Source organism: Lotus japonicus, chromosome 2 (genome assembly GCF_012489685.1).
Source record: "Lotus japonicus ecotype B-129 chromosome 2, LjGifu_v1.2".
Taxonomy (NCBI): Eukaryota; Viridiplantae; Streptophyta; class Magnoliopsida; order Fabales; family Fabaceae; genus Lotus; species Lotus japonicus.
The window spans coordinates 64646046-64790224 of NC_080042.1; the positions used below are offsets into that span (position 1 = coordinate 64646046).

Below are 144179 nucleotides of genomic sequence, written 5' to 3' on the forward strand. Positions count from 1 at the left end.
GATTCGATCCCAAAACCTTAGAATCAGCCTCTAACTCTAAAATCGGCCCCAAAAGGCCAAACTATAAAACCAACCCTGGACTAGGCGAGACCCCTGGCTTGACCAAGGATGGCCAGGGGAATTGGAGCATACACGCCAGAGGCGAGCACAATATGTTTTGGGTCAATCGCCATAGGGCAGTCACATTATGTAGGGGAGTTAGGCCAAGCGTGGCAAGACCCAACTAGCCTAGTTAGCTTAGGAATTAGTACCTCTAATATTTACCCTATAAAAGAGAGCTTTGGGATCATGGTAGAGGACTTTTTGTAATAGATCACAACGAAGTAATAGACAACAAAAACGATTAAGAGATTTGGTCACGCAGTTTGGCCAACTGCGGCAATAGAGTGGCTATAACTCATTTTCATTCAATGTGTTATGAAGTACTTACATTAGGGTTAGGGTCTTATCTATTTATAGGACACTACTAACTCTAGTATTACAAGATAAGATAATCTAAACTCATAAGATAAGATAGAATCTTATCTAAACCCATAAGATAAGATAGAGTCCTTCTAAACCCATATCACAATCCCCTTAAAATAAAATTCAAATAATTGATAAGATAATGAGTATTCTTTCTCATGATCTACAATATAAAAATAAAATATGTAGTGCTGAAATTATAAAACATTAAAATTTTAAAAGATTTTCCCTAATTATCTAAGATATTGCATCAGTTATCTCCTCCCTTATATATACCCATCAAACCCTCATCCTTCTCTAATCACTTGACAATTTTCTTGAACGTGATAATTGAATCAATCTTGCTTTAAATAGGTTATAAATATGTTCAATTATTTTGAGGAATTAAATCAGTTATTATTTGATGGATACGGTGAAAATTACAATATTTGATTTGATTGGTTTCCAAATATTTAAGAAAATTAAAGGTTTTAATAATCATTCCAGAAATAAGAAATTATTATAGAAAAAAATGGGAAAAGAGGAAAAAAAAACTAGTTCAATAATATAGCTGAAACATTCTCTTCCTTGTTGCCCTGTTGAATATTTTTATGATTTTATTGGCGAATTATTTTAACTAAGCCTTTTGAAGATTGCATTCTTAAAGTCTGTTATAGGAGACAGCTTTTTCCATTGTCACATGCACCTTTTGCATGGAACTTTCTTATTCTCCACCTTGAAGAATTAGACTACAGGTTGCTTGAGTCATAGGGAAATTCGGAGGCATTTGCCAATTCCTTCTTTAAATAAGCAAGACCGCCGGTAAGAGAAATTCTCAACTACGTGTTTGTGAGTGGAAATCAAACAAGAGGATGGTGCATCCATGAAGTGCATAAAAACTGAAAACTGAGCCAGCCCATGGGGTTAGCCTAATCTATTGATTTACTTCCCTTTTATCTTCTCGGCATCATTAAATGAGCATTATATTATATTTGATGTTAGCTTTTTTTTGTTATAATCCAAAAGATATATTAATATGAAGTACAAATGTTCTTCAACCCAATACAATGAGGAAAAAGAGGGAAAAGCAAGAAAAGCAACAAACAGCAAAGATTGCAACTCAAGCAATGCACAAAACGCCCCTTAGAAGAGAGCTTTAGAAGGTGCCTCATAAAACCTTATTAGGAAAATCCTCATTGAGATAAAAATTTAATAAAGAAAAAGAGCACAACAATTCTAAACAATTATAAAGCCAAGACAAACTACCAAGGGGAGCATAAACAAAAACGTAGTTCAGTCCCCCCAACATTAACCATTCCAGTGCTGCCCAAGGAGACCAAGGTCACGATCCAGCAACAAATCTCATCAAAATTTGCTTCCCATCCAATTCCAAAGCACCGGCCGCAGCAGCCCAACCAAGCAACAAAGCCCAACTTGCCAGCAGGTTCAGATTCATGCCAATACAAACAGGTCCCTTATAGTGAAGACAGTACCCAACCAAACCAATCATAAAGGTTAAATACATTCCAAAACCTAAGCCGTGACTGGAGCATAAGTTATTACCATAGCCTAGCAAGCCTGCTTTCACACAACTCATTTGAAGGAATTGTATTCCGTGAATATTATTGATGAGCAAACACTCTATTTATACAATTATTAATAATTAAAGCTAAACAAATCTAAACCTGATTACATGCGTAATTTCATTGGTAAATAAATAAAGATTATTTTAATTTAATATTTTATTCTATTCTAACATCATTATCACTTAAAAAAATGCTTTCGAAGTTTAAACGACAACTCAACAGAATTTCCTTTGTATTCCAACACCTCCCAAAATAACAAGACCTGCTAATGAGGTGTAACATTCAGCCATAGATCCAAATATACACATATATATCCACTATCCAAGAAGTAACATCATCAAGTACATCATAGAGGTTTTACACTTTAAAAATATGATTAATACTAATACATATTCCCTATAGCTGCATAATACCAAAAAGATGAACAAAAGATATCAACATGGCTACCAATCGAAGGAGGCCTACCAAAAAGAAGTAACTGTACAATCTGCAACTGAAGCAACCTCCTACTCTCAGCTGCCTGTGAATTGGAAATGGAAATAAGGAAGGAGTAAGTCACAAAGACTTAGTGACGGCCTATTAATTAATTAACCACCATGAACTAGAAGGGGGAACATCATAAGCACAATTCGTTTCTCTTTAAAACTCAGGATAAATATGACAAATGATCAAATCAAGAAATTTAAATCACTTACATGAAACATATATGTTACGCTAAAAGCTCCATGATTTACTAACTCAAATAAATGCCACTTTAACATATGGAAAACTTAAAGAATCAAAGAATGCTGTTAAATCGTTTCCAATTTATAAAAACACTTAAAAATCCGATAATCCAAATGCAATAGGGGACACACATGAGAGAACCATAATCATAAGGCAGCTCCACCTAACGAATAGTTCTTTCCTTTCTCAAGTCACATCGTGTCATCGGGGGAAGCTACTTCTCGTTGATAGTCTTTTCCTCCTAAGGGTCATTTTACCCAAGGGGCGACTCCATCTAACGAATAGCCCTCTACACCCAGAATCATGTCATAACTTATCAATCTCATCGGGGACAGTTGCATCTCGTTGATAGCCCTTTTCGTGCACTAGCAGCTCAATCTAACAGATAGCCCTCTCCACTCGGAATCAAATAACTAGGTGTTAGCATATTTTGGAGTGTGTCACTGATATAGTGAGAAAGAGAGAGAAAAAACACAGAACATGAATGACAATAAAGGAGAAGAAGGGACATAAACTCATAGCTCATTACCGATTTTTGTATGATATTAGCTATTAGGATTTTTATGCTTTCACTTTGTAATATGAGTAACTAAGTCCCCAATCTCGAGGTTGCAATGTATGATATAATTCTAACCTCTTTTTATTATATATATTATTTCAATTCAGTTATGGACTGGGCTAGACCCTAGGGTCCCTCGCCCAGGGAACCTGACCTCAGGCGGAGGACGCACCATGACTTTGGGCCGCCTTGCTCGAGGCCCAACGGGCCCATTTGAATAAGAAAAGAGGCGCTAAAGCCCAACTCTACCTCTATAAATAGGATGGGAATACCAATTGTAAGGGACTCTTAGCTCATTTTAGTAATAATAGCATTGAAATTCAGTTATACTCTCTCTCTAAGTGGTTAGAGCTTCTCTCTCTAAGAGTTCATATCACTTTCCTCACGCTTTGGGTACTACATTCCCTCTCTATGTTCCAGCACGGAACATTTCGCGCCGTCTGTGGGGATCGGTAGATTTCTATTCCTGGACTACGTGGATCGTGATTCAGAGGAGTGAAGCTTGTTTTTCTACGCGATTGTTCTCGAGTTTTTTGGAGGATTGTGCTCCAGAGAAAGATTCTTTGATTTTCCATACAGTTTCTTCCGTTTTCGAGTTTTTCCGGAGAAATTCTCCAATTCCGATGGAAACACGGCGTAGACGACGTGATGACGATCCATAGCATCGATATGTTTCGCCGACGCGCCGCGTCAGAGGCAGGCCACGACGTGCGCTAGGGGTGTACAAGGGACGGGTTAGGACGGGTTTTTGTTAACCCTAACCCGGCCCTAAATATTGACCGGGCCAATTCATAGACCCTAACCCGTTCCTAGACCCGAAGCAACCCGACAATATGCGGGTCCAATTTAGGACGGGTCTATGTAAGACGGGACCGGGTTGGCCCGAGGGACAATAAGTCTAAGACTATTTAATATCAATTGTAAAATTTAAAGATAATAACATACTAAAAGAGTTATAAGTTGGAACTATCTCTTAGAAGAAAAAACTTGAAAGTATCCAATTCTTGCATAATCTATTGTACTTGAGACGCTTACATTTTTTATCTATATGCATGCGTCACTCACTTTGTTTGATCTCTCTTCACTTGTCTCACATGTGCATAATGCACATGCATGATTTTCTCTTCGTTAGAGCATGAAAGTGTCGATCTTGTGACCAATGTTTATTTAATTCATAAGGTAGATGTTAAACATTTTCATCTCATCCACATGGTAAGATAAATTTGAGCACCATTTATCACATTTTGATCATTATAACAAATTAAAATTTTATAAAATATCTATGTGGGACGGGCCGGGTGACCCGAGTGTCAACCTGAACCCGACCCTACCCGAAGTCGGACAACTCAATGATCAACCCGAACCCGGTCTCTTTTAATGATCGGGTCGGGTTGAACCCGATCCTAAAGACTTGGGCTGGGACGGGTTGGCGGGTAGGGCCGGGTCTTGTACACCCCTAACGTGCGCAGGTTCAACGTGAGGAGCCGGATCAGGTGACTCCTCCTGCTCCGCCTCCACCTCCACCTTCTCCAACGCCTCTTTTACCTTCTCCGCCGTCCTCGCCAGAGCGGTAGAGGTCACCTACGACGTCAGGAGAAGAGACTCAGGCACCGATCTCTAGCCAAGATTGGAGACGTTTGATTAGTAGTATTAACGATATTCGACAGCGAAACGAGTATCTCCAAGAGCAGCTAGAGTATTATCGCATTGAGCAGCAAGATGAGGGAGAACGTGAGGCAGAGGCGGTGGCGGAGTTCGAACCGTTTTCAGCGGAGGTGAGAGAAGTTTCCATTCCAGACAATATGAAGAATATAGTGCTGGAAACCTACAGTGGAAAGGCTGACCCCAAGGAGCACTTGCTATATTTCAACACGAAGATGGTGATCAGCGCTGCTTCTGCTGCGGTCAAGTGCAGGATGTTTCCAGCCACATTCAAAGGCACAGCGATGGCGTGGTTCACGGCTTTGCCACGAGGATCCATCACGAACTTTCGTGACTTCTCATCCAAATTCCTTGTCCAATTCTCAGCGAGCAAGACTAAGCAGGTGACGATTGAAGATTTGTACAATGTGCGTCAATCTGAGGGGGAGACTTTGAAGCAGTACGTGAAGCGGTTCAGCGCTGCGTCGGTAAAGATAGAGGAATCCGAGCCAAATGCCTGTGCTCGCGCCTTTAAAAACGGATTGCAGCCAGGAAAGTTAAATAGTAAATTGAGCCAAAAGCCGGCCAAGTCAATGGCGGAGGTGCGAGCCCGGGCGAACACGTACATACTTAAGCGAAGACGTGCGAAAGTAGAGAAGGATGGCGGACAGGGGGACGCGTCGCTAGAGGACAAGCTGGGCAAGGAGAAAGCGGAGGGAAGCAAAAGGCGGGACAGGAAGGTTCGAACTGGGGAAAAGGCACCGAGGGAATCTTTGTATCCCAAAAAGGAAAACTTTGAGCGGCGTCGGCCTTGGCATCAGGCCGACCCCCGTCGCCGTGAGGAGGCAGGAAAAAGCTTGAACGCCCACCTGACAGAGCTGCTGAGTGAAGTTAAGGCGACGCATGCAGTGGAGGAGGGCGAAAGAAGGAATGATCCGCCGCGGGCAATGACAGACAAGACCAAGTGGTGTGAGTACCACCGTTCAGCAGGACATGACACAGGGGATTGCTTTACTTTGAAGAATGAAATCGAGAGGCTCATTCGAGCAGGCCGGTCGCAGTTGAATGAATGTGGCGCACGTTGGAACGGAGAGCGACAGTATGGGAACAGGTACATGGGGTCTCGCCAGCAAGATGAACGCCGGCGGGAGGAACGTCGCCAGACGCCGAGTACTGACAAAAAGGAGACACTGGCCGCGCTGTAAATTCAGGTTCCCTGTAGTACGAATGTCCTGCACGATGCTAGGACAATAGGATCGACAATCGCTAACAGTAAAACAAAACTTAAACCAGAAACAACAAGACACAAGAATTGTTAACCCAGTTCAGTGAAAAACTTTCACCTACGTCTGGAGGGTTTTCACCCAAAGAAAGGAAATCCACTATCTCAAGATTCAGGAACTACAGACACTCATGAACGCAACAGTTCATAGTTCACTTCCTAATCTACCCAGTGTATTTCTACTTAGAATCTCAACCTAAGTATGAGAGCCCCTCTCACTTTCTCTCAATCACTGCCACAGTGATTGGTGAATACAATGAACAATCACAGTTTGAATGCAATCAAACACACAAAACCCTTCTTTGCTTTATAGAATCAGTGAGTAAAGAGGATTCACAACTAACAAAGGACAAAGCACAATAACAAATCCTAAAACACTCGATCTCTCTCTCTCTTAGCTTCGGTAGTCTTCATGTTTTAGGTCTTCATCCTTTTATAAACTTCAGCAGCGGTAGCATGGGCTCTAGGGTTAGCATGGGCTGAAGTAACAGATTGCAGCAACAACAAATCAAAACGCAATCTTGATAGATTCAGTTTGCTTATTGCACAAGTAAAGATAGAAACCAATCTTTTAACAAAGATTGTTTCAACAAATAACAACTCATAATTAAAACCCTTCTAGAATAGCTACTTACACCTTAAGTAACTTGAAAACATATCTTCAGAGGGCCCACAACAGAAACTCTAGCTAAGGACTGATGCTCTAGCTTCACGAGGTCAGATGCCACGGCATCTGCTTCGACAATCAGTTGTTTTGACAAAATGCAAGGCAACATGTACCAACATGCGCGAAAGAAGGGAGCAGAGGAAACCTTTAATAAAGATCTTGAACCGCCGGTAGGCACGATAAATACAATTGCGGGTGGTTTTGGCGGAGGCGGTGCAACGACCTCGGCAAGGAAAAGACACGCTAGGGCGGTGACGTCGGTGCAACAATACGAGACTCCTTTTAGTTTCCAGCATCCCGACATAGTCATTTCAACGGCCGACATTGAGGGAGTTAAGACGCACAAGGATGATCCTATAGTCGTCATGATTAACGGATAAGGATTTAATGCCTTATACAGGAACCCTGGTAAGGTTTTCGGGCGAGCAATTGTGGGTGCGAGGATACATAGATTTAGACACAATCTTTGGGATTGATGAAAACGCCAAGCTCCTTCGTGTGAGATACCTCGTGATACAGGTCGTGGCTTCATACAATGTCATTATAGGAAGAAACACACTTAACCGTCTTTGCACGGTAATCTCCACGGCTCACCTGGCGGTTAAGTATCCACTGATGTGCGGAAGAGTAGGAAAGATTGCAGTCGACCAAAGGCGAGCCAGAGAATGTTACAATAACTGCTTCAACATGTACGGAAAAAAAGGAGCTGGCGAGGGACATCGGTGTCATGAAATAGAGATTCAGTTGGGAACTCAGAACAAGAGAGATAAGCAGGAGCGCAGGATAGGAGAGACTGATGGCGAAAAGGTAAAGAGGCAACGGAAGAATCAAAGGCAGGGGAAAGAGGTTGAAGAAACAGAGAGAAAGGGACCATTCACAGACATTAGGGCGGAGGAGCGCTGGGCAGGGATAGTTGATGATCTCGAAAGGTACAAATTCAGTAGAGGAGTGCTGGCAATTGAGCCCAGGCTCATGTCTGAACAGGAGCGGCGTTTGAAAAAGTTGGTAGAGGAAAATTTTGACCTCTTCAGCTGGAGCCCAGGGGAAAATTTAGGAGTTTTTCAACGCCAGGAGGGCGGAGAGAAAAGAACGGAGTTATCCGGACAGGATTGGGATCAGCTAGAGGCAGGGCGAAGAGGCCCGACTCACCGCATCAAGGGCAGGGGCAAGGCCAGGTCAAGGCAACGGGAGTCGGCGAAAAATAGATTTTAAACGATCTTATACCTTAAAAATAAAATTATGAAATTGTTGAGTGATAAATAAATTTTTCAAATAAAATACTTTTACTTTTATCCCCAAGTGTTTGGTCTAGTGATAAGCAAGCTAGATTCTCATAAGTGTGAGGTCATAAGATCAAACACCGAAAAAGTCATTTATGCTAGAATGTTTGGGTGCACTTGTTCATCCGAAAAAGTGGTGGGAGGATGATCGCTCGGAGGAGGAAGAGGAAGAAGAAGGAAAAATGAAGAATGATTAAATTTTGTGAAATAGAATTTTGAAGGACTTAAACTAATATAAAAATTACATGTGGAAACTTATATATGACTAGGATTATCACATGAGTTGATTTTAAATGGTTTATGATGTCATAACTAAGAACTATTTTTAATCAGACAAATCTTTTTTAGTTTAATTTTGATGCACCGACGGTGTAAAGTTTTTTTACACCGTCAACCAATCAGATTTCAAGGATGTGACATGTCAATTAAAGAAATTAAATGAAAAGAGAGATTTTCTTACATTCTTGAAATCTGATTGGTTAACGGTGTAAAAAAATTTTACACCGTCGGTGCATCAAACTTTTTCTCTTTATAGGGATTAAAACTTATGAAAAAAAATTATAAGAAACATGTTAGATTACGGTGTATCTAAAAATATATTTAACCCTTTTATAACAATATACCATCTAAGTTAGCTTAGACAAAAGAAATTCAATTTTATAAGCCAAATGGAATCAAGGGAAGCACGAGGGTGCCCCACCCAATTATAAACGAATAGAAAAGTTTCTGAAAAAAGACTGGATTCTTAGTCAAAGAGATTAACCCACTTAGAATACAAATAAATCCCAAAATAGCAATTTAAGCCTCCACAATAAAATTGGTCCAACATGCTAGTGAGTAGTGATCAATTATTGTCTCCTTAAAATACTTGAATATATACCCCATCAAAGTAGCCCCATGGCAGATTCTTCATTTGCTTGATGGAAAACCATACTAATTAACAGTTCCAAATTCATAATTTATATAATAGATCTAAAACGCAATAGATAAAATTAATATTTCGATATTAGAATGTAATTTGCAAAGGAATAGTTTTTTAAATTTAATATATAAATATAAAATTTTATTCGTTTAATTTTTCTCTTCAATAGCGATTGTTATTTTTGATAACATAGTTTCAATAACGTTTTTAATTCTATTTGAAAAACAATGTTTTTAAAATTAAATAATAACTTAAATGACATTTTCATCCATGTAATACACCCCTTTTCTGAGTTTCGTCCTTTTAATTTTTTTTTATGTTTTTGATATCTCTAAAATTGGTGTTTTAGTTTCTAGTCCTTCCATTACCTTTTCCGTAAAAAATTAAACAGAAAACCTTTAACTCCATCCCTCCTTTCTCGTTCTCGCACACATCTCACCCAACAATGGCCCCTAACTTCCACTGTCACTACAAGTGACCACCGTTGCCAGCCTAACTCCGACGAAGTTCCACTCAGACGTGAACACCCTGCAAAATTGGAAACTCAATGTCACCCACCCCCAGCCAAGCAAGCAGTCGTCACCACCACGTCTCTAAACCGCTGAATGAATGCATTCTCGCCAAATCGATGCAAAGAATCGATGCATTCTTGCCATAACCATTAGCGTTAACATTGACTACATCAATCAACTAATGAAATTGATGCAAATAATGAAATTGATGAGTGACAAATAGATTTTTTAAATAAAAAAATTTATCACCAATAAAGTGTTTGGTCTAGTGGTAAGTAAACTAGATCTTCGTAATTGTGAGGATACAAGATCAAATACCGAAAAAGTCATTTATGCAATGGAGAATGTTTGAGTGCAATTGTTCGGCGACAAAAATGCTTGGTGGAAGGATGATGAGTCAAAGGAGAAAGAGGAAGTAGAAGGAAAATGACTAAATTGAATGAAAAAATATTTAAAAAATGGTTTATCATGTCATAATTAAGAACTATTTTTAATAAGATAATTTTTTTTAGGGATTTAAACTTATAAATTTGTTGATAAAAAATATTTTAGTTTACGGTTTATAAGTCAGTATTAATTTTTTTTAACCTTTTACAAAAATATACCATCTGACTTGAACAATAGAATAACATCATCAAAAAATTCTTATATACCGGTTGAAAAGAGAGATATAATTTTAGTTGAATCAATTAGTGTAGGGTTAAATGCTTAAGAGTTAAGATGTCTGATCATGTCACACACGTGTGCTATCAATTCCAAGCTTATTAAAAATATTTTTTCTTTTCTTCCCCTTCAGGTTATAACTTACTCACAACCTAGCAACACACATTTTTCTACCTATAGCTTCCACTTATACCTTGTTATTTAAGTTCTACTCTACCCATTATTTTGTGTCTACGAAAATAAAGCATGTCGACCTTATTTCTAGAAAACGATAATGGAGATGGAATTATCCTCTCAAAATTGAAAAAATGAAACATGCATGAAACTAGTTTTCCTGAAGATATCAAAAATAAAACATGTCCTTAATTCTAGAAAACAAATATAATGGAGATTTACTTTTTAATCTCAAAATGGAAGTATGAAACATGCATATAAAACTAGCTACCTTCTTGAAGATATCAACAACTTAACTTGATTGAGTTTTATTCCTCCAGCATTTTTTTTTATAAACACTACCTTTTAGTTCTTTTAGCACTTGGCTCACTCACCTTTGGTGGTGTACGAGGAGAGATCACTAGTTGTGTGGCATGGACAAGAAAATTATACCTCAAAAGAAAAGTCACTTTTAATTGAAATCAAAATTATTGGTTTTCCAGCCTATCAAAATAGCATGTATATATAATGTCAGCGCCAAAGGTTCAATAATCTGATGCTTCATTTTTTCAAAAAGAGAAATATTATTGAAAGATAATATGCCATGAGAATAACATTTTCATGTAATAGGTAAGAAGTTAAGTAATCCACACTCATTTTAATCATTTTTATTTTGGAAAAGACATAAGAATTGAATAACATCATCAAACAATACATATATACCGGTTGAAGAAGAGATATAATTGTAGTTGAATCAATTAGTGTAGGCTAGATTTGAATGCGTACGAGTTAAGATGTCTGATTCATGTCACAAACGTTTGATACCAAAACCAAACTTATTAAATATATTTGTTCTTTTCTTCCCCTTCTGGTTATAACTTACCCACAACCCAGCAACACACATTTTTCTACCTATAGCTTCCACTTATACCTTGTTATTTAAGTTCTACTATACCCATTATTTTGTGTCTACGAAAATAAAACATGTCGACCTTATTTCTAGAAAACAACGATAATGGAGATGGAATTATCCTCTTAAACATGTCGACATTAAAGAGAAATATTATTGAAGGATAATATGCCATGAGAATAACTTTCTCATGTAATAGCTAAGAAGTTAAGTAGTCCACACTCATTTTAATCTCTTTTTTTGAAAAAGATATAAGAATAACAACATCAAATAATTCATTTATACTGGTTGAAAAAGAGATATAATTGTAGTTGAATCAATTAGTGTAGAGTTGAATGCTTAAGATGTCTAATCATGCCACAAACGTGTGATATCAAACCAATTATGATCCACCATTCTTTCTCTAATTCTTATGCATGATTTTGCACTTAATACACGAGTGGTACTTGTATTTGTATCCAACAACACATTATTATATTGTACCATTTTGTAATAAAAAAATACTCAAGAAGAAAACATAGCAAGCTAACAAATATTTCAGGTCTTAATCACATGTGCATCACATGTGCATCCAGTGTATGTGTCCACGAAAATAATTATGTCCTTATTTCTAGAAAAGAAAAATAAGGGAGATGTAATTTCTCTTAAAATGGTAGAATAAAATGTGAAACTTGATTCATTTTTGTTCTAACATTTTTCTACGTATAGCTGCCACTTATTTAAGTTCTACTCTACCCATTATTTTATGTCTACAAAAATAAAGCATGTCGACCGTATTTCTAGAAAACAACGATAATGGAGATGGAATTATCCTCTTAAAATTGAAGAAATGAAAAACATGCATGAAACTAGATTTCCTGAAGATATCAAAAATAAAGAATGTCCTTATTTCTAGAAAACAAATATAATAGAAATTTACTTTTAATCTTATCATGGAAGTATGAAACATGCATATAAAACTTGCTACGTTCTTGAAGATATCAACAACTTAACTTGATTCGTATGAAACCTTCTCCCTCACTGTAACCCCTTAACATTTTCCTATTCCTTATTTTATTCGTAACCACACGACGGCAAGGGGTTACGACCGCGATGACGGCGCAGACGAAGGCTCTAGAGGGACGTGAGGAAGGAGAACTACGTAGACCATCCTTTAGAGACATGGCCATGGGCAGGAAGGAAGCCTGACCAGGCGTGAGTCACTTATCTTAAATGTGATTGGTCCACCTAAGACCATGAGTTATTTAACGCAAACTTTTTCATGGGTCATTTAAACAACCGCGGTATATAATTGGAAAGATTACAAATTATTGGTATGTAAATTAATTTATTTAAATTAGAAAATTAATTATATTAAATCGTAAAATCGCTCGATCATACATAGCACGGAAACGGGTTAATATCCTAGCTAGTATAATAAAAAGAACCAAGTTAACTATCAAATCACTTAAAATATTCATCACCTCATGGGCTTAGTATTCCACATCACATTCGGTTTATTTGGGTTCAATAAGTGGAACTTACGAATCATATACCACCTGAACTTACGAATCATATACTCCCTTAAAAAAGATATCCTTCTGGTTTCATTTTTTATTACTGCATAAACTTTCTACGAGAAGACTTAGCCCCCTTTTAAAAGATTTTGTAAAGGAGGCCATAATGTTTGAACAAACGAGCTTTTCTGTTGTTGAAGTCATACCTCTTCCAGAAGAATCTTTTGATGTTGAAATAGGTGGTTCATTTCGAGAGGTTTGGTAGTTCTTTGTTGATTTTTTTGCATCATTTAGTTCCCAAGAATACAAATGAAAAGGAAAAAGCTTCAATTTTCCATCAAGAGCATCATTCTCTTCATGAGGAAATTACTTACTTGATTCTTCATTGTGTGGAGATATGCTTATTTTTTTTTATGGGGAAATTACTTACTTGATTCATCATTGTGTTGAGTTATTATTCATTGTTATCACATAGCCTCACAAATATTCTAAAAACACTAAAAAGAAATGGAATCAAAAAATCAATACTTTATTCAAGTGGGTCACATAACATAACAGATCATGAAATACCAATTGTGTATACATAGGCTGGCTCAATCTCTATTATAGTATTATTCCTAAATGTCAAGATTATATAGTCCATTATCTTGCTTTAAATGCCAATAATCAAAAAAGTTTGGAGGATACATACCCCCTATGCGTATTTAAGTTAGGATGCTTATGAATGTTCATTTGAACAAATCTTTTGTCACCCCGTCATCTGCTTTATCTGTAAAAAATTGGTTAAGAAAAAACACGGTTAAGTGAATGAACATTGTAGATACCAATCTCATGTTCATAAAAAAAATAAGCATAGCTCCATACAATGAAGAATCAAGTAAGTAATTTCCCCATGAAGAGAAAGATGCTCTTGATGGAAAATTAATTTTTTTTTCCTTTTCATTTGTATTCTTGGAAACTAAATGATGCAAACAAATCAACAAAGAACTACCAAACCCCTCGAAATGAACTACTTATTTCAACATCAAGAGATTCTTCTGGAAGAGGTATGAATTCAACAACAGAAAAGCTCGTTTGTCCAAACATTCTGGCCTTCTATACAAAATCTGTTAAAAGGGGGCTAAGTCTTCTCGTAGAAAGTTTATGCAGCAATAATAAAGGATCCCAGAAGGATATCTTTTTTAAGGGAGTATATGATTCATAAGTTCAGGTGGTATATGATTCGTAAGTTCCACTATATGATTCGTAAGTTCCACTTATTGAACATAAAGAAACCATGTGATGTGGACAACTAAGCCCAGGAGGTGATGAATATTTTAAGTGATTTGATAGTTAACTTGGTTGTTTTTATTATACTAGCTAGGATAGTAACTTGTTTGAGAGCACCGGTTGTCTCAACGAAAATATATATTCTACTAGGCCAAGACAGACCAGGGTTTGCTCGGCTACCTAGAAGATGCTCAGCAATAGTTTCATGGGGATGTACTCATATAAAAGGAGAAGTTCAGGTCTATTGAGAGAAGTGCATTCATCTATCTATCTACACACGCAACACGCACGTAGAACAAACACAAACACACAGAGAAGTTTAATTCAGAAAATGATTCTCATCTGCATACTGCATAGGACAGTTCCATTCTAATTTCGAAAAATTGTACTTTCAGGTACAGCAGCTGGCTGATTGATTCTTGCTTCTTCATCATTTAGTTTTTACAAAGGAAAGATCTTTTGACATTAGATTACAATCTAAAGAGAGAATAAATGATCATATATATTCAGATTGACTTTGGAAGATCAAAGCAAGTGTAAAGCTACATAAATTAAATCTTTCATCTTTAAGCTCCAATGTCTGAATAGAATAATCTTCATGCACTGTTTCATCTGAAATTATATCCTGCATCCAATCATCAAATTAGAATCTATGTATTTTGAAAGAGAATAATCTGACAGTACAAAAATCACACAGTTCACCTGAAACAACATATGAGCTAAGATATTGCAATGAAATTTTTTGATGGATATGGGTCATCATTCAGCAGCACAATTTCATCATCATGTGAGCTTGACATATCCATTACCTCAGGTTGGTTGCCATCATTTTGTATATGCTAGAGGGTACTCAGAACTTCGTCCATGGAAGGTCTCAAACTTCCGGAACTCTGCAAGCACCGAAATGCTAGCTCGACCACACCACTGATCATTTGGTTGACCTTGCTATCTGAATCAAATCCAAGTGATGGGTGCACCAGCTCATGCAATTTTTGGTTCTGAATTTTGGTGATTGCAATGTTGGCCAAAAGGTTTTCTGTTGTATGCCACTCAAACGTAGGTAAGGATGATATACGCTCAATCAGCACAACTCCAAAGTTGTAGACATTACTTTTGCTGGTAAGCCGATAGCACTGACTGTACTCTGTATCCACATACCCCGGTGTCCCTAGTAGACCTGTTGTAACATGCGATACATCATGCCGGAGAAGACGTGAAAGAATGAAATCTGCAAGTTTGATATGAAAATGCATGTCAAGCAGAATATTATCGGTTTTCACATCTCGGTGGATGACTTCAGCTGCGTGAAAATATTTGAGCGCACTGGCGGTCTCCACAGCAATACACATCCGACTTGGACAAGAGAGTGCAGGGTTGGCTCGGCGACCGCGAAGATGCTTAGCAACAGTTCCATTGGAGATGTACTCATACACAAGGAGAAGCTCAGGGCTATTGCGAGCAGTGCATTCATTGAGTGACACCAGATTTGGGTGCACTAGACCAGTTAGGATCTCAACTTCATTTCTAAAGTGTTTAGGACACTAGGGCACCAATTAGATACATGCACACACGCACATGAACGCACACGCGCGCATACATATTTATTTATATCGCCAAGGCCAGTGGCGCAACAATGGCGATCACAACAAAACGGATAAGCGAGAGGAGGAGCGAACGGACAATAAGGGCAAGAAGAAGCAAGAATCAGCGGCTATCGCCACAAAAGGGGCTGATGACACGTTCGCTCAACACTCAGGACCGCCCGTAGGGACCATAAACACCATCGCTGGAGGATTTGGCGGTGGTGGCGACACCCATGCGGCGCGGAAACGTCATGTTCGTGCAGTTAATTCAGTTCATGAAGTTGCTTTCGGATTCGTGCACCCTGACATAACAATCTCGATGGCAGACTTTGAGGGGATAAAACCTCATAAGGATGACCCAATAGTAGTGCAATTAAGGCTGAATAGTTTCAACGTTAGAAGGGTACTCCTGGATCAGGGTAGTTCAGCTGATATTATCTATGGTGACGCATTTGACAAGTTGGGACTGACTGACAATGATCTGACTCCATATGCGGGAACCTTGGTGGGTTTTGCAAGAGAGCAAGTAATGGTGCGAGGATTCATTGATCTGGACACAATATTTGGGGAAGATGAGTGTGCAAAAGTTTTGAAAGTAAGGTATCTGGTCCTCCAGGTGGTGGCATCTTATAATGTCATCATTGGGCGAAATACATTGAATCGCCTCTGTGCTGTAATTTCAACAGCCCACTTGGCAGTCAAATATCCACTAATCAACGGCAAGGTTGGTAAGCTGAAGGTTGACCAGAAATTGGCGAGGGAATGTTATAATAATTGCCTCAACCTGTATGGTAAGAAGAGTGCGTTGGTTGGGCACAGATGTTATGAAATTGAAACTTCGGATGAAAATCTTGACCCACGTGGCGAGGGGCGAGTGAACAGGCCCACGCCAATTGAGGAAACAAAGGCGCTAAAGTTTGGCGATCGCACTTTGAAGATTGGGACTAGATTGACGGACGAGCAGGAGACGCGCCTGAAAAAGTTGCTAGGCGAGAACTTAGATTTGTTTGCTTGGAGCTGCAAGGACATGCTCGGAATTGATCCAAACTTCATCTGCCATCGATTAGCATTGAATCCAAGTGTCAAGCCAGTTTCACAACTCAGGCGGCGCTTGGGCGGAGACAAGGGAAAAGCGGTTCAACAAGAAGTTGACAAGTTGCTGGCGGCAGAATTCATCAGGGAGGTGAAATATCCGACGTGGTTGGCGAACGTCGTGATGGTGAAGAAGGCGAATGGAAAATGGCAAATGTGCGTGGATTACACAGACTTAAACAAGGCATGCCCAAAGGATTCGTATCCCCTTCCCAGCATTGATGGTCTCGTTGATGGTGCCTTAGGCAACGAACTGCTTAGCTTGATGGATGCTTATTCTGGTTATCATCAAATCTGTATGCACCCGGCAGACGAAGACAAAACGGCTTTCATGACCGCCAGAGTCAACTATTGTTATCGCACCATGCCGTTTGAATTAAAGAATGCTGGGGCGACCTACCAAAGATTGATGGATAAGGTTTTTGCTGGACAGGTGGGAAGAAACATGGAAGTTTATGTTGACGATATGATCGTTAAATCAGTACGTGGTTTGGACCATCATCAAGATCTGGAAGAAGCATTTGGCGAGATAAGGAAGCACAATATGCGCCTCAACCCGGAGAAATGCTCTTTTGGTGTTCAGGGCGGCAAGTTTTTAGGATTCATGATCACATCCAGAGGAATAGAGATAAACCCAGACAAATGCAAGGCGATTCAGCAGATGAAAAGCCCCTCTAATGTGAAAGAAGTCCAACGTTTAACAGGGCGAATAGCAGCTTTATCTCGATTTCTTCCTAAGTCTGGTGATAGATCTTTCCCTTTTTTCAAGTGTCTTCGAAAAAATGTTGCATTTGAGTGGACGGCGGAGTGTGAAGAAGCTTTTGTTCGCCTCAAGGAACTCCTGTCGTCACCGCCAATCTTGTCAAAACCAATACAGGGACACCCGCTGCACTTGTATTTTGCTGTGAGTGATAGGGCTCTGAGTTCTGTGATATTGCAGGAAATAGATGGCGAGCATCGAATTGTTTATTTTGTTAGCCACACACTCCAGGGCGCAGAGGTCAGATACCAGAAAATTGAGAAGGCGGCGCTGGCGGTCCTTGTCACCGCCCGGCGGTTGAGACCTTATTTTCAGAGTTTTCCAGTGAAGGTGCGGACGGATTTGCCTCTGAGACAAGTGTTACAAAAACCAGATTTGTCAGGTAGATTGGTCGCCTGGTCGGTTGAATTATCTGAATACGGGTTGCAATATGATAAGCGAGGCACAGTTGGCGCACAGTCACTGGCTGATTTTGTGGTGGAGTTGACCCCAGACTGGTTTGAAAGAGTGGACACTCAGTGGACTCTCTTTGTAGATGGATCCTCCAACAGCAGTGGCAGTGGCGCGGGAGTGACGCTGGAAGGACCAGGAGATCTAGTATTGGAGCAATCGCTGAAATTCGAGTTCAAGGTGACAAACAACCAGGCGGAATATGAAGCTCTTATCGCCGGATTGAAGTTGGCGCGTGAAGTAAAGATCGGAAGGTTGTTGATAAGAACGGACTCGCAGCTGGTAGAGAATCAAGTGTAGGGAACTTTCCAGGTCAAGGATCCCAACCTGATCAAGTACCTTGAGCGAGTGCGATATTTGATGACACTTTTTCAAGAAGTTGTGGTAGAGTATGTTCCTCGGGCAGGAAACCAGCGGGCGGACGCGTTGGCCAAATTGGCAAGCACACGGAAGCCCGACAACAACAAAAGTGTGATTCAGGAAACGCTAGCGTGCCCCAGCATTGAAGGCGAGCTCATGGCATGCGTGAACAGAGGGGCGACGTGGATGGGACTCATATTATCTATCTTGGCAGGGGACCCGGCGGAAGTGGAGCAAGGCACGAAAGAGCAACGGCGAGAGGTGAGCCACTATACTCTCATTGACGGACACTTGTATCGCCGTGGTTTTTCGACGCCATTGTTGAAATGCGTACCGCCAGAAAAATACGAGGCGATAATGTCAGAGGTGCATGAAGGAGTGTGTGCAAGCCACATCGGGGGGAGGTCTTTGGCCTGCAAGGTGTTAAGGGCGGGCTTCTACTGGCCCACCCTCAGGAAGGATTGTATGGACTTTGTGAAGCGGTGTAAAAAATGTCAAGTGTTTGCGGATTTGTCTAAGGCACCGCCAAAAGAGCTGGTAACGATGAGCGCCCCATGGCCTTTCGCCATGTGGGGTGTGGACCTAGTAGGACCTTTTCCGACCGCCAGGGCGCAAATGAAGTTTATATTAGTAGCGGTGGACTACTTCACTAAATGGATTGAAGCCGAGCCCCTGGCCAAAATAATCTCTGCAAAAATAGTCAACTTTTACTGGAAGCGTATTGTTTGCAGGTTCGGGATCCCAAGGGCGATCGTATCCGACAACGGGACCCAGTTTTCAAGCAACCAAACAAGGGAATTTTGCAAGGAAATGGGCATACAGATGAGGTTCGCCTCTGTGGAGCATCCGCAAACGAACGGGCAAGTTGAATCTGCAAACAGGGTAATTCTGCGTGGATTAAGGCGACGGCTTGAGGAGGCTAAGGGAGCCTGGCTGGATGAACTCCCAGTGGTACTATGGTCGTACAACACCACTGTACAATCTACTACAAGAGAAACCCCCTTTAGAATGACCTATGGGGTAGATGCCATGTTGCCGGTGGAGATTGACAATTTCACATGGCGGACTCAGCCGGATTTCGAAGGGAGAATCAAGCCAATATGGCGATGGAGCTGGATCTTTTGTCTGAAACGCGTGATGAGGCGCACATTCGAGAAACGGCGATGAAGCAGCGTGTGGCCGCCAAGTACAATAGCAGGGTTCGCGTCTGAGATATGCAAGTTGGCGATCTGGTCCTAAAGTGGCGATCAGGAGCCCCGGGAAACAAGCTGACTCCGAACTGGGAAGAGCCCTACCGCATTGTCAAAGTTCTTGGTACAGGGGCCTATCACTTGGAAGAGCTTGATGGAAGGCGACTACCCAGGTCATTCAACGGTTTGAGTCTACGCTATTATTACAGTTGATCGTGAGCGAGAAAACTGGAAAGGCGAGGAGCTCCAAGGAAGAACTTCTGATGAGCAAAGTGAATTCGCCAAAGTTAAACATCTTCAATTTCTCTAAAAGTATCTCCAAACTCTCCATTGTAACAAAAGCGTGCTCTTTTTCTCCGAAAGGAGTTTTTTAACGAGACGCTCCATCAATAAAACGAAAATTCATGAAATTCGTGTCCAAAAATTCCAGGATTCCCTGACGATCGGAATTGCCGATCGATATAAAGAATTACGGCGATCACTAATAGGGACAAGCTTGATCCCCAAAGGGGCTTGCTGGAACCCTGAAGGTGGTGGTGATTCCACAAATGGCCTTTGACGCCTGGGAATCACCCCCCGGAAAGTCTGACGTGATTTCCGGTCCCGTAAACGATGTGCTGGGTAAGTCTCGCCAGAATACGACGAGCGCCATTAACTAGGCAAAAGTCTTGGGGCCCCCAAATGGCCATTGGGACCCAAGCATTGTAAGCCCCGAGCGGGCAAAGCCCCGGGCGAAGCCCTCAAGAATGGAGGTCGTTTATCCCTTTGTGGAAAACGTTCAAAGTCTTGACAGAGAAATGCCAAGCAACAAGCACTAGTTAAAATTAACGCACAGAATCGTTAGGCGTAATTCAATCACATGACGCGTGAAAAATAGCGCAAGATATAAGGTCGGCAAATGAATGAGGTGGAAGGCGAGTGCTTGGTCACTCAGGATGTTGAGTATTTTATTACTCCAGGGCGTTGGGGCGTTTAACTATGAAATTCATTCTTAAATTTTTTAAATAAGAATGCGGTGATTTGCGAAGTGGCGGCCAAAAGATTTACGGCGAAAGCAATCATTCAACAAAATTTACAAAGTGTTCAAAGGCGATATAAAAACAATGGCGAAATGTTGCTTATATATAGAAATGACAGGAAAGTGCATTACAGAGGGCGGTAAAGGCTAAGTAAAAACTAAAATTACATTATTCATTATTTCTTTCTTCTTCTTCTTCTTCTTCTTCTTCTTCTTCTTCTTCTTCTTCTTCTTCTTCTTCAGTTGCGGTCCAGAGGTTTTGATTAATCAAAGGAGGATCATCAGGACCAACCAATCCTTCAGCAGTGATTTCCTTCATCACTCCCATGGCGCTAAAATCAAGATTCGGGAACAAGTGTTGAGCTTGGTCCTTGGCGAGGTAGAAGCCCCGCTCGCGACTGTCATAGGCAATGTCAGCGGCTTGTTCCCTCGCCTCAGTGGCTTTGGCTTTTTCCACTGATAGCTCGCCCTCTAGCTCTTTGATCCTCGCAAGAAGGGAAGTAATCTCAGCATCTTTCGTGACGAGGGTTGCCCCATGAGCCTCGTTCACCTTCTTGATCTCTTCGGAAGTAGCCCGCATCGCCTCCAGATCTGCCTTCACCAAAGCCAAAGACTCAGCAGACTTTTTCTCCTGCTCCGCCAGCGCCTTCTTTGCTACCTCCAGTTCAGCGCCCAATGTTTCAAGCTCTAACTCCTTAGCAGCCAGCGCTTCGCCTTTGGCGGCCAAGTCCTTCTCTACTTGATCTTTTTCTTTTTTACAAGCTTGGAGGCTTGCATCAAGGCCGTCCGCCTCCTCCTTCATCAGTTTCAGATGGTCTTCCAGCTCGCCGATCCTGTTTCCCGCCGCGCCAATCAACTTGTCGGCATGAACTTTCTCCTTTCCCGCCTGCGCCACCAGTTTGTCGAAGCGCTTTTCCCAAGCAACGGCGGCTTCTTGGTGCTGAGCGCTCTCAGCCTTCAACCGTTCAGCTTCAGTAACTGCGGAGTTGAAGTTGTCAAACGCGTGGGCGAAGATGCACCCGGCGCGTAGAAGACAGGCAAGGGTCTCCTCCTTGGTCTCGTTAATGCCTCGGCTCAACACTTCTTTTTCTATGACGTCGCGGTTGAGGCCAGTGAGCAAGAACTCTGAGGGCTCAATAGCATTGGGTAGCATGTTGAAGTGGCTAGAAGAACCACCTCTGTTACCAGGAACTTGCTCAATCTGGGCTGCCTCGGAAGTAGTGGCGGCACCGGGAGAGGGTCTTTCTTCTTGGCGAGGTGGGGGAGACAAGGAACGCTCATCGTTCGTGGGAGGCGGGTTAGGAGGTGTGACTTGGCGCGGGGGAGACTTGGGGTTTTCTTTTTTTGTTTCCCTTTCTTTCTCCCCGGCGGCAGCATTGGAGCATGTGGCGGCAGCTGCGGCGCTTATGCCAGCAGTTTATGGCTGGTCAGCAGTTGTTGTTGTGGCGCCTATAGTGGCAGACTTGGCGGCGGCACCGGTGGCTGTACCAGCGGCAGCAGAATCGAGGGTCGTGACGGTGACAGGCTCAGTGGCCGCGGCGGCGGAAGCTTCGGCAGTAGAGAGTTGGCTTGTCCCGTCAGTTGAAGGTTTGGAGCTTGCAATAGCGACGGTGGAGGCAGCTTTCTTGCCCTTGGCCACAGCGGCGGCGGTGGGTTAAGCGCCGGGGTTGGAGGAGCTGGCGGAGGAGCCTTTGACTAATCTCCTCCTCCTCTTGGGGGCCTGAGCGCCCTCGGCTTGGTTCTCAGCACCGCCCCGTTTTTTCCCGTCGCCTTCAGTGTTGAACTTCGGGGAAAAGCGGGCTATTTTCCTCTCACGGGCTTTCAAGAGCTCGGCGTTGGAGAAGTTCATATCTTCTGCAACAATAAAAAAAAAAAAAGAGGGTTAGTAGCGACATAAGGGGTGAGAAGAGGAATGGCGATGGTGAAAATAAATTATGTGACCTAAGTATTTGGGTGTCCTTGAGAGGCGAGCGCCATCAAGGACTGTCGAACAGTCAAGGATAGGAATTGGGGCGAGGAGATTCAAAAAGGCTTTGTCATTGAGAGACAAAGATTCTTCTGAGGATCGGTAATCCCATTGGGCTTTTCCGTCTAGTAAAGGGGAAAAAGGGCAGTCCCGTCCCTAAGGGTGAAAGCCTCGGGATAGGCGGGGTGAACCGCCACGCGGAAATATCGTCGGGCGAAGGAAGACTTCGCGTTACTCTTATGAGGGTTCAGGCACTTACGACCGGCTCGGGCCTTTAGGGAGATCCATCCTTTGTTTTTGATGGACTTGGGGTCAACATCGTAGAGGTAGAAGAAGCCGGCGAGAGATGGGGCGGTGCCAACAGCGGCGCACAAAATCTCGAAGCACCGGATGAAGGCCCAGGCATTGGGATGGAGTTGACAAGGAGCCGCATTGATATCACGGAGGACGGTTTGAACGAAGGGCGAGAAAGGAAGCCTGACTCCAAGCTCGCCAAACATATACTCATAAACAAAGAAAAAGTGGGATCTCTTTACGTCGCCGTTGATCTTATGAAGCCAGGGGCGGTCATCAGCACTGCAGGGCCAAATCCTAAGTTTGGCGTTAAATTCGTCATCGTCAGATAAACCACCAAGGTTGCTCACAAATTCCACGATAAGATCACTATCCTGGAAAACAGAGGGTTGGTCTATAGCTTCGTGGGTGGGTGCTCTTTGGACTGGAAGGGGTAAAGTCGCGAAAGTTTTCAGTCGGTAAGAAGGGATCTCTGGGACCTCTAAACGGAGGCCGCCGGCTGCGGTAGAGTCGGGGTCGCTCCCAGAAGAGGAAAAGGTGTGATTAGGGGAGTTAGGGTTTGAAGCCATCTTTGACAATGCAATGAGGAAAAGGAAAAGACGAGTAGAGATAAGATGCAGAGATAAGGAAACAGGGACTCACCGGGCAAGGATGTGAAGAGTGGGTAGCGGAAAGGGTGAAAAGCGACGGCACCAGAGCGGAAGTTGGAAGAGGGAGCTTGGTAAGCGATTAGGGAAGTAAAGAGAGGTCTCGGAAAGGGATGATTGTAGGGAAGAAGGGTTTTTATAGGCAAAGGGGGGAAGCTGGAAGGGTGACGCGTGTTGGACGCGTGTGGAAGGTTGGAAGTCATGATGGTTTTTGGGAAGTGGGTCGCGTGTGATGGGGAGTTACTGCGCATGATGGGACAGTTATGAGGAGTGAGGTGACGGTTGCGGAGAAAGGGGAAAACTGACGTAACTGACGTATCACATGGAGCAGTTAGAGATTTGAAAGGTTTTTGAAACAAGAGAAAGCGCGAAAGGCCTCGCCGCCATGAAGATTAAATGTCATCGCCTGACAAATGGTGTCGCCAATAAAGTTTAGCCGCCATCGCCAGCCAACACTGATGATCGGTACATGACTAACACCTGTCACCTAGCTCGCCGACGAAAGACGCTCGCTTACTCCAACTAATCGTCAGTGCAAAGCGATCGCTCCCGCCGCCTGTGGACTTGTGGACTTGCCGGTTTGGGTTGCTCGCCAAGACTAGTGGACTGAGCGACTAAAAATGCTTGTTTCCTTTCACTTACGCCATGTCGGCGATGTAGTTTTCTTCTTTTTTCCTTAAGCCATGTTGGCAGCTTAGATTCCAGCACACCATAGGATGCATGTAAAAGCATTTAAAAGACACACTTAGCTCTCATACTTCGAGCTCGGTGTCTTGTGGACTAGTGGACTGGGCGAGCCCCTAGAGGGGCAACGCCCAAGGTTCGGCCCGCCCAAGGGCGAGAGCCTGGCCTTAAGTTGGGCCTCAACCTCGGAGGCCCAATTGGCCCAATAGGTAGTACCCAAACTCTATAAATAGGAGGTAGGCATCAATTGTAAGGGACTTTTGGCTCATTTGATGAAATAACACATGAAATTCAACATTCTCATTCTCTCTCTAGCACATTCTTCCGTTCTCTAGGTACTATCCCTATCTTCAATGTTCATTCCCAGAACAGTGCTCTAGTGTCATATATTGCCCTTCAAGGAAGAAACACATTGATGAATTTGTCCCAATAATCTGAAGTCTAAGGTGACACTCGCAGAGGGCTAGGGGCAAGCAGCATTTGATCCCAATATACCTAAGGACTCTATCCTAAAAGTTTTCAAATCATGAGAAATTTTAAGGACACATAATTTTTGGGATTTGATCTTCATGGTGACCATGTCCTTATGACAAGTAAGTTTGAAGGCTGGATGCCCACAGTAATCGAGCTGTTAGAGAACAGGTATGAAATGTTGTGATTGATGTAATTATTGTTGTTGAAGGGTGCACAAGTCGTGTACCGTTCAACATCACTAGTCACACTAGTGGTAAAAAATAAAAGGAAAGAAAAAGAATATGCCAAGTGGCTGAAACTCAACATAACTAGGATAATTAAATTGAAGAGAGAATAGCAATAGTTAGGGCCAAAAACCTGCAGAAGAATCAAAATATATATTACTTATATGAAGGCAATAAACAACGTAAGCAAGTAAATCAAAATATTACTTATATGAAAGCTTTCAAACTAATAGGAAAAAAAGAGGCATCAGAAATTAATATCTCCATTAGGCAGGATACTAGTTCAAAATATATCATTGGTGTTCATGACATATATATAGCTTTGAAAGCTTTCAAACTAATAGGTAAGAATTTTATGTGAATACATCATATTACTAAAAGTGATCTAGTTATTGTATGTTTATCTACACGCAGCACGCACACACACGCATACATATTTATTTATATAAGTGGTGTCCTAGTATCCAATTTTTTTAAGATTAGTCGTGTCAGGGTGTCAATATCGTGTCATGTCACAGTGTTCTATCAGAGTCGGTGCTTCATATTTCTACACTATGCTCCACGTCAACCAAACGAAGCACCATTAAGTTTGAGAGTAGACATTCGAATGTGAAGAGAGCTGGAGTGGTTTAAGGTAAACTTATGGGATAACATACCTGACTGAGACTAGGATCTTAAGACACAACACTGGTTATAATTCCTGGAAAAAAAATGAAACACCATTAAGTTTGTATTAGCTTTTGTTTCAAAGTTTAAGATTCTTTTTCCCAGGTTTGGGAGGAAGATGAGGGAGTGTAAGTGTTTTTCTCGGCATTTTGTATTGAATGATATTTTGCTGTCACATGGTTGAAATAAAATTTAATGATGAGTTAAAAAGTCACAAGTCATTGTTATTTCTATAATATACTTTAGGCTAGTTTACTTTGTCACTTTAGATTTTTGCCCTTCTCAGATTGGTGATTTAAGCAACAAGACAGAAAGAGGATTAGGAAATCATTAACTGTCTGGTTGATATTACAAAAAATAGAAAGACAGCTCCAGGTAAATAATGGAAAATAAAATTGAGAGCAGACATTCGAATGTGAAGAGAGCTAGAGTGGTTTAAGGTAAACTTACGGGATACCATACCTGACTGAGACTAGGATCTTAAGACACAACACTGTTTATAATTCCTGGAAAAAAATGAAAGGATTCAAAATCAAGAAAAATTAAAAAATGAAGACGAGGAGGAGAAGCGTAGTGAGTTTAATGTTTGGAGAGAATTATCAATAAGTATATAATTTGCAGTTTTGACAGTTTATTTAAATTTCAAATCAGACCTGAGCTGAGCTGAGTTGAGCTTGATAATGAGTTGAGGTTGAGGTGCTGCAGAAATGTGTCAGTGAAGTTGATGGCTTGTGAAGAGAGAAGAAGGCGAAATGTTGAGAGTATTTGAGTGTTTCTCACTTTCTCTGTTTGGTTCCCAAATACAGAGGTGAGATGTGAGTCTAATCAAATGTACATTTATAACTATCCCGTACAAACCAAGTAGTATGGAATAAAATGGATGGACAACTGTCACTTTTATTTTTTTCTAAACACTGGAGGAAATTTTCCAAAGTGATGACAGATATAATCGAATAAAATTTAATTTAGGTACTTTTATTCACTGGTTCAAAGAGCCCCTCCCTCGCAATTTCAAACTAAATAGTATTAGTATCACTCAGAGTCTCATTCATCCTCGCATGCTTCCAAACTGGGCTGACCAAATCCACTGGTGTTTTGGGCCTGAGGCAACCTTCGCGGCCCACCTCCAAGGCCATAATGGAACAATTACATTGTTTTCGATATATAATAATCAATCCAAATCGAGCATGATAAATGATGACCGGGATTTTGTCCTAGTTTTTAGAGTATTTTCTTTATTAGTTTTGAGTCTTTTTCTTTTGTCTCATGTAATGTTTCATGCATTCTCATGCATTTTTTTTTATCTGTATTTGTGTTTTTGCTTTGTTTTGGTAATTTCATAGTTTTATGAGGACTTTTATAGTATGTTAGGTAAGTGTAGGGGTTTTATGAAGTTTCCACTTGTTTTGGGGCCTTTGTGCAAAACTAACCTTTGAGTTTCTAGATATTTTCCTAGCTTGTTCATCAAGGTTTCATATTAATTCAGCTGAAGATGGAAGGTCTACAGGCTTGGAGGCTAAAAGGAGGCATTGAAGTGGAGTAAAGTTGAAGTTCAAAAGGTTTCCAGGCGTGCATGTGGCGCCCAGGCGCCCCTGTCCGGCAGAAAATGTAACAGAAACTTGAAACCTGCAGAAAATGTAATTGGCGCTCGAGCGCCCGGCACATCAGAAACATATCATGTAATTGGCGCTCTGAAAACTCTATAAATAGGTGTTTAGTTGTTTTGTTTCACATCTTTTGTAATCTCTTGATACTTTGTAAAATTTAGAGGGAGAGGAGCATCTAGGTATTTGTGAGAAGGCTTCCATGTAATCCAGGTTCTTAATATCTTCTATTTCTTTGGTGTTCTTTGTCAAACTTTTCATGTTTAAGTTATAATCTTAAGTTCTATTTCACATGTTCTTCTTCTATCCTAAATCCCATTTTCTGAATTTCAATCTAAGCTTGAATGCATGCTTGCTTTATGCTTTTCTATAACCAGAACGGAATTTTGTTATAGATTAGGGAACTGATTTGGGATTATCCCTTCTATGCTTGCTACTAGGAATAGAGGAACGGTTGGGGTTTGTTGGCCTGAACATTGTAAGCTTTATGCTTCAAACAAATGTTTAAGTATACAAGGAATTTGGCTTATCTTTTGGTTTGAAAGAATTATCTATGCGAGGCATCGATAGGTAGTTGCTTAGGCTATAGCATCAAGGAGGAATTCATGAGTTCATGTGCATAGAATGATGTACTTAAATTGACTAGTTGAGCAAGAACCCAAAGAATCATGTTTCATTTCTGAATTTATTTTCTTTTTTCCTTATTACTACTTCGACGTATCATTGTCTCAATAAAACAAACATTCACACTCAAGGCTTAAGCTGAATTTGTTCACTCACAGTCCCTGTGGTTCGATAATTAAAACTGGGCGAATTACGTACACTTGCGGATTTCCCAACAAGTGTTTGTCGTTGTTGTCGTGGATTGTTTTTTATTTTTGATTTGAGTTACGAGTTTGAAGTTTATCTTTACTTTGTTCTGGATAGTCTACGTACGACTATAACTTAGGGCTGAATGGGGGAAACCCATGTTTTTTTTTTCTTCTGTTTTACGTTCTGTTTAGTGTTACATGAATAAAAAGTGCAATGGCGCTCAAGCGCCCTGATTCCAACAGCTGAAGGTCTAGCCACCACTTCCTCCGGTAAGACCCCAAGACAGTTGAATTGTATGAATGAATATAGTCCAAAAATCCTTTCGTAGCACCTCATTTATGACCCACGAGTCCAGCTTTGTTGATTTGAACCTACAACAATAGAAAGTTCATGTTTGCTAGTGGTGGGAGGAGGTAGACTTTGGACCGTAACACTTGTACTGTTCTCAGGCCGTTAGGCCCTTTGCAATGAAATGAACTTGTTGACAAAAAAAAATAGAAAGTTCATGTTAGAAACTAAAAAAAAAAAAAGATACAATCGCCCATTCACTGAACTAAAAAAATATACTGAACAATGGTTACTTACCCTTTACCACAGTGACATATCATAATCTTTTCCTAAGCGTTTTTCTCATATTCAGTGATAGCTACCATATGAATTCTATATACGTGGATGGTCAACCGCCGATGAGTAGATTTGTGTAGCATTTTTTTGTAGACAAAGAATTTATTTATAGACATAAGAATGAAGCAATTAACTCAATTGTGGCTAGCACGTGATGAAAGTGAAGAAAGGTTAAACAAAAATAAACATGATTTCAGCACAAATCAAGATGAAGCAGAAGTTCTGGTTGAACAAAAACTACTTCACTAACTCAATAAGCATTACCTTACAAGAATTTACTCACAAGCTAACTGATTCACTACACTAATAAGCTAATTTTTTACAGCAATCTAACAAACTCATATATAACATAACAGCAATCTTTCTTAAAAAAAAAACATTACAGCAAACTAAGATCTGGCCCAACAACACAATAAAAATTAAGGAATTACATTTGGAGATTGGAATTATTAAAAGACGAACCCAAAATAATCAAAAAAGCCAGTTAGGCCTAAGTGTTGCTCGTTTGGTTGTGGGATATTAACAGATGGGCCCATATTCAGCTGCATCAGATTTTCTTCCTTAGGCCACATCCAACCTCTACTGGTACACCAAAGGTGTGTTTCTTTGAACGTGAGACTAGTGTTTTTTTTTTTGAACATGTGAGCCTAGTGTTATTTTTTTATTTTTTTTGGTACATCGCCTAGTGTTATCTTAATAATATATAAAGCTCATCCACCAAAGTGGACCATAATGCTTTCTAATTTCCACATGTCATGTTTTTATTGGTTGTTTTACTTGATTTTCCACATGTCCATTTTTCATTGGTTCAAATTTCTCTATTTTTGATTGGTCGACATTAATTACAACATTAATCAATTAATAATTAAATACTATAAATCATGAATATAAATGTGGAACTAAAAATTAGTCATCAATTTGAAAGGAAAGTTACAAATTAACGTAATTCAAGGTGCTTACAATGATTTTTGTTTTTTATTGGCTGATAATATTCACTCACTAAATTAAATCAAAAGGTTAAATAAACCTAGCCATCACATTTTCTCTCCTTTTCTTCAATCACGTTTGGTTTCCTCTCAAGCGTATCTTTTTTCTCCTCCTCTCTCACAATTCCATCCCAAATCCTTTGCTCCTCTCGCATCCGGTTTCTCCTCACGCGTCTCTGTTTCTACCTTGCCTCTCCAGTTTTTTCCATCGTCGATTCCTCTTCTTCACTTCATTCTAATAAGCGCCTCCTCATCGACGAATGAAAAAGGTGATTCTCCTTTTTCCAATTGAGGCTTTGAATCGATATGCTCCCTTTATGCTTTCATATTTGTGAATTAGGTTTTTACGTTTGTGTTTGAACTAATATACATCCTTAAACCTGGATCAGATCAGAATGGTGTGGGTCAATTGGGTATCGGCCTTTCGGGTATGCAGAAGCAAGATGAGGGCTTTGCTGCCCTATCAACAGAAGACTATTGTTTTTTTCATTTGCCTTCGCCTGATTCAGTTTCAAGGTAATTGTTTGTTCTTTGCTTTAGCTCTATTTGGTATTCAAAAGTGCTTTTTGCTTGCAGGGCATAAACAGGGCATGAAGATTGATAAATCATTATTGGAAATTGTTCTGAATGGTGTCACTGTGAACTGCTGAAGCAGATGAAATACCTTCCATTTTTAGGAACCATTAGCTTCGATATCTTCATCTTGATTTAAGGCTTAATTGATTTAGGGTTTTTAGTTTCTCATTCAATCTTTTTTTTTTCCCAAATATTCACGAATTTGATTCATGGTTTATGATCTTTCCATGATTTTTTGATTTTTTGATATCATCCACAGCGACGACTCAGGTATCTTCTCCCCGGCGGCTAGGTCTCAGTCCTCCTCTTCACACTTGCTGCCATTATGCCTTCATCAACGTCAGGTATGTTGAACCAATATTTTTAATTTTTAATTTTTAATTTTTCAAATTTTTTTAATTGATTGATTAGTTGTCTTATGAACTGCTGAATTGATTATTTGCCTTATTAGTTGCTGCAGATTAATTTTAATTAGTTGCCTTATTAGCTTGTGAAAATTTTAATTACTTGCCTTATTTGATTAGTTACCTTATCAGCATTTCAAAATTTGTATCTTCAAGAAGTAGGATATTAACATGAAATTGATTAGTTGACTAATTAGTTTTAAATACTCTACTTATCAGCAGTGTTGCTTTTGAAATTTGAACTAAAAATAAAAGAATGGAAGAGATAGACCGCAAGCGTTGTGGAATGTGGTTCATGGAGCTGTGCTTTGAGGAGGAATGAGGTCGTTTATTTCTTGATTTGTCTGCTGGTTCATATCTAACATTGTGTAGCTCCAAGCCTAACCTCTTGGTTGTAGCTCTAACTAGCTAAATTTCTAACTGGAACATTAGCATTCAAACAATGCATTTTATCAAAGAATGAAGAGCTACTTTTAATACACTAACAGCTAAGAGCTAATTTTACAAACAAAAAAGAACCTACCAAAGAACTTGATGTGTAGTGAATATGCTACAACCATTAACTTTACATGTAGTCGTTGTTTCTTTCTTCCATCAGCAGCCCTATCTATTGCAAACCATAATGCCTCTATGAACCCTATAGTATGCTACTCAAGATGATATCAATTTGAAATTTGGGGGTTTTGTCTAACCATGGAGGTTTCATATATTTGGGTGGGTTTGATGAAGCGTGCTCTATTTTTCATATATTTTCTTTTTGGTCTAAGAGAATCATCTTCTATATTTTTTTTAGATTCTAATATTTTTTACTTGCAATTTTTTGATGAGGCTAGAAGTTGTGTAACACAATGAAGAGAATACTAACACAGAATAGAAGAAATCTTGAGATTTAAATAAGATGAAATTGAAGTTCTGTGAAAATGATTTTCATGAATTTTGTTGTAATTTTTTCATCTGTGTTGTTTTGTGATGGATGCCTTGGCTGATGGTAGTTTTTCCACGACCCTTGGATTCAATGACCTTAGGAACTTTTCTATTTAACATGTTTGTATTTTTTACTAATGCACGATGAGACTATTGTTCATGATGGAAAAGAAAGGGATATTGTTGAAGAGGAATTCAAGCAAGGCTGTGGTTTACTAATATGACTTATGGTATGTCTGTTGTTTGATTATCTACGAGGGGAAAATTCTGCTCTCTTTGTTTGATGTGGTCACTGTCAGTTTTGTTGTATAATATTTCCATTCCAGTTTTATAGGATTTCTATTTCTTTTTTTTTTTTTATATAAATTTCCTTTTTAATAAATTATGCTCTCTTTCTTTTTTATTCACTGCCTGATTATGTCCTTTTCATATCAGAAAGCACAAATTCATGCTTCTGTGTTAGAAAGTCTTGGTAAAAAAGTTTGAAAGGATTCTCAGAGAAGGATCAGTTTATCCCCAGCAAATATTACAAGTAAGAAATAGTTAAATTTTAGGTTTGTTCAATTTTTTAACCTGGTCATTGTTTGCTACATAAGATGTTGATAAATTTATGTTGTTTCCCATCTCTTCTATGGACTACTTGATCAGTCACATCTCTTTAAGGCTTTTCAGTTATAAATTTATTTTGTCTTTATAGTTGTTCAATTACTCATTTTCATCTAAATTTTGTGCTTATTCTAACTGTTTAAATTTGTGTGCTTATTCTAACTGTTTAAGCAGCAATGTCGAGAGCAAATAGTTGCTACCTTTACCTCAAAAAGATTGTTAAGTATCCCTAACTTTTGTGCCTCTCAATGAAATCTATTGAGTCATGCTTGATTTTCCAATCTTATTGGTACACTTTGTGGTTGTTGTTTGTTGGTTTTTATTAGCATTATCAATCTTTTACCTGTGCATTAATTTGTAGATTAATGGGCATGCACTCTGTAGCACTAAGAAGCATCAAAGACATGTAAAGATAAATAAGATGAATGCCACTAAGTTGGAAATTTTGGGGTAGTGAGACATTTTTTGTGACATGTGTTATGTGTTAATGAACGATGTCTTGGCAGTGTATTTTTTCCACATTGTGAGGACCAAGTTTGCTTTGTAGGGAATAAACTGAGGAAGGTCCCTCACATCTATCATGTTTTCATAAGCAGATAGGAAGACCTTGCCCTATTGGCTATGGATAAAGTTGAACCACTTTCAATTTACGATTTGAAATACAAGTCGGGATGACGTAGGAAGATCCACCGTCAAACACCATAGCACAATCCATTGGGGATATGAGCAGATTCCTTGGCCTTGAAGGAGCTTCTGGCTTGCGGTTATTGGATGTAAAAGACGAGTGATTTTAATGTAATTTTAGCTAATATTATAATCTTAACTGCTTTTTACTAAAGTCCTTGAATTATTTTTTAGCCGTGTATCAATCCATATATTAACTTTTTTATTTTCTTTGATGTTTTAATCTTTAATATATGTTATACTAATAAAATATATAAAAGAAATATTGTTTTGCATAACTGAAATAATAAGGTGGAGGTGAATCTATTTCTTTTTAAAAAAGAAAAAATTATTGTGTTCTCTTCTATAAAATAATAGTGACATAGATATTATCTAAATACATTATGTGAACCAGATAATAGAGAAAATAGTTTCTTAATAATACCATTGCAATGTTAGTATATTTTTCATAATTTTAGTATATTTTTTTTTTCTGCAAAAGATTTATTGTAATATGGAAGTGTTGAGATACTCGACATAGGATTACAAAACCATATAAAAGAGAGTTAAACGCAAAAAGAAAACTTGGGTAGTTTATGTTGTGTATGATGCTATTTGAAAAGTATGAGCATGAATTAGGAACGCGAAAATTCCTTGCAATTCGTGAGTTTTTTTTGAATTGTAAGTCCTCCGCTACGTTAGATCATATGTGGTCAAAATTACATGCTTCTAAATATTTGTTTATACTTTTTTTCTCTTAATTTTATTTACATTATTAAAAAAAACTCCTTTTTTACAATTGAATATTTTGATAATAGATCCATAGTATCACATGTAAACGATGTAGAGGCAAGAGAGGGATAGATCCATAGAAACACTTTATCCGCGTCACTTAGATTTAGAGGACTAATTGTGCTTATGTTGCTTCTAGTAGCATATCATCATTATTCTTGCCTGGAAGTAGAACAATTCATTCTAAATTTTGCTTTCCATTAGATGCTACAAAGATCTCAACATGTAATATAAAGTAGGGAAGTCTACGAGCAAAGCTTCTGCTTGAAACAATCCTTATTCTACGGGACGAAGCTCAATGTTGAAAAAATTTTGTTTCGAAGCTCTCGAGGTTACACTCCGAGATTTAATGGGGTTGAAAAATGAAGACAGCGTACATAAACCTTTTGGAGGAAAAGTAGTAATACTTGGAGGTGATTTTAGACAAATACTACCTGTAATAACTAGAGGAATCAAACATGAGGTTGTGGAAGCTACTGTAAACTCTATCATGGTGGAAGCATTGTAAAGTTATGAAATTGTCTAAGAACATGCGGCTAACCGCAGCTGAGACGACTGATGAGAAAAGAAATCAAGGAGTTTTCAAATTGAATTCTTAAAATTGGAAATGACGGTCATCCTGATTTCGAAGCAAGAGAGTATGATGTTCAAATCCCGCCACATCTGCTGTCCTGACCCATTAATGGAATTGATTAAATATACATATTCTGACATTCCGCACAAAATGAAAGACCCGCAATTCTTTCAAGATAGAGCAATATTGGCCCCTACACTAGAGGTTGTTGAAATGATAAACACTTACATGCTTGGTATGATAGCTGCTCCAGAACGTGAATATCTGAGCTTCGACTCTGCCTTGCGATCTGATGAGGATTCTGAAATCCGAGATGAATGGTTTACCACAGAATTTTTGAACGAAACTAAAAATTCAGGAATCCCTAACCACAAACTATTATTTAAAGTGGGTATTCCAATCATACTCTTGAGAAATATAGACCAAGCATCATGTTTATGCAATGGAACCAGATTAATTGTGCATGAACTTGGTAAACGTGTTATTGATGCAACTGTTATCACGAGAACAAATGCTAATGACATAGTGGACATTTCAAGAATGATCTTGGTACCTTCTGATTCCAAATTTCCAATTAAATAAAAAAAGAAGACAATTTTCAATTGCAGTATGTTTTGCGATGACATGAAAAAAGCCAAGGACAAACACTATCTCAGGTTGGGCTCATCCTACCGAGGCCCGTCTTCACTCATGGTCAGTTATATGTAGCTCTCTCTAGAGTACGTTCAATAAAGGGTCTTAAACTTTGTATACTGGATGAGTCGGGCAAACAACATACCAGTACTGTAAATGTAGTGTTTAAAGAACTTTTTGGAAATGTTTGATGTATACAACAAAATTTCATTTATTTATTTCATTTTTTTTTCATATATTATTACACTGTTGATTTATACACGATTAACTTATTTATAATTTAAAAATTAGATATATATGAAAATATATTAATTTATTACAAAATTCCAACATAAAATTTCGTGCAAAGCACGGGTTATCGCAGGGCCGGTCCTGACATTTTGGAGGCCTTGGGCAAATAATAAAAATGGACCCTTAATAATTTTTTTAAGGAACATTATCTATTTAAATTATTTAGTAAAGTAGGGTAGTTTTTTGAGAAAAGGCAACGGACGTGTGCCCCAGTCAAAATACCGTGGCCAAAAATCTAAAAAGGCAACGGTTTCTAAGCTGTTGCATAAAAACTTTAGGCCACACTTTAGGAAGCAACTCAAGACAAAGCTGGAGAGTGGAGAATCAAGCTATAAGATGATCAGCAGAAGAAAAGGCAACAGTTTCAAAGCTGTTGCATAAAAACTTTAGGCCACACTTTAGAAACCGTAGCCTTTGAGAATTTTTTTTTAGGCCCCTTCATTTTGGAGGCCCTGGGCTGTGGGCCTGCTTGCACAGGTCCAGGGCCGGCCCTGGGTTATCGCACTAGTTTTAATTAGGGGACCATTTATGTCCTCATCATTTAAGGTACGTTGATTAATGTTCAATAATTTAGACTATGTGTTTAGTTAATTCAATCTTTTTCAATGTCATCTAAACCCATTTTACTAGCTATCCTTAACCAACGTGTTCATTGCATTTCTGCAAACTAAACATTTTACAACATTACAGAATCAATCTCGATCATCATCTTTCACAGGCCACAACATGCTCGACACAATGCTTAGCCCGATCAAAACCCTGCTCTGTTTCATCTCCCTTCAAAAACACATAAAACTCTCTAGTGTCACTACTACTGTGTCTCAAGCACCCTATTGGGTCCACAAGTGAAGGGTGAGCACTGCAGTTGAAGTAGAAACTGAGGTTCAAGTCTAATGAGTTGAAAGATAGAGGAAGGTTGGTTATGGAAACATTGTGTTTTGCCCTGGGACAACGTTGTTTGTTGAGTACATCTATATCAACTAGAGTGATTGAATGTTGGTCATAGTTTATGTCTGTCACATAGTATGTGCCACTTGGGAGAGTCATGATGGCCCTGCCTTCAGAGCATTCAATCCCAACATCAGGGTAGCCACAGAATTCTACAGCAGCCATGATGTTGGAACGCATCCTGAAAGGGTAGCGAATGGAAACATTGCCACAATCAGAAAGAGTCATCAGCATAACATGTTATGAGGAACAGCATGATGGACAATAGTGCAAACAGGGTGTGCAGGGGTTTCGACATGGTTTAGTGGATTCAGGAAGGGAAAGCTAGCAATTCTACTTTGGGTATTGATTTTTGAGTGAGTTGAGACTTGCTTCTTAATTCTTATATATATAAACCTGTTAATTTTCATATATGTATATTGGATTCCTCCTCCTTTACCCACTTATCTCGTTCTCATTTCCATTCCCTCCTCCTCCTATTAAGTATTAATACTCATTTAACAGGTCATCTTTTATTTATTTTCTTCATATTTCTGCATATGCACTCAAGCCACCAATAAAATTTTGTGTTTGTGTACTACCATATTTTGCTGACTAATTCCACGCACTCCCACGGACTTTAATTGTTTTTCCTTTCATTTTCCTTGTTCTGGTTTATATTCAAAAAGGTAAATGAGTAGTACCAATTAAAATAGGTGTATAACTCATTCTGTAGGGACATATATTTTTTGTGAAAAATGCATTAACAATAGATATTCTTAGTCAAAGTAGGCAAATTTACGTCTCTTAGTCTTTGGTAAGCACAGTTGTTGGTAGATAGATAGCAAAACTCCTTAAGCATTTAGTCCAGGGTTCGATCCTTGGTGCAACTAAAAAGCCTTTCCTTAAATGAATGGAGTTTAGTGTCATATGAGAAAAGTTAAAGGTAATGGGAGTGGAATTTACTCTATCTACTTTCTTTTACTGTTTAACCTGACTATCAGAAGAACCATGTAAGGCTTTGGAATTTCCGAAGAACTAATATTGTATAGGGAAGTATATGCCAGAACTCTTGATGTTTGAAAATTATTTTGGAAGGCCTCTAATTTATGAGTAAAACAGTTTCTGTTTACTCTAGCATTTTGATTTCACTATTGTGCCTGATTTTATCTTTTCTTTTGATTCAGGACATGAAAGCAAGTTCTACAATATAACAAATCTGTATGGAATATGAATTCTGCTATATCATCAACTACTTTGCTGAAAGTGCACATTTTGTGCCAGCAACGGTATAAGTTTTCCCATCACTTCTAATTTGAAATAAAATGCTGGTAGTATCGCTTGATAGTCTTGTGATTTAGTGTCTTTGGTTCATCACTTGCCAATTAAAGGTTGCTAGCTACGATCTTTTGAATTTTTCAGAATTGCTTGAAAAGTCTGGTATAAGACTCAGGCTGAACTTTTGTGTTGTTACAAATGTTAATCCAAATGCAGTGCTAGTTCTTTGGCCACTCACTTCCAAAATTATGCATCTTCTGTGTTATTTCCTTCGAGAAGTTTGCTGAAGATACAGGTTATTAAGTCTCCGTTATATCCAAAACCAGATCCTCTACCTGTTCTAAGAATGGTGGCTGGCAAGTATTATGTTTCTGTTTCTCTAGTTTTGTTGCTTTCTTCAAATATGTCTTTTTATCAACATGTGCATGATAGTTTAGAAATTAATGCCTCCATTCGGCAGGATCCTAGTTCAAAATATGTCATTGGTGTTCATGACATATATGGCTTTGAAAGCTCTCAAACTAATAAGTGAGAATTTATTTATGAAAATACATCATATCACTAAATGTGCTCTATATTGTATGTTTTCATACTCTAATTTAGGAAGAAACAGATAAGTACACACTCACACAAGCCTAAATATTATTTCTGGTTATCGGTTCCACTAATCTGATCATTTAGTGCCCGTTTGGATGCAGACCAAAAGCACTTACTGGAGCTTATCTAGTGATTTTTTTAGTAGAGAAGCTCCTATAAGTGCTCTTTGGTCCTTATCCAAACAGAGACTTAGTCTTAACACACTGAAGTTGTTCACTTGCATCTGAAATCACAGTGAGGAATTTCTTTGATCAAATCTGATGATACTGAGCTATTATTGATATTATCTCCATGATACTTAGCTATCATGAATCCCTTGCCTGAAATGTTTCATCTTTTGTTAATTGAGGAATAAGAAATAAAAAATATGGGATTGATTATTTGAATTGCAGTTAATTGGTCACTTTTATACTGCTACATGTAGATTGATGATTCTTCAGCATTGTATTGTTTAAGGTTTAGCGGTGCAGCAAAGATACATACTCTGTTGGTTGATTTACTTATGGCCTAATCTTAAACATTCACCACAGACGAAAGTAAGAAGAAACAATCATCAAATTACACCAACAAATTGGAAAAAAAGTATATAATTTGCTGTTGACAATTTCATTAAATTTCAATATATTATTCATTTATTTTATATGAATCACATATTTCAAGTGCCTTTCAAAATGAACATCATTACTTTTCCATGTGTTATAGTCGACTTATATTAAACAATCTGAACGGCTCAAAGTAATTTTATTAATAGATACATAAACTAGCTATTCTTTTTTTTTTTGTCTTGTTTGGCTACTTATAATTGTTTTCTTTGTTTGATTCAACTATATGAAAGATAGTTAGTCCTTTGGAAGTTTAGCAAGAATTAAGTTAAATTTTCATATAACAATTTGATCTAAAACTAACTGCTAGCTTTTGATTTGATTGACTATCATGATTTTGCTTTCTATTTGGTTGTCTTTAGAAAGATGAAACATAGCAATCATGGGTTACTATTCAGTATTTACTCACCTTAAGTTGTGTCATTGCTAGTCTATATTTCCATTGCTTTAGTTCTTTTGTGCATGTTAAATGCCAAATTATATGCAGTTTTTTTACACATTACTCTAGAGGCCAAGAGCCTCTGACAGTTGAAAACCATCCACAGCATGGCTGTTGATTATTCTTCCTCATATTATTGTTTTAGGTTCCTTAGACCACTTTTTGTAGTCCCTTGTGTAACTTCTACAGGCCTTGGTTCTATCAACTTGGTTTCCCAAAGGTATAACCATCTATCATCTTGTACCTTATGTTTCATAGATACTAACTTTCTCTAAGTTTAGGACTTCAGAATAGGAATATTTCATTTCTTCCCCTTTATTTTAGCCAATCAGTGTTGCAGCTGGCAAAATGTGTTGAGGTTGGGCTTCCAGCACTGATTGTTATGGTTTTCATCTCACAGGAAAGTAGTGAATCTATCTTGCTCTAGCTATTTCTCTGTTATCCTTCTTCTTTATGCTGTTGGTACTAAACTAAGAGCCAAGCAATTAAAAATTATAGCCTAGTTCTCCATAGCAAGTTAGCAGAAAGTGTTACATGTTAGCATGTTACCAATATAGCTAACTCTAGCAATTGCTATGTATGAACTTAAAGTATGATATGGGGAAATTTCAAATTCATAATTTTTTTTCCTTGAATTTTGGTCCAAAATGTGTTTCTTTGTCGTGTATGCTCCTGACTATTCTTTTCAGGTCAACTCAATTTTGTAGTTGGATCTCAAGTTTGAATTGAGGTCACGAGGGTAAGTCTCCTCTCCAGCAATATTTTCAAAATCCATGTTTCATAATTATTTATACACACACACACACACACACAAATAGAAAAAAAACAAGATTTAATTCTTTTAGTATAGAAATAGTTTGTTCCTTTTCTTTATCTACTGGTCTGTTACTGCTAGTTCAGAATTATTAGCTACATAAGTGAATTGTTTTCCTTTCCTTTTATTTTCTATAATTTCTCTAGGGGTACTAGAGATAGAAGTGAGTACATGATAGAGGAAAGCATATTATTTTTACCCAAAAGAAAAAAAAAGTACACAATAGTTGAAAATATATGTGCAGTAAATGCATAATATGCAGAGCCTGATATGGTTCATCGGTTGTTGGGTAACGGTGCAAAGTTTTGACATGTTGTTCTCTATTTTTTTTTGGGTATTTGAAGAGTGCAGAGGGCCAAACTAATATTAAGAAGAACTATCTCAAAAAGAATGCGCTCAAGTAGATCAATAAAGCTTGTCAAACTTTCACAAGGAGAAATCCTAGCCTTGATAGATAGAAAGCACCAAACAATGTTTCTTTATGGCATCATGTGCTTGCAGAGTCTTGTAAATAGGGTTGGTAACTCTTGAATTCGTGAGGAAGTGGGTGTGTATTGTATGCTTCCTTCACTTGCAATTTCAACCACTTAATTAGGATGTGTTTGGATAAAAGCACTTATTCAATATGTGCTTATCGAGACCTTGTGTTTAAGTAGCTTCATAAAACCTGATTTTTGTAAATTCATCTCAAGTTTATTTAAAAAATTTAGAAGAAGGCCAACAATATTTTTATATGATTAACCAAACATCTAATTAAGTGTCCAAATACGTTTTAAAAAAGTTTTATGTTGATAAATTCCATTCAATTCTCTGTTCTAAAATTTCAATATAGTCTATTCTATCCCTATAGGGAAAATGAGTTTCCTTTCACATGTGTGCCTTATGCAGCCAATTAGAAATTTCTCTAGTCTTGATTGATTGATTACTAGTTTATGCACGCACGAGCTTTTCTTTGCTTAAATTTGTAGTCATTTAATTTGTAATAGGTGGAAGGAGCAAGGTTCAACTTCCTTCTCTTTTTTCATAAATCTATTTACGGCAAGGAAATATTCGAAACATGTTTACGGGTACTTATGCTCTTGTAAATGATAGGATCGGAACTCATAGGTTCCGCCTAGAAAAGGAAAATTAGTGTGGTCAACTTCATAATCAAAAAGGGATGAACCTGCCAAAGTTAAGCAATAGTGGGAGAACTTAACTTTGAAATGATAACACTAACTAAATGAAAACATATTAATTTGCCAAAGATTTATGATTCGTATATTGGTATTCTAAGGCCAAAAAATTGCATATAAGATAGCACTTCTCACCACTCAAGACCAAGAAGAATAAATTAATTTTAACTTTTGAAATAATAATAAATAATAACTTAAATAGCGTAAAATAATTTCTAGGGAATTTAAATTTATTCAACTTATTTGGTTTCTGAATGTTTCGTCACAGCTGATAGTAATGAGAATAATCTATCGGGATCTACAATCACATTAAGTGGATAGATCTCTCACAACAAAAATTTATACTACTTTGGTCATTTTTATTTTTCTTTATTCTGCTTCCTCGAGTAACTTTTACTAATATATTTAAATATTTTTTCGATAATGCAAAAATATGTTATAGTTAATACTAAATACCTTTTAGGGACATTTTTAAATTTAAAATATTATTTTATTATTAACTAATTATAATTTTTAATATTTGTCGAATGCAAAACTTAAGAAAATTTTAGCTTTTTATGAAAAAGTCAATTTCATGTCATGCGACTGCTTATGAGAAACTTTTTTACGGATACAATTCATTGGGTTAATAGGAATAGTAGCGTAAGTGCCTAGGAAATTAATAGGAGCAATTTAGGAAAATAAATAGTCTTGTGTATGTCATGTGACAAATTCCGTTAAATTAAAACTTAAAAGTTAATAGAAGGATTGTTTTGCACGCCTTATAAACTTTAAGGAGTTAAATACATATATGTGGTGCATTACCGACGGATTTTAGCGAGGGAACATAATCCGTCGCTATTAGCGACGGAATCATCGACGGATCGACGTTTTGAAAATGAACATTCAGTTTTAAAATTTAGCGACGGATTTAGCGACGGATTTTACCCCTCGCTGTTGTTCCCTCGCAGTATGGGCAGCAAATCGATTCAGTGGTTGTCCTTCCACATAGAAATAACTCCCAGAATGGTCAAGGGAAATTGGATCACATTTTCCCTTCTTTTTCTCTTAGTGAGCAGCCTATTGCACTGGTGGAGGTGAGGTTAGTCCAAATATTAGGTACTTCCTTTCCTGAAATCAGATTTGACAAAAAACAATAAGTTCATTTCTTATTTTTTGTTATCTCTACTTTGTTGGTTCTCATTTGTGTGTTGCTGCTGCCAAAGGTGGAGCATTTTCAAGCTCTTGCTAAAGCTCAATATCCAAAGGTGCTGATAACAAGAGGATTTGTGTTGTTCATTCAATTATTTGTTACATAACTATTCCCCCCTTTTCATTACATTTTAGCTTAATTTCTTTGGCTCCTGTATGTTTACTTCTCCATGTTGTAATTCAACTAAGACATTGGTCTTAACTCTTAACTGATAAATCCAAGTACAGTTTTTTGTAATTGCTTGTGCAAACTCTAGGGTATGCCCCTCCAACATATCAGGATTCCAACCTTGAGAAGTATTCATGATACGTAACATCGCCAATCTTGTACCTTGATGAAGGTATTTGCATAATTGCTTCTGGTTATTTTTCCTTATAACTATAACTAAGTGGCATTCAAACTATTCTTATTTGTTATTTCCCTTATCATTTTTCTCTTCTGTTGGAGGGCAAAATTGATCATCAGACTGTAATGCTGCTCATTTATCTTTGTGGATGTAGTAGTGCTTCTGTTTTTTTTAGGCTTAATATCATAAAATGACTTCCACTCTTTGAATGCAGGTGAATAAGGTGCTTCAGTTGGGCTGGTTTGCTTCAAATTTTTGTTTTGGGGTCAGATGTTAATTCTTTAGGTATCATCTTTGTAACATTTTCAAGTGTGTAGCTATTTATAATAAACAAATAAGTTTTCATCTATCAAACAAAATAATGCTTGAATCTGAGCCTGCTAGTCTTTGCAATTTACATGCCATAAATTTATAATGCATGTTTTTGCAATTTACTTGCTTATTTGATGAATGCTTTGATTTAAGCTTGAATATGCTTGTAAATTGAGAATTCATTTACTGAACTGCTACTTATTGGTTGTTTATTGTGTTTGTGTTAGAAACATGGATGTGCCTGAAAATAAGAAATTGATAGATAATAGATTATACTGTGATACGCACGTGACAGAAGAATTCATATAGGAATTCATGAATTAGCGAGGGAACAATTCCGTCGCTAAATTAGCGAGGGATTTAGCGACGGAAAGGAAATAAAAAGGTCAGCTGTTTAGCGACAGAATGTAATCCTTTAGCGACGGATAGTACCGTCGCAAATAGCGACGGAATAAGAACTAATACGGCAAATGATATAGCGACGGAATTAAATAAATTAGCGACGGAAATTTTTCGTCGCTATTAGCGACGGATTGAAAAAATCCCTCGGTAAATATTCAACGACGCCACTTTACACGACGGATGGCGTTCCGTCGCTAATTCCGTCGCTAAATGTTTAGCGACATAATTTTCCTTATTTAGCGACGGATTTCGCCCCTCGCTAATTTGCTTTTTTTTAGTAGTGACAGCTTCTTATGAGGTATCAGGCGCATATCAACGTTGAATATTGCAATAAATTATTTGCTCAAGTATGTGAACAAGGGTCCTGATCGAGTTTCAGTTGGAATTTCTAATCGTGGTAAAGACACAAACGAAGATGAAGTAGTAGATGAGATAAAACAACATTATGACTGCAGGTACTTATTTCCATGTGAAGCAGTGTGGAGAATTTTCCAATTCTACATATATGACAAGTGGCCCCCAGTTCATTGGCTAACCTTTCATCTACCTAATGAGCAGTAAGTTACCTTTAGGGACTACGAACAAATTGACAGGGTTGTTGAACAAAATGAGAATATGGATACCATGTTCATGAAAGCGAGTGTTCATGAGACGCAGGTGTTGGCTCATGGTATGAACATCCACCTCGTGAAGAATGGTGCACCCAAGAGACTCTAGTTGAGTCAAGTTGCTTAATGCACTTGCATACTTTGTCAGTAGAGACCCTTTAAAAAAAAACATTAGTAGAATGAAAACATTATGCATTAATATAATGTATACTTATTAAGTGAAGTAAGGGGTTCAAACTTTACATCTAGAGTCCAGAGAGGTTGCAACCATGTTCAAAGCTGTGCCAAATGTCCTTGCCAAGCTAAGGGAGAAGGAGAAGTCTCCCTCTCCCACAAGCAAAATCCTATGAGAGCTTTGATAATCCATTATTCTTTTTCTTGGACGTACACTTGCAAATCACAAGAGGAAGGACTTTTATTTTGACTCTGCTGAGCTGTAGACCCTCTCTGTACTAGTAGGAATACAGATAAAATTTCCTCTGTCTTTTGTGGGTGCTCCCCTGTTGAGCTTGTACAGGGAAGTTATGTTTAGCTTGGCCATTTATAACCCAGCGACTTACTATCCCTTGTTCTGATTCTTTCTTATTTTTTCGTTCTCCCTTCAGTTTATTTTTGGGTTCCTTTAAGATATGCCCAATCATCAAACATATATGCACTTTAGCTACTTCTATAAATTTGTTTGGGAACTGAAAAGCTTCCTCTCTAGTTTATCATCTTGGAAAGCTCAAGATTAAAGAAGGGAAAATGGAATGCTATTCCCAATTAAAGGTATAATATAGCGAAAGTGATCATTAGTGGATGAAAATAGCAATAAGGAATACGGTAAGGCAACAAAGATGTGTCAAACTGCCAATGTCCTCACGGGCCGGGTAGCTTGGTTTGAAAATGTATTTTAGTTAGCTTGAACTTTGTAAGTTATTGACCAAAAAAAAAAAACTTTGTAAGTTTATTTAGTTTCAAAATAAAAAGAGTTTATTTGATTAAAATGAACAAAATTGGTATGCAAAAAAAAAAAAAATTGGTAAATTAGTGTAAACTCACTAAGCAAGATCTTGGGTTCGAGTCCTATGAATTGAAGGTAAAAAAAAAAACTCATTGAAAGATTTAGCCCCACAATAATGTAGATGCTCCCAGCTCAAACAAGATTCCCTTTCGTAGAATATACTGTAATTAAGCACACAAAAAAAGCTCACTGTGTTAGAGTATAATTTTTTAAAATTGTTTCTGCTTATTAACTTTCTTTTATTCATCGTAAAACAATACAAAGCAAACAAAAACTAAGGAGGAGACACATAATATCTCAACATGAGAGTTTGCAGTTTGATTGGAGGAGTTACAATGACAGTAACACACAACGGATAGCTCAGTACTTATCTCGCAAGCCATCCAACAAAAACATTGCAAACCCGAGGATTATCATCTAGAAACCTACATATATCGTCGGGGTCGTGGCAAGTACGCCACCACGTCTCGCTCACAGTCTAGAGATTATCATCTACCATTGTGTTACTACACCACTTCCAAGCACCACCAAAAGGCACGCAACAAACTTACACGCTTGCGAAGCCAGTTAGGGAGGTTTTGGTTCATGACGTTGGGCCAAGTAAGGGCCCTCATCCTCAAACACAGTTTCAATGATTGAGGGCAATCGTGTAAGCAACGAAACATGTCTTCCATGGGAGAGAAGCAATGCGAACAAGTCGTCGAAGTCTGTAACTGACATGATAATCAATTCGAGCTGATTGGCAACGCATCATGAAGGGTGCACCAAACAAACAACTTGGCCTTCTTAGGAATTTTCAATTTCCAATTTCCAAACCCACCCCCATTCTCCAGCCTGATCCGCTACCTGATTATGATTCGTAAGCCCGTCATAAGCATCTTTCACTTTGTAAATCCCAGAACTACTGCTACCCTAGGTCAAACAATCATCCCTCACGCGAGAAGACCTTGAAATGGTGATATTGAAGAGGGACACCACCTCTTGCGACAGATTTGTGCTCAGTAAATTGAGGGACCATTCGATATCAACTATAAGATTGCGCAGTCTACGAAACTATTCAAGCAAGATCAGTCTAGGCACAAATAAGAAATAACACCAACACATGTTGACTTAGTTGGTAAGAACGAAGCACTTCCTTATAAAATTGTGTATTCGATTTCCGCTGCTAGTGTGAGAGCTGTGTTGGTGGACGATCTGTTAGTACCTCTATAAGCAACACGTGGTCCTAAAGGAATGCCCTGACCCGTGGTGCTGATCAGACTCGAAAACCATTTTAATAAAAAAAAAAACGAAGGAGAAAACTTCTAAATATGTAAAAACGCATGCCCGGATGCTTGTCTAGGCAAAGCATCGGCAACGATATGTGAAGGAAATTAATCTTCCAATCTCACCTTAGAAAAAAATAGAGTTTAATTACTATGCAATGATAGTATAAAAACTTTTACACAAACATCCATTTAAAATCCCTTAATTAATTATGTCACAGTTAAATTTAAATTTAAAAATATTAAAATAGAAAATAGTGAGCTATGATTAAATGCATATGTCTAAACTCTTTACGCCATATAAATTAAATCTGACATAAATTTTTCTTGGTTCTACATTGCACTTTTTCTTTTTTTAATATTCGTTGTTAGATGAAACTTTGCTTTAATTTTTAGCTCTTCATTTTCAGATTGTATGAACAATTAAAACCCTATTTGAGAGACCGTAGCAGGTGAGAAAATAAGTAGATAAGTTTGTGAATTATGAAGAAGATTTGTGGGTGGAGAAAGAAGTTTGAGGGCGGAGCACAGCAGGGGCAAAGACTGAAGTGCCGCACCAAATTAAATATACCGACGGCCAAAATTAAAAGGTCACTACTACAGAAAAGGCCTATTGCCACGGTTAAATCCGCCCTTTCGCCACGGTTAAACCGTGGTGATAGCGAGCGTGGCAATTGCTCAATTGCCACGGTTGGCCCCTGAACCGTGACAATTGCTTCGCCTATAACCACGGGTCGTATATGTTAACCGTGGCAATAGAGGTCACATATTGCCACGGTTACGTACTTAACCGTGGCAATAGATACCACATATTGCCACGGTTACGTACTTAACCGTGGCAACAGAGACCACATATTGCCACAACCAATTAACTGTGGCAATAGAGGCCAAATATTGCAACTTCCCAATTGCAGTAAATTGCAGCCACCAAATTTCATAAAAAGTAACTGAGTCTAATTGCAGCCACTAAATTTCATAAAAAAGTAACCTCAACAATGTAGCAGCTAAAGGAAATGAATTATAATACACTAGTAACAAAAATAAATAGAAAAAATGTCCTCTACCTCACTAATTATGTCTATTTACATATTTTTATGAGCCATGGAACCGTGGAGGTATGCTTGGACTAATATTCGAAGACTTTGTTAGCACCATTCCTCAACAATGTAGCAGTTAAAGGAAATGAATTATAAAACACTAGTAACAAAAATAAATAGAAAAAATGTCCTCTACCTCACTAATTATGTCTATTTACATATTTTTATGAGCCATGGAACCGTGGAGCTCTGCTTGGACTAATATTCGAAGACTTTGTTAGCACCATTCCTCTGACAACTTCACACAGATTGTTTTCAGTAAATGATTCATTGATCCAGAAATTGATGTTCTTGTAACATGGAGGAAACTGTAAAGCAGAGAGGACTGTACATGAATTCCCCATGATTAATAACAAGACAGTCAGACATAGGAACATAATCCCACAAGGACTGCACATAAAAAGGGCTAGTAAGATTGCTTAGTTACATGCCTTTTGCTTCAGCATTACATATTAGATGAGTATCATTTGACAAGAATGAAACTGAAATGCAGATAATATAATATAGATTTAATAGTTTAAAATAACTATGGTATGAGGTATCTGAATTAGATCGTGACAAGGACTTTAACATAGTGAAGTATCAAATCCATGAGCATAAGTATCTCTAAGTTTAGCGAGTGTAACTCACTAAAACAACATGAAAAATATGAAGAGTTTTGCATAACAAATTGTGTGGACAATCTTAAGTTTCAAAATGATGGATCTTTTATATACAGTTTTAAATTGCAGTAAATATTCTAAAGAATAACAAATATTCCTAACCATGAACTACTCAGTGCAATGACAATGAATGTAGAATCCCAGGGCTACACACATAGAAACAGGCAAGCTGGGAACAGACATTGGAAGAGGTAAAGAAGTAGACTCAACTGAAAGGAGAACAAAAGAGCACTCATAAGGCACCCAGAACATCAAAAAGTGAAGAGGGAAAAACTGAAACAGAGGAATATTTTTTAACTTAGAAAATGAACATACCGTTTTCTCTGAGTTTGTTTGTTGATGCCTCAGCATTTTGATGCTGCTTCAGTCACAGCCTGTTGATTATCAGGAATTTAGAATAAGTAGCAAGAATTAGAAAAACTCAATCTCCATAATCAAACGACAAATAGGTGTCATGTTGTAATTTTTAGGCTATCATGTTTTTCTCTCTTTAGATATCAGGAATTAATTAATTATATTCCCATTTACTACCAAATTACATATATAGCTTAAACAATGATTCATTTACAATGATTTTTTTATTTACGCTTACAACATTACCAACACAACTTATGTGTTAAGATACATAATCTTAATACATAATGTATCTTAATACATAAGTTGTAATGTCTGCCGTTCCCACTTATTCCATGCAAGTTTTTTGGTTGCCAAAGCGAATTACAAACAGGATTGATCAAACTGTTCGGTCATTTATTTGGTCTAGAGCTAATGGTAATCGGGGTTGCATTTCGTCAATTGGAACACCATAACCCGTGAGAAGGATGTAGGAGGTTTAGGGTGAAGGTCATGGCTGATCATAATGTAGCTCTCCTGGGAAAGGCTATTTGGCATCTCTTGATCAAGTCTGAGAAATTGTGGGTTGAGGCTCTCTCTCACAAATACCTCCAAGAGAATTCTGTGCTGCATGTTCCAATTCATGCGTCTGCCTCTCCTGTTTGGCGGGGTCTCATGCGATCCCATGATAGCCTGAGAGATGGCTTTAAATTCCAGCTGGGAAAAAGGCTCCTCTTTAGTTTGGTACCGTGATTGGACAGGGCAGGGGAAGCTCGGGTTGAAGCTCCCATTTGCCCATATTTCAGATACACAACTGTGCTTGAAGGACTTGGTGCTTAATAATTCCTGGAACCTGAATCGGTTATATACCCTGCTGCCAGATGATGTTACATATTATTTTTCACGAGTCTCTCCTACTCTAGATGCGACGGTAGAGGATAATTGGGCATGGTGTGGGGAAGACTCTGGTATTTACACTGTGAGGAGTGGTTACTCTTGGATCAGAAACGCACGTAAAGGTGTCGAGGTCAACCAAGAATGGAAGTGGATTTGGAAGCTCTCAGTCCCTGAGAAAGTCTGAATGTTCATTTGGCTGGCTCTTCATGAGTCCCTCCCGATTAGGGGTGTTCATGGTTTGGTTCTTAACCAAACCAAACCATATCCACTTTAAAACCATTTATATGGTTTGGTTTATTATCCAAACCAGTTTTAAAAATATGGATATGGTTAAAAACCGGTTTAAAAATATGGATATAATTAAAAACTAGTTTAAAATTGTTTTTTTTAAATCATTTTAAAACAAGATTTGGTTTAAATAAAAGTGGATTTCGTTCTATAAAATTTAAATTGAATCAAATCAATATTTTATTTTCAACTATAATCCAAAATTGAAAACAAGATAAGTAAAAAATTGAATTGAAACTAAACAGTATAAACTCAAAACAGAAACGTGATAAATCCAAAACAGAGTGAGAACTGGAAGGTGAGAGAGAGGCGTAGGAGAGAGACCAAGAGAGTGAGAAACTTTGAGGGAGAGATAAACGCAGAAGAGAGAGAAATGTTGGTGGGAGAGTGAAACGTAGAGAGAGAAACGCGGAAATGTTGGTGGGAGAGTGAAACGTAGAGAGAGAAACGCAGATAGGGAAGGAGAGAGAGGAACGCAGATAGGGGGAGAGAGAAAGAAAAGCAAGAGACAGAGGAGAGGGATAAACAAGGAAGGGGATTCAATATAACTAAACAAGTTTTAAAATATGGGTATGGATATCCAGATTTTATATCCGGTTTTTAACTTTGGATAACCAAACTGATTTTAAAATATAAAAGTGGATCACTTCATAACCGGTTTTAGGAAATTTGGATTTTTTAAATTTGGATTCAGATTGGTTATGGACTGGATCAATATAACCGGATATTTTGAACAGGCCTACTCCCGGTGAATGACCATAGACATAAATGTCGGTTGGCATCCTCTAGTACCTGTTCGAGATGCTCGTCAGATGTAGAAGATGTTTTTCACGCCCTCCGTGATTGCCCCCACTCTCGCGAACTGTGGGGAAAGTTTGGAGCCTGGAGATGGCCAAATTTCAGGTCTGCAAACTTGAGAGATTGGATTCAGGTACTATCGTCTGGTCCTCACGCTCGTCGCTTCCTAGCAGGGCTTTGGAGCACATGGAAATGGAGGTGCAACATGTGTATGGATATGCAACACTGGTTATTAGAAATTGCCTGGAGGAAAGCCTGCCACGAACATGACTCCTTCTGTCAGTTCCTTAAACCAGAGTTGGTGGACTCAGATTTTTCCTGGCTTCAAGTTCGTTGGACAGCTCCTCCATTGGGGTTCATGAAAGTAAACGTAGATGGTAGCTGGCTTGAAAGCAATGGGCACATAGGAGGAGGAGGTTTGATGAGAGATAGTGCTGGAAATTGGTGTTGCGGGTTCTATTGTCATGAGGAGAAGGGAAGTATTTTTGCTGCTGAAGCCTTGGCTCTCCGAGAGGGACTCAAGATGGCTTGGAGCATGGGAGCTCGTCAGATTGTGTGCGAGTCAGATTGTAAAGATCTAATCGAGATAGTGCAAATGCGTGCCCAGACTTCTCATCATGCTCAAGCAGGGATCCTCCAGGAGATTTATGCTCTGGTTGATAGGTGTTGGCGAGTAGAACTGTGCTGGATACCAAGGGAGATTAATGGTGCAGCAGATTGGATGACCTATCAGGGTGCAAGAAGCAGGTAGAAAGGAACTCAATTTGTTAATTCTCCAGTCCAAGAGCTTGAAGTCTTTGTGCTTCAAGATAAGTTAGGAGTGCCTTAGCTTTTGTATCTGTTTTGTTCTTTTCCGATGTATTAAAAAAAACTTATGTATTAAGATGTTAATTAATATATCAGGTCTCAACCACTTAATATTCTCATGTCAACTAACTTCTCTCAATAAATAATTCTTCCGGCTGTCTTTTTTAACTTTACAAAAAGATAAGGAAAGGAAAAGAAAGGGTCTATCTAAGGGGGAAAAGTTCTTCATGTAAAAATTATATGACCCAGATCGAAACAGAGGGAGCATTTTTGTTGGAGGTTCGTGGAGAATTTGAATATTAAGATTTTACTGGAAAAGATCAAAACTTACCTAACAATTTACATCACATATATAGTAATAGTGCTTCCTTCCTTGCAAGTTCCATGGAAAGGGAGCATTTTTGTTGGAGGTTCGTGGAGAATTTGAATATTAGGATTTAACTGGAAAAGATCAAAACTTACTTAACAATTTACATCTATATATATATATATATATATATATATATATATATATAGTAATAGTTCTTTCTTCCTTGCAAGTTCCATGGAGAGGGAGCATTTTTGTTGGAGGTTCGTGGAGAATTTGGATATTAGGATTTAACTCGAAAAGATCAAAACTTACTTAAGAAGATGAATGAATACGTATTTTTATTGATTTGAAATATGAGTACAAGGTGTATATATTGTTGGAAATATTAGGAAGATAGTTGCGTCGTGGACGAACCACTGCCTTGAAAACAAAAATTCTGGCTGACCTCCGGTACAATCTATTGTCGGGTTTGCTCCCCAAGGTTAACACAGCCACATGCAAGGTACTGTGCACTCAGAACCTACACATGTTGGAGTCTCTACAACAATGCTCAGAATTCTCAAAGAGAGGAAGAACTCTTCTATTTTCTATCATCACTTGTTCTCATCTATTTTATTCTTCTTCACCAAAGTGTACCAAAGCTTCTCAAATAGTCGTGCTACTTCCTTCCTCTTCCAATAGCCATCAAAGCACCATAAAGATGAGTTTTAAAGCCATTAAACTTGCATTTGAAACTGATAAGCCTCTCTTCAACGTACTAATCAATGAAAATAATAATACTAATTACAAATGCCTTAAAACCTTGTAACGGTGAAATCACTTAAATGTCATTTATCTTACAATCCTCCACTAATGACATGTAAGTGATTGAGAATTTTTCTGAGCAAAGAAAGTTACTTTTTGTGCTTAAGTGTTAATGTCCATAGGATTGAATTAACACGTAGTGAAGTGAGACAACAACTTTTGTCAATCTTGAACTAGTTTGACTTGGTTGGAACCCCCATTACACACACCATAGCTTTAAAATGTAGAGACTCCGCGATAGAACATTAAAGTCATTTTCCGAACCTTGGGATACATGTGAGCGTTTTAGAAAGATTGCCCAAGTTTTTCATAGATGGCGGCTTTTACCATCTCACTCACATATTTATTCACAAATTTTAAATGCGTCTCATAAGCATTTAAGTGTGTCTCACAAAACACTTTCATACATGTCTACCGTGAATAAATGCGTCTCATAAGCATTTAAGTTCGTCTCACAAAGCACTTTCACACATGTCAATTGTGAATAAACTTCATTTTATAATCTTATTTGAAAGGAAGTCAAGTGCGTCTCAAAAGAACTTTATCATAGATACATCAAGTGCGTCTCAATAGCACCACAACAAATGGCTATGTATCTCTTTCAAAAAACAGTATTACCTCGCGCCATAGGGATGAGAATGTAATGTATAAGAGTAATCATACGGCTTAGTTTGACCAACATATGGGTATCCACCATATTTTCCTCTTTCTCAAGGCTTAAGTCTCATCCCCCTCGACATATCCAAGATAACTTTCTTAGTCGATCCTTTAGCAAGAAGATCAACAAGACTCTTTTATCTTCTTACATACTTAAGAAAAACCAACATTTCTTAATCAATCTCTTAACAATGTTTTTGACATGTATATGTCTTTTCTCTCTATTGCAAGCATCGCCGTTGCCAACTCCAGTTGCTTCTTGTGAATCACAAACACAAGCACAAATTAATCTGAATCATTAATTAAAACTCAAGACATTCCAATAATCATATATAACCAACGAAGAAATATGCCTTAGCTCCAATACTCAAGACATTCCTATCATTCACGATCAAGAATTTATAGGCAACAACATCATGAGCATATATAACCAACGAAGAAATATGCCTTAGCACTCATACTCTTTCTCTTAACATCTGGTATTCCTACTTTAGTCAAATACCCCCACAGTTCAATAGTTTTCAAGCATGATAGAAAACATATCTAAAAATGCTTTCATAAATTTCATCAGAAACTGTGTTAAGAATACAATAAACATACCAAAATTAAGCAGCATTCATCATTTTTCCTTAAACTATTTTCTTTCCGCTGTGTCATTTTGTTGTGTGTTATAATCAAATCAAGCTATATTAATGACCAACACAAGATTATATCAACTCATCAAATTTAGCATCATATAATTCTATAGCGTATTTGGACATAGTCAACTTTCTCTTAAGACAAGGAAGACAAATTTCAAGGCTTAACAATTATATAGCTTTTGTAAATACTCATAAAGTAGTTTGAAAAAACACCAAAAGTCATGTATATTATGAAATATCATCAATCTTTACATAATTATTCTACTGTCAACAACTTATCAAACTTAGTGTTCTACTTGTTTTTCACTAAACAGTTTTTGACTTCATCCACCAATAAAAGTTGGAACTCATTTTATACAATTTAACAAAAATATGATATCAAAGCGATAGAGCATTACATACCTGAAGCGATCTCAATTTGATCTATTTAGATCTATTACGTACTATTCCTTCCATGCTTATAAGAGAAAGGAATCAATTGTGTTACCTGCATAAATGGTTTCAACCATTGCATCTCACCGGCTTGCAATGTATTTTCAACAGTTTTTTTTTTCCTTTCCCGTTCAAGTGGATATAAAGTTGGAAGGAGTGACTAACTTTAGTTATTGCCACCCTATAATCAAATCATCAATTTCATTTCACCAAAAATAAAGTTAGAGGGTGCAGTACTAATCCACCAAACATTTCTACTTATCACCATATATTCATGCACATATATATATACAAATCATATGTATGGCTAGCACGGTTAATCAAACAGACCAAACATTGCAAATGAAAGTGGAAGAGAAAGAGTGGTACATATCTTTCTAGTGATTCATTTTCTCCTTCCTAATGTTTGTTGAGCAGCAGCGCCATCGGCATGAACAAGAGTAGTATTTTTGCTTTCAAATTGTTGGAAATATTAGGAAGATAGCTTCGCCGTGGACGAACCACTGCCTTGAAAGAAAAAATTCCGGCAGACCTCCGATGCAATCTATTGCCGGGTTTGCTCCCCAAGGTTAACACAGTCACATGCAAGGTACTGTGCACTCAGAACCTACACATGTTGGAGTCTCTACAACAATGCTCAGAATTCTCAAAGAGAGGAAGAACTCTTCTATTTTCTATCATCACTTGTTCTTATCTATTTTATTCCTCTTCACCAAAGTGTACCAAAGCTTCTCAAATAGCCGTGCTACTTCCTTCCTCTTCCAATAGCCATCAAAGCACCATAAAGATGAGTTTTAAAGCCATTAAACTTGCATTTGAAACTGATAAGCCTCTCTTCAACGTACTAATCAATGAAAATAATAATACTAATAACAAATGCCTTAAAACCTTGTAACGGTGAAATCACTTAAATGTCATTTATCTTACATATATTAATGGATTTGAATCCCCTCATATGACTATCTCATATATGAATACGTGATGAAAACTAATTACCAAGAAAATAGAGGTTTGTTAGTTGTTACACTAGGCAGAATTAAAATCTTAAAATACAAAATTGAATTATACAAATTCAAACTATTTGCTGACTACACCAACACTCTGCAAAGTGCCCCCGCTTCTTCTTCTTCTGCCTCTTCTTCATATCTGCTCATTGGGAGCATTACTCAACTAAGCAAAAACGAGGAGCCCGAAGTTGGAATGGCAAAACTTGGACCCAAAATGAAAGATCTATCAAGCCCAAATAGAAACAGATAATTTTTTTCCTGTTAACTTTCTTTTTTATCGGGGAATAGGACAACCCTGTTTGATGTTGACAAAAAAAAAAAAAAAAACAGATAGCTACTAATGTGAACTAACAACCATGTTTGCTGAATGAGAACTTCTGAAGTTCTTGACCAGGAAAAAAGAAAAGAACCTAGTAAAGGTTCAACAAAAAATAAAAGAGAGAACTACACTACTACGTGAATACATGTAATGTAAGGGAGGGGGAAAATGAAAGAATATCTTAATTAATATTTTCCAATTAGTTTTGGACAGTGATTTTCCACCACATCACATGAGTTATTTTTTTGTAATAGTCAATCTTAACTTGCTTGCAGTGATGCACCTCCCCTTTCTTTGTTCTAATTTCTTTATATATATTTCATTATATTTTTTTCCATTTTCTCTTAATTATTGCTGTTTTATCATTAATGGCCTTCCTTAGAATTGGAAAAATGCTAGTCACATAATCCTTTTGTGACAAAAGAACATCACATCCTTTGTGAGGAATATGAATTTTTTTTGGTTGAGGCATATTTTTTTCAAGGTTGAGACCATGAAGGGAAGAACATTGATAATATTCATTATTCTTTTGTGTGTGTGTGTTTATTTAGAGATTAATATTTCTGAAATGTGAAATTAAGAATTTTTTAATTAGATTAATAAAACTTAACATGTAATTTATTTTTAATTGTAGTTAATTAGATTAATAAAACGGACATGTAAATTTTTTTTTTTTTTAAATCAATGTCAATTCACTTGGCCCAAACAACGATCCAAATCATCACTCGCTGAAGCTTCGGATTCCGGCGAGGACCTGCTCCAAACATTTTACAAGAAAATGAGTTTTTCCAATAATTTTTCCTACGAGCAACCTAGTTTAGACGGCGAGACAGAGACCAATTTGAGAATTAACCATATATTAAATTTTTAATATAATTATTAATTAATACCATAAAAGGTCACACATAACTAATTAAAAATGTCATAATGCAAAATCATGTCAATTTTACTATATATACATACTAGTACTTTTACCCGTGCGATGCACGGGGGTTATTCATTTATGTTTATCGTGTATATTTTTTCTTTCTAAATTTGTGTTTTTTTATGTTTATTGATAGAAAATTTATTATGAATTAAAAGAATAAAATTAATTTTAGATATTAGTAAATATAAATTTGTATACTTTTTCAAGTGATGAATGTATTTGTTTTTATTTTGTAGAAGCGGTGAAATTTAATTTTTTGTGGTTTTTGTCCTCACTTTTTTTTGTATGAGCTTTGATTAAATATGTATTTACCACTATGTTGGGTAATAAGTCTTCGAAATCTAGTCTACGAGCAACCTAGTCTTTGATTATAAAAAACGTGACCCTAAACCCCCCCCCCCTCTCTCTCGAAATCTCCTTGTCTTTGCCTCTGCATAGCAACCAGCGGCACACTCCTCTTCCCTTCTATGTGTTCTTTTCCTTCTTCACTAGAAACAACACTAGTTATCACCTTGAAAAGTACACGTTCATGAACAAAAGTTTTGGTATTCTTGTGGAAAGGCTTCTGGAAATATAATTGGGAGTAGGGTTGGTGCTTTGAAGAAGGAGAAGAAGAGTACCCACCCTTTCAGATTGCACATTTGATTTTTATCAAGGTATATTCTCAATCCACAAATTTGGAGATTAGCATTGTACTGTATGTTAGATGAAGGTAAAATTATTTAGGGCTTTGGGTATATAATTGGGGTTTCTGTAGTTGCTCACGGGTAGTACGACATAAGATTATAGTTGCTGAAGGTTGAAATTTAATTTTGGTGATTCAGATTCGACGGGTGAAGGTTCGTTGGGTTGTCGCGAAATTTCTGAGGACGGTCCAGTTGGCTCGTTATAGCTGTGAGTGATTTTCCAATCACTGTGACTTACTTTTAATAATTATACAACTGATGATTTGATTATTTTAGCATATTGCATATTTATTTAAATTGGGGAAACATGTTTTACAATTCGTGAATTATCTGAAAGCTGGTTTTATGAAAATGATCTGAGTCTGATTCTGAACTGACATGAGAAAACAATTTATATTACTTTGATTTTGGAAATTATGGGAAACTGAGATTATGAACTTGGAAAGTTGATTTTGAGAGTTTTGATGAGACTTGAACTGATTTGAGAAAACGGTTTTGGGGATCCTTGATAGAACCCCGTAGCCGTTAGCGGAGGTAACGGCCTAGGTGCACCTAGTTAGATTGATTCCGGGAGGAGAGGGCTATCCGTTAGATGGAGCCGCCAGTGCACGGAGAGGGCTATCAACGAGATGTAGCTTCCCCCGGTAATACGATTCGACATCTGATACGAGAGAGGAAAGGGCTATCCGTTAGATGGAGCCGCCCCTATCGGATAGGCCATCCATTAGGAGGAGAGGGCTATCAACGAGATGGAGCCGCCTCACGGTTCTACATGTGTGACCCTATTAAATTATATTTCTGATTTTGAAATGCTTTCATATGATTGACATGATTTTTATTCAGTTTCATTGAAATAGTTATTTATAAACTTGACAGTTTAATCATCTCTTATTTGAAATGATTCTTATTAATTTTATTAATATTATATATATTATACACTCTGAACTGATAGTGAAAAACTCGTGCTTCATTTGTTTCCCCTTTCCTGTTCATGGTGGTTGTTAAATCCTCACTAAGGTAGCGTTTGGCCCGACTTTTTTTTAACTTAAAAGTTACTTTAAAGCTAAAGATAAAAATAAGAGCTTTAAATATAAGGTTAAAGTTGTTTGGTAATTTTCATATTTTTCCACCTTAAATAACATGTGCCATTCACACGTACTCATCTAAACATTTTGTCAAACACTTGACTTGCGCTTTTATATACATGATCAAACCTTCACAAAGCTTCACGACACTTTTGCCCACAAGTATTATACAGATCAAACACAATGGTCAAAACAAATCTAAAGGAAGCAATTTTGCAATTTAAAAAAGTTTTCGTCCACTCAAGTGACTCAACCCATCTTTCCAGACATGGTCATTTCCCTGTTGAAAACACCAAAATTAACCCTTCCATAACACTTTGAAATTGATTTCGTCAACAATATCAGTAAAAATCAAAATAGAAACAAAAATTTGTGAAGAAGGAAAGGGTCTTGTTCCTGTCATTTTTTTTTTAAATACCATGTCTTGGCCTGTGACCACCATGACAGAGTTCATCCTCCTTTTCAAACCATCACTTCCAAGTTTCATCCTTCTTTCTATTCGACCAGTTAGCGGATGCCCTTTGATAGCATGTAATGGTGAAGAACGAAGTTTGATGATTAGTGACTTAGCGATCCACACAATAGATGCATGAAATAAAATTTAGCCTTTTCAAAAAAGCTCCTATTGATAGCCTTGGCTTATAAGTTACTTTTCTTCATTTTCTTTGTAAAATTTAAGGAGCTTATTTTTTAAGGAGCTTATGTTAAAATCTGTTTGGCCCAACTTTACCTTAAAAGTGACTTTTAAGTCAGAAATAAGCTGGGCCAAACACTACCTAAGTCTTTGTGACTTACCCCATTCATTATTTCCATCCACAGATTTTCAGGCAACTGAGTAGCATACTGTTGTCAGATTCAGACCATTCGACAGGTTGTCATATTGGTGTCTTATATTTGATTTTAGTTATCTGCAGCTATAGGGAGTCTTAGGAGGATTTAGATTTGAGATTGTTATTTATTGTTTTATTGTAAAAGTTACACATGAGTGCTTAAACTGGAAATTTCCTTTTAATGGAAGTATGAAAATGGAGATCATTATTTGACAGGTTTTGTCATTTGAGATATTGGTAATACGGATGAGATCTTGTATATTTATTTTTTATAAATATAGAGAAACATATGTAACTTTAGAGAATAGTTTGGAAAATGATTTTTGTGAGAAACAGGCTTGCAGGACTAGGGTGTTAGTCTGTGCGCCGGTCACGACTTAGGATTTCGGGTCGTTACAAATGGTATCAGAGCCGACCTCTCCCAGTACGGTGTAGTTCGGGGACGAACCAAGCGGAAGCTGGTGGGCCTGTGACGCCCGGGGCCGACGAGGGCGGGGAGTGATCGCCGGTGCAGTGAGACACGGACAAGGAGCGGCTCCTGGCAGGCTTCTAGGCGGAGGAGCACATGAATGAACCGATCTCGCACCCGAACAAGAGGTATTCCGAGGCTGTATAGGTATGGGACTATACAGTCAAGGAGGGCATAAAGGATTTGATTAGTACTACTCATAACAACAAGATGCATCTTCTTTTCGGGAGCCCAACTCATAAAAACTCCATAGTTAAGTGTGCTTGACTTGGAGCAATATTGAGATGGGTGACCTCCTGGGAAGTTTTCCCGGGAAGTGCGCGAGTGAGGACAAAGCGCATTGAAAAGACTCGTGTTGTTACCGTGAGGCCAGTCGTCAAGTCGGGATGTTACAAATTTACCCGTCATTTTTTGGTTTTTTTTGTGTGTTGTTTTTGTTAAATTTGTCTTGATTTAAATATATTTTATTGATTAGAAGATATAATAAATTAGTTTATGAATTCTGATGTTTTCTTTTAACAAAGCAGAATTCTCAAATCAACACCAGAAAGTTCAGATTTAAGCTAGTTATGAGAACCACTATTAATAACATGATCTTACTCACCGAATGAACAAAATGACAGCAACAAAAGCACAACATTAGGGTATACAGAATGCCAATGGCGATGCAGGTCCATGCTGAGCCCTCTCGTCGATCTGACACCCTTTCTCTGTTCTTGTAGACTAAAACTATAGTTGCACAGGGCACTGCAAAAAACGCATCCAATTCCAATTAGATATGGGGTTTCCCTTTAGACTGCAACGAAATTAATCAAAACCCTATGGGGAGCACTTATGAGCAGAATGCAAACCTGTATTTTTCACTGAAATGACTTACCTCAGAATCAATTTTCTGTGCTGTTCACATCGGTACCAATTTGCAGTTTGTGAGCACCAGAGGATGAGCAGAGTATCCTTATGTTGCTGTTATCGCTTCTCTTCAATTCATGGACCTTTTATTTCTCGAGTATTCCTTCATGGGCGACGACGAACGTGGTGGGTGCGGGAACCCATCGAGAGTCTCCGAGCTTTTGATCTTTTGATCTTGCTACACTTTACCTCTTCCTTTTGCGATGTTATAACGCAAGGAGAACAAACGATCAGGGAGTTACAAAAGAAGTAAATGAGAAATCGGGAAGGCTGAAACGGTGGAAGAAAAAAAACGGTGGAATAAATAAGAGCTTCAAATCTGAAGCTAGAGCATTGCCACAAATTTATCAACGGTCAAAATTTAATCTTTGAAAAATAATCTAAATTTTTACTAAAATATCCATGTAGAAATTTCAGTTAGTGTGCAATGATTTCTAGAAGTACTGTTTTACCCTTATTGCTGCAGAAACTTTCCTTTTATATGGTGAATTGGTTTGAGCTGATGATGAGCAAATTTGTTTCGTTGCTGGTAAATAACTGGCCAGTTGAAAGCTTAATATATATCAAGTGTTTTATCAATCAAATAACATTCATTAATCAGAAAGGGTAAAAATATATAGTAGAGTTTGAATACACATGATTATCTAGAAAAAGTTAAACACACAATTAAAGTAACATTTTTGTGAAAAACATCCTCTTCACACTACATTGCGAAACACTTCTTTGTAAACTACATTAGAAGTACTATTTGAATTACTGTCGTCACCATCGCAAATGAGGATTAAGATGAAAACATATAAGAGAGTGTAAATCAACAAAGAAGAGCAATTGACCATTACCCTATTCATCTATGGAGGTTCATACATGGATATTGAAAGGCATCATAAAAGAGTAACCATAGGTTCTAAAATGGGTAGTGAAATCCATTATTTCAGTGTTTGAAAAGTCTCACATTAAAAGCCATAACATGATGCGCTTCTTTGAAGACCATATAACCACCACTACTTGCACATCTTTATCTTTCCCATAGATCTGCCAATGAAAGAAGAAGGTGTGAACAGAGGTCTAAAATAATTATTTAGATCACACTAATACTTAGAAACTTTCAGAGTGAAATTTGAGGCTATCGCATTGTAACATATAACTATATAAATTTGCCTATAAAAAAACATAACTATATAAGTATTTGTAATTCTAAAACTGGTCTGTACATATTCAAAACAATTCAATTTGATAAAATATGTGCCTTTATTAACCATTTTCATGTTTTATTCAAATTCCATGGCACATGTGTTTTTAGATTTAGTAACTGATATCAATTTATAATAACTACCCATTAAAGTGTATTTAAATTCCATAATAAAGGATTGAATTATAAAACTGCTAATTTTTCTAGTTAATTATATTCATTTTAATCTTAAATGTTTAAACATACAATTTTGTAGAATTTCTATTCTATAAATTCTATAATAATAAAAAAATAGTCAAAGTATGAAATATCCTACATTCAAAAATCTGGAACTATGCCAAAATAGGCACAAAGAAGTTAACTTTAACAGGATTTAGTATAAATAACAACGTGGAAGTGAATAAGACATGTGAAAGACCAATGACACTAACATCCAATACCATCAAAGTGAAATCAAAATCTGTCAACCATATCCAACTCCCAAAAAACAGGAGGACAAAATACATCCTCAAGCTTCTAAACATAATTGTGGCTTTCTAAATATTCTTTTAATTTGATCATGACTTTGGTACAAAGCATCTTATAAATTCTGTAGAACATTATGGATCCTTTACTTGAAGAATGCCCTCTAGGAATATGGAGGGAATGGACTTAGTATATAAAAGTAGAAACAATTTCCCTAAGTATCATAGTTTAAGAAAAGGTATAAAAAATTGATGACTGTCATGGAAGAAACATAAAATTATTACAACTACTAACAGTAGGGAAGTTATAAGGATTTAAGTAGAGAAACTGAGAAAGATGAAGATAAGGAGATTATATTCTATCAATTTGGTGTGAAATGGTGTATAACAAAATAATAACCTACAGTAAACACATGAAAACCAAATCAAACCCTGCCATCATGAACCAAACAGAACATGAAGTAAGAGAGGATGGCAACAAAGATAAAACCTTTAATTAAGAAAAATGAAGAATAAATGGTTGTGGACGGATATAAGGATGTAAGGAACCAACAGAACATGACAAAAGAGGAGAAAAGAAGAGTGTTAATACTGAAGTGGTTGAGGAGGATTCTGAAGAATGTAACTTGAAAAGTAAAATGAATAAGCAGTGGGAGTGAAATCATGTTGGCGAACTGAATAGGAAGAAAACGAACCTGAGAAGTAGTGGTGAAATTATATTTTCGATCTGAAAAAGCAATCTCGGTAAAGCAATCCCTCATTGATTTATATACCTGGAGTTGCCAAAACTTAAGCAATTACAAACTGGATTCAGCATACAATGGATTGCTTTCAAGTTTCAACATACCTGAAGAGTTGCCCTCGCTAGTAAACATATTATATGAATAAAAAAAGCTACCTGCCTAGAATGCAGTTCCTATAATACAACTCAAAGGTTACAATGGAATGAACCTTAGAAACCACCGAAGTAAAAATATTAAGTTGAAAAATTATAGAGATCATAATAATTCAGAGAAGCAATGCGAAACATATGTATATAACATCATAGGAATATCATCATTTATAATTTACCTTGACTTTTTCTGGAATGACTTCATCATTCAATCATTTCCAAAGCATAGACAGATACTCTAAAATCATGAATTCCATCATGATCGTTCACAATCATTTGAAGAATGGGGAGGAGGTATAATATATGAAACATGTTACAGAGGAGGTGAAAAGAATATTTGGGTATATCAAGAATTTCAAGAAAAATGAAGTAGCACAAAAACAACATAATAAAATGAATTGGAAAATCTTACTGAAATTGAACGATCCTGAAGAACTTGGCGACCTGAAGAAGATACCTGCAATTGAAACCTTCACCAAATGATAATAGAGACTTGAAAACGGAGAACGAAAGATAAAGTTCAATCTTTTTTACCTTTGCAGTTGAAGGCGTGACAAAAGGACATCGTCAAATGTCAGGAATGGGGTGACTTTTGAATGGATTGGAAGAATGGGAGTTTCAATTCCATTAGAATGCAACAACAAAAAACCTGTTAACAGAGCAAATAAGGCAAATATTGGAGTCAGAACAACGAACGAATTAGATGAAACAAAGGGTGCAAGAGAAGGTGTTCCAGTTCAATGGGCTTAGATAGTCCTAATTCCACTATCAGCCAGATAACAGTAGCCTACAAACTAAGGGAATCAAACATCAGAGACAAAAAAAATTGGGCCTTTCAGGGACAACAGAGAGAGAGAGGGAAAGGAAATTCAATACCACAATCAAGAACAACGTAGGTGAACGACACCAATGCACAAACTGAAAACCCATAATCCCAGCATAGGTGCACCAAATCTGCAGAACAGGAATCACAGTGAACAATTTGAATCAAACTTGCTTAGCCAAAAATCATCTCCATCACGAAGTGGGAAAAAAAACAAAGGGAACGAATGGATGCTTGGAGGAAGAACGAATCACAGTCGTGAGAAAGAGAAACAAACCTGAAAATTTGCAGGAAAACTCAAATCGAGTATGAGCACCCAGCCAGCAGCCACCATTTAAGGAACAATTTCCGGTGCCAAACCTCAGCCATCTTCTACATCAGGATCAGGGAAGAAAAAAACAAAAGGGTAACGATATCAGATCAGGAAAAAATGGGAACTATATCAGTTCTGAATCCTAGAGACCAACAGAGATGAAATACATACCCAAACGGAGCAGACCACCTTCCGTAGTCTGATTCGAACCCTCCAAAAAATCCCTTGTCTCCGTTACAACACTGAAACGAAACAAAAATTCAAAAAATAAAAAAACCTGTGAGAAACGGAGCCTACGGGATGGAAGATGGTGATTCATGTCGCAGCCACAGGAGTCTTTCTGAGAAGGAAGGATCAGAACCACGAAAAGGGGAAGAAGGTTCTGCCGAGCGGATGCGTGAGGAAGGAATTGTAATTTTTTGTTGTGGAGAGCGGAGACTATTTGTGCATAATGGATAGGAAGAATGAAAGACGCAATGTGTCTGCGTTTTCAATTTCGTGAAACGGCTGTGAGAGAAGGAGAAAAGGAAGAAGGTAAGGTGAAAGGGAAACTGATATGAATGAACGGCTGAGATTAAACTTGAGTGAAATAAAATGACTTTTTTACAAAAATACCCATACTCAACTCTCATAGATATTGGAATAAATTGCTGAAGGACTTTTTTGCCCCTAAGGCTGCAAAACTTTGCTTTTATATATATTATATTATATATTATAGATTATAGATAGATAGATAGATAGATTATAAATAGATAGATAGATAGATAGATAGATAGATTAGGAGTAGAGCCATTTCAAAAGTGAAATCCTAACCAAATGGCTTCTAGCAGCTTTCAGTCCCTGCTTTTAGGACTTTTATGTCTAATTAATCTAATATGTTAATTTTATTCTTATTACATGACTGTCACTATGACGACGATTCAGGGGGATGTTGTTGTCAAAATATGCCGCCGCCTACATAATCTGTTCTACCAGACCTTTGGTATAGGAATAATATGTTAATACCCTTTATACATTGATCAATCAGAATAAGAATATTCATCAAAGTGCATCCACGTTCTTAGGGGTGAACATAGCCGGGTTGATTCAATGAACCCGTTCAACCCAATCCAATCCAATAGAAAAAATGCGGGTTGGATTGGGTAATCGGATTAATCGGATGGATTTTACTACAACCCAACCAAGTTCGGATCAGATTTCGAATTCAGTACAAATCCGTCCAACCCAACCCAAAATCCATACATATAATAATAATAATAAAATTTATAATTTTACTCATACTTGGAGTGCTTTGTCGGAGTGATGACTTTTTGAAACTTTGAGACTTAAGTATTTGTAGTTATTTGTCATATTTGAACTTAAAGTATTTGTTCGTAGTTATTTGTTACATGTCTATATATATTATTTTGCATGTTGGAGACATCTAAGTTCTAAGAGCATCTCCAATGGAGTCCTTATTTTGGGACCTTAAAATAAGATCCGGATCTTATTAGATCCCACCATTGGAGCTATCCTACATGGCATGAGATCTTAGCAAAAGCTAAGATCCGTGCCTTAGCTCAGGTACTCTCAAATGTGGGATCTTAAATAAAATAATATTTTTTTCTCTCTCCTTCAATACCATAATCAAAGTTAAAATTAGGGAGGAAAATAAATAATATAAATATATTGAGTACTGTGGGTCCAGATAAAAGTAAAATAAGATCTCAACCACTAGAGTGAAATGTGTATGAAGACCTTATGAGTGTCTTAAATCCTATGTGGCAATTTGGGCCCACAAGAATTGAGTTAAGTCCCAAAATAAGTTCCTACCATTGGAGATGCTCTAAGTGTCATGGCATGACATTTAGTGTTGATTTTCACTTTTTAGGTACTATTTATGTTAGATTGTTTCATGTCATTTAGTAATGAAGTTTTATGTTCTCATGATATTTGACTATATGTCATTTATGTGGTATTATTTCATTTTATTTGGTATAACTTTTTGTGTTATTTTCATGCTATTTAGTATTATAACATATTTAGTATTTTTTATAACTTTTTCTGAATTTATAATAATATTTGCAAGACTTTTTAATATTTCAGATATATTATTATTTAATATAGTGATCCAATCAATCCATCCAACCCAAGCCGAAATTCGTCGGGTTGGTTCGGATCGGATCTGAAGAAGAAATTCGTGAAATCCAACCCAACCCAACCCAGACAATTTTAATCGGTTTGAATTTTATTTTGACCAAAATTCATCCAACCCAACTCATGTGCACCCCTACTCATTCTCATTCAATTCATCTTCTATGATGTTTTTCAAAAAAAAAAAAAAGTCGAGCGGCACATCGCAATAGATTGCACAGAAAGGCTCCACAATCTAATCAGTCAAATATTATCTTATGAAGTTGGATCCACAAATCTCTCTCCATCCTAAAAAAATCTCTTCTTTTTCTCCAAAGCCCATCAATGTCAATTAAATCTTTTCTCTTACTACATGGGTGTCCAAATCCCCCTATGCCGCCTCATCATCTCCCTCAACGACCTATTTGGTCCATACATCTTGATGGTGCACTTGTCCCCCGACCCAACTTATAGCTCCATTCATGGTTAAATACACTGGAGGTCCCTAAAATTGTTCTCCGTACGAAAATAAGTCCCTGGAAATTTTTTTCCCGATTCCGAATCCTTGGAAATAATTTTTTAATCAGAATAGGTCCCTACTCGTGTTTCCAGCTTATGTGGCTTAATTTTTGCTGAGTCAAATATTCCACGTGACTTTAATATTTTTTTAAAATACACATGAATTAAAAAAATAAAATTAAACATTTAAGTTTAAAATTAAAATCTTATTAACCTAATTAACCCTAAATCTAATTAACCCTAAATTCCTAAATCTAAGGGTATAATTTTAATTTTAAATGTTTAATTTTAAATTTTAAACCTAGTTAGGGATTTAGGTTAATTAGATTAAGGTTTAATTTTAAATTTAAAAGTTTAATTTTATTTTTTTAATCTATGTGTATTTAAAAAAAAAATTAAAAGCCACGTGGAATCAATGACTCAGCAAAAATTGAGTCACCTAAGCTGGTAACACGAATAGGGACCTATTCTGATTAAAAATAAATTTCCAGGGATTCGGAATCGGAAAAAAAAATTCCAGGGATTTATTTTCATACGGGGTACAATTTCAGGGACTTTCAGAGTATTTAAGCCTCCATTCATCCTTGACTTCACAAATTTCTTATAGAAATCCAAGTCCTATTCCTTACAATAGAGACCCTATTTACTTTAATTTTGTTGCCCCACCTGTACTTTTTTTTTTTTGGTCAATGGGTTCTGTATTATAACAAACGAGAGGAGCAGTGCAATTACATCATAATACAAGACTCATTGAGAGTCCAAGAAATAGGCGTAGAAGCCCAAAATAAAGCACCCAATATAGCATAGCTCAAACAGAATAAAGCATATAGCCAAAGAGCTAGCTTGGGTGGTAGTCCTAAGCAATAATGGAATAGAAAGGCCTATACAAAAAAAAAAAAAAGGCCTCAAGATAGCAGTTCCAGTCCCAGCTCAAACAAGACACCTGCCACAACCTCAACGAAAGGGACTTCAATAGCAGTCAATGTAGTCAAGACACCTGTATCTGTACCTTGAACCAGTTTATTTATTTCTCCATCAAGTGGGTGTAATACTGTAATCTATATATCTATGTCTATATAATATATATATATATATATATAAATAAAGGAGACTTGAGGTTTTGCATGTATTAAATACATTAAACCATAAAGCTCTCATACATATATATTAAATATATTAAAAAATAACAAAGTATATTAAATATATTAAAAATTGAAAAAAATGTATATAATTAAAAACTATTCAACATTCATAAACTTAAAATTGACTTGAGCTTTGCATTCGATAAAAATAAAAAATTAAAATTAATAATAAATAATATTTAATAATAAATAATTTATATAAAATACTTTTAAATCTATCTATCTTCTATATATCTATCTTCTATATATATATATATATATATATATATATATATATATATATATATATATATATATGTGTGTGTGTAAAGCACACTTGAGTTTTGACATTAAATACATAAGCAAAACTTAAGTGTTGCATTGTATTAAAAACATCCAAACAAAACAAAAAAATTGTAATAAATATATTAGACAATAATAAAATTTAAATTGAAAAAATTTATATTGTCAAAAAGTATTCAACTACTTATATTAAATAACAACAAGAAATTAACTTCAAATTTACGTGAGTTTTGTATTTCAAAAGTATTAAAAATTAAATTCAATAAGAAAATAATACTTACTGACAAATAATTTAGATAAAATATTTTTAAAATTAAAAAAATTATATTCAACTACTTACATTAAATAACAACATTCAACAACTTAAAAAAACATGAAATTATCTTTAGTTTTGCATTTGACAAATATTAAAAGTAAAAATTATATAATAATAATAAATAATATGGATACAAGATTTTAAATTGAAAAATAAATGCCGCTAAGAGGTATTTAAAATTAACTATAACATATATTGTGCATTAATAAAAAAATTAAATATATTTTCTATCTATGATATATTAGTAAAAATTACTCGAGGAAGCATAATAGAGAAAAGTAATAATGGTCAAAGTTGAATAAATGTTTGTTGTGAGAGGTCTGGCCTATTCATTTAACGTGATCGTAGAGCATCAAGGGATTAGTATCATGGCTACTGGCTGTGAGAAAACATTCGCAAACCAAATATGTTGAAAAAATTTATTCATAAGATAATATTTTAGGCTATTTTTTTTTTATCAAAAGGTTATTTAAGTTATCACTTCTTGGTCTTGACATGTTAGAGTAAATGATTTTCCAGGTAAAAAATGATATTAAAACTTATTTGATGACATTAAACATTTATTACTTAACATTTCTTACGAAATTTAAATATTTTAAATTAAAATAATTATTTTTCATATTATTAAATAAATAAAAAATTTAAATGTTACAATTATTTCTATGCTAATAATTAAATTTGAGTAATATTAATTATTTATACAAAAACAACTATAATAGTATTTATTTAAATGTCTTGACACAATTTTTTTTTTTTGAAAACAAAAGAAATTATATTATTATTTTTTTTTGAGAGCAAAGAAAATTTATTCAATGATAAAAAGAAGGATACAACCCAACAAGGCGGGAAAGCAAAAAAAGAAACACCAAACCACCCAAGAAAACCCGAACAACCACTCAAAAGAGAAAAAAGCAACCACCTTAGCACCTAGACGGAAAATTTTCTTTAATAACTTCAGCCAACCCTCGAATGGCATCATCATCACTACCGGGGAAGGACATGCCTACGGACTTAGCAAGACACCAAGCCTTCATAGCTCGGGTGAAATAAGGACCCGAAGGAGACGGAGGGCTAGGCGGAGCCGACTCAAAGGCGATGTCCACACTCGCAGACTTACGAGGACGCCCCCTAGGCCGCCGGGAGCACTCCCTCCTCGCTCTCGACAATTTCTTCGGCCTGCCACGAGGACGAGGCTTCGGAGGGGAAAAATCGAGAGCTGGATCAACAGCACAAGCCCCGACCTCCACCACAGGAGCATCCTCCCGTGCACAAACAGAGAAAGTGTCTGAACACCCTAGAAGGCCCCTGGTAGGAGCAGAGCCAGAACACTCGCCAACCTCAAAGCAAGAGAACGATGGACGAGAAGCAACGAGTCCATCAAAACTCCGAGTGCCAACATCAAATGCGGTGGAAATCGAATCATCAACACCCTCCCGAACTACCCACGAGCTGCCAACCGACATGTCTACGGTAGTGCAAACCTTAGAAGACGTTGAGGAAAAACCAGAAAGATGCAAAAAATGATCATTAATCCATGGCCAAAAATTCCTCCTAATTCCAAGGGGAGCAACTAATGAGAGGTTCAAATTCAAATATCCCATGTTAAAAGAAGCCAAACGGCCCCTGAAAAAAAGCCTTGAGGAATCCACCACATTAAATTCTATTAAAGAATTATGCCCAATTGTAGCAAGCTGGTCCCACCCCCTTCCAAAAAGTTCCAACTCTTCTCCTTCCACCGCTTGCGACTCTTCCTCTACGGCAACACCAGCGCACTCAGCGACTTCAAGCACCGGCGCAACGTGACCAGACCAGGCCGCCAATTCAGGGAAAAGCACCTCGTCTTGAACGCGCAGCACACTGCCATCCACCGACCTTCTCATAGATACCGACTCAGGGAACAACACCTCGTCGGAAATCCGTTGTGGCCAAAGCCCGCAGCAAGCACCCACACCGGCGACCAAAATCTCAGAGTCCAACGCTGGACAAATAGTAGGCCTCTCCACTGAACCTCCCTTCACCACATCGCTCCAGGAACGGAACGCCGGAGAAGGGCTACTCGAAGCAAACTGTCGTTTCTGAGCGAGAGGATCGATAGCCAACGCTGGAACCTCCCCTGTAGCACGACACCTACGCCGAGAGTTACCCACCTTCCCTGCAGAAATTTCCGGTTTCACTGATAGATAAGCACCACCCAAGCGTACTCCATCCAAAAGCCCGCTCCTCCTCTTGCGCTGAATGAACACGTTTTTCAGCCTACCATGTTGAGAGAAAAGGTCCCTTACCTGAGAGTACTCCACAGAGTCTGCAATCCCATCAACGAAAAGAGGGTAGCAAGGACGGCCGGAAGACACAGCAGCCCCGACCACCCCCGTAGAGCCGCCACTCTGCGCCCCATCTCCGTCGTCATCTTCATCTGCGCTTGAAACCTCTCCATTGGAACCAACAACAGCCTTCTTGCAAGCTTGAGAAATAGAAACCCTAGCAAAGCTCATTAGATAGATGTACATGAGAACAACTCTCTCATGAAAAATAGGAGCTAAATCAATACAAGAATGTCCTCTACAACCTTGCCAATTCATTAAACATTTTGGTGCTGAAAACAACTTATGTATGAGCCTCATTAAAACATTCCTAGGAAAAACCCAGTGGGAAAAACTCTAAGGAAGGAAAAAGAGTACTCAAAAGTCAAAACACAAGAGAGCAACCAAAATGTCAATAATAATAGCAAATACATAACCTCAAGTTGCCATAAAAAATTTCTATAATAATTAAAAAATACTTAACACAATTTTTTATTTATAATTAAAAAATATTTTATTTTTTATTTAGTTAAACTATAATATTTTTTATATAATGTTAAAAAGTATTGTAAGTAAACTCGTGCAACGCACGGGTATAATATGTAGTATATATATGTAAAGGAGACTTGAGTTTTTTCCATTAAATACATCAAGTAATTCCTACCTCTACATTAAAATACATTAAAAATAAAGAATTTCATTTGCAATAAATATATTAAATAATAAAATTAAAACTGAATAAATTGTAATGTCAAAAACTATTCAACTACCAACATTAAATAATATATTTATAAAGTTATTTATCTTCATTTTTATAATTATTTATATATTAATTATAAAATTTCCTATACATTTAAGTAAAAGCTAAATATAATATGATAAAAATTTAAACATATGTAGTTAAGATATTAGTTATTGACCTCAACTTGAGAAAAAAATTAAATTTATATAAAATAAATATATGAAATATCAGAAATAGTCAATGATTAAATACTCTTCGTACATATATACTTATAATTGATTTTTAATAGTTACATGTGTTGTTTAATATAGATTATTATAATGTTGTTTTGTGTTATTTTATAAAATAATTTTACATACATAAAAAATTAATATATTATAATTATTTAAGTCTTTTGGAATATCTTTTTATATACATTAAAAAGTGTATAGAGTATACACAAGATGATATTTAGAATAAAATTTTATTAAATAATATTTTTTATATGGAAACATTATTTATAATTAAAATTAATTAATTTTATTAATAAAAAATTAGAAAATAGTTTTAAAATAAAAAAAATGCCGCAATAATTTATAAAAATATTTTTAAAATTAACATTATTAAGTATGACGTGGATGTCAAAAAAGTATGACGTGTGTGTATTTTTTTCAGAAATTTATTCAATGATAAATTTTGATCTATTATATATTAGTAAAAAAGATGAACTTAAAGAAGTATAACAGAGAAAATTAATTAAGGCTAAAATTAAAAATCAATTATTTTATTAAATAATATTTTAAAATATTAAAATTATAATTTATTGTAATTATAAAAGTTAAAGTTGATTAATTGTTGATAAAAAGTATAAGAAAATGTTGATATAATTTATTTGGTGATATTAAAACTTATTAATTGAAAATATTTGAAATGCACTTTATAATTTATTGTATGTTTTAATAAATTCATTTTTAAAAATTTTTAAAATTATTATAATGCTAATTATAAAATTTGAATAGTATTAATTATTTAAAAAAAACTCTAATACTCATAATGTGTTTGAACACAATTATTTTTATTTTATTATAATTTATAAGTAAAAAATGTTTATTTTTTTAAACTATAATAAATTTTACATTATGTTGATAAAATTGTAAAAACACTCGTGCAACGCACGGGTTTTATATCTAGGGTAAGGTATACAAGACTCTTGTCTACTTGTTTGTTGGGCCTCCGACCCGTTAAGTTCAATGAAAGGGAAAACGTTGACAAGAAAAACATTGAAGTTCCAATACCCAGAATTAGTGTGGTATTAGCCGTTAAATTTAAAAGAATTATATAACTAGATTTTTCGGTGTAAAAAAATTAAATTAGTTAGAACTCATTTAAAATTTTTTATATCCATTAGTAGATTAGAATCTCGATGTATTGGTGTAAAAATATATAGTGAGGCCTCATGTGTTGATATAAAATTAAAAGTAAAAACACGTCATATGAAGAAGAAAACTTCTCACAAGAGAGGGTCATGAAAACATGTTTGAGTTATGCAAAATTAAAATTAAAAAAAAAAAACGTCAAAGCAGGCAACCCGCCCCACCCCGCACTCAACCTGCCTAAAAGCATGGCGAGCTAGCCAGCATGAGAGGTGGCTTGGAAAATCCCAGCTCATTCCGCGTAGTGGCGAGTTTGTGGGCATGCGAGACGAATAAAATAGTGATTTTTTCCCAAAAAAACATGTTAAAAATATTACAAAGATTAATATTTTAGCCTAAAAAATGTTGGTGGGCTATTATAAAGAGTCATGACTCTATTTATTAATAACTTATATGCATCATAAATACTAAAATTTTCCACACAATAAATAAATCAATCTCTCGTACGAGTATATGAAATTCCAATAACAAAATTGATGTTGAGTAATGACCGGGATTTAGTATTGTTTTTAGGGTCATTTCTTTGTAGGTTTTGAGTCTTTTTCTTGTGTCTCATGTAGTGTTTCATGCATTCTCATGCATTTTTATCTTTCTTTGTGCTTTTACTTTGTTTTGGTAATTTTGTAGTTTTATAGGGACTTTAGTTGCATTTTATTAGAGTTTAGGAGTCTTAGGAAAGTTCCACTTGTTTTGAGGGCCTTTGTGCAAAACTGACCTTTAAGTTTCTAGATATTTTCCAAGCTTGTTCATCAAGGTTTCAGGTTGAATCAGTTGAGAAAAGAAGGTCAAGAGGCTTGGAGAATTGAAGGGAGGCTTAAAGAGGAGTAAAGAAGAAGATTAAAAGGTTTTCCAACGCGCATTGGCGTCTAGGCATGCTTCATTGGCGCCTAGGCGCCAATTGAAGCTAGAGTTATTGTTTCTGGAGCTAGAATTGGTGCTTGAGCATGCTAAATGGCGCCTGAGCATGCTTTATTGGCGCCTGAGCGCCCGAAACAGCCCAGGCTCGTGTATTTTGACTATAAATAGGATTCTAGTCATTTTCTTTTGTATTCATTCCATTTTTACATAAGTTTAGAAGGAGAGGAACATCTAGGAGAGTGAGAGAAGACTTCCAAGCTTGTAATTCAGGTTCTTAGCCAAGCATGGCTTGGCTAATCTCTCTTCTTATGCTTTGGTTTTCTTGTAAGACTTTTCATGTTTAAGTTATAATCTTAAGTTCTTTCTCACATGATCTTCTTCTTTTCTTGAATTCCATTTTCTGAATATCAATCTAAGCTTGTATGCATGCTTGTTTTATGCTTTTCTATAATCAGAACGGAAGTTTGTTATAGATTAGGGAACCGATTTGGGATTACCCCTTCTATGCTTGCTACTAGGAATAGAGGAAGAGTTGGGGTTTGTTGGTCTGAATTGCATACTTAGTGCCTTTAGCAAATGTTTGAGTTGTCAAGGAATTGAGCCTATCTTTTGACTTGAGAGGATTATTTATGCGAGGCAGCGATAGATGGTCGATTAGGCTAGAATAAGAAGGAGGGATCCATGAGTTCATTTGCTTAGAATGATGTGCTTAAATTGACTAGTTGAGCAAGGATCCAAAGCATGTTCTTTTCTGAGTTTATTTTTATTTTCCCTTTTTACTACTTCGACGTTTCATCATCTCAATAAAACAAACCTTCATACTCAAGGCTTGAACCGAATTCATTCACTCACAATCTTTGTGGTTCGATAATTAATACCGGGTGGATTCGTACACTTGCGGAGTTACCAACATTGAGCATAGGATACATTAGGCTTATTTCATTCATTTTAATGTTTTTATTTGATTTTAGTATTATTTTACATTTTATGTTATTCTAGATATTATTAGGATTTATTTACTTTAATTTAGGATTAGATAAGTTTATTTTAAGTTGTTATCTTATTTTTATTTTCTATTTATTTTATTTTATTGTTATTTTAGAAGAAGAGAGAGAGAAGAGAGAGAAAGGCATGTCGTAGGCCGGGTTGAGGTTTTCTAGGTGATAATAGGTGACATTAACCCTTTGGTATGAATATCATGAGTTGGGAATGTGGTCCAAACCGAGTGACAAGCCGGGATACTAACCTCTCTAAGATAGATTATCTAGTAGGAACTATTACGATTTCTTGAGTGAGAGTCAGATATTCTATCCACTATGTTATGAACTTCTTGGGTTAAGAACAGAGCTTGGGAGTGTTTCATAGAGTAGGTTTGTGTTATAATGTTCCTTTTATGATCACTATGGCTTAAGGAATTAAGGCTATGTTCTTAATTTGTAGATTCACTTAGCTAAGGAATTAGTAGGTGAATAGCTATTATCAGCATCTTAAATGTTCATTTCATCTTATAAGAGTATATTGGTTGAGAATACGTTGTAAATCAAGTGAACTCATTTTCCAAATATTCTTCTTTGTTTACCTCCGTGAAATTATTTTATCGCTTTAGTTACTGTTTTCCTTTATTTAAATAAACTCATATTTCACTTTTAAACCGCTCATCCAACATCCAGCTAGTGAGATTAATACGTAGCAACACAATCCCTGTGGAGATAACAAAACCCGATATTATACTACGATTGAGTCTTGAAAGAGATTTGATAGTAGTTAGTGGAGGAAAACATCTTCAGCAGCACAATTTTGATGGAGATGGGTCACCTGAAACAACATATGAACTAAGATATTGCAATGAAATATGTTGATGGAGATGGGTCATCATTCAGCAGCACAATTTCATCATCATGTGAGCTTGAAATATCCATTATCTCAGGTTGGTTACAATCATTATGTATATGCTAGAAGGTACTTAGAACATCGTCCATGGAAGGTCTCAAACTTTCGGAACTCTGCAAGCACCGAAATGCTAGCTCGGCCACACCACTGATCATTTGGTTGACCTTGCTATTTGAATCAAATCCAAGTGATGGGTGCAGTAGCTCATGCAATTCTTGGTTCTGAATTTTGGTGATAGCAATGTTGGCCACAATGTTTTCTGCTGTATGCCACTCAAACGCAGGCAAGGATGATATCCGCTCAATCAGCACAACTCCAAAACTGTAGACATCACTTTTGTTGGCAAGCCGATAACACTGATTGTACTCTGGATTCACATACCCCAGTGTCCGAGACATCTTGCCGGAGAAGACGTGAAAGACCGAAATTTGAAAGTTTGACATGAAAATTCGTGTCAAGCAGAATATTATCAGTTTTCACATCTCGATGGATGACTTCAGCTGCGTGAAGATATTGAGCGCACTGGTTGTCTCCACAACAATACATATCTGACTTAGTATAGAGAGTGCAGGGTTGGCTCGGCTACCGCGAAGATGCTCAGCAGATGTACTCATACACAAGAAGAAGCTCAGGGCTATTTCGAGCAGTGCATCCATTGAGTGACACCATATTTGGGTGCACTTGCCCAGTTAGGATCTCAACTTCGTTTCTAAAGTGGTCAACACTACCCCCATGGTGCTCATTCATCTTCTTCCTTGCAACACTACGCCCATCCCGCAATGTTCCTGGATAAGAAATATTAGTAGAAAGAAGTCCTAGTTTAATTGTTATAGGTTCACTTCAACAAACATACTAAATACATCAAGAAGTCCTTCATCATGAAACCAAGCAAAGCAAATTATTCATTTAACATATGTATCCATATTGAACATTGGACTATAGTTATGTACAAGTTGCCTGTGTATTCTTAATTGCTAATAGTGGTTTTCATCACTGGAAAATTATGCATTTCAATTGCTCTGTTGATTTTTTTTTTCAAGAGGATTTTATACGGAAAAAAATACACAAACTCTATCACTACCTCTAAAATTTAAATTTCATAACATTTATTGAAAAGTTTGTTATATTAATATATGTTTGCTGAGCCCTCAATTAAATTAAAAATCTTCACGGAAAAAAAAGGAAAACGAATGTAGAAAAGATCAAACTGTACTAAAAAAATGCATGCTAACAAGAAAGGTCTTTACTAAGACAATATACACATTTTAATGGTTCATTGGAATTTTTAACAAACTAACATGGATCACTTTTAACTTTATAAGTAAAAAATAATAATTCTAGCAACCGCACATCGCACGGGTCTCAGTCTAGTTGAGAATAATCCCTATGCGTCACTACTGTTTCAACAAGAAAAATTTCATCATTCAACTTATTACATAAGAGCTAAGATATTGCAACAGAAAATGTTGATGGAGTTGGGTCATCATTCAACAATATAGTTTCATCATAATGTGAGCTAGACATATCCATTACCTCAGGTTTTTTGTCATCATTCTGTGTATTCTAGAGAGTACTCGGAACTTCGTCCATGGAAGGTCTCATATTTCCGGAACTTTGCTAGCACTGAAATGCTAGATCCGCCACACCACTTATCATCTGGTTTACCTTGCTATTTGAATCAAATCCAAGTGATGGATGCACCAGCTCATGCAATTCTTGGTTCTGAATTTTGGTGATAACAATGTTGGCCAAAAGGTTTTTTTGTTGTATACCACTCAAACGCAGGCAAGAATGATATCCGTTCAATCAGCACAACTCCAAAACTCTAGACATCACTTTTGCTAGTAAGTTGATAACACTGATTGTACTCTGGATCCACATACCCTGGTGTCCCTAGTGGAACTGTTGTAACATGCGAGACATCATGCCGGAGAAGACATGAAAGACTGAAATCTGCAAGTTTGACATGAAAATGCATGTCAAGCAGAATATTATCGGTTTTCACATCTCTGTGGATGACTTCAGTTGCGTGAAGATATTTGAGTGCACCGGTTGTCTCCACGACAATATACACTCTACTAGGCCAAGACAGTCCAAGATTTACTCGGCTACCAAGAAGATGCCTAGCAATAGATCCATGAGATGTACTCATACAAAAGGAGAAGTTCAGGTCTATTGAGCGAAAGGCATCCATCTATCTATCTACACACATGGTGCACGCACGTGCACGCACATGCACTTACGTAGAGCACACATAAGCACATATCTTCAGGTACACCCTTCTATCCTCTTTGTGATGTTCATCAACCACTAGATCCAACCCCTAGTATTATCTATTAATAGTTTATGTTAATAGTTAGTATTTAATCATAGTTAAAAAACTAATTGTAACTATAGTTAGATGTTAACCTTAGTTCAGTTAGTGGCTCTTAGTTCTGTTTATATAACAAATTCTAGTTGCATTTTGTAATTACCCTAATCAATGAAAATGATGTTTTTCATCTGCAAATCTCTCTTATCTGTTTGCGGTGTTCTCAGAGCTCGAGTTCAAGAATCAATGGATTCTTGAACATTTACGGAAACAAAACAGAGAGAGAAAATATATAACAAATTCTTCTTTTCATTTTCATTCCCGATAAACGATGTCTCTTCCCTACGACAAGGCGGTCACAATCCAAATTACTGAATGGTACTATCTTTCTACACTTATTTATTACAAAGAAGATTTATTTAACTATTGAGTTTTTAAAGTGGCTCAGCTACATGTTACATGTATTAGACTTGTTAATGCACTTTGAGAATAGAAATTAAGAAAAGGAAGAACACATACCCGTAGTAGGATGGAACGATTCTTTGCTGCAAACTCCCCCAAATTTTCCTTCAAGACAAAGACACAGAGACTTCATTACAGTTGTGTTGTATCCACATCTTCCACCGGATTTTACACAACCAGCACATTTGTACTCGTCCACGTCACCCCAATTAACCTCACCCTCAAATCCTAATGTAAAAATAGGTGTCACATCGAAGTAATTTTTGACAGGATATTTTTTTTGACAGCATATTTAAAGGCAGGGATTGTGATGTTATTTTGACACCCCATATGAGCAAAACTGACCGCATCACTAGCTAGGACTAAGTGTCCTTTATGGATATGACCATCTCTCACACACTCAAAAAGTATAGAACTCAAGGAAGAGTTGACAGGGATGGGATCACAGTCAAACAGAAGGGTATACTGATCATCCCTGGAGGTGTAGTGGGAGAAAGCTAAATCTAAGCTGACATTGAAATAGTGCTCGGTACAAGCACCATCCAATTCCTCTAAATCTAATGCCTGAACGATAAAAAGTTTAGAATTATGAGAAATAGAGAGGACACGGAATTTTTGGGAATTTTTGTTCATGGTCACCGTGCCTTTATGACAAGTGAGCCTGAATGCCGGATGCCCACAGTAATCCGGTTGAGTACTGTCTGAGAATGGGTAAGAAATGTTGTAACCGAAGAAATTGTTACAGCTAAAGGGTGCACAAGCCGTGTACCCTTTAGTGAAGCAAGACACATTGGTTGAAAAGAAGATAAGGAAAAAGGAAATCAAAGAAAAAAGACGGAAGTAGCAGAAACTCAACATAGTGACCTACTTGATTTGTAAAATAACTACACTAGGATAATTGAAGCACACAGCCAACAGTCAGCGCCAACAAACCTACAAAAGAATCAAAATAATTAAACATGAGATAAGCATACCTACGGTACATGTATGATGATCAGGTACAAATCAAATTATGTCTGCTACTAGCAGATTCTCTAAGGGTAACATTTGTGTTTGTGCATGTTCTGAATCAAGTTTGGTTCCTTTGTTACAGATTGTGATTCATTGTTTTGTCATTGGTAAGCAAATCCAAAATACTTAAAATTATCCCATTTTTATAAATACTCCTGTAAAATACTAAATTATTTATCCTATCTCTAGCCTTAAGGGTCAAATAGCAACTTGAGAATCAAATAATCAAGGTCTAAGGAGCCAGGCAGCTGCTACAGTAGAGCATAATGTTTATGAAAAAAAAGTAGAATATAAAAACACCAGGTAGAGACCAAAACCTGAACCAGTACCATTCCACACATACTCACATCAGCATATTGATTTCTCCCACACTCAGCCAAGATAACTTAACAAATGATCCTACTCTTAAACACCGTAAATTTATCAATCTATTTTCATTCACAAAACAAATTTATCAATCATAAGACAACCTCACTCCAATAAATCAGCATCAATTAAAATACTAAATAGGAAAACAATAACTCTTTGCTACCGGATAACATACCAGAGCAGAGTAGGAATCTTGAGTTACTGAACGTTGGTGGAGTCAATTGGCGGCGGGTTTCAGTGGCGAGGTCGACAGGATTGTGGCGAGGAAGCGTGGACGGGTTTCAGAGAAAATGTTTACCTTCCTTTGAACTTCACCTTAATGTGTCAGTGTAGTTGAAATGTGTCAGTGTAGTTTGAAATGTTGAGTGAGTTGAGTTGAGTTAGTGTTTCTCACTTTCTTTGTTTGGTTTCTAAATACGGAGGTGAGATGAGAGTGAAATCAAATGGACATTTATAATTATCTATGACTATGGACAAACCAAGTAGTATGGAATTAAATGCATGACAACTGTCACTTTTTTTATTTCTAAAAGTTTCCAAAGTCATGATACATAGAATCGAATAATATAATGGAACTTTATGTACTTTTGTTCAAAGAGCCCCTCCCTCACTGTCTCATTCATCCTCGCATGCTTCCAAACTGGGCTGACCAAGTACACTGAAAAGTTTGACATGAAAATGCATGTCAAGCATAATATTATCGTTTTTCACATCTCGGTGGATGACTTCAGTTGCGTGAAGATATTTGAGTTCACCGACTGTCTCCACGAAAATATACACTCTACTAGGCCGAGACAGTCCATGATTTGCTCGGCTACCAAGAAGATCCCTAGCAATAGATCCATGGGGATGTACTCATACAAAATGAGAAGTTCAGGTCTATTGAGAGAAATGCCCATCTATATATCTACACACATGGTGTACACACGTGCACGCACGTGCATTTACGTAGAGCACACATAAACACTAATCATTTGGTTGATGGAGATGGGTCATCATTCAGCAGCACAATTTCATCATCATGTGAGCTTGCCATATCTATTACCTCAGGTTGGTTGCCATCATTTTGTATATGCTAGTGGGTATTCAGAACTTCGTCCATGGAAGGTCTGAAACTTCTAGAACTCTGCAAGCATCGAAATGATAGCTCGGCGACACAAATTGATCATTTGGTTGACCTTGCTATCTGAATCAAATCCAAGTGATGGGTGCATCAACTCATGCAATTCTTGGTTCTAAATTTTGGTGATAGCAATGTTTGCCAAAAGGTTTTCTGCTGTATGCCACTCAAACACGGGGAAGGATGATATCCGTTGAATAAGCACAACTCCAAAGTTGTAGACATCACTTTTGCTGGTAAGCCGATAACACTGACTGTACTCTAGATCCACATACCCCGGTATCCCTAGTGGATTTGTTGTAACATGCGAGACATCATGCTGGAGAAGCCGTGAAAGACTGAAATCTGCAAGTTTAACATGAAAATGCATGTCAAGCAGAATATTAACGGTTTTCACATATCGGTGGATGACTTCAGCTGCATGAAGATATTTGAGCGCACTTACGGTCTCCCCAGCAATACACATTCGACTTGGCCAAGAGAGTGCGAGGTTGGCTCGGCTACCGTGAAGATGCTCAGCAACAGTTCCATTGGAGATGTACTCATACACAAGGAGAAGCTCAAGGCTATTGCGAACATGCATCCATTGCATCTATTGAGGGACAAATTTTTTTCTAATAATATTTCTTATTCAGGAACACTGCGAGATGGGCGTAGTGTTGCAGTGAAGAAGATGAATAAGCACCACCGGGGTAGTTTTGACTACTTTAGAAATGAAGTTGAAGACATTTGAGTGCACCGGCTATCTCCACGACAATATACATTCTACTAGTCTAAGACAGTCCAGGTTTGCTCGACTACCAAGAAGATGCCTAGCAACGACTCCATGGGGATGTACTCATACAAAAGGATAAGTTCAGGTCAATTGACAGAAGTGAATTCATCAATCTATCTACACATACGCAATACACACGTAGCACGCACGTAGAACACCCACAAACACACATAGAATGTTTATGCAAAAAAAAGAAAAAAGAAATAGAATAGAAACAATCCAAGAAGTTGTTGCCATAGAGCAGATACAACTACAACTGATAGTTATTGCAAATAACATGGCTTCTCAAATCATGGAAAACAATAACTCTTTGCAGGATAGCAAATAACTCACCAACAAACTCAACTGGGAAAACTGAACATTTCTTTGCTACTGGATTGCACATACCTTCGCCCTCAAAATTGGCGGCGGTGGCGAGATCGACGGGGAACAGAGAGATTGTGGTGAGGAGGCCTGGAAACCAAAATCACATTACACTAGTTCAGAATTCCAAGCACACATATAGTAAATAAATAAACAAATATACATAATTACATTTTTCAAATGGAACAATTACATTTTGAAATCTTCAGCCAACCTTCACAGCCCACCTTCAAGGCCATAATGGAACAATTACATTTTGAAATCTTCAGCCCCTAAATTTTAGGTTACTTACAAATGAACTAAATTTGTTATCTTGCATGTGCCACTTAATTTCATTTGAAGTAGAAGTGAACAAAGTTTGGTCTTTTATTCTTGGAAATGGGAGAACAATATATGACTATGGTGGAAACTTCTTGGAGGAGTTTTTCCTTTTTAAGCAAATAAATCCAATCCCCTAGTCTATGCTATGTTTTGAATGTGGTCGATCTCCTTTTAGTCTGTGCTGGCATGTGTATTTGTTGAACCAACATGAGTGAACAAGAGAGAATATGTGATGTGTTTTTGTGTGTGTGCAAGTGTTGGTGGGAGGGAGAGAACATGATTGTGAATTTTTTTCGGGGACACAATCAAAATCAAATAACACCTAGTAAGATAATATACAAATATAAATGAGAAATGAGAGATATAAAGAGTAATTTAATAAGAAAAGAAAATAAGGATAAAAAGAGAGAGATATAGGAAGAGAATGAGAAATGAGAGATATTAAGGTCTTGAAATACCTCGAGAGATATCTTGTTTTCAACTAGCCTATGATTAGTCGTGAAACACCTCTTAGATTGTTTCTATGTTTTAATCTTATTCAAGCAATCATGTTTTGCATGACAATTGCGACTAAGTTGTGTCCTTGGTTAAGTTATTTAGGTATAACCTTGTAGTTTATCTAGAACATGAGACGTATAGTTGACACGTAAATTCTTAGTATAACATATATAAAATGTGGGGGATGATATAATTACTTTTCAATCTCGAGGCTCCCCTCTATCTGAATTCTATCTTAATTAGTGTTTTCTTTACTTGATGATCAAATGCCTCTTTCAAACCTATATTTGCCTAAACTATGAACTCGCCCAAGAGTTAGTTAGTTTTCCTCGTCCATTGAGTTTGATAATTGAGACTCCACGATCCTATATTACTTGAGCGATAGAGTACAGTGCACTTTCTCTTTGTGAGTGTGATTTATAATCGCAACAAGTTTTTATCGTTGATGCTTGTTGTCTGTGCATTTGATCGCGTGTGTTTAGCTATTGCAACTGCCAATGCTTCTTCCACCGTTAAAATAAACACAACGAAGAAAAGTTAATAATGTCGCCTCCTCCACAACCACTACAGCCTCCAGCTCTCAACTGCTACCACCACCGTCATGTCACCACCACCACCCTCATCGTTACTGTCACTGCCAATCCGCCGTCAAGTAACATCCACCTCCTTCTCCTTCTCCACCTCCATCAGAACCACCTACCCTATTGTCATCGTCACCACCACCTCCCCCGCTACCAACGCCACTTTCTACCACCATTGCGCCGCCATCGTCGTCACTTGGTAATATCGACTTCTACCATAATGCTACCTATCGCCTCCATTATTCCATCATCGCTATCTCCACTATTGTAAATTTACAAAGTTAATAATTATATTGACCATTATGTGGCAACAACTTGCCTAAAAAAAAATGTGGCAACAACTTATTCAAAACTTAGAAGTTAAAACTCTGTTCCATTTTAAAAAAAAAAAGTTAAAACTCTGTCAAACTAAAACTCGATTTCTAAAATTGAAATTTGAGTTTTTATTCAAAATATAAAACAAAAAAGGACTAAAGAAGGACAAAATTGTTTGGTAACTTTAATCTATTTTAATGGCTTCGGTAGATGGAAGGCACGGGGTTGAATTGGAATCAAAATATCAAATGACCCCTCTTCCATTTGTCAGTTTTCTCACCTAAACTACGAGTAACACTAATCTGTAGATCGCACCCTTTCCCCTCTAATTCCAGTGTCTTGCAAACAGGACTGGAATTCGAGTTATACCGCCCATAGAATTAATGGTTGATTTGTTTATTATTTCATCGACCACAAATTGCAAAATGCAATTAATTTTGATCTTATCATATTATTCAAGTACTTTGGTGTTTGGCTTTTTTCTGACACATTAAATAGATGACATCATTTTACTTCGACTTGACTAAAACCAGTGAACACATGCAATGGAGAATGCTTATAATATTGCCAAGGATCGTGGCAGGCACGCGTTCTAGAGTTTTATATTCTTCAACCATGATTTTAATAATCATATCCCAACCTTTTTTCTAAAACCAATAAGGACTTGATGTGGAACCGCGTCTTCAGTCATCATTCACCAAATTTTTTACAATTTTGCAGTTTGACCTCTTCTGAAGCTTGGCCACCAAGTCCCTGAGCCTTCTAAAACCATCATTCATCATCATGCACACAGAAATTTCCCATAAAGCTTGCCATTTAAGAGTTATAGTATTACGCTTAACAAAGAAGTTGCAATAATTAATTAACTTGCTAATAGTACAAAGTATAAACAAAAGAGTAATAATACGTGACTTTGCTTGCTGCATTGCATGCCCACTTGAGCAGATAGATTCCTTTCCCACTAAAAAATGGACTTTCTACAACAAAATCAATTAATAGATAACTTGACTCATTAATTTTTTAGCCCTGAGTTCAATTTCTAAACAGTGTGTATGATAAAAAAAAATTTTAGTAGATGTTTATTCACTTAGAGTAATTTATAAGTCTCAAGAAAATTAATGTCATGATGATTAAAATGGTTGTTAGAACAACTTGAAAAAAAAGTGGACCCTCTAACCTTATTAAACAATTAAACCCTTAAAAATCTTCTTTTGACTGCTCCATCACATGGAAGAACATTAACAGGTTTATATAAGAACTAAGAAGCAGTCTAATCTCACTCAAAATTCAATACCCAAAGTAGAATTACTAGCTTTCCATTTCTGAATCCACTAAGCCATGTCAAAACCCCTGCACTCCCTGTTTGCACTGCTGTCCATCCCCTTATTCCTCATAACATGTTATGCTGCTGATGGGTCTAACACATCAACACTTTGTGCTCCTTCTAATTGTGGCAATGTTTCCATTGACTACCCTTTCTGGATGCATTCCAACACCATGGCTGCTGGAGAATTTTGCGGCTACCCTGATTTTGGGATTGAATGCTCTGAAGGCAAGGCCATCATGGCTCTCCGAAGTGACACATACTATGTGACAGACATAAACTATGACCAACATTCAATTACTCTTGTTGACATAGATGTACTCAACAAACCATGTCCCAGGGCAAAACACAATGTTTCCATAACCAACCTTCCTCTATCTTTCAACTCATTAGACTTGAACCTCAGTTTCTACTTCAACTGCAGTGCTCACCCTTCATCTGCGGACCCAATAGGGTGCTTGAAGCACAGTAGTAGTGATACTAGGGAGTCTTATGTGTTTGTGAAGGGTAATGAAACAGAGGAGGGTTTTGATTGGGCTAAGCATTGTGTCGAGCATGTTGTGGTCACTGTGAAAGATGATGAGATTGATGCTGTTGGTGGTGGTTTGATCACTGGGTTTGGTGAGGCTATGCAGAAAGGGTTCGTGCTTGATTGGATCAGAGCTGAGGATTGTGCTGAGTGCGAGTTGTCTGGTGGGTTTTGTCGACATAATCAAACCACTAAGCAGTCCAATTGCATGTGCAAAGATGGCAGAGTTGCTGCTAGAAGTTGCATGAAAGGTACACTCGTTTTTACTTGTTCCAAGTTGTGTAGACTTTTTTGCAAATCTTTTTGGTCATCACACAAAGTATATGTTGCTTCACATGCACACACACTTCATGTGGTTTAGTTCATTAGAAATTGCTTATTAAGGTTCTAAACTTAGCTGTAGATTGATTGGATGTTCTGGTTCGTTTAGGACGCAATGTTTGATTGATCTAACAGGTTGGAATGTGTATAGTTTAATTTATCATTCTAACATAGAACTTTGAAAAAATGTGTTTTGATAGAGAGAAATGAGAAATAAAAGATATGCTATTTCTGAAAAAGAAGAGAGATGAGATAGTCCAACTTAGTAACTTACAAAGATGTTAGAACTTAGAAGGGTTGTCTATCTTAGCTCGTGATGAGAGAATACAAGCCAAGAAAAATAAAAACTTAAAAAAAGATCATTTTCAATACAAGCTTTAGATCCAAATACATCATGATATACAAAATAAAACAAGATTTGAAAGCTTCGATAAAAATCTCAACAGAAGATTAAAAATCTTTAACAAAGGATTAAAAATCGGGTTTGTCCAAGTTTCTTCGGCGTTGGTAATGATATGACAATGACAAACTAGAGAAAGTTAAAGACTTGGCCTTGTTGGTGAAGCATGCAGCGGAGGCACGAAGGATGGAGGCATAGAGGATGAACTCGTTGGTGATGTGAATTGAAACCATGTATGAGAAGTGACGCTTTCAGATTTGGAGAAGAGAGGAGAAGTGGTGTAGTGACGATCGGGGTGGCTAGGGCTTGCAAAGATAGGCTGAAGACTAGGTTTAGTGGTTAGTGAGAGTATTTATAAGGTTAGGGTTAGACTATGGCCTAGGCTGGAGCTTCAGCTTTTTTCTTCTTCTTTAAGATCTAGTTCGGTCGGGTTGGAGTCCAAACCAAAACCTACCGCAATAAACTGTAGAAAACTAGATTTGTTCACCCGCTTGACTCGTCTGACGACCTGACTGGTCCAGTTTCGATCACAAAAAATGGGCTTAGTTTTGGTAGGCCCAATTCGGCTCAGACCCCTACCATCCGCCATTGTTGTTGTTGCAAGATTTTCTATCGCGATCATTGCTGTTAGGCATCCACCAACTCGCAGTATCTTTTGTCACCATTGTCACCTATCACCCATCACATCTAACACAACTCGACACCCTCCACCACCACCACCACCACCACCACTCAGTATAGTCTATTGCTAACACTGCATGACACCTTCCCCCTTTTCCACCATTAATCATCTTTTGCTATTACTTCTTGTACATCTGTCGCTTTTATAATCTCAAGAGAAATATAATTATATTTTATGAATTATACTCTTAACTTAAAATAAATCTTATTGATGATTGAAAAATTGAATAGTTAAAAATTAATAAGATAACAACTATATTAGGAAGTTAGATACCAATTTTAATAAAAGGGAAACAATTATACTATTTTTTATTTTGTAAAAAAATATAGAATTTTCTTTGTTGAAGGTCATGTGCATGTTGGTTATGAGCATGTTTTTGTTTCCTCAACTTAGCAAAAACGACGAGCCCGAATTTGGAATGGAAAACTATGGACCCAAAAGAAAAGATCTTAAAAGCCCAAATTGAAACAAAGATTTTTTTTCCTGGGTTGACTCTCCTTTTTGCGGGGGATAGGACAACCCTGTTTGCTGTTGACAAAAAAAAAACAGGTGGCTTCTAATGTGAACTAACAAACCATGTTTGCTAGTGAATACAAACAGTCGGTGAATACACCCAAAGAGAGAACTACGTGAATACATGTAATGTAAGGGAGGGGAAAAATGAAAGAAAAACCAGTCGGTGAAATATTTGGTATCTTAATTAATATTTTCCAACTAGTTTTGGACAGTGATTTTCCACCACATCACATGAGTTTTTTTTTTTGGTAATGGTCAATCTTAACTTGCTTGCAGTGATGCACCTCCCCTTTCTTTGTTCTAATTTCTTTATATATATTTCATTATATTTTTTTCCATTTTCTCTTAATTATTGCTGTTTTATCATTGGCCTTCCTTAGAATTGAAAAAATGCTAGTCACATAAACCTTTTGTGACAAAAAAACATCATATCCTTTGAGTGGATTCTATCTAATTGGTAAACGCTTGCAAAATCAATTTTTAATTGTTAGACAGCTCCCTCTTTATGTACCTCCAAAGGTTCAACATATTTTTTTATGATTGTACCAAACTAGTTGCATGTCATTTTGTTTGACTTGGATATATATATTGGTTGAGGTTGTTGAGCTCTTACTCATTCCATTGGCCTCTTTAACATAGTTCATCTGCTAAGTAATTAGGTCCTTCCTGAATCATGGATTCATGACAATCTTTTCAACACCCCAACACATGGCTCTTCCTCTTCTTCCACTACCATTTTCATTCATCTACACCCTTTTCTACCTCTCACTTCTCTTCTATCCAACATATGCCGCTAGTGATGCTGAATTGTACACAGCTTGTGCACCTTTCAGCTGTGGGAATTTCAGCAACATTAGCTATCCATTTTGGAGTAGTAACCAACCAAGTTCTTGTGGGAATCCAAACTTCAAGCTTGATTGCAAGCAAGGCAACGCGACAATTGAGATCAAGTCCCAGAAGTTCCCTGTCCTTAATATTAGTCAGAACTCTCTAACTTTGAAGATCGCGACATTGGATTCATTGGGATTGAATGGCGCTTGTCCTAAGCACTATGCCAATGTCAGCTTGGGTTTGGCTTTGTTCAGCTACACCTCTAATGATGATGACTTCATTCTATTATATGACTGCAGGCCTCCTTCATACTCGTATTCGCCTATTTCCACAGCTTCTATATCTTTTACTTGCGGAACAGATAGTGATCCCCATCAAGGATACTTCATGTCAAGCAAAAATGTGGTTAATTTCGATGGTCTTGGGTGCAAAAATAAAATCACGGTTCCAGCGTCAAAAGACGCTTTCCAGAACTCCTTCTTGAATGGCATGACTGTGGAATCTGTTTTAGCTCAAGGATTTGAGGTTAGGTGGAGTGGAGTGGATGGAGATAAATGTGATGGATGCACAAAATCTGGTGGGAGATGTGGATACAATACATCTCTAAATGCACTTATGTGTCTATGTCCTAAAGAGCAATCTAATGGTGGGGTTTGTAGCATAGCCCCGGCATTGTCACCATTACCAGAACCAAGATTAAGACAAACACCACTACAAGCACTATCACCACATTCAGAACCAGATCAGTCTAATTATCATAAGAGTATGTATTCTTCTTTCTTCCTTTTCCTAATATTGGTTAGGTTCTTCTGCTGAATAATCGTATTTCTTTGGATTATATGGCTTTAGATTTTCTTTGATGATCCAAATACCTTAGATCAACTCTGGCAGGTTAGGTAGAGGTCCTTTTTGTAGACATGAAATAGTTTGGTTTGCGTGGTCAAATTAAAATGCTCTTTGGCTTAGAATGATTCCTTTTGATCTTTTACTTTGTTCTGATCTGAATTTTTATAATAAAAGATGAGATTGAACTATTTAAGAATTGGCAATAAGATAGCATGTTTGAATTTTCTAAAGTCATATCTCGGTTTGGTGTGTTAGGCTCATTTGGCTTACATTGACTTTTGAAAATTAACAAGTTGTAATAATTAGCATAAACATTCAAAGAAATGTGCAGAGGAAGATCTTCTTCAAACTTCGTTTTTGTTTGATATGCGTTCCCATTAGAAAGAACCGAACCAAATCCCTTCCATCAGTAGTGTAAGAGAATTAGAACCATTCATCAATATTAACCTGATAACTTGTACTTTTAGGAGTCTTGGTTAACAAGAATGCAAGTGATTGAATGATTCAATTCAATGATCTCTGGAATCAGAGTAAGGTACATATATACACTGCCAAACAGAAATGAAGATCTAACTAACTTCTATCTAAGTCTAACCAATAACTAAGTTAGTGAAGCTAACTAAAAACTAATCAGTTAGCAACTGGTTTACAATTAACCATGTGACTAAATTGATCTATATTAGTTAGTTGTAATAGTCCCCCTCAAATTGGAAGATAGATATAAAAAATTCCCAACTTGAACATGTGAGGCTTGGAAGGTGAAGCACTTTTAGGGGTTTAGTAAGGCAATTAGCCAACTGATGAATGGAAGGAACATGAATCAACTTGAGAAAACCAGAATTTACATCTTCCCTGATGAAATGTACAACAATATCCACATGTTTGGTTCTGAAAACTTCAAAGTTGTGAGTTTTACTGTATTCTGAATTGTACTCTGGAATGATGAATTTGGCTACTCCTCAGTCAACTCAATAAACTTCCTCCATAATGACTGTTGTGATCCCTGCTAGTCATTTTTTCAGAAATTTAGCCTTACAATGATTAGCTTAGTACATTTTAATTTGGCAACCTGATTCATGAAAAAGGTTAAAATCTTACTCTCACTAGGTATATGTTAATCTTAATTCTTATGTCAATCTATATAATAGTCAAACTTGAGTAAATTTTATATGCCAGACGGCGACTGTTCTATTGACTTCAGCTGATTGAAATTAGTACTGGTTTATGTTAATCAATTCATTTCTAAACTATTATTGCGTAGCTTGTCAATGCTGATGGAGTAACTAGGAAAAAAAATATGCATCGGTCATTGCTGTGTAAGCTGTATGAGTTTAGTCATACTAGAGATTTAGAATGAAGATTACAGTCTCCTTGGCAGTCATTGTCAACCTACCAACATCTTATTTAGATAAGCAAGAATATATAAATGTTACCTGCAATTGTGAAACTCATCTAGTTAGAGATGAAGGGTAGGTTAGGTTGAAACTTCAAATAGTGCAGTGCAGGACAGGAAATTAAAAAATGAAACAAGTCATTGCTGCATAGGCTTTGTTACTTTTCTCGTACTAAAGTTTTGAATGAAGTTCACATGTGGCTGTTTACTTTAAAGTCTAGCAAATTTTTGAAAAAAGGAAAAACATAATATAGACCCTTAAATACTGTTTCAAAAGTATAGACAATATAAGTGAATTACATGTGTATAAGTAGAGTTTTCCCCCATCAGGTACTAACTAAGGTTTGAACTCAATAAATAAAACAAGAACACAGCTAATCATCATTAGTGTAATCTCCTTGGAAGAAAAAGAAAGTTATATACAATTTTATACACAGAAAACAAATTGTTGGTTCTAGTGGTATGTGCTTGATTTCCCATACACATAGTAACAGACAGAAGATGTCTCGGTGAAAAAAAAAAACAGACCTTTATTAAGAGAGCTAATCTCGCCAATATATGGATGTTTTCGAGTGGAGCAGAATTGTCTGATGTAGATGATATGTGTCTAAAACCAATAATTAATTATTATAATAGAAACTATTTAAAACTCATTGACCAAATGAATTGTATCATCATATGGTCTGCGGATTGCATAGAGAAAAAGAGAAAAAGGAAAGAGAGTGGTAATTTCGCGGGTGACTCTTCCATTGACTGACCATGTATATGGTGGTGAGAATCGCAGCCATCATTGTCTTGAGAATATCAACAGTTTTCCAAAACTCAATTTAAGTTTCATAGGATCACTTACTCCTCCTTCTCATTTTGAAGAGTAGAATACACAGAAAAAAGAAGATACAGCTAGCATGTGTGTAAGAATGGATGAACATATCCATATTCATGTCCGTTTTTCCATGCTCTTTCCATCCATATTCACAACCATAACACTCCGTTTGTTCTTGCTAACCTGCACTTTGCCACACTACTCCCATTCTCAACCGCTATCCCCACCGGTTTCCAATTTTTCCATTTGTGAGGCCGAGTCATACAACTGCGGGACTCTGACCGGCATCTCTTATCCTTTCTGGGGACAGAACCGGCCTTCTTATTGTGGCGGCGGAGACATGTTCAACCTCAACTGCCAACCTGACCTTACCACTACTACTACTACAGTTGTAATAGGCTCACAAACTTTCACAGTGCTGGCTATTAACCCCGACAATAACACAATGACAATGAAGCTAACAGATTTCAATGTCTGTTCTCCCAAGCAGTTTGACGATACTTTCTTGATTGGCGAAGTGTTCCAGTATGCCACGAGCGTGTCCAAGATCACCATATTCTACAATTGTTCCAATTCTGGAAAAAACTTCAGTGGGTGCGGACAACAAAAATATGCTTTCGGTCATGTGGATATGGACCTGAATGAGGAGGAGTTGAAAAGAATTTCAAAGGATAATCAATGCACCGGACATATCAAAGTTCCAGTAGGCTTTTCTCTGGAGCCTTATTATGAAAAAGGTGTGATTGACCGTGATGATTTGGAGCAAGGTTTGGATAAGGGGTTTGAGGTGAAATATTATGTTAATCCGGACTGTATGAGTTGCCTGGGAAGGGAGGAGATAAATTGCCCCTGGAGAGGTGATGATTTTGATAAACAAGTGGCTTCTTCATGCCACTATTGCTCAAGTAGAACTAATGCTGCCTCACACTGCCCTGTTCCCATTTTCATTCCCACTCCCACACCCACTCCCACTCCCACTACTGCTTCTCCCAAAAGTATGTCTTCTATCTCCTCTCCTCTATTCTTCAATTTTCCTCTTCCCAAGTAGAGTTTTAATTATCTTACTTGCATATACCATAGTCCTGTTTTCTTGCTGCTTCCTTATCTATCATTTCAAAGGCATATGTTTTGTTGAGAATTGAAGATTAGGATTCCATTTTCCAGTAGGAACCCTCCAATTCAACCCTCCATAAGGCTCCAGTTTAGGAACAGCTGTAATTGGAAATTGGATGGACCCATTGTGGGTCAATACTGATTTGGATGTTTGGAACGACTTTGATCAAATTATCAAGTCACACTTTTGGAGTATGTGGTTCAGGCTTCATACTTCTCACCCAAAGTTGGTAATCCCCACATTTCCCATTCATATGAGGTTTTGGTATTGGTTGCTGAAACTAGCCCATTGTTGATCTTGCATCAGCACATGTTGGTTTGGCAGCTTATAAAAATTCAAGACTAGCGTTTTTAGGACTTTGTTAGTTCTTACTTATAATTTTAGTATAATCTAAGTTTTAATTATTCCCATACATAAATTGTTCTGATAAAACTTTAGGACATATTAAATCCATGGACGCATGAAGAAATTCTTTGGTCTGGTATAAGATAAAATTTAATAATTATATTATGTTGTAAATCGTGTGAGTAATTAAAAAATTACTTAGCATAATTAAAATAATAGTACACATAGGATATGATCGGATCGGTTTCTGGCCCAATTAGAGTTTGTACCAATCAAAAGAGGTCGGGTTGATTCGGTTTGGATTTCATGTTTTTTTACTTCAAACCCAATCTAAACTAATCATGACCGGGTTCAGATCAGGTTCGAATTGAACCGAAGAGAGGAGAGAAGACGCCGAGTGTGGCGCTAGCTAGAAGAGAATAGAGGAAAGTAGGTCTCAAAACAGAACCTACAATCACAAAGATTGGTTAAGGGAAAGAGAAGAGAATAGAAAAAACGAGAGTACCTACCTCTACAATGGTGGTACTGACTCGAAGAAGAAAAAGAGAGGACAGGTGGCTTCGCAGCTGAAGGACAGAGGCGCGAGGACATATTAGGTCTTTGAGTGTTAAGAGGATTAGGTCTTTGAATGCGAGAGATGAGACGGCTTCGCAAGTAAGAGGGGAACGAAATAGGGAAGAAAAGTTTTAGTGACATAGGGTCAGGTTATTGGCTCGGCTCATTGTTTTCCCGTACTAAACCCTTCATCCCTCTTTGAATCCGAGTACACCCACGAGCCCAACACAACCTATTCTTTTAGTTTCGGTTCGGGTTGGGTTGACCAGGTTGGTCATATTTAGATTATAAATGCTTATTTTCTAAAACCAACTGAACAATCTCTCTTGGGGGTTTAGGTAACGATTACGTTTGATGAATTCTAAATTCTTGTCGTGTTCTACAGTGGTCCCCTCTACGTATTGGGTGTTTCTTTTCTTTACAGCCTCACTTTCATTTAGACCAAATGCCTAACTTTGAACGTGTCAACTGTCAATGATCCAATGAAAACAACCTCAGGAATTTTTCTCCAACTATTCATGATTTGGATTTTTTGTTCTCACGTCTCACTTATTATCCCTTGTCTCCATGTAGTTTTTTCCATCTTCCCCTGTTTCCTGTAATTTCCCTTTAAATCCTTTATCTCGTTAAGTATTGCTTTTTTGAAAAATATACTAATAATAGCTATATTTTACTGCCATAAAACCTTTAGTTTTTTACTGCATAAAACTTGCTCGAGTCATTAGCTATATTGATTTGGCAAAACTACATCTTAATTGAGGTTATATTTGTGTTTTTGTTTGTCAACAGAGTTGTTGATGATTGCATTAATTTGTATGAAAAGTCAAGCAAGTCTTTTTTTTCCTTCTTTCTGGTCCAACACGTCTTTCACCATCATGCATTGTGGACTTCATTTTCTGCTTTCTTCTACTGTTTTAAGATTTTCAGTCTTGATGACAAAAAACACGCTTTGCTCCAATTAAAATCAACCACCACTCATAAGATCATAAATCAAATTTAAGAGATTACTATTTACACAAATTGCTGTCAGAACAGTGTAAATTTAGATGAAGTTAGTGAAGCCAACAATGTTTAACCATACATACAATTGCATGCAGTGATGCAGATATTATAACAGCAATTGCTCACCAATAGTTTTTGGCTGTTGAATTGTATTTTAGTGTACGAAACCTCTAACTTATCAATTGCTCATCAATTCATTTATTAATTTATTTAAAATGAATGATTGAGATACATGTATTACCTGCAGAATTTTATTAATTCTACCACCAGTTTCATTTTGATGTCATCATTACTAGGGATGACGGTGTCTTCTTTATCAATAGTATTAGTAGCATTGTGACTATATTTGTACTATAAATATAACCACAAGAAATGGGGTATGAAAGCTTCTATTCTGGGGTATTCCACCTACTACTATACATTATGGAAGTTCAACTTTTGACTAGTTATTACGGCCACCCACCCATAAAACTACAAAAGAATAGTTGACAACTTCACAAAACTCTAATTACTTTGATTCAAGTGGTACCTGTATAGTTTCCCTTAAGCAGAATTTCGGATTCGAGTCTTGTGTATGAAAAAAAAAACACTCGTGCAATGATTAGCAGCTCAAACAGAATTGCATAGAGGTTATCATTGTTAGATAAAAAAAAATGCTAATTACCTGCTGAAGAAAACAAAGAGTAGGAGTTGGCCTACTTCTCACCTTTGTGTATGAGCCAATCTCTAGTTATCTGTTGCTTGAACTTTTGTTTTGTCTTCCTCTATTTTTTCAAACACCAATCATAAGTAGCCTGTTTTTGTGAGTAAGTTTTCATAATACATACCTACCATTACATTGAAATGCTTCCAACAGAACCCATCCAAACTCTTTTCTCTCTTCTTCTCTGCTACCTTTTTCAATTCTCAATCACAAAATGATCCTTCAAATCTCCTTCCATTACAATAAACCTCAGCTATGCATTGTTATTACAACTATTTTATTCTTGGCTACCACTGTTCTATCTGTGAATCCAAAATTTGAGGCCTGCACACCTAGAAGCTGTGGAGCTGGTCCATTCATAAAGTATCCCTTTTGGATTCCTTATGAACATGAATCATTTTGTGGCTATCCTCACTTTGAGATCACCTGCATAGACAACAATCCAATTCTCAGAACTTCTAATTATGACCTTTTAGTGAAAGATATCTCTTACTCTAACTCTTCATTCACTGCAGCCAACATAGCTGTCTATGAGGAGAAATGTTCTGCTCCAATGTATAATTACAGCCTTTATCAAACTCCATTTTCCTATAGTGCTGAAAATTCCAACCTCTCTTTCTTCTATAATTGTACCACAAAACCCTTAGATTACCCCACTTATGAAGTAGACTGTGCTAAAAATGCTACCCATTATTCTTTTGCGGTTTTTCACAAGGAGGCGCTTGAGCATAAAAACTACTCTTTGAATGAATGTCAATACATGGTTAACGCGCCGTTGAACATGAATGCTTCTGTTAATTTCTCTAGCTTATTACGAATGAGTTACACTGAAGTTCTGAAGATGGGGTTTCTATTGAATTGGACTGCACCTGATTGCCAATACTGTGAGAAAAGTGGTGGGCGCTGTGGATTTGATGATTATAAATTCCTCTGCTTCTGCAAGGATAAGTCTTACCCAAAAAGTTGTGGTGATGGTAACACACTTTGAAATATCATGATCATACTTTTTGTATGCAGTTTCTTTTCCTTTTAATCTCTTTCAGATACAAATGCAGTTTCTATTATAGTATGCGATTTCAGAATAGGCTAACCAATTACGTATTTCTAGATTTTACATTTTCCTTTTGACCTGTCTTTCAAGCTTAACATAGTTCCCTTGTTAAGATGATTATGGATTCAATATTTCAGTGTATACTACCATTAATATAAAGTGCAGCTAAGCTTATAGTCACGACTCATGAGAACTAGCTGTATTTGTATAGACACAGTTCATAATATCAGCTGTGTACTTAATTGATAATCATCAGCTGTCTCATGAAGATTCAGCTACTTATAATTGTTGGTGGTGACTCAATCCATCTAAATATGCAAAGCCAATGCTGAAATTGAATATTTTTTCTGTTTAGACTTACAAAGGAAACAACCGAAATGATCTGCAGCCTGAAACGAGTAAAATCATTAACATGAAATAGAAAATGAGTATGGTATGGTTAGTTTTTAAATTGAATGGTGCTAGTGCAATATAATTTTATTTGTATTTCCCATTTTGCCTCTCTTCCGGGTGTCAAGCAATTTTTGGTACATTAAGTGATAGTTGTTAATGCTTGATTCCCTTATGAAGCCTTTGGTGAAAGAACATAAGTATACCGTACGTGTTATCTTTGTTTGATTCAAGTAACATATTCTCCTTGAATTGGCACAATTCTAACCCATCATTGCGTTCATTTCTAATTGTTGCAGGAAAAATGAAGCTGAAAGTCATTATAGGTAACATATCTTAATTTCCTTCGTATTTTAGTTTTCATGTATTTATTTCAGTAATTATTGTATATTAATTGTAACTTCCTATGGTTCTTAGGTGTTTCTTCTGCTGTGGTAGGAGCACTTGCAGTAATCCTTGGCATCTATGTCTATAAGCGCAAAAAGAACATTAGTTATGCAAAGTCATCATATGTGCAATCTAGAAGCCTCTCTTCAGATCTATCTTTGAATGATACTGAGAAGGGAAGTAGATACTATGGAGTGCACCTCTTCACCTATACCGAACTTGAAGAGGCCACAAACAACTTTGACTCGTCCAAAGAACTAGGAGAGGGCGGCTTCGGGACAGTGTATTTTGGTAAAAGGAAGCATCTTATGTTGAATCTATTGACATTTTTGCTGTTCAATAACCACTGACAAAGATTTATTTTATCTGATATTTCTTGTTTAGGCAAACTGCGGGATGGGCGTTGTGTTGCAGTAAAGAGGTTGTACGAGAACAATTGCAGGAGAGTTGAGCAATTCATGAATGAAGTTGAGATCCTAATTCGTGTAGTCCACCCAAACTTGGTGTCACTCTATGGATGCACTTCACGCCACAGTCGTGAACTGTTGCTTGTGTATGAGTACATTTCGAATGGAACCGTTGCTGATCATCTTCATGGCAAACAAGCCAACCCTGGAAAAATCTCTTGGCGCATTAGAATGAATATTGCTGTGGAGACAGCAAGTGCACTGAAATATCTTCATGCATCTGAAATCATCCACAGAGATGTCAAAACAAATAATATTCTTCTAGACAACCATTTTAGGGTGAAAGTGGCAGATTTTGGTCTTTCGCGTCTTTTCCCAGAGGATGTCACACATGTTTCAACAGCTCCACAAGGGACTCCAGGTTATGTGGATCCAGAGTACCACGAGTGCTACCAACTTACAAGCAAAAGTGATGTCTACAGCTTTGGGGTTGTGCTGATTGAGTTGATATCATCCTTGCCTGCTGTTGACATCACAAGGCATAGACATGAAATCAATTTGGCCAACATGGCTATAAACAAGATTCAAAAGCAAGCATTACATGAGCTTGTTGACCCGACCCTCGGGTTTGAATCAGACTTCAAGGCAAGGAAAATGATAAATGCGGTGGCGGAGTTGGCATTTCAGTGCCTGCAAAGTTCCAAAGATATGAGACCTTCTATGGATGAAGTGTTGGATTCTCTCCAAGATATACAAAGTGATGGCAAATTTAAAAGCCAGCCTGAGGTAATGGATATCTCAACCTCAGCTGATGATGATGTTGTTTTGCTAAAGGATGATCCACCTCCACCATCACCTGATTCAATTGGTATCAGCAAGTCTACAACACCAAATGCTAGCGGATAAGTGACCCTTGTTTTTCATCTCATAAAAGTTAACCTTATCTTAGTTCATATTTAAGCAGAGATATAGCAGCAAACTTATAGCATCAAATCCACCCTATTACATACAGCCTGAGTTCTGTTTTTACTAAAGCGGATAACTTTTAAGATTGAGATGTATATATACTTATATATTATGATATTAGGTTTTTTTAGATATGGCAATTAGATATCACTTTTTTTCAATACCAATTGCAAGTTTAGATAAGTTTCCCCCTATTTCTTTCTTTAATAATTTCTTATGGGTGATATCAGAAATTGAATTTTCCAGTCAATGAAGCTGCATTTTCTTTACAACTAAACCCCAGTACATGAGTTCAAAAAAAACCCCAGTACATAATAATGGTCTTTGCAGCATAATCTCCCGTGTCTTTAATAAAGCCTTCACAAGGTAAATTTTGTACTTCAGCAAAAGAAATCGATTATGTGTGCAATTACAAAGAGATATGATATGTACTGTCCACTTTGAAGAATTTTTTTTGTTCCTATTTAACTGTCTACTTAACATTTCAAGAGAACATTAAATGATGTTTTTACAACAAATGCCCTTGTCAGTACAGTAAATGAGGAGAGATAACACATACTTTAAAGGGTAAAATAGAAAAATAATTCTCACTATTTTTGAAAATCAACAAAATTAATCACATCCTTAATATGTGTGTCTCTACTCAAAGTGGACAGTTAAATAGGAACGAAGGAGTAAGTGTTATTATCACAATTATTTTCAAGAACGATTCAAGAACGGATGACTCGTTTGGTACACCGTATTAGGCATGATATCATAAGCTTATACAATACATTATGAGCTTATCCATTGTTTGGTGCTCACATTGTATTGTATAAGCTTATGCATCAATCTCCTCTTATACATCAAAATGATGTATTATTTAATCCACCCTATAGATGATGGATAAGGCATGATAAGAGTGCAATGTATAAATTACTTCAATATATTTAATCAACCGCCACCACAATAACCCTCCACAACCACCGCCTCCACCACTACCACCACCACCACCGTCACTACCGCCACCACCGTCGCCGGCATCATCACCACCGTCGACGGCACAACCACCACCACTGTCGCTGCCACCACAACCACCCTTCACCACCGTCGCCACGACCACCACCAACGTCACTGCCGCCGGCACCACCACCACCACCATTGTCGCTACCACCACAACCACCCTCCACCACCACCACCACCACCTCTTCCACCACCACCGTCGCCAGCACCACCACAACCACCTCTTCCACCGCCACGGTCGCCGGCACCACCACCACCACCACTGTCGCTGCCACCACAACCACCCTCCACCACCACCCTCCACCACCACCTCTTCCACCACCACCGTCTCTGCCACCACAACCACTCTCCACCACCACCGCCTCCACCACTACTGCCGCCACCGTCACCGCCATCACCACCACCACCACCACAACGACCCTCCACCACCACTGCCTCCACCACTAACGCTGCCACCACCACCACCACCACCACCACTCTCTAGTCATCATTATCGCCACTACCACCACCCTGTACCATCACCCTCCACCATCACCGTCGTCACTATTGCCACCACTTTCACCACCGTGTTGCCACTACTGTCGTTGCTGCCACCATGCTCCACCACTGCTGCCGCCCCCACCCTCCACCACCATTGCCACCGCCGCCACCTACACCACCATCCACCACCACTGTCACTGCCAGTACCGCTGCCGCCACTAGCATCGACCACCAGTGTCATCATCATCACCTTCCAATACCACCACTACCACACCACCAGTGTTGCTACCAAATTATATAGTGTATGACCAAACGCTGTATAGTATTAAAATTTTATCAGGTCTTATCCTATCAGGCCTAATACAATCAGACTTTATACTATCATAACTTATACTATACAGCGTACCAAACGTGCCCTAAAAGTATGAGAATTGTCAAGTGATTACAAGAAATCATTAACCGCAGATGGTGGAAGCTGGTAATTTATTGCCTTATTTGCATTTTCGGACTTCCTAGTATAGTGTGCGGTGATTTTGGTCCCCATGATTTTTTTCACTTAATTTTAGTCCTCTGATTTTCTCAATCACATGAATTCTGTCCCCTTTCACAATTTTTCATCCATTAATTAAGAATGTGTGATTACTGGACAATACTTGATCTAATTTGTACTTGATCTGTTGTGACAGATTGAATCTTATTTTCCTCTCAATTGAACGATTGAACGTGGATCGTAACGTTGGAGGTAAGGATAAAGAAAATCAAGTTGTTTACGAATTGTTAACTGAGACTTCAATATGGTGGAAAATTGTCATAATTAAAACGTGTCAGTTCATATATTGACAAATGTCAATTAAATGATAAGGATATATATGTTTTTTTAATTATTGATCATTCTCAAACACAACCAAGAAGATGTTAAGGATAGAAAGTAACAAAATTAAATCATACAACTGCTGAAATTCATTGAAAATTACATATGAGACATCCTCTTTTTAGGATGTTTAAAAGTACAAAATCACTATATTGATCCTTAATACAAAATGACATGCAAGATTTATTAATGCTTCAAGGGAATTCACAACTAATAGTGGAAGATTTCGGCATTGATCTAGTGGGAGAAGAAAGAATGGGTTTTGGGGGAATTTCAAGGGAGTCTATGTTACGTTCCAACATATCTATCACTTTACTCATTGCAGGTCTATCATTTGGAATCGTTTGAATGCACCATAACCCCACTAAAGTCATTTTACCTGCGATTTCATTATCTTCTTGGGCCATTACCCCATTAAGTCCCAAATCACTACCAAGCTCAAGCCTATTGTACACCCAATGTGGGAAGTATATCTCACTTGTGTGACTGGCTTCAGCATTAATGTTCTTCCTTCCTCCCACCATTTCCAGTAGCATCATTCCATAGCTGTAGACATCAGCCTTGTGTGAAACTCCTCCGAAATGTCTATTCCACAATTCTGGAGCTACATACCCCATTGTTCCTCTTGCATCTGACATGGAAATAATACTCTCTTTTCTAGGACAAAGCTTTGCCAGCCCAAAATCTGATATTTTAGGACAAAAATTCTCATCTAAAAGAATATTATGTGGTTTTATGTCAAAATGTAAAATTCGAGTGTTGCAACCTTTATGCAAGTACTCCAATCCTCGCGCTATCCCTATGGCAATTTGGTACAGATTCTGCCAGCTCAAAGAAGCAATGTTTTCAGGTCCTTTTTGGTAAATAAATTTGTCAAGGGATCCGTTGGGCATAAACTCATATATTAGAGCTTTCTTTTGGCCTTCCAAACAAAATCCAAGAAGATTGACAATATTGACATGAGATGTCCTACTTATGCTAGCAACCTCATTAACAAAATCTTGACCATTTCCTTTTGATGAATTCAATATCTTAACAGCCACAAGACTACCAGTGGGTAGCTTTCCTTTATAGACAGCACCAAAACCACCTTGTCCTAGTTTAACTTTAAAGGAGTCGGTAATTTTTTTGACATATGAGAATTTGTACCTTTCTGTAGTAAGGGCTCCCTGGTTTTTTAAGAATGCTTCAATATCTAGGTTACTTTTTGATTTCAAACAGAACTTTCCATGCCATGATGATGACTTGCATATGAAGTAAAATATAGTGAAACATATTGACAATCCTGCTGTCGTTGCACCTGCACAAATAATAATAGTTGATATACAGACATTGTCAATGAATCAATAGTTAAAAATTGGTTCACCCATGAACCGATTCATTACCTATAATGAGTTTTATCGACCAGTTCACTTTTCCTGCAATGCAACAGTAAGCAATGAAAGCTAAGAAGAGTTAGTTTTGTGCCAATTCAAGGAGAATATTTCACTTGAATCATACAAATAACAACTATAGCTGAATCTTCCAAAATTTGCACAACATCCTTAAGACAGGCAAAATGGGAAATACAAATAACATATTGCACCAACATCATTCAACTACAAAATTAACCATACCTTATTTATTCTAATGCTCTCTTGGTGAACTTGGATTCATTTTCTTTTAGCTTTTTGTCGATGTTATGATGTTGATCTTGCGGGTTTACACTGTCACGAATGGTCTCTGTTTTTGGTTGAACTTATCATTGCATTTTGTAGCTAAATGGAAATATTTTTCTAGTAGTTGTTAGATGCTTAATTTGACATTTTGTTTGGCTTTGAATGATGCCTTTGTGCAGTTAGAATTTTTGAGCTAGAACTTTTTGTTGGAATTAGGTTTGTGGCTGGATCTTGTTTGGCCTAGTTAATTTTTAATTATTCAGACAATTTACAAGATAATATAATTATTAAAATTTTATCTTTTATACCACACCAAAGAATTTATTCATGCGTCCAAGGATTTTTTATGTCCTAAAGTTTTATCAGAACAATTTAAGTATGGGAATAATTAAAACATAGATCATAATAAAATTATAAGTAAAAACTAAAAGACCTAAAACCGTTTGTCTTGAATTTTTAATAAGCTGCCAAACCAACATGTGCTGATGCAAGATCAACAATGGGCTAGTTTCAGCAACCAATACCAAAACCTCACATGTATGGGAAATGTGGGGATTACCAACTTTGGGTGAGAAGTATGAAGCCTGAACCACATACTCCAAAAGTGTGACTTGATAATTTGATCAAAGTCGTTCCAAACATCCAAATCAGTATTGACCCACAATGGGTCCATCCAATTTCCAATTACAGCTGTTCCTAAACTGGAGCCTTATGGAGGGTTGAATTGGAGGGTTCCTACTGGAAAATGGAATCCTAATCTTCAATTCTCAACAAAACATATGCCTTTGAAATGATAGATAAGGAAGCAGCAAGAAAACAGGACTATGGTATATGCAAGTAAGATAATTAAAACTCTACTTGGGAAGAGGAAAATTGAAGAATAGAGGAGAGGAGATAGAAGACATACTTTTGGGAGAAGCAGTAGTGGGAGTGGGAGTGGGTGTGGGAGTGGGAATGAAAATGGGAACAGGGCAGTGTGAGGCAGCATTAGTTCTACTTGAGCAATAGTGGCATGAAGAAGCCACTTGTTTATCAAAATCATCACCTCTCCAGGGGCAATTTATCTCCTCCCTTCCCAGGCAACTCATACAGTCCGGATTAACATAATATTTCACCTCAAACCCCTTATCCAAACCTTGCTCCAAATCATCACGGTCAATCACACCTTTTTCATAATAAGGCTCCAGAGAAAAGCCTACTGGAACTTTGATATGTCCGGTGCATTGATTATCCTTTGAAATTCTTTTCAACTCCTCCTCATTCAGGTCCATATCCACATGACCGAAAGCATATTTTTGTTGTCCGCACCCACTGAAGTTTTTTCCAGAATTGGAACAATTGTAGAATATGGTGATCTTGGACACGCTCGTGGCATACTGGAACACTTCGCCAATCAAGAAAGTATCGTCAAACTGCTTGGGAGAACAGACATTGAAATCTGTTCGCTTCATTGTCATGGTGAGAGTGTAGGGGTTGATATCAAGCACTGTGAAATTTTGTGAGGCAATTAGAACAGTAGTGGCAAGGTTAGGATGGCAAGTGAGGTTGAACATGTCGCCGCCGCCACAATTAGAAGGTCGGTTCTGTCCCCAGAAAGGATAAGAGATACCGGTCAGGTTACCACAGTTGTATGAGGAGTCCTTACAAATGTAGTAATCAGGAAGCGGTGGTGACAGTGGTTGTTGAGAATGAGATTGTGGCAAAGTGCAGGTTAACAAGAACAAACAGAGTGTTATGCTTGTGAATATGGATGGAAACAACATGGAAAAACGGACATGAATATGGATATGTTCATCCATTCTTACACACATGCTAGCTGTGTCTTCTTTTTTCTGTGTATTCTACTCTTCAAAATGAGAAGGAGGAGTAAGTGATCCTATGAAACTTAAATTGAGTTTTGGAAAACTGTTGATATTCTCAAGACAATGATGGCTGCGATTCTCACCACCATATACATGGTCAGTCAATGGAAGAGTCACCCGCGAAATTACCACTCTCTTTCCTTTTTCTCTTTTTCTCTATGCAATCCGCAGACCATATGATGATACAATTCATTTGGTCAATGAGTTTTAAATAGTTTCTATTATAATAATTAATTATTGGTTTTAGACACATATCATCTACATCAGACAATTCTGCTCCACTCGAAAACATCCATATATTGGCGAGATTAGCTCTCTTAATAAAGGTCTGTTTTTTTTTTCACCGAGACATCTTCTGTCTGTTACTATGTGTATGGGAAATCAAGCACATACCACTAGAACCAACAATTTGTTTTCTGTGTATAAAATTGTATATAACTTTCTTTTTCTTCCAAGGAGATTACACTAATGATGATTAGCTGTGTTCTTGTTTTATTTATTGAGTTCAAACCTTAGTTAGTACCTGATGGGGGAAAACTCTACTTATACACATGTAATTCACTTATATTGTCTATACTTTTGAAACAGTATTTAAGGGTCTATATTATGTTTTTCCTTTTTTCAAAAATTTGCTAGACTTTAAAGTAAACAGCCACATGTGAACTTCATTCAAAACTTTAGTACGAGAAAAGTAACAAAGCCTATGCAGCAATGACTTGTTTCATTTTTTAATTTCCTGTCCTGCACTGCACTATTTGAAGTTTCAACCTAACCTACCCTTCATCTCTAACTAGATGAGTTTCACAATTGCAGGTAACATTTATATATTCTTGCTTATCTAAATAAGATGTTGGTAGGTTGACAATGACTGCCAAGGAGACTGTAATCTTCATTCTAAATCTCTAGTATGACTAAACTCATACAGCTTACACAGCAATGACCGATGCATATTTTTTTTCCTAGTTACTCCATCAGCATTGACAAGCTACGCAATAATAGTTTAGAAATGAATTGATTAACATAAACCAGTACTAATTTCAATCAGCTGAAGTCAATAGAACAGTCGCCGTCTGGCATATAAAATTTACTCAAGTTTGACTATTATATAGATTGACATAAGAATTAAGATTAACATATACCTAGTGAGAGTAAGATTTTAACCTTTTTCATGAATCAGGTTGCCAAATTAAAATGTACTAAGCTAATCATTGTAAGGCTAAATTTCTGAAAAAATGACTAGCAGGGATCACAACAGTCATTATGGAGGAAGTTTATTGAGTTGACTGAGGAGTAGCCAAATTCATCATTCCAGAGTACAATTCAGAATACAGTAAAACTCACAACTTTGAAGTTTTCAGAACCAAACATGTGGATATTGTTGTACATTTCATCAGGGAAGATGTAAATTCTGGTTTTCTCAAGTTGATTCATGTTCCTTCCATTCATCAGTTGGCTAATTGCCTTACTAAACCCCTAAAAGTGCTTCACCTTCCAAGCCTCACATGTTCAAGTTGGGAATTTTTTATATCTATCTTCCAATTTGAGGGGGACTATTACAACTAACTAATATAGATCAATTTAGTCACATGGTTAATTGTAAACCAGTTGCTAACTGATTAGTTTTTAGTTAGCTTCACTAACTTAGTTATTGGTTAGACTTAGATAGAAGTTAGTTAGATCTTCATTTCTGTTTGGCAGTGTATATATGTACCTTACTCTGATTCCAGAGATCATTGAATTGAATCATTCAATCACTTGCATTCTTGTTAACCAAGACTCCTAAAAGTACAAGTTATCAGGTTAATATTGATGAATGGTTCTAATTCTCTTACACTACTGATGGAAGGGATTTGGTTCGGTTCTTTCTAATGGGAACGCATATCAAACAAAAACGAAGTTTGAAGAAGATCTTCCTCTGCACATTTCTTTGAATGTTTATGCTAATTATTACAACTTGTTAATTTTCAAAAGTCAATGTAAGCCAAATGAGCCTAACACACCAAACCGATATATGACTTTAGAAAATTCAAACATGCTATCTTATTGCCAATTCTTAAATAGTTCAATCTCATCTTTTATTATAAAAATTCAGATCAGAACAAAGTAAAAGATCAAAAGGAATCATTCTAAGCCAAAGAGCATTTTAATTTGACCACGCAAACCAAACTATTTCATGTCTACAAAAAGGACCTCTACCTAACCTGCCAGAGTTGATCTAAGGTATTTGGATCATCAAAGAAAATCTAAAGCCATATAATCCAAAGAAATACGATTATTCAGCAGAAGAACCTAACCAATATTAGGAAAAGGAAGAAAGAAGAATACATACTCTTATGATAATTAGACTGATCTGGTTCTGAATGTGGTGATAGTGCTTGTAGTGGTGTTTGTCTTAATCTTGGTTCTGGTAATGGTGACAATGCCGGGGCTATGCTACAAACCCCACCATTAGATTGCTCTTTAGGACATAGACACATAAGTGCATTTAGAGATGTATTGTATCCACATCTCCCACCAGATTTTGTGCATCCATCACATTTATCTCCATCCACTCCACTCCACCCAACCTCAAATCCTTGAGCTAAAACAGATTCCACAGTCATGCCATTCGAGAAGGAGTTCTGGAAAGCGTCTTTTGACGCTGGAACCGTGATTTTATTTTTGCACCCAAGACCATCGAAATTAACCACATTTTTGCTTGACATGAAGTATCCTTGATGGGGATCACTATCTGTTCCGCAAGTAAAAGATATAGAAGCTGTGGAAATAGGCGAATACGAGTATGAAGGAGGCCTGCAGTCATATAATAGAATGAAGTCATCATCATTAGAGGTGTAGCTGAACAAAGCCAAACCCAAGCTGACATTGGCATAGTGCTTAGGACAAGCGCCATTCAATCCCAATGAATCCAATGTCGCGATCTTCAAAGTTAGAGAGTTCTGACTAATATTAAGAACAGGGAACTTCTGGGACTTGATCTCAATTGTCGCGTTGCCTTGCTTGCAATCAAGCTTGAAGTTTGGATTCCCACAAGAACTTGGTTGGTTACTACTCCAAAATGGATAGCTAATGTTGCTGAAATTCCCACAGCTGAAAGGTGCACAAGCTGTGTACAATTCAGCATCACTAGCGGCATATGTTGGATAGAAGAGAAGTGAGAGGTAGAAAAGGGTGTAGATGAATGAAAATGGTAGTGGAAGAAGAGGAAGAGCCATGTGTTGGGGTGTTGAAAAGATTGTCATGAATCCATGATTCAGGAAGGACCTAATTACTTAGCAGATGAACTATGTTAAAGAGGCCAATGGAATGAGTAAGAGCTCAACAACCTCAACCAATATATATATCCAAGTCAAACAAAATGACATGCAACTAGTTTGGTACAATCATAAAAAAATATGTTGAACCTTTGGAGGTACATAAAGAGGGAGCTGTCTAACAATTAAAAATTGATTTTGCAAGCGTTTACCAATTAGATAGAATCCACTCAAAGGATATGATGTTTTTTTGTCACAAAAGGTTTATGTGACTAGCATTTTTTCAATTCTAAGGAAGGCCAATGATAAAACAGCAATAATTAAGAGAAAATGGAAAAAAATAAAATGAAATATATATAAAGAAATTAGAACAAAGAAAGGGGAGGTGCATCACTGCAAGCAAGTTAAGATTGACCATTACCAAAAAAAAAACTCATGTGATGTGGTGGAAAATCACTGTCCAAAACTAGTTGGAAAATATTAATTAAGATACCAAATATCTCACCGACTGGTTTTTCTTTCATTTTTCCCCTCCCTTACATTACATGTATTCACGTAGTTCTCTCTTTGGGTGTATTCACCGACTGTTTGTATTCACTAGCAAACATGGTTTGTTAGTTCACATTAGAAGCCACCTGTTTTTTTTTTGTCAACAGCAAACAGGGTTGTCCTATTCCCCGCAAAAAGGAGAGTCAACCCAGGAAAAATAATCTTTGTTTCAATTTGGGCTTTTAAGATCTTTTCTTTTGGGTCCATAGTTTTCCATTCCAAATTCGGGCTCGTCGTTTTTGCTAAGTTGAGGAAACAAAAACATGCTCATAACCAACATGCACATGACCATCAACAAAGAAAATTCTATATTTTTTTACAAAATAAAAAATAGTATAATTGTTTCCCTTTTATTAAAATTGGTATCTAACTTCCTAATATAGTTGTTATCTTATTAATTTTTAACTATTCAATTTTTCAATCATCAATAAGATTTATTTTAAGTTAAGAGTATAATTCATAAAATATAATTATATTTCTCTTGAGATTATAAAAGCGACAGATGTACAAGAAGTAATAGCAAAAGATGATTAATGGTGGAAAAGGGGGAAGGTGTCATGCAGTGTTAGCAATAGACTATACTGAGTGGTGATGGTGGTGGTGGTGGTGGAGGGTGTCGAGTTGTGTTAGATGTGATGGGTGATAGGTGACAATGGTGACAAAAGATACTGCGAGTTGGTGGATGCCTAACAACAATGATCGCGATAGAAAATCTTGCAACAACAACAATGGCGGATGGTAGGGGTCTGAGCCGAATTGGGCCTACCAAAACTAAGCCCATTTTTTGTGATCGAAACTGGACCAGTCAGGTCGTCAGACGAGTCAAGCGGGGTGAACAAATCTAGTTTTCTACAGTTTATTGCGGTAGGTTTTGGTTTGGACTTCAACCCGACCGAACAAATCTAGTTTTCTACAGTTTATTGCGGTGTGTTTTTCAAGCTTTTTGGTTTGTGTCCCTGCATTTTACATGTGTTTTTTTTATTTTCGTCAGAACAAAAACCACTTCAATTAACGATCAAAACAAAAACACCATTGAATTTAAGAGATCTCTCTCAGGTGAATATTAAGAACTAGTTAATTAACCACTGAAACCACTTCGACTAAACTTCAAGTCACACCAAAAGCCACCAATTATAAGCGAAAATTGTTGTAATGTTATCTCTTTGATAAGTGCCGAATTTACGTGATTTTCCATGTTAAAATTGTCAAATATTTGTTCTTAACATGTGATTTATCCCTCACACTATCTCTCATTTGCATAAGTTGAAAATATTTAGATAATAGTAATATTTGGTCTTAAATATAATCTTAATCATAGTGAAGCTTTTCTTTTTGATCGCAGGAGAAAGGTTGATGAACATCCAAGCAATTAAGAAAAAATTGAAGATTTGGAAAGAGGTTGGCGCTTAGCCCCATTTTTTGGCGCTTAGCGTCATTTAGACAGGTAGAAAACCATCTATGAAGGAAGCATGACGCTTAGCGCCAGAAAGTGGCGCCTAGCGCCAGGTAAGGCGATTCAGGCTATATAGAAGTGGCGCTTAGCGCCAAATACTCGATCTGATTCATTTAAAAGCTCAAATTCAGCAGAAAAGAGATATATTTTGCAACTTCTTCTGATTTTAAGAGAGAGAACTCGACTAGGACACAAGGGATACTTGGGTGCATGGGTTCTTGATTATCAGACGAACTGGGAACGATTCTAGGACGTCATAAATCGTCGCTTTCACCTTAGTTTTCTCTTGTAAGCTTTGTAAGCAATCAATGGCTATGGGTTGCTAAGTTCTTTTGTTTGATTAGAATGTAGCCTTAAACCATGATTTGTTCTTCTTGATTTCTATATGATAATATCATTTCTATCACATGATTCAATGATTTTCTCTTGTTCTTAATACTATGTTTTAGTTTGCGCACCTAGAACATATCGCTTGATTCGGCATAAGAGCGGAAGCTACCGCGTCTACAGTCCGACCTAGAGTTAATCATCTAGTAATCCTAATGTTTAGGAATGGAATAAGGTTTTGCTAGTCACTGAGACACCTAAGCTTAAAGATAACTTAACTTCACTGTGCATGTGAAGAATCAATGTTTAGGAGAGTGAATAGAGATAAAGAAGATGAGAAGAAGAGCTCTTAGAAACACAGTCGGAAAAAACCTCAGAAGCGAATAATCCTCCGCCACACCCTGAACAATAGTAACTTGTCCCACCAGAGCGCCTTCGTTCCTCACCCCCTTGACCACCGTGCAGGACCTCCGCACGAACCATAACCAAAGTAGGAGAGGATTGAACAGGGACCAAAATCCATAGAATCCTTGGAAGCCTTGCCGCCACCATAAACCTCCAGTCATGGCCACTGTTGCCGCTAGCCTCGCCGAGTGCGAACAGAATCTCGGTCACCACCAGCCTTGCCTCGTTGCGTCACCTACACGCGTAACCTCCATCTCGATTTCTCATTGTTTCTCTCTCTCTCTCTCTCTCTCTCTCTACACCCTCCCTCCTTCCCCCTCCCTCCCCTTCCACCATCATTTTCTCGTCACCTCCCCTTCATTTCTCCCGATCTCGGGTTTGGTCATTTCTTCCACGATGATCCCACTTGTTTTTATTTTTCTAGTTTGGGTTGGGGGTGGGGTGTTGGAGTTTTAGTTTCAGTTGGTGGTGGGTGGGGTGGGGGTGGGGATAGGGTTTTATGGGTAGAGTGGGGAGAAGATGAGGTGATGAAAGCAGAAGAAAATTCGGAGAAGATGGATCTCGTGGGTGGAAAGGAGAAGAATATGGAACTCTGTTGGAATTTAGGGTGGAATAAGTTTCTCTTTGTTGAAGTGTTTTTTGTTCTGACGAAAACCAAAAAACGAAAAACGTGTAAAACGCAGGGACGAAAACCAAAAAACTTGTAAAACGCATGGATGAAAAACTAATTTAAGCAAAAAAATAAAAAAAATCTAGCTAGGCTTATTAATTGATGTGGCATACAGATGTGTGATTAACAGAGCTCCGACATTGATCACACCGACGGTAGGGACTAAAACCAACTATTTCCCAAAACGTTAGGGACGAATCACCACCTGGGCTCCGATGAGGGACTAAACCAACAATGGTGTAAAAGGGCAGGAACGAAAAAGTTATTTGAGCCTTTATTTTATTTTAGATCAACTAGAATCCTAACCTTAATTTTCACCAAAACAGGACTATGATATGCTATGCAAGCTATGGGAAGTGGGGGGAATTGAAGAGTAGAGAAAAGGGGTAGTAGAAGACATACTTTTGATCTTGGAAGTAGTAATCGGAGCAGAACAGTGTGGGGCATTAGGTCCATCTGAGCAATAATAGCATGAAGAAACAACTTGTTTATCAAAATAATCACTTGTCCATTTGCAATTCCCTTCCCTTCCCTGCAATCCTGACTGACATCATATTTCACCTGAAACCCCTCATCCAAACCTCGTTCAAGACCATCACGGTCAATCACACCAGTAACATTGTAAGGCTCCAGAGAAAACCCTGCCGGCACTTTGAGATGCCGCTTGCACTTATAACGCTCTGAGAGTCCTTTCAACTCCTCATCTGTCACAGAAACGTGACCAAAAGCATGTTGTTGTCCGCATGAGAAGAACTTGTCTCCAGAAATGGAACAATTGTAGAATATGAGGAGGTTGTGGGACACATTTGTGGGATACTTGAATACGTCGGGAATTAAGTAAATATAGTTAAACTGCGGAGAACAGACATCAATGTCAAGGTCTGTTCGCTTCATTGTCATGGTGTAATTCTCAGGGTTAATACCTAGTACTGTGAAATTTTGGGAGCCAATTAGAATTGTAGTAGTGTTGAGATCATGGTGGCAGGTGAGGTTGAACATGTCGCCGCCGCCACAATGAGAAGGTCGGTTCTGTCCCCAGAAAGGATAAGAGATACCGGTCAGGTTACCACAGTTGTATGACAACTCATTACAAATGGAGTAATTGGAAACTGGCGGCGCCGCCGGTTGAGAATGAGATTGTGGCAAATTGCAGGTTAACAAGAACAAACAGAGGGTCATTGAGATATGGTATGTTCTTCCATTCTTAGACACATGTGCTCTGCCTTTTTCAGTGTTATGAAACTTCAGTTGAGTTTCAGGGACTGTGGATGCATGTTCTCAGGAAAATGATTCTCACGACCAAATAGATCAGTCAGTAAAGGGAAGAGTCACCTGCAAAATTGTCATTCTATTTCCTATTTCGCTTTCTCTTTATTGCATCTGCAGGCCAAGAGAGAAAAATAGAATTCATGACCAGCTCAAAGAATTTTAAATCGTTATTGTAATTATCAGAGACGTGTTATTTTTTGTTTTACTTAGTTAAGTTCAACCTCAGCTAGTACCTGAGGGGAAATACTTAGGAAAATACTTAATATCTTTACTTATCTTCTTTTAAATAATCTTTACCTATCTTTTTTTTTTTCGCTCTCTTCTGACTTCCTACAATAATTTATTGAACCAAAAAAAATTCCTACAATAATTTTGGGGTTATCTAAAATCTAAATGACCCATGATAAAATTTGGGTTAAATAACCCATCATCCAATCACATTGAAGATAAATGAGTTGGAAATAAATTAATAAATAAAATATAGAAATTCCAACTCACTTATCTTCAATGGGATTGGATGAAGGGTTATTTAACCCAAACTTTATCATGAGTAATTTAGACAACCCCTAATTTTGGAATAGAAATTTTGCAAAATTTATTGTAACAATTCATTGTTGTTAACACAATTGATTCGTCAAATCTCACGATAATGAGAAAGTTTGAAATGTGCAGTGATAACATCAATAGTAGACGGTACTTGATACTAATCCTATTTTCATCACTTGTGATTAAGCAGATTTAATTTGTCTTACAATTAGTAATCCTAATATTTAACTTTAGTTTACTTTTTATTTTAGGAATTAATTTTAATCATTAAAGTCCTTGTGTTGATGTACCAAAAAGAAAAGTCCTTCTGTTGAAAAGGATCGGAAACTTCATGGAATTTTTTATCTTGTGTTTATTCACACACTTATCTTTTTGAGCAATACTACGTGATACGACAAAGTAGGTACGAGAGGTGTACGAGAGCCATTTGTATTATAAGTGGAAAACTACACATTAATTATTTGAGATTCTTTACAAAAAAAATAAACGTGTCATGGTATGCCACGTAAGATATTTTTGTAATATTTTTGAAAAATAACAGTTAACCATTTAACTAAATTTGCTTATAAAAAAATCCATTTAACTAAATTTAACCAACGTTGGGCACTTCTAAAATAATTTTGTTAAAGTAAATATTAATAGAAAAAAAGTTTAATAGATATCACCGTAAGTATAAAATATTTTTATACCGATAATCAATCACAGTATGCCACATAATAGAAACAATTACTTATATTTTAAATTTTAATTAAAATAAGAATATATTTTTGGAGTTGATAGAATTAGATTTTTTTTTATAAGCTTGAGAGAATTAGATGACTATGTAAACAAATTTATGCTAACGGTGCATAGCAGTGTTATAAAACTCGGATCGGACCGGCCGATTCGACCGGTTGAACCGGGAACCAGACCCCTGACTGGTCTGAGCCATTAAATGGATCGGCCATGCAATTCAACCGGTTTGTACCGGCCGGTTCAAGAAATAAACCGGCGACTCGGCCGGTTTTTTTATGGACCGGTCAGTTTTTTGTTTTTTGTTTTTTTCTGATTTTGTCTTTTTTTTGTCAAAACTGTTTTTAATGGTCAAACTGTAATTAATTTACATTTAATGTTAATTATTTGGTCAAATGATATTCAATTGAGAGTTATTTAAAAAAATTGTCATAGCTAGGACTTGAACACAGGACCTTGAGGGAAGAAAGCTAATCCAAATTTCCACTACACCACTTTACTTCTTGTTAGGAAGAATGCATATTATTATATATATATGATATACTAAATATTTTAAATTATTATATTTTTTTAATATAAACCGAGTCAAGCAATCGAACCAATGACCCAGTGGTTAAACCATTGACCCATTGACCCAGTGTCTCGACCGAGTCGATCACCGGTCCGAGTCTGATAACACTGGTGCATAGCCCTTCAATCAATATTAATAAATGTAAATATTTTTAAACTTATGCATGACCAGTGTTTTAAAACTCGGCTCGGTCATCGACTCGGTCGAGGTACTGAGTCAATGAGTCACTGGTCGGACCAGTGGGTCAATGGGCGGAATGCTTAACTCGGTGTATATTTTTTTTTTTTGAATAAGCTATGAATATGTATTAAAATCTAGCACAAGGGGTGCTAGAGCCCAATACAAAGGAGGAGGAAAAGTTACAAACAAAAGAGGGAAAAAACATAGCAAATATAAATGTAGCAGTAAACAACAGATCATCCAGTTTCAAAGTCAAAGACATGACCCAGCAACCTACAGTCCAAGCACATCAGACCTGCGAAATGCATACCCTGGGATTCATTACCCATTCAAAATGGGAGCAGCAAAACTCCTTTACCTTAGCCGAAATCCAAACCCAAGCCTTCCATTTAACTAAGTCCAAAACATTACTCCAGTCAGGCTCCAAATTGCGAAAAACCAAATTGTTCCTCAAAACCCAAATGGTCCAAACCATAGCGCACCAAATGGACCACCATACCCGCTGCTGGTTAGGGTTCCAGCAACCGTGGGCATGCTGCAAAAAATGAGACCAGCAATCTCTCGGAAGCACGCTAGAAACGCCCAGCCAGTTGTAACAGTTATACCAAACTTTTAAGACGCTGGGACAGAGGAAGAAGAGGTGTTCAAGAGATTCATTTTCCCGCTTACAAAAGGGGCAGAGAAGATCAACAGTGGAAAAATGAACACCACGATTGAACAGATTAAGCTTCGTTTGAACCCTTCCCCAAAGTAATCTCCAAACAAAAGCTTTGGTATTCAACGGTACCCAAGTCCTCCAAACCTGGTTGAACACCGGCACCGGGGGAACACCCTCCAAACCACGAAGAACACAATAGGCAGATCGAACAGAGTATCCTGCATTCGGGTCAGGGTTCCAGCGCCATTCATCCGATGTAGACAACTTCAGTTCGACCTGATTTAACAACAAATACAGTTCATCAACAAGGTGTTTCTCCCAATCTCTAGGAGCCCTGCGCCACGGGATTAACCAAGACCAAGAGTCTGCTTGCCAGAAACCCATATCTGAGACCAAACCGGATTGCTGCAAAGAGAGATTGTATAGGCCAGCAAAGCGAACAGCCAAAGGAACATCCCCCACCCACAAGTCTAGCCAGAACCGAGTATCACTGCCATCTCCCAAACGCTTTGAAATGGACTTTGAGAGCCAAGTCCCACCTGGATCCTCAAAGCAAGACTTTCGAATATCACACCACCAAGGGGAGGCTTTAGCATTCCTCGGAATCACCCAATCACCATTAGGACCCCCATATTTTGCTTTAATAATTCTACACCATAAGCCTGGGTTATCCATACTCAGTCTCCATCGCCACTTTCCCAGCAAGGCCTTGATAAACGCCCCCCAATCCTTAACACCCAAGCCCCCCAGCTCCTTTGGCTTACAAATGGCATTCCAATTGACCCAGGCAATTTTGTTGTGGTGTTCACTCTCTGAATCACCCCACAGGAAGCGGCGCATAATGCGACTGCAATCAATAGCTACAGCACAAGGCATTTTGAAAAAAGATAAGTAGAAAATAGGAATGGAAGAGAGTGTACTATTGATCAGGCACACCCTCCCACCAAAGGAAAGGCTTTTTCTCCTCCACCTAGTCAGCCTAGAACGGAGTTTATTCAAAACCGGGTTCCAAAACGAGACCCGCCTTGGATTGCCCCCGATTTGCAGCCCAAGGTAAGTGAAAGGAAGAAGCTGAACCCGGCAATTTAGAATTGCAGCCAGAACCTGTAACTCACCAGTATCCACAGCCACGCCTATCAAACTGCTCTTGGAAAAATTAACCTTGAGGCCAGAGGCTAATTCAAAACAATGAAGTATGCACTTGACAGTGAAAGCGTTTTGTCGAGTTGCAGCACCCAAGAAGAGCGTGTCATCAGCGAATTGCAGAATTGACACCTCCTCCTCCTCCAAACCCTTGAAACGATAGCCAGTGAAACAACCAATGCTTACTGCCCTTCTTAGCAACCCATTTAACCCTTCCGCTACGATAAGAAATAAAAATGGGGCTATAGGATCTCCCTGGCGCAGGCCCAAACTCATACTGAATTCATCACTTGGGCTCCCGTTAATAAGAACAGAAACTCTAGCCGACTCCAAACATCCTTTGATCCAAGTGATCCATTGATCACCAAAATTCAATCTCCTCAACATGTAATACAGAAAATCCCACCGGACTGAATCGTATGCTTTCTCGAAATCTACTTTGAAAGCCATAGATTGTTTCTTGAAAGACTTGGCTTCATGGGCCCATTCATTAGCCACCACAACACTGTCAAGTAGCCCCTACCACTAAGAAAAGCACTCTGGCTATCATCTATTACAGCAGGCAAGACCCTCTTCAATCGGTTAGCCAGGACCTTAGACACAATTTTATAGGCACATCCAACCAAAGAATTTGGTCTATAATCAGAGAGCCCGCTAGGATGCTCTTTCTTTGGAATCAATGTGATAAAGGAGGAGTTACAACCCTTGGGCCACTTACCCAATCTATGAAAGTCATCCAGTAATGATTGAATATCCTGATGAACCAAGTGCCAAAACTGCTTGAGGAATTTAAAACTGACACCATCGGGCCCTGGACTCTTATCTATACCACACTCCCAAACTGCTTCTTTCACCTCCACATGATCAAAGCCAGCACAGAGGGAGATCTTGTCATTTTCACTAATCTGGCGGAAAGGCACCCCATCTAGTGCTACAACAAGGCTATCATTCACGGAGAATTTTGATTCAAAAAATTCTTTGGCCCCTCTTTTCACAAATTGCGGAACCTCTTCCCACCTGCCATTGATCTCCAAGCCAGCCAAGTTACTCGATTGTCTCCTCCAGTTTACAAAGGAATGGAAAAATTTTGAATTCGAGTCACCATCCCTGATCCACTTGCAGCGAGATTTCTGATGAAGAATGGATTCTTTGAATTTTGCAGCCTTCCAGTAATCTGCCATGAGCTCACTCCGCTGAACCAGCTCCTGATCAGAAAGCCCTGAGGACACAAGTTTCCCTTCCAGGAACTCGAGCTTCTCCAGAGCAAGGTTACAGTTTTTGTTGACGTCCCCAAAAACATTGTGGTTCCAGTCTTTTAACTTCAATTTCAAACTCTTAAACTTCTCCTTGAGTACAAAGGCTCCAACCCCCGACACATTAAGCTTCCCCCATTCTGCCTCCACAAACACCTTAAATCTGGGGTCAGAGAACCAGCAATTTAGCATTTTGAAAGGCTTTGGGCCCCAGTTAACTGAAACGCCCCTGTAAGACACCGGGCAATGATCGGAAAAGCTCCTCCTCAATGTTAACTGGGAGCCATTAGGCCAGCGCGCGGCCCAGTCACAAGAAATGAGGAACCTATCGAGCCTACTTACTGCCGAGCCATTAGGCCTGAACCAGGTAAAAGATTTGCCTACAACAGGAGGTTCAACCAGTTGCAGGGAGGCAATGAACGAGTTGAAGTCATTCATCTCCCTACGACCAAAGACCATCGAGCTAGACGTACCCTGCCTCTCCTCAGAACACCGTATAGCATTAAAGTCACCGGCAATGCAAAAGCACGAAAGCCCTCTATTACTTACAAAAGCCTCCAAGTCAGCCCACAATTGCCGCTTACCAGGCGCAGAACAAGGAGCATAAACAGAAACAATACCACAAACCTGGTTTGAACCTGTAAAAGAACCACTCAATGCTACAAAGCCTTCACCAATAAAACTGTTATGGATTGAAAATTTCTCTCGTTGCCATATACATAAAATCCCTCCAGAGCGATTAGTGGAAGGACACGCAACCCACTCAAATTCGTCGTTCCCCCAGATAGCTTTACATAACCTCTGATCAACTGATTCAATTTTTGTTTCCTGAATCAAGAGCACATCTGCTTTCTCCTGTCTTACTAGATCCCTGATCTCTCGCAGCTTTACACTGCTCCCCAAACCCCGCACATTATAACTGAGCAAAATCATTGATAACCAGGTTGAACGAAGCCACCCCCTTCAGAGTTATTCGCACCCATGTCCCTTTTCTCAAGAGCAGCTAGTCTTGTAATCATGACCTCCTCTCCTTCCTGGCAAGTCACACCCAAGCTTTTCCCTAATTCCCACGATTTTACCGCCTCGGCCATGACATCCCGCATGCAAGGGATTCGAGCCCCATTGGAGAAGAGGGAGTCGGGAAGGGAACAACTTACGGTTCTAGCCACTCTCCGGAGTAGCCTTCTTTTATCAGCATCTGACTGCCCCATAGAGCTCAAAGAAGAGTCAGCAACCACCAAACCAGAGAAGCCAGGATCCTTGAGGTGAAGACCACGAGGAGAACCCTCCATGGAAGATTCTCGGCAAGAACTGGCAAAGGGGACATCCACAGGATCCGGAATCGGAGACACATGTGATTGGACAGGCCCAAGATCATCGATTGCCAGATCAAGAATTGGGTCCTCTGAAATTAGCAGCCTATTAGGAATAGAGCCCTTTGGACTTAATGGGCTTTCAGGATTTGGGCCGGTACCATTCTCCTCATCTAAGTGTGGACCAAGGATTACATTGTCTCCATCGTCATTCACCTTCAAGGGTGCGTGAGCCGACAAAGCACCACACGTGTTGTTTAAAGAGAAATCCTCATCATTTGCGCCGCTATTTGGAACCTCGGTCCCTGAGCCCAATGAAAGATCATTAATATCCTTCCAGTTTTCAAAGTGGGCCTGAAACGACTCCACATTCTCAGACCTTTCACCTTCCGCCTGCGACGGGCCCCCGCCGGGAGCCATGAGTGGAGCCCCACCAGCAACCTCAAGATCTGAATCCGGAGCCAGTGTAGCAACCACATCCTTCTCAGAACCATCAAAGGACCATCTCGAAGACTCCGTATCCTCCTCATCCTCAGAACCATCGTTGCACCTACAGGTCCTAAGTAACACGTGTGATTCCTCCAAGATTTTCACCCCGTACTTCACCTCCTTCAGCTTCATGTCCCATGCCAAGTTTATAGTTTCCAACTTTGGAGTTAAGATTTTCAAACGGGCAAACTCCAAGTTTGTCATATTCATGGTCTCGTCATCAATGTCCACCAACGAACCCACAGGGGAAACGAGCGTCGCCCAAGCCTCCTTCTTCCAGAGGTGCAAGGGGAACCCTGAACATCTAACCCAAACTAGACGATGCTTCAAGGTCGTTTCAGGGCTCCATGGAACAATAGACTGAAAAAAATGATCCAACCATTCCTCCGAGTCTTTGAGAATCTTCTCTATACCCTCCCCCTGAACTCCAGAAAGAAGAACAAGACTGTCACCCAGGTGACGAGCCCTTAACGGTTGGATGCCATCTACCAAGAGTAACTCTTGGATATTATGGGCCATATTGCAATCCTTCAATTCACCCACCCAGCATCTTAGGAGCCAGTCATCAACAGTATCGTCAATCCAAACATTGGCCACTTTGTCCTCCTCCCTCGCTACCCGCTTCTTACCCCCATCCAGAGACCCTATCTTGTTGCCAGACACCGCATCAGCAAAAGTTTTTTCCACCTGCACTTTCGCATCACGGTTTATACAAGGACGATTTCCGGCCATGTCCATGAAAGAGCCACTCTCCTTGGCAAAGCGATCCACAGGAGAAGGCTTCGGCATTGGTTTGTCGAACCTCGGAGCGTTTACGTGAAGCTTTGTACGACCGATGAAGACTTGGTCAAGTCTTCTCCCCAGAGCATCAGGATCTTGAACGTCAAAAAAACAAACGAAACCAAATCTCCTGCCAAGTTTGTCTCTTTTAGCCGGTATAAACACCTCCTGAACCTCACCCTAGTTGATAAAAACTTTCCACATGTTTTTGGCCATGAAGTTATCAGGGAAATTGGTGAAGAAGTAAGAGGTGATTGAACCAGAATCCACTCGATCCCTCTCAGCTTGAAACATCCTGCTTTGCCCATTGGAAATGAAACGTTTGCCCTTCCTCACTCGAGTCCACCCTCTCTCCTCCTCACACCCTCTCTCTCTAACTCTCTCACTCATTGTTTTTACTATATTTATTTAACTTGGTGTATATTTAAAAATTTAAATATTAATAATACAGCTCATACAATTTCACATTTTTCATATTTTTCAGTGATGTAATTATATTTATAATTAATAATGTGCGTTTATTGTCAATTAACAGCATGTGGCATAGTGGGAAGGTAATATTTTTATATCCTCCATGTCCTGTGTTCGATTCCACCTGTTAGCATTTTCAAATTTTTTTTCCCTTGTGTGCTGCAGTAGTTGACCCAGCCGGTTCAACCGCCCGAGTTTGGTCGGTCCAACCCGAGTTTGACCGGTTTATTCCGAGTTTGACCGGTTTGATGACACAACCGATCTGAACCTGTGACCGGACCGGCCTTAGGACCGAGTTCCGATCGAACCGGTCGGACCGACCGGTCCGGTCCAAGTTTTAAAACTATGTGCATGACAAAGATCTTCATGAAAACAATTTTTTAATGAGATAAATTTTCAAATGTTAGCATTTGAAATTTTAAAGGAGGATACTTCTATATTTAATTTATGGCATTGCTTTGGTACCCTTGAAAATGAGAGAGTTCAATACCTTTCAATTTCATTATTTAGAATATAATGACTGAGTTGCAAATATAAAAAAAATTGAAACTAAAAAAAATATATTATTATAAAAGAAATTATGGCAAATCAAACCAAAAGGTATGGATCTTCTCCATTTTGAGTGGGTAAAAAAATTGCTTGGCATTTAAAAAAATAAAATCATCAATAAATTACGGATTGAAAAAAGCATTTTGGAAGGAAGATTCGCTCCTTTTGAAAAAAATAAGGATAGGGAAATTAAGGAGAGAGCATATTAGGAAGGTATAATCAAATGTTCAATTCGACTAAGAAGGTACTGAAAGATAAAACCACATAATGTAAAAGGGATGTGCATACGTGTAACTCTTCAAGGAAAAATCCATACTAAAAGTTTATATATTTGATGAGATAAAAAAGGATGTACATAACATATGTGTATGAAAAGATGTGATTAAAGATTCATGTCACAATATTGTGTTATGTGATAATTCATTTGTAGACGATGGTGACACTAATCTTATTTCATCACAGCTAATTAAATAGGTTTATTTTACAATTGATAATCATAATATTTAATAGCGTTATCATCTTTAATTCCGGTATCACATTTAATTGAGTTATTTTTTGGATCGATTTTCCAGCCATGTACATACAAGTACATACAATATAAGTAAAAATTACTTATATAGTATATATATACACGTTAATTATTTGTTGTCAAGGATAATATGATTACAGAATTCAAGCCCTACATCGAAACTATTTGCGGATCATATTACTCTTTAGGATTATATACACATAATACTAGAAATACTTGATATGTTTATCATTAGTCACTAGTATCTACAAAATTAAATATCGCATATATCTCCATGTAAGATCCATGTCATCACATGCAAACACTGCTATATATAGAGATGTATTTTCTTAATTTGTCGATCATTCATCATATTCGTTCATGCATGACAATGGGTTCGAAAGTCTCTTCCATAGCTACTTTCTCATTTTCCTTCCTACTTATTTTTCTCTTCATTGGATTTTTTGCTTTTGCAAATGGTAAGGACGAGGGCACTCACAATGTTTATGGCACTAGCGTTTTAATTAGTGATAGTGTTGTTGTTAGTCAAGATGGAAGCGGAAACTTCAACACTATCAACCAAGCTGTGGCTGCTGCACCAAATAACAATAATGCAATAAAGGGTTATTTCTTGATTAATATCAAAGAGGGGGTGTATAAAGAATATGTGTTCATCCCTAAGAACAAGCCATATATCATGATGGTTGGACAAGGATTCAACCGAACAGTCATTACCGGAAACCGCAACCATGATCAAGGATTGAAAACACATGACACTCCAACATTTGGTAAGAGAATACAATTTGTAGATTTATTAGATCAAATCAAGCTAGATCATCTATATATATTCTCTAAGCTAGCTCTATTTAATTGAATAATATTTGTGTAGATAAAATCTTTTTTATCATATATAGCTCTCATGGATCCATTTTTTACTCTTTTTTATTTCATTCAGTCATTCTATATCTATATATTTAAACTTTCGCTTATTAGAAAATAATTTCTACATGATTTATGTATGAAATTTACAGCCGTGAATTTATAAGATTTTTTTTTTGTTAAAAATGTCATATTATGAAAGAATCTGTTTTTTAATTAAACTGAGACATACTATGTGTGTTTTGTAGCCGTGGAAGCAACATGATTTGTAGCGATTAACCTCACGTTCCAGAACACTGCTAGGCCAAGCAAAGAACAAGCAGTTGCATTAAGAAATGAAGCAGATATGTCCACCTTCTACCGTTGCATCTTTGATGGGCACCAGGATACTCTATATGTAGATAAAAATAGACAATTCTATATAGAATGTGACATATATGGAACAGTAGATTTCATATTTGGAGGTGCTCAGGTTGTTTTGCAAAATTGCAACATATATCCCCGTCTTCCTCAACATCGACAGTTTAATACCATCACTGCTTCGGAAAGAATGTCCCCACCGGATAAGGCAGCCATTACAATTCACAACTGCACTGTTAAACCTACTAGGGATCTAGCTTCGAGCAATGGTAGTGTTAAGACCTACCTCGGAAGGCCCTGGAAGAAGTATTCTAGAGTTGTTGTTATGCAAACCTTTTTGGACAGTCTAATAGACCCAGCAGGTTGGTTTATAGGGAAGGGCGATGGTACATCGTACTTCGCAGAGTATGACAACAGAGGACCTGGGGCAAACACTTCTGGTAGAGCAACATGGCCTGGTTACCATCTCATAAATGCTGCTGATGCTGCTAAATTTACAGTAGCCAATTTTCTGCAAGGAAATGATTGGTTGCCTCAAACTGGAGTGCCTTACTTTCCTGGACTTATGCCTTGATTAATTTCTAGATTTATATTATCTTTAGTGAATAACATTGCCATTTGTGTTATTATTAGTGTCGGGTCTGTATATAGCTAGTAATTTGTGGATTTCTAGATTTATATCGTCTTTAGTAGATCACATTGCAATATTGCAAGTGTCGCACTACAAAAAAAACGTTATTTAGCGGGGGTTATTTTTGCATTTAGTGGGGGTTTTAACCCCCGCGAGTTACTTAGTGGGGGTTTTGAAAAATCCCGAAGTTACACTCCCCACAAATCATTAACGGCGTTTTTCAGCAAACCCTGGTACATGCATATACATTTAGCGGCGGTTTTTAGCGGGGGTTTTAAACCTCCCTTATCTGCAAGCTTTTTTTAACTGGTGTTTTCAACCTCCCTTAAATGCAAGAGATTATTTACAGACTTTACACCTCCCTTGGCTACCAGAGTTTATTCTAGGGACATTTTTAAACTCATTCAAGCTTAGCTTTCATGTGGGAACTTCTCTATGGGAACTTCAGTACATGGATACAGTCTCTTGAAAATTGGAATAACAAACTAATAGAATGAGTACATAAAAAATTATGAACAACACAATGAATCTAAAATCATAGGAGACAAGCTAGTCTTAGATCCTAGAGCCTCATATAAAATTCTCACAATTAAAAATGCACAGTTCACACAAGAAGCCAATCGGTGCAAAAGGAAAGAAAACATACCAGAAGTATCATGTCATCAATCCCTTTAGTAGTCAAAACAACATCGGCTCCAGCTTTTAGTAGTTTTTCAATATGTTCCTTTATCGTATCAGCATCTCTGCAATTGGAGGGAATATAATTTGCCAAGTTTTATTACAGATATTATTGTCATGCATCTTCTCAAGACAAAGTCCATTGTATTCCCTTTGCCACAACTATTGAAGATGCCATAGAAGTCGCTGTTCAGATTTGTCACCCCGCATGCATGTGAAAGGCCATGAAGTTTCTCAACTTCGGCATGGGATGGAACCTGAGGAAATCAATACAAAAAGTTAATGAATTTTCTGATAATGTTATCATGACAAGAAAAATGGAGCTCTCTTTGCAGCATGACGGGAACAATCACAAAAAGCAAAAATCAGACTAGTTAACTGTGTTCATGAGGCTCAAGAATGAGAGTGGAAAACCGTATTCAAACAAGACAAGAATTTTGTCAAAGACAAAAGAAGCATCATATTTAAATTAAAAATAACTCAAAAAATATGCAGGTGAATAAAATACATAGAGGAAAATAATTTCTAAACTAAAACTGATTTGAAAGAAGAACCATGATTGTAACTTAACTGAACTAAGTAAGATAGAAACTCAACAATCACAAGCTGCGGAGGAGCAAACATAGATTAAGTGTGGATTTTGATCTTGTGCTTAAGTAAAAAGTAAATGAATTAAAATTCAAAAAGGAGGCAAAAGGATAGAGTAAGGTACATAATCTAACTAAAGCAGAAAACGAACCTCCTTCAGATCCTCAAGAATGCAGGTAAGCAAATACTTCAGTTATCAAGAACAAGCATAGACCTGCAGAAAGAAAGTGAGAAAGAAAAAAGTAGCACAAAAGGCTAGTGAGTAAGCCAAATCATAAGAGAGATACAAGCCAATGTTATCAAGCAAATACACTCTGCTTTTGTTGTTTGGCAGGGATCTGATTGTCCAAGAAGAAATAATCAGAAAGAGAAGTTTTTTTAATTGAAATGTGAGTGATATTAATTATATCATTGAGCTGCCACAAATATAAAAATGTGACAGCAAGTTAACTCAACCAAAAACCAAAAAGAAATAATATATCAAACACCGATGGTATCATGATTGATTTACCTATAAGAGGTGTTAATGCTTTAGCAATGTTTGACTCACTTAGAATTGCAAGAGATTCAGAAAGGAATGAGAAATTTTAACACACTTAGAAAAGTGAGTCAAATCCAATCTCCATCCGCATTAGAACTAGTTGATAATCCATGCACAAAATCATACTTAGAAAGTTTATTCAAGTCACACACTCTTCTCATGTAGTCAAGCACCTGCAGGTCCAAAACAAGAAGTTATCTAGCAGAAATACAAGTTTCAGGGTCTAACAATTTTTTTTTATAAGCCACTCATTGCATTTATAACACCACATCCAAAATAGCCAGTTTTATAGATTTAAGGCGTTGAATAGGATTAGATACCCACTCAAATAATGAAGAGTGAAAGCCCTGCAATCTCGCTGTAAACCAATTCCAAGACCTGATTTGCACCAATTCAAACACTCTTTCCACCTCCAAATCAGTTCCCCTAAAAATTAAATTATCCATAGCGACCACATAACTGCACACCTGACCCCTTTCCAGACACCATTCTATTTCAAATTGAGGCCTTGAATTTCATGTTGTAGCAGATGGAAATTACCACTGCTTGGAAGAACTGTGGATAAACCAACCCAATTATAACACCACATCTAAATCCCCATTGCTCGAGGACAAGCAAAAAACAATTTGATTAGAAACAATTTTACCTTACTTGCAAAAAAATTGCAGTGTGAAAAGGAAAGATCTGCATCATTTGCATGGAAAGCAATCTCCTATGACACCTTATTAAGATCAATGCCCTGCAATCCATTGAACAAAACAAGAATGAAACATGTAATGTAATCATCATATATAAATCTACCAGATAACAAACAAAGTACTAAGTTGATTTTCTTACAGGTAAATCATTTCCAGAGTTGGCAATTACAAGATTTGAAGTGCTAACACCCATGAGACCTCCTTCTTCATCCTTTAACTGGTAACTAATATAACAGTGTTAGGAGAGAACTTGGTCACCATAGCAAAAATTTGCCAAACCTAACTCTCCTTACCGTTGATATGATTTCAAGTAGCTCAGGGTAAGTCACATCATTGATGGAGGGTAAGTCATTAGCAGTAAGTACAACCTACATTCATAAGAACAAGACATCCATAAGAAAAGCACATGAAAATAACCTTCAATTTCACAGAACTTTAAAATTGGCAAATACTATCACAAAACATGCAGTTCTTCTAAATTCCTTAAAATGCAAAATAAATTCTAAGTAATACAACACATTTGTCCATACCTGAACCACACAGCGAAGAAGCTCCCTTGCAAATGGCAAAATACCCAAAATGATATCGGCGCCTGAGTTATCAACAAATATGATAACATGTCATGATAAACAAATTAATCAGGACGATACTCCATCACAAGATATGCCAGAAAACATCAAATGCATCATAATATTGTATGTTTCTATAGCAATGGAAACATCAAATGCATCATAATAAAACCAATGTCCTTAGCAGATCATAAACACAACACAGTACACAGTACACACACATAATTTCAACAGAGAGAGAATTGATTCGAACTGATTCAGATCTAATTATCCATTAAGCTATTCAAACCTAAACCGTTTTCAATCGATGATTATACCGGAGAGGAGAGAAATCTCCAAATCAACTAATGAAAACCTAATTTAGAAATCTGACTCGGTTAATTAAGAAAAAATCGGTACCGGAGAATGCAGCATGCGACGGAGTAGAGGTTGTTGAGTCTCTGAGGGATGCATCCATGAAAAAATCGCAGAGAGAACTGCGAATGAAGAAGAAGCGGTTAGTCAGCTTTTGAAACTCGTTTGCCTTTCTCTTTAGCACAGTTAAATAGCAAAGAAAAGCAAAGTAGGTCATACCGACGGCGGAGGAGGTTGTTGCTACGGCGGCGTGCGGTGGTTGTGGCCACAGAAATGGAAGCGAACGGTGAAATCGGGTAAGGTTGAAATCGGTGGAAAACGAGATCAAATCGGTGGAAAGCGAGAAAAAATCGGTGGAAATCGCTTGCAATCGTGAGCTTCCATGGTTGAACGAGTTCTTGTGTGAGAGTGAGACTGAGAACGAGTTCTGTTCCGTGTGAGTGAGAGTGAAATCAGAGTTAATCAATGAAAATTTTGCGGGGGTTATTAAAACCCCCCTTAACTAATAAAAACTGATGACATTTGCGGGCGTTATTGAAACCCCCGCTAAATAACCCCCACTAAATAACGTTTTTTTTTGTAGTGTCAGTCTATATATCAGTTTATGAATAAGGCAATTTGTGATTATTATATATAGCCTCATCTTTATGAATGAAGAACTTAAATTGATATGTTTTATAAGAAAGTAGTCGGTTTTTTACTGTATATGGCCAACTCGTGATGATCATGAAGATATATCTAGCACATATATATATTCATCCATCCACTAATTTTCTATCTTATTTTCAAAGCTTGCAGATCCAATTGATTGAACCCATTAACGTATATGATATGAGAAGAAAAACCAGAAAAGGGAAAGAGTATAAATAATTCAGATCTTGAACGTAAACACTTGATGCTTTGGTTACTTTGGCTTTTTTTTGGTTTTCCAAACACCTGCATAAATACTTGAGTCAAGAAATACATACAACGCAACCATATTTTAAAATTGGTATCAATTTTTTTGGTCTACATAATCAGCATTGGTTGAGTCTACATTTATTTGATTTGCTGACTAAAAATTGCTGTAATTTCCTAATAAGTTTGAACAATATTTGATTGATTTTGCTGCTCTTATTTTTCTGCATTTAAGGTTTTATCACCGTAGCTATTTTCGTTATCATTAAAAATGATTTCCACAATTTATGCCAATGGCAGCTGGATGTGTTTAATATATTCTTCCTCCACGTAAAATCAAAGCAAAAACGGTGGCATTTTGAACTTTTTATGCTCATCATCACACAAGTCTATATATTCAATTTCAATCTAACTAGTGTTTTATACCCATGCGTTGCACGACGAAGTTTGTTCTTATGTTTAATTCTCATTTTTTTTTTTTAAGTATCAAGTTTGTTCTTATATATTTTTACGATTTCTTTTAACATTGATCTTTACACTTGAATTGAGATATTGCTGAATATTAAGATTGTGAATGTTTTTTTTTTTAGAAAAATGAAATTCTTTGAATATTAATTGGATTTGAACGGTCTGTGGTACCTGCTTATTGAACTCCTTACTCCTGTGCTCTTTGAAGAGGTTCACCCGTGCAGGGCACGGGCACGAATACTAATAAATTTCGATTTTTTGGTAATGAAAAAAATAATCTACTAAAAAATTTCGATTGTGAATGTTATAAAGCATTAATTTGCTACTTTTGTCTTTCTTTTTCTTGTCATCATACTCATGTGTGATCTCATGTGCCTCTCCTTGAAGTGGGGCTCTTAGTCTTAACTCTTCATTTCAAAGTAACCCTCGTTTCAAAGTACAATGTCGTATTAGTAAATTACTCATTTTATCAACGGCGCCTAAAAGTTTGTATTTTTTCTAAAATGAAAAAAAGTTAGTACTTTATAGTTACTTCATGGATGCTACTAATTTTATTTTCACCACTGCTATCAGGATTTCTATAAATTCCCAGTTTGGTAATGGGCTGTTCAAAGTTGTACTAATACTTGCCAAATGACACATTTTAATTGACTTAGTGTAATAGTAAAAGAATATAATGAACTTGCTCAGGGTGGGGGAGAATGATTACAATGAATCAAGCAACACAGTCAAAAAGGTGAATCCGTAAAATGTCCTTGTTCTGCGGCAATGAACTGCCCGAACTACATCTAATGAATATGTCTCTACTTCAATTCTAAGATGGGATTCCTTTAATTGCTAATGACTGTGTACAAAAGTACCTTCATATCGATAGTGTTCTCTAGTCTGTAAAGGCACATTCACATTTATTTTAACTCTCAAAATTATGTACAATCACGAATACACATAACCCTTCGTGTTTCTCTGCATTCCCATGGAAATAATTTGTTTGCTCTTAAACTCAACCATTATCTTTTTCTCATCCTCTATCAAACATGACATACCTTGTTTTGCTTTCTCCACAAAACTTGTCAGTGAGAGCCTACTTTTTCTTAGGCTGAGTTTGGAAGAGCTTATTTGAGCTTATCTCATAGAATGGATACTTATTCAAGTGTTTTTTTCTCTTCCTCCATCAGACATGACATTTGCTTTTGCTTTCTCCACAAAACTTTTTAGGGAGAGCCTATAAAATTTAGACGCAACCACCACAAAAATGAGCCTATTCAACCTCAGTGGGAGAAATTACAATCTAATGCTTTGTTTGGATGTAGAGGTGAAAATGAGAGGAAGGAATATAAGTGGAAAGAATATAAGAGGAAGAAATATAAAGAGAAAATGAGATGATTTTGAAGTTGTTTGGATTGAGGAAAAAAGAATGGAGAATGAAAGGAAAAGTGAAAGTAATAAAAGTAAGTGTAATGCATAATTACTATCATATCCTTTTATATAAATCTTTATTAAGTTATTAGTACATGTTATTATATTTTATCTCACAAATTATTATTATATTAATGTAAAATAAAATGTGAATTAAGATATAAATAAATATAAATATATTTTTCTTAAAAAATAAAATAAATATAAATAGAAACGAATAGTTGCATTTGTTTAAAAAATAAAACATTACATATTGATATAACATTTCTTATTCAATATAAATATAACGTGGGGTTTTCATTAACTTTTTTCTTTGAAACTTGATTAGTTAATTAACTTCAAAAATTAAGAAACTGCAGTGGTTGAAATATTTTCAATGTATTGAGAAGGTGAAGTGAAGTATAGTAGTCAAAATAACATAGTTTTTTTTTTTAAGCAACAAGGGTACCGTTGTCTTTGACAAGTAGGTGAACTAGTCTTTCACAGAAAACGAGGCAATTTCAGCGTCGTTCCTTGTTTTCCTTGCAATTACAGACGGAAAACTGAAATGGTACTGTACTCCCCCCAATTTCCTTGCCCACCCATTTTCCACTCTTATCCAAACACATACAAAAGTTGTTTTCCACTCATAATCCATCCTACCTACTTCCTTCCTCACAAAATACACTGAAACAAACACAGTGTAAATCTCACAAAAACTTTTGAAATTAAAACCTTACACATAAGGGGTGGAACCTTTCACTAACCAATTTCAAACCCAAAATTCTACATCCATGAATTACCAATACTTCTATGGATTCATACAAAACAAAACTAAAAAAAACTAAAACGAAAGACCAGTGTTGCTTCAAATACTCCCATTCCCACTATCTAACAACCTCTTCGAAGGTGTTAAGCAATTGCAATCCAATTCATTTACAACACCGGCAAATTCTTCAGCAAGTAATTCTTTCCATGAAATTCTTAATTAGCAAGCTCCCAACTCCAAATCAATTCTCTTAAACCCCTGTTCTCTGATGCATGGGTACGGCCAAATTGGCCGCGTACCCGTACCGGGTACGTACCCGGTACGCATACGCGTCGGGTACGCATACGGTACGTACCCGGTACGTACCCGTTACCAAAAAAAAAAGGGGGGGGGGGTTACGGGCCAAAACGACGTCGTTTTGGCCTTTAAAAAAAAAAAAAAGAGAAGCAGAACCCTAAATCGCGTGAAAAGAAGGAAGAAAAGAGAAGCAGCCACGGCTTTAGTAAATAAAGAAACCCTAAACTGGATTGCTTGTTGCTTGATTTCTCCCTTCAGTCTTCACGGCTTCCTACTCGAATCAATTGCTCCCTTTCTCTTTCTCTTTCTCTCTGAGGTAAACTTTCTTTGACTATGTCCTCTGGCTCTGTTGATCAATTGTGACTCTGAGTGTTTGAGTGAAGAGGGTTGTGTAATACTGTGAGGGCAATGGGTAATCACCTGAGTGAAGAGGGTTGAGGGACGCTGTGGGTGAGGGGGTGAGGCGGTGCCCGGTGGGTGAGTCATGAGTGAGTGAGTGAGTGAGTGAGTGAAGAGTGGGTGAGGCGGTGGGTGAGTGAAGACTGAATTTGAGTGTGTGATGTGTGGCTGTGAGTTTGAGGGCGTGAGGTGAGTGAGTGAGTGAAGGCTTGAAAGAGGAAAAAGTGAGAGAGACAGAACCCTGAAGGATGAGTGTGTGAGTGAAAAAGTGGGTATGGCATATGTGGCATTAAGATGAGGTTGCCCACTTGCCCTGTATTCAATTTGGTAGCAAACAGCCAAAATTGACTTCAAATCTGAAGAAATAATTAAGATAGGATACACATGTATCTAACGTACCCGTAGTCCTGTTTTTTCAAAAATCGCGTACCGCGTACCCAATACCGTACCCGTACCGGGTACCGTACCCGTACCCGTGCAACACAGCCCCTGTTCCAATGCCAAAACCCTTGTTCCACTGTGAGCATCAATCTGTCCTCTATTTCTCCAATAAAAACATAACAATGCAACCTTAAAAATCTATTGCTGCACAACCTTTAAATAAAACTAAAAACATTTAAGACACTAAAATTAAAAGAAGGATAAATGAAATGGCAAGCATGAAGAAAAAAACAGGAATTGAGCTATCAGCCGCAAGATCTCCAGAAAAACAAATATTCAAATTTCTAGTATGTGATGATAAAAATTCTATGCATAATTTGCACCAAGATATAGCAAAATAAGTTCACCTTTTCTATGTACAACAATATGCTTGTTCCTAAAAGACAACTCCATCTGATTAGTTTCAGCATGGTTTCAATTCTAAAAACAAAACATAAACGTACATGGATGAAAGGTTAGGATGTTTTTGTGCTTCTTCTTCTGGAAGCCATATAATATAGTGGTGTCAACATGCTGCACTAATTAAATATGGCAAATCCGATTAGATAGGAATCTGGGTCGGGCACAGTGGGAAGAAGGTGAATTGTAGGATGGTTAGCGGCGCGATTGAAAGAGGAGGAGAAAGAGCTTAGGTTTAGCACGTGTAAAATATCAGGAGAAATAAGGTAAGGAGAATTCAGGGCACATGTGGCAAGTAGGGGCAAGGAGGAAGAGCCTAGGTTTGACACGTGTCAAAAATCAAGTGAGAATTAATCTGGGAGCGACACGTCATTAACTTGGCTTGTGGGAACGACACGTCATCAAATCAGCCTTAGAGAAGTTCTTCTTTTCTAATATATATTGATATTGATTATATGAAACTAGCTTAATTTGTTTCCTTAATTGCTAGGATCGATCCTTGCTTTAGTGCAACAACCTCAATCCCTAGCAATCAAATTAATTGAAAGGATTAATTCGTGATTTCCTTTTCCGTTTCCAAATCTCAAATTAATTGAAAGGATCGATCCTTGCTTTAGTGCTCTTCTATAAAGGCTTATTAGCACTTTTGGTCCCCCAGGTTTCTCAATGTGCAAACGAGGTTCCTAAACTTTAAAAATAGCATTTCACTATCCCGACGTTAGGCTCCGTCAACACGTTTGGTCCCCGGACGATTTTCCGTCAAAAAACTAACAGTTTTAGCAAAAACAAGAGCACATGATGACATATTTTATACCATTAATATGTTGAGAAAGTCCAGCTCCTCTAGATGCTCTATAAACTTTGGACAGTTCCTGCTCAATATCTCCCTTTCCATTTTACCAAAAATGATAATTAGTTAATTACTATATCAGAACATTCTATTAAGCAACACACCTCATTAGGCCTTAAATCTTCATACACCTCATGAAGTCTTAAGTTTTAATAGTTTAAGAAAATCACTGAATATATTAATGGGTCAGACAAACCTTAGAGATTTGTATTATCAATCAAGTAGTCAAGGAAGTAACAATGGACTACAAATCTAGCACAGATTTGTATTATACTACTAAAAGAGAAATACTAAAATAGTTATATAGCTTTAAGATTAAAAGGATGGTTAAAAGGTTGAATGGCTAAAATCACTCCTAAATTTGAAAATCAATTAGAACTTTCTTAGCCCACATCATCAACCAAGCTTTTTTTTAAGTTTAAGTACTGTTTTCATTCAACAACAGCAGAAGCTGCTAAAGTTACATCATTTGAGATTAGAGTAGAGGTTCCCGAAGGATCTTCCTATATCCAACAATGCTGATGGAAAGTAAAAGCTAAATCTGACAAGAAATCAGCAACTACATTGCATGTTCTTTTGACATGTGAGACAATACATAAACTAAAACTAGAAGAGAAGATTTTGCATTCTCTAACTACATCTTCTAGGTAGGAGACTCTCGGGGTGTTGTTCTCCCATTGTTGCACAAAAAGAATGGAGTCAGTTTCCAGTAGGATATGATCGAAGCCCAAATCTTTCGCCCATTTCAGAGCCCATTTTACCCCAGCAGCTTCAGCCAGACTCGGGTCTTCTATTTCTTCGATTTTCCATGTTGCAGCAACCAATGTTTCACCCTTGTAGTTTCTGATTATGGCCCCTAAACCTGTTCCAACATTCCTTTGAATTGCAACATCCACGTTAATTTTGCAGCAGTCCTTTGGGGTAGCTTCCACTTGGTGATGATCGTGCTAGCAGGGGAGGAATCAACAGGGGTTACATGTCTAGCCATTATGTTGTGGGCCTTTGCTAAAGTCCTCTCTATGTCCCATAGTTGTCCTTCAAAAGTCCAAGCGTTTCTTCTGCACCAGATTGCCTATATCAGATTGAAAATATCAGCCATAGTGTCCTCACTTGGGTGTTCCAGGATGCGTTCCAGCCAAGAAAGGAAATTATCAGGAAGGTCATCTGGGATGTTTATGTTCAGATGTGATGCAAACCAGACCCTTCGAACAGCACTGCATTTTAGGAGAGCATGGGTAGTAGTTTCATCTTCTTCTCCACAACAGGGGCAGACAGGTTCAACGTTTAAACCTCTTCTTTTCAAATTCATCTTTACTGGAAGGACCTCCTTGCAAGCTCTCCATATAAGTTCATTGCATCTTAGTAGAGCTTCGATGGCCCAGATTTTCTGCCATAGATTGGACCCATTTGAGAGGGATGGACCAGAAGCTTGAAGCATTGAGGCTTGATTTCTAATGAGCTTGTAACCTGATCTCACACTATATAGGCCATTTCTATTATCTTTCCACATTAGCAAATCCTTTCCCTGTCTGGAAGTGAGAGGGATCTGAATGATCTTTGCTGCATCATACCTAGAGAAGACTCTCCTTATCCTCCCTACATTCCAGATTCGGGTCCCAGGCTAGATTAGGGTGCTAACCTTTTCTAAGGAACAATGGGTCGGTTTTGCAAATGTTATTTTCCCACTGTGAGCAGATGGGATCCACCGATCAGTCCACATATTTATCTCCTCTCCATTGCCTACTTTCCAGATGCAACCTTCCATGATTACTTCCCTTGAAGAGTGGATGCTCTTCCAAAGAAAGCTTGAGTTTGTTCCCCTATTGGCTGATAGAGCTTCACACTTAGGGTAGTACCTTGCCTTCAGCACTCTTTCTACTAAGGACTAGTCCCTCCGGAGAAGGTGCCACCACTATTTCGCCAAAAGAGCCTTACTGAAACTGTTGAAAGACCTGAAGCCTAGGCCTCCCATCTTTTTTGGAGCTGCCAAGTTATCCCACTTGATCCAATTCATTTTGCTCGATTCTGCACTGCCTCCCCAGTAAAATTTATTTATCATCACTTCCAGCTGGTTGCAAAGAGTATAGGGAAGCAAAAAAACTCCCATAACATATGCAGGGATTGCTTGTGCTATGGACTTTATCAAAATCTCTTTACCTGATCTCGAGAGTACTTTCGCCTTCCATCCTTTTAGTTTCTTCCAGATTCTCTCCCGGACAAAGTTGAAGATTTGGATTTTTGATCTCCCCACAATTGTGGGCAGCCCCAAATACTTCTCATGTCTTTCCACCGCCTTAACACCAAGCAAGCTTTCCAGCTCATATGCACGGGAACTAGGCACATTTCGGCTTAGGAAAAGTTCACACTTATCTAGGCTGATTGTGCTTGCCTTGGAGCAATATTATGCATCTTGGAGCAATAATATGATGGGTGACCTCCTGGGAAGTTTTCCCGGGAAGTGCGCGAGTGAGGACAAAGCGCACTGAAAAGGCTCGTGTTGTTACCGTGATGCCAATCGTCAGATCGGGATGTTACAAATGGTATCACAGCCAACATCTCCCAGTACGGTGTGGTTCGAGCACTACAGCATTTTTGGCCTTCCACCGCGGACGGCAAACCGCGGGCTAATGCGAAAAAACCGTGGCGAAAAGCTTAGGCCACGGTTCTGCCACGGTTTCCTTGTCGCAGTGTATGCGGCCGTGGCCAAGTTCATGTGCCACGGTTCTGCCAAGTTTAATCCACGGTTAATTAAAAAATGGAAGGCCACGGTTTATGTAATACCGCGTGTCATAAACCGTAGTATTAGACATGTTAGCCGCGGTTTACACACTATTCGAATGCCACGGTTTTGTTCTCACCACCCATTTGTAACCGCGGCCTATATAGTTCTGCCACGGATTTTCATAAACCCTAATGCCACGGTTATGTTCTCTCCACCCATTTGTAACCGCGGCTTATATCTTTCTGCCACGGGTTTTCATAAAATCTAGAACCACGGTTATATTAACACCACTCGTTCTTAACCGTGGCCAATAGCTATAGCCACGGTTGTTCCAGAAGCTTAAAACCACGGTTTATTTTATGCCACGGTTATTAAATGTTGTCATGTTTTTTTAGCCACTATTTTGCACCTATACCACATTTTTGGAACCATCAGTTTGCTTCCATAATTATTTTAATAAAGTATTATAACAATAACAAATGCACACATCAATTAAAATAACTACAATCAACTTTTTTTCAAGTTGATTAATTCAAATGAAACAAAAACCAAATCTTAATTAACATGAATATTGTATTTAGAACACTAAGAAAATTATAAAACTACTACCAAAATATGGCAATGCCTAATCCTGTCCAACTTGACAGCTTCTAGTCAATTCATGCCAATGTTCAATTCAACATAAACAACAACAAAATAAAATCTCAAGATGTCATCCTAAGTTCCAAACAACCTTTCAAAATAACAAAATATTATTATTTCTTCCAAAAGCAATCAATCTTCTTCTTCTCCTTCTCCTTCTCCTTCTCCTTCTCTACCTTCATCTCCATCTCCTTCATGAAAATCATCATTCTCCCCATTCTGCTAGTACAAAAAAAGAAAAAAAGAAAAGCATGAAGGCAAAGAAACACATACAAAATTAAAGAAACAACTATATAGGCAGCCCTTTGCAACATGATGAGACAACCCAACAAATGCAGAGAAAAACCAGCAAAATACCAGCAAACCGCATCGAGAGCTTAAGCTAAGATCAGAGAAACCAGTAAAAAAGAAGCAGCGACAACAAAACAGTCTTGAACCAAACAGCAGCATTTAACACATTACAACACAGACCTGATTTTCTAAAGAGAGTCACAAGGTAGCCAAGCATAGAGAGCAAAACACAGCAGGGTTGCAACATGGTACAATTAAGTAAAGCTTAATAAGCAAGCACAACAAAGTTCCGTTGCAAACAACAACAGGAATTTTAGCAAATTAAACAAGTATACCTTTTCATGAGGGGGAACATAGGTGGATGCAGATGAATGCGGAGCTACACTATTTTCATTGCCTAGAGCAGCTTCCATCATATTAGAGATCTCTTCTTCATCTAAATCAGGGTGTTGTAGCTTCAGCATGTTCCTTACAAGTAATGTCAATCCATCCTTTTGTCTCTTCATACCACTCACTTCATCTTTATGCTGCTTCTTAATTGCAGAAATTTCTACATTCTTTTTCATCATGGATGGTGTTAATGTTCTTCCGTAGCAGCGAACTCGACCAGATTTTTCCTTCCCAAACAAAGACGTAAACGTCTCAGATTCATTTGAGTTCTGAATGGAATCTTGAAGAATAGCCTAATTAAAAGAAACAAATGTCAAACTCAAGATGAAGCTTAGCCCAATTAACAGAAAAATGTCAAAAACATACAATTGCAGTTTGTGTTTCCTCATCCACTTGTTTTCCTTTTCGGCTTTGACGGGTCATAATGAACATTTCAGCTTGGCTAACATCATCATCATTTTCCTTTTTTGCACGCTACAATAATTAGATATCAAACACTAAGATACATTTATAGCTTGTGAAACTGAAAATAAACAATAGTACACATAAACATGTGTAAATAATCTACCAATTGTGCTCGAATCCTAGCAAAATTTACTGGTCCTGTACGATGCATATACTTTTGCTTTGCTCTATTTGCAGCATTTATTTGGCTAATTCTCTGCATTGTGTAGAAGTACAAAGTTAAAGAGTAAAATATGAATGTTCAAAAGAATAAACCACATAATTATCTTACCTGAACAGTACTATTTTTCCAATAAGCTATTAATTTCTTGAAATGAGCTTCAGGTACATCCATGGGGCGGTTTTTTAATCTGTCCCTCATCGTAGAATACTTTAGAAAACAGCTCCTTTTGAGATTTCTCTTGTAACGCCTCCAAGCATCATTGATGCGAGAAAATACGGCTTTTCTTCCTTTTTCTGGAATGATGTATTTATCCTGCAAAAAAGAAGGAATTACTCATAATTTTCATAAATAATTATGTATCAGTTAAAATTAAAATGAAATTACATTTGTCATACATTAACATAATCCCATATACGACCTCCATTTTCTTTGACCAACACTTTGAAGTTTGTAAAAATCAAAGGACACAAGTCTGAATTCCTTGCAATGGTGCCAAGGAAATTACTCAAGTCAAACACAGTTTGATCATTGGGTCCAATTGGCTCTCCATCATTATCGAGGACAACTTCTTCACGATCATCAATATTTCTTGCATGAATTTTTAACTTTTGTGTTGGCCCTCTTGTTCTTTTCTTACTTGTCCCTATTTTGACATAAAGTTTTTATTAGATAATATACAAAAAGAGGAATACATAACTTGAATAACAAATCAATACAATTATTATAAGTCAAACAAATTTTATTACCATTTGTCTCGCCACCTTCTTCTTCTTGTGCATTTTCTTCTTGTCTCATGATATATTCTTCATCATCAGAACTTTCATCTCTTGGCTCTTCTTCTTCTTCTTCTCCATTTTCTTTAAGAAACTCATCAATTGAGGTTGCTCTACACATTGGGGTTTTTCTGGTCTTCTTCCTAGCACTTTCTTGCATTGTTCCTGACTCAACATCTTCAGCCACTACCCCATCCATAGGCTGCTCTTTTTCCTTAGAATTGTCAATTCCGATCACTATATTTTTCATAGGCTGCTGCTTTTTCATAGGCTGTTGTTTTGCCTTGGAATTGTCATTTGCAAGAGCTGTATTTTTCATAGGCTGTAGATCTTTTCTAATTCCCATATCTTGGATGTAGTTCTTTTCTAATTCCCATATCTTGTAGATCGTAACGAGCATTAACATGATCCTTTGTCTTCCCTGGAATGTCCAAAAGAGTCCCAAGAATACTATCACAAATGTTTTTTTCAATATGCATTACATCTAGATTATGACGTAATGTATTTTGAGCCCAATAAGGCAACTCAAAAAATATCGACCTCTTCTTCCACGGGCCATCAACTTTCTTCTTTTTCTTTTTCCCGAACTCATTTGGGAATTTTTTTAAGATTTCTTGGATTTCTTCACCTTCTAGCTTGGGTGGTGGAGTCCTAAGTTCTTTTTCTCCATTAAAGGACTTCTCATCATCTCTCCAAGGATGAAGCGTTGGCAAAAACACACGGTGGTTCATATAACACATCTTATGACTGTGTCTGAGGTAGACTGAATTGGTGTTGTAATTACAACATGCACATGCCAATTTTCCTTTGGTGCTCCAACCTGACAACATAGCATACCCAGGATAATCACTGATTGTCCACAAAAGAGCTGCACGCATTTGAAATGTTTCATTTTTTGAGGAATCATATGTCTGCACTCCATACTCCCACAATTCCTTTAGCTCTTCTATCAGTGGCTGAAGGTATACATCAATATCATTTCCTGGTGATTTTGGTCCAGGAATCAATAATGAAAGCATTGTATACTCAGATTTCATAGAGAGCCAAGGTGGAGTGTTGTATACCATCATCATGACAGGCCACGTACTGTGAGCTATGCTCATAGTCCTAAATGGATTGAATCCATCACTGGTTAAGCCAAGTCTTACATTGCGAGGCTCTGAAGCAAAATCAAGATGATGCTGATCAAAGTCCTTCCATGCTTGACCATCAGCAGGATGTCTCAATTTCCCATCCTTTGAGCGCTCCTCTTCATGCCATCTCATTTACTCGGCTGTCGTTGAACACATAAACAACCTTTGAAGTCTAGGAATCAACGGAAAATGTCTCAAAATTTTTGCAGGAACTTTATAATCATCTTTTGTTTGCTCGGACCCACAATCTGCTTGGGAAACTTCCTTCCACCGTGAATCTCCACAAACACAACAAAAGTTGTCATTGGCATGCTCTTTCCAATATAACATGCAATCATTCGGACATGCATCAATTTTTTTATAATCAAGGCCCAAATCCTTAATCATGGACTTTGCCTTGTTAAAAGATAAAGGAATGTTTAAATTAGGCATCGCTTCTTTCAATAGTTCTAAGAGGGCGGTGAATGAGGCATTGCTCCACCCATGAAGACACTTCAACAAATACAGTCGAATCATGAATGACAAGGTGGAGAAGTCCTTGCACCCTGGGTATAGCTCCTGCTTTGCCTCATTAACCAAGTTGAAGAACTTTCTAGCATCCTCATTAGGACCCTCACTAACTTCTGCTTCTACCACATTTCGAAATGTGTCGTGCAACAAGCCACCAATGTCGTCATGTGAGTCCTCTTGATCTGCAATAATATCCTCAACTTCCATTGGCCTTTCTATTTGCTCCCCATGGTGGACCCAAACATCATATCCCTTTAGAAAGCCGTTAGCTACCAAATGATCCAATATCACATTTCTTTTTGTCCAACAGTGATTTCTACACTTGGCACAAGGACATAAAATCTCATCTCCTTGAGGTCTTCCTTTAGTGTAGGCAAAGTCTAAAAATCGACGAACGCCCATGATATACTCTGGACAAAACCTTGGAAGTTTGGTCCACTCTTTGTCCTTCATTTTTTAATCTAATGAAATAAATTAAATAATATATAAAAAAGTGGCATGACTAACATCCTATCACTAAATAAAATTCAACTTTTGAATTCGAAAGCAATCAAATATTGATCAAAGCATATGTAACCCCATGTCATGTTCCAAACTTAAGCATAAACAAAATCAAGTAGTAGAGTAACTTACCCCTCAAGATTTGTTGGAGTAATTAAACTTAATTTTGTTTGATCTCCCTTGTACTCCCAAACTAAACCTTCCTGAAAATAAAAATTAGAAACCAGTTTAAAACTCACATATAATATAAGTCAAATATATATCACTATAGCAGTATAGCCACATAACTGATGAAAAAGTGAGCTCACTTCCAAACATAAAAAGCACAAGGAGAAATCACATAAAAAGAGAGCAAAAAAGCAAATCACTAGGCTGCTTCTTGGGTTTGTTAATACCCACTAGATCAGCTTCCTCTCACACAAGGGTATCATCTTGGGCCTGGTCCATTTTGGTTCATCAAGCATGTTCCATGTCATGAGCAACATAGCTTAATAGGAATGAATATTAGAAAAATAATACAATCACAGTTGGGGACTATAAACATTCTGACAGATAAATGTGTCTTTTTTTCAAAATGAGAATAAGATACTATAAACATTTTTTTGTGAAAGTTGAAATATATATAGATAGAATAACTCTTGGAACCAAAGACCCTCCCAAGTGAGCATGTTCAACACAGAAACAGGAAAAAGAAAGATAAGAGTACAAGCATAAGGTAGCACAAAGGTAGCAACTATTGTTTTTGAAAGGCCAAAAAGAATATAGTAAATGGTTTAGCAATAAGGGTTCTAAAAATCCCATGTACACAGATATAATAAATGGTTTAGCAATACATAATAGTTCAATTCCTAGCAATCTGCTGATATACAAATATGTCCTGTAGCTACTGTCCACGAATGCAAATCCAAGGGGAGCAAGCCAACCAAATTGAGAATTGCCAAGTCCAATCTCAGAAGCAAGGATACCCCCAGCGCACAGAAAAAACAAAGTAAAGGACAGCAAGATAGTCACAACAGCACCCCACGGAACAGCACTACTATAAACATTTAAACTCAACATAGAATTCATCTCATTTTTGCAGATCACATTCTGACAGATAAATAAGAAAGCAAGTGCAAAAAGACAATTAATGATTGAAATAAACAAAGAGAGAAGTACCAGTTGAAGAAAACAGATTTTTGCTTGATGCTACTGGTTCCCTTCTCTTAATCTTCTTGCTCCTTGCTCTCGGTCAGTGGTTGAAAAAGATGTGGATACCTCTGCTCAAAGTTCTGAAGTAACAATTGGAATTTCATATGCATACAAAAAAGAGAAGATCAGTCAGTCGGCCACACAATTATATTGGTTAAGGACCACTTTTCTTTCAAAAACAAGTTACAGACAAAATTGATCTAGTCCAAGATACCATGGATCAAAGTTTTTCCTTTCAAAAATCAATTTTCCTAAGTAATCACTTTTGAGTAAAATTTCAACTTTTCACAAGAAAACAAGACATAACAAGATAGAAAGGAAAAGAGAGGAACAAAGAAGAAACAGAACAGAAACAGAGAAAGACAGAACCAAAGAGAACCGAAAACCAACTACAAAGGGATAGCACCATCCAATGGGTAATCAACGTAGAGAGGAGGGTCGCATAATAGTATAACACATGAAACAAGAAGGGCCAATAACACAAATTTGATATGATAGGAACAAGCAAATATATATGAATAACATACCTAAGCAGCGTAGAGAGGAGGGTCGTACAAGCCGTCGCCGGCGGAGAGAGGAGGTCGCCGAGATGAGGACGGTTACGATGTTCAGCCAAGGAGAAAGTTAGGGTTCAAAATCCTTTCTCTGATAGTACGTATTGTGTAGTAGTGTTAGGGGTTTGGGGGTTTCTATTTTTTAATTAGTTTTAAGGTTTTTTTAATGAAAATTAATCCTTTAGTTGTGCCAAAACTCTAAACACGCGCGGGGTTCACAAAATTTTGGCGGAAGGGAATTTTTTAGTATTAGGACTTTTTTATGCCGCGGTTATATTTGTGGGATTAGGTTGCCGCGGTTGGAAAGTTGTAGCCATGAACCGTCCACAATTATTGAAGCGTGGTAGAAAACGTAGATGCCACGGTTTTCTTCAGTCGTGGTCTTCATGTGTTCACAACTTTTGAACCGTGGCCTATACTCTAATTCAGCCACGGTTTTTTCTCCGTCGAAGAAATTAGCGTGGCCTAAAGTGAAAAATGCTGTAGTGGAGGACAAACCAAGCGGAAGCTGGTGGGCATGTGACACCCGGGGCCGACGAGGGCGGGGAGTGACCGCCGGTGCAGTGAGGCACAGACAAGGAGCGGCTCCTGGCAGGCTTCTAGGCGAAGGGGCACATGGAGGCATCAATCTCGCACCCGAACAAGAGGTATTCCGAGATTGTATAGGTGTGAGACTATACAGTTGAGGAGGGCATGAAAGATTTGATTGGCACTACTCATAACAACAAGATGCATCTTCTTTTCAGGAGTCTAACTCATAAAAACTCCAAGGTTAAGTGTGCTTGCCTTGGAGCAATATTATGATGGGTGACCTCCCGGGAAGTTTTCCCGGGAAGTGTGCGAGTGAGGACAAAGCGCAATGAAAAGACTCGTGTTGTTACGTCAGATCGAGAAGTTACATCACCTATATGGCACCCGTGCAAGACCCACAACCTATAGCACAGAAAATAATCGTTTTCAATGTATCTTATCCAAACTGAAAACACTTGAAAACGCAGTGGCACAGCAGTAAGTAAGTAAACTTTTAATTCGAATTCAAAGTGATATTAGTCCTTCAATGGAGCCTCCGATCAGGAGTTCGATCCTGGAAAATTACAATTGTGTGATCTTTTTACAATAAATTAAGGTTCAATCATTTGTTTTAAATTTTTCTTTTTTAGTACATCGGAAAGCTTTAAATTTTTCTTTTTGAACGTTCATTTGTTTTAATTTTTTTTTACGGTCATTTATTTTAAATTGAAACGGACTATTATACGTTAACTTTTTAATGACATATATTGGTATATAAAAAGAAATTTATTTATTTTTGTTAATATATTATTTGTACGTGAGTATATTAATAAATAAACAAATACTTAATACTGTATAATTTACGATTTATATTATAAATTTGTATTTATGAACTGTTAATTTATAAATATATAAGTAAATTCATTTTATTATGTTATTCAAAATTTGGCTTTAAAGTTTATATAAAAAGGATTTCATAAAATTTTATTGGAATTAATCTTGGAAATTTATAAATGAAAACTGTTTTAAAAAATGAAATTAAGAAATGAAAATAAAAAACATTTTCTCAAATCAAACGGGACCTTAAAAATCTATCATTTTTTTACCTTAAAAATATAGGATTAACTAAGCATTTTGGTCTCTGTATAAAAGTCAAAGTTTGATATACATCCCTTGGAATAAAATTTGAAGTTAGTCCTTAATGTTTGGAAAATTACCCAATTTTGGTCCTCACCAAAAGTGGCGGTCCAATGACCTCGTCAAGTGGCTAACAAAACTGATGTGACATGCTTACTGTAATTTTAATTAATATTTCTATTACACTTTTACAATTAATAATTTAAATAATAAAAATGAGAAAAGCTCTTAATCATTTCATCAAAAACCACAAAAAATTAAGATCAGTCATGAGTCATCATCTTCTTCCTTCTAATCAATTCGCCTTATTTCTATCTTCATCATCTATCAGTTTTTTTTTATAAGCAATTAGATTTATATTGAATAGAAGTACCAGGTCATCATCTATCAATGCTTTTGCATTCAAACTCACCCACCCACTACCATCGTCATACTAGACAGTTATGAGTTCATGAAGTATTGTCGGAATCTCGCCAAGAACCTTAGGAAGAAAGAATGCGCGCAGGTAGTGAACTTATGTAATCTTTGCAGTTTGAACTTTTTGTGGCCACACGTACTTTGTATTTGAAATGGTGCATTTTGTCACTACATTGTTTGTCTCAGATCTTTGATCTTGTTTGATTTAACTTAGACATTATTTATTGAGGGATGAATTCTCACTAGAATAGGTGTCAATTTGTTGGTAAATGTTACAAAACAATGAAACATCATACTGTTCCATGATCTTTGTAAGCTAACACAGCAACACTGTCCTGTATAGTGGCAGGTTGATTCCTATACAAAGATAGAGCTAGGAAGCTAGCCAGTTAACTTCACACTAAGCCTAATTTGATTCCTCCCCTGCAATTGCACTTGCGTGTATATACAGCACATAGTCAAAGACTTCACACTAAATGACTTCTTGCATTTTTCTTTTCTTCTTGGACACAATATTTAGGGGCACACCACTTACAAGTATGTGTAAGATTTGCATGAATTACAGAAGGATCATACACATATTTGTGAGTAAAGTGTCTACTATACATTTTATATATAGCATATTTTGACTTCACTTTTAGCAAAATCGATTTTGAAATCCATAAGCTACGTATAGAAGCTT

General features: G+C 37.3%; 7 protein-coding genes, 3 long non-coding RNA genes and 4 pseudogenes across 28 annotated transcripts in view; 4 read left to right on the top strand and 10 right to left on the bottom strand.

Annotated features, from left to right (window-relative positions):
• Positions 1-14949: 14949 nt before the first annotated feature.
• LOC130736839 (LEAF RUST 10 DISEASE-RESISTANCE LOCUS RECEPTOR-LIKE PROTEIN KINASE-like 1.2) lies at positions 14950-21143 on the bottom strand. Its single transcript, XM_057588619.1, has 2 exons — positions 20856-21143; positions 14950-15651 (listed from the first exon to the last, which is right to left on the bottom strand). Exons 1-2 carry the CDS (start codon positions 21141-21143, stop codon positions 14950-14952), a joined length of 990 nt encoding a protein of 329 aa, XP_057444602.1.
• Positions 21144-24740: 3597 nt separating this feature from the next.
• Positions 24741-32969, top strand: LOC130736840 (uncharacterized). The gene is made up of 6 exons (XM_057588620.1): positions 24741-24796; positions 29576-29814; positions 29935-30061; positions 30381-30465; positions 31885-31981; positions 32652-32969. Exons 1-5 carry the CDS (start codon positions 24741-24743, stop codon positions 31933-31935), a joined length of 558 nt encoding a protein of 185 aa, XP_057444603.1. The 3' UTR covers positions 31936-31981; positions 32652-32969.
• An 8826-nt stretch (positions 32970-41795) lies between these two features.
• Positions 41796-42753, top strand: LOC130738857 (uncharacterized). The gene is made up of 2 exons (XR_009019622.1): positions 41796-41938; positions 42593-42753. It is a non-coding gene; the product is annotated as an uncharacterized LOC130738857 (long non-coding RNA).
• A 12973-nt stretch (positions 42754-55726) lies between these two features.
• On the bottom strand, positions 55727-64184 carry LOC130738855 (uncharacterized). Of its 11 annotated transcripts, none has more exons than XR_009019613.1 (9): positions 63780-64171; positions 63573-63667; positions 63349-63426; positions 63007-63121; positions 62276-62929; positions 60767-60959; positions 59896-60122; positions 59623-59765; positions 55727-55774 (listed from the first exon to the last, which is right to left on the bottom strand). It is a non-coding gene; the product is annotated as an uncharacterized LOC130738855 (long non-coding RNA). The 11 variants fall into 11 exon arrangements; XR_009019612.1 differs by lacking the exon at positions 55727-55774 and adding an exon at positions 57632-57646 and having other exon boundaries at positions 58496-59765; positions 63780-64184; XR_009019620.1 differs by lacking the exons at positions 55727-55774; positions 59623-59765; positions 59896-60122 and having other exon boundaries at positions 60594-60959; positions 62276-62353; positions 62428-62929; positions 63780-64170.
• Positions 64185-75243: 11059 nt separating this feature from the next.
• Positions 75244-75969, bottom strand: LOC130736841 (LEAF RUST 10 DISEASE-RESISTANCE LOCUS RECEPTOR-LIKE PROTEIN KINASE-like 1.2; annotated as a pseudogene).
• Positions 75970-76744: 775 nt separating this feature from the next.
• Positions 76745-78745, bottom strand: LOC130736842 (LEAF RUST 10 DISEASE-RESISTANCE LOCUS RECEPTOR-LIKE PROTEIN KINASE-like 1.2; annotated as a pseudogene).
• A 1664-nt stretch (positions 78746-80409) lies between these two features.
• Positions 80410-81046, bottom strand: LOC130736843 (LEAF RUST 10 DISEASE-RESISTANCE LOCUS RECEPTOR-LIKE PROTEIN KINASE-like 1.3; annotated as a pseudogene).
• Positions 81047-84478: 3432 nt separating this feature from the next.
• LOC130738850 (LEAF RUST 10 DISEASE-RESISTANCE LOCUS RECEPTOR-LIKE PROTEIN KINASE-like 1.2) lies at positions 84479-98053 on the top strand. Of its 5 annotated transcripts, XM_057591025.1 has the most exons (5): positions 85278-85411; positions 88210-88673; positions 96432-96458; positions 96550-96810; positions 96904-98053. In XM_057591025.1, the coding sequence occupies exons 2-5, from the start codon at positions 88298-88300 to the stop codon at positions 97830-97832; spliced, it is 1593 nt and encodes a 530-aa protein (XP_057447008.1). In that variant the 5' UTR covers positions 85278-85411; positions 88210-88297; the 3' UTR covers positions 97833-98053. The 5 variants fall into 5 exon arrangements, with proteins under 5 accessions (XP_057447006.1, XP_057447008.1, XP_057447004.1 ...); XM_057591023.1 differs by lacking the exon at positions 88210-88673 and having other exon boundaries at positions 84479-85411; XM_057591021.1 differs by lacking the exon at positions 85278-85411 and having other exon boundaries at positions 87412-88673.
• A 2258-nt stretch (positions 98054-100311) lies between these two features.
• On the bottom strand, positions 100312-107315 carry LOC130738852 (LEAF RUST 10 DISEASE-RESISTANCE LOCUS RECEPTOR-LIKE PROTEIN KINASE-like 2.1). 3 transcript variants are annotated; one of them, XM_057591027.1, is made up of 3 exons: positions 106095-107313; positions 101631-101663; positions 100312-101545 (listed from the first exon to the last, which is right to left on the bottom strand). In XM_057591027.1, exons 1-3 carry the CDS (start codon positions 107005-107007, stop codon positions 100440-100442), a joined length of 2052 nt encoding a protein of 683 aa, XP_057447010.1. In that variant the 5' UTR covers positions 107008-107313; the 3' UTR covers positions 100312-100439. The 3 variants fall into 3 exon arrangements, with proteins under 3 accessions (XP_057447010.1, XP_057447011.1, XP_057447012.1); XM_057591028.1 differs by having other exon boundaries at positions 102811-106237; XM_057591029.1 differs by lacking the exon at positions 101631-101663 and having other exon boundaries at positions 106095-107315.
• Positions 107316-110378: 3063 nt separating this feature from the next.
• LOC130738854 (LEAF RUST 10 DISEASE-RESISTANCE LOCUS RECEPTOR-LIKE PROTEIN KINASE-like 2.3) lies at positions 110379-111804 on the bottom strand (annotated as a pseudogene).
• Positions 111805-121017: 9213 nt separating this feature from the next.
• On the top strand, positions 121018-122698 carry LOC130736844 (probable pectinesterase/pectinesterase inhibitor 20). The gene is made up of 2 exons (XM_057588621.1): positions 121018-121673; positions 122028-122698. Exons 1-2 carry the CDS (start codon positions 121202-121204, stop codon positions 122696-122698), a joined length of 1143 nt encoding a protein of 380 aa, XP_057444604.1. The 5' UTR covers positions 121018-121201.
• A 2575-nt stretch (positions 122699-125273) lies between these two features.
• LOC130738858 (uncharacterized) lies at positions 125274-125842 on the bottom strand. The gene is made up of 4 exons (XR_009019623.1): positions 125791-125842; positions 125554-125628; positions 125400-125484; positions 125274-125301 (listed from the first exon to the last, which is right to left on the bottom strand). It is a non-coding gene; the product is annotated as an uncharacterized LOC130738858 (long non-coding RNA).
• A 9515-nt stretch (positions 125843-135357) lies between these two features.
• On the bottom strand, positions 135358-141869 carry LOC130738859 (uncharacterized). Of its 3 annotated transcripts, none has more exons than XM_057591032.1 (10): positions 141407-141869; positions 140847-140959; positions 139821-139891; positions 137518-139634; positions 137167-137414; positions 136880-137083; positions 136712-136804; positions 136510-136617; positions 136089-136436; positions 135358-135684 (listed from the first exon to the last, which is right to left on the bottom strand). In XM_057591032.1, the coding sequence occupies exons 4-10, from the start codon at positions 137948-137950 to the stop codon at positions 135595-135597; spliced, it is 1524 nt and encodes a 507-aa protein (XP_057447015.1). In that variant the 5' UTR covers positions 137951-139634; positions 139821-139891; positions 140847-140959; positions 141407-141869; the 3' UTR covers positions 135358-135594. The 3 variants fall into 3 exon arrangements, with proteins under 3 accessions (XP_057447015.1, XP_057447014.1, XP_057447016.1); XM_057591031.1 differs by having other exon boundaries at positions 137518-139648; XM_057591033.1 differs by having other exon boundaries at positions 135358-135681; positions 137518-139648; positions 141407-141867.
• A 1864-nt stretch (positions 141870-143733) lies between these two features.
• LOC130738860 (protein SAR DEFICIENT 1-like) overlaps positions 143734-144179 on the bottom strand; it is a 4234-nt gene continuing 3788 nt past the window's right edge. Inside the window, exon 7 of the mRNA XM_057591034.1 lies at positions 143734-144179. This exon is cut by the window's right edge and continues 345 nt beyond it. The gene's annotated coding sequence lies outside the window, so the exon portion shown is untranslated.

Bases quoted from the DNA above. Each gene is read 5' to 3' on its own strand.
- LOC130736839 (XM_057588619.1), bottom strand. From the start codon at position 21,143: ATGCGGGCTACTTCCGAAGAGATCAAGAAGGTGAACGAGGCTCATGGG. The intron at 15,652-20,855 runs GTTGGTCCTGAT...TTGGTGCCCTAG, and splicing joins AAATCACTGCTGAAGGATTG to TGTCCTAAACACTTTAGAAA.
- LOC130736840 (XM_057588620.1), top strand. From the start codon at position 24,741: ATGACAAGTAAGTTTGAAGGCTGGATGCCCACAGTAATCGAGCTGTTA. The intron at 30,062-30,380 runs GTAATTGTTTGT...TATCATCCACAG, and splicing joins TCGCCTGATTCAGTTTCAAG to CGACGACTCAGGTATCTTCT. The intron at 30,466-31,884 runs GTATGTTGAACC...TTTTCATATCAG, and splicing joins TATGCCTTCATCAACGTCAG to AAAGCACAAATTCATGCTTC.
- LOC130738850 (XM_057591021.1), top strand. From the start codon at position 87,761: ATGACAATCTTTTCAACACCCCAACACATGGCTCTTCCTCTTCTTCCA. The intron at 88,674-96,431 runs GTATGTATTCTT...TAATTGTTGCAG, and splicing joins TCAGTCTAATTATCATAAGA to GAAAAATGAAGCTGAAAGTC. The intron at 96,811-96,903 runs GTAAAAGGAAGC...TTTCTTGTTTAG, and splicing joins CTTCGGGACAGTGTATTTTG to GCAAACTGCGGGATGGGCGT.
- LOC130738852 (XM_057591027.1), bottom strand. From the start codon at position 107,007: ATGACAATCTTTTCAACACCCCAACACATGGCTCTTCCTCTTCTTCCA. The intron at 101,664-106,094 runs GTATGTATTCTT...GTTGCATTGCAG, and splicing joins TCAGTCTAATTATCATAAGA to GAAAAGTGAACTGGTCGATA. The intron at 101,546-101,630 runs GTAATGAATCGG...TTATTTGTGCAG, and splicing joins GTCGATAAAACTCATTATAG to GTGCAACGACAGCAGGATTG.
- LOC130736844 (XM_057588621.1), top strand. From the start codon at position 121,202: ATGCAAACACTGCTATATATAGAGATGTATTTTCTTAATTTGTCGATC. The intron at 121,674-122,027 runs GTAAGAGAATAC...TGGAAGCAACAT, and splicing joins ACATGACACTCCAACATTTG to GATTTGTAGCGATTAACCTC.
- LOC130738859 (XM_057591032.1), bottom strand. From the start codon at position 137,950: ATGTTAATGCTCGTTACGATCTACAAGATATGGGAATTAGAAAAGAAC. The intron at 136,618-136,711 runs GTAGATTATTTA...TAATTATTGTAG, and splicing joins CTAGGATTCGAGCACAATTG to CGTGCAAAAAAGGAAAATGA. The intron at 135,685-136,088 runs GTATACTTGTTT...TTTTTGTACTAG, and splicing joins ATGTTCCCCCTCATGAAAAG to CAGAATGGGGAGAATGATGA.